The sequence below is a fragment of the Rhinoderma darwinii genome, chromosome 1 (assembly GCF_050947455.1).
Source record: "Rhinoderma darwinii isolate aRhiDar2 chromosome 1, aRhiDar2.hap1, whole genome shotgun sequence".
Lineage (NCBI taxonomy): Eukaryota > Metazoa > Chordata > Amphibia > Anura > Rhinodermatidae > Rhinoderma > Rhinoderma darwinii.
This window is the reverse complement of record NC_134687.1, coordinates 286,508,256-286,615,602: the sequence shown is the minus strand read 5'-3', so window position 1 is coordinate 286,615,602 and position 107,347 is coordinate 286,508,256. Positions and strand designations below refer to the sequence as shown.

Genomic DNA, 107,347 nt, shown 5'->3' with positions numbered 1-107,347 from the left:
TGGTGACACAAGCGTGTGTTATACTACACAATTTCACCAGGATTCACAATGCTTGTTTGGACACGGATCTCGAACAATACAGTTCTGCAGCAGTCCCTCTCGATCAGACACTACATAGAATACCTGGATTATCTGGACTGGCTATCCGGGAAATTTATGCAGACTATTTCTTGACCCCTGAGGGAGCAGTCCCCTGGCAGCAGGACTCTATCCATGCTGCTCGTTGAATATTTTATATTCTGAAACGTTTATAGTTCTTATTTGATTCAGTTAATTAGTTATTCCTGTTTTGTTAGTTAGTGTAGGGACTCGCAAGAGAAGGCCCCTTGACGCGGGCTTGCAGGTTTATATATTTTTGCCAAAATAATTTATGCTTTGTTGGGCAACATAGTTTTTAATAATCAATATTAGCTTCCAGCCCTTCAACCTATCTAGAATAAACTAACAGTGCTTCTCACCTCGAACTTCGGTCCGGCTTTCATTCAAGCCATCCTTCTGCCCCCGCTCTGCACACGAGCGGAGTCAACACAAAGCAGCAGAGCAGTATCGTACACAGCTCCTATCTAGCCTGCTCTTTGCCACTGGTCTCTCTCTTTCTCCACTCGGTACACGAGCGGAGCCAGCACAAAGCTGGAGAGCAGTCACACACAGCTCTCATCTAACCTGCCATCCCCCACTGCTCTCTCGCTCCCTCCATCTAGCACACGAGCAGAGTCAGTACAGAGCAGGAGAGTAGTACTACACATAGTTCTCATCCAGCCTGCTTTTTCACACTGCCCCATTGCTTCCTCCGTTCAGCACACAAGCAGAGGACAGTGGTCAGCTACGGTGACCGCGACATGAGGGGCCCGTGCTGCCCGCCGGCACGGGCCCACAGCCCCCCATGGCCGGAGGCTCCGTTAGCAGCTGCTATGGCTGCTACAGCGCGACGCCACTGAACACTACGGGAGAGCAGGGAGGCATCTCCACGCTCTGCCATTAAAGAGGTTGTTCCTACAAAACACATGTATCCCCTATCCACAGGATAGGGGATACATGTGTGTGTGATCGCTGGGACCCCCAGCGATAAGGAGAACGGGATACCGAAGTTCTCCATGAGAAACCTCGGACTTCCGGGGTCTGTGTCGGCAGCTCCGTAGAAATAAATTGAGCACCGGTCGAACTTGTGCGCATGCGTGACCAGCACTCCTTTAATTTTTATTGAGCTGCTAGACGCAGACCCCGGTAGTCCGAAGTTTCTCATGGAGAACATTGGGGGACTTACGATACCCCGCTGTGGATAGGGGATACATGTATTTTGTGGGACAAACCATAGGCTACAGCCCATTTTTTTTTGTGGTGGGGGGGATTGGGGCTGTATGGCGTCATCTACAGGGGGGCTGTATGACACTATCTACAGGGGCTGTATGGCGCTATATACAGGGAGGGGGCTGTATGGCGCTATCTACAGGGGGGCTGTATAACTTTATCTACAGGGGGCTGTATGGCGCTATATACAGGGAGGGGGCTGTATGATGCTATCTACAGGGGGGCTGTATTTCGCTTTCTACAGGGGGGCTGTATGGCGCTTTATACAGGGGGGGGTGCTGTATGGCGCTATCTACAGGAGGGCTGTATGGTGCTATATACAGGGGACAGTGTATGGCGCTATCTACAGGGCGGCGCTGTGTGGAGGAATCTACAGGGAGGCACTATCTACAAGGGGGAGGGGGGCCCAGTCAAAAGTTTGCTATGGGGCCCAGTCTTTCCCAGTTACGCCCTTGGTGGAGGAAGTTCATAGTTGGTGAGCAGTGCTCAGTGACCAGGCATAGGATGGAGTATCTTTGCAGCAGACATTCATAGGGAGAGAGGTTTTGGATTTAACTGTAACTCTATTTGCCTTGTCCAATTTAATATAAGGTTCTAATAGAGCAGGGGTCTCAAGCACGTGGCCCACGGGTCGTATGCGGCCCCTGAGGATGTAATCTGCGGCCCGTGGGACCCAGAGCCGCTAGTATAGACTCTGCTCTGGGATATATAAGGACAGTGTTGTCAGGGTCTTCCCCAGAGCGGAGTCCCGGACAGAGCGCTAGTATAGGCTCCGCTCTGGGACTCTGTGGAATCCCCCTGACAACGCTGTCCATACATGGACACGCAGTGTATGGGGCTTCCCCAAAGTCGGAGTCCCGGGCAGAGCGCTAGTATAGGCTCTGCTCCAGGACTCTATGGAATTCCCTGACATTGCTGTCCATATATGGACAGTGTTGTCAGGGTCTTCCCCAGAGTGGAGTCCTGGGCAGAGCGCTAGTATAGGCTCAACTCCGGGACTCTGTGAAATCCCCCTGACATCGCTGTCCATATATGGACAGTGATATCTAGGGCTTCCCCAGAGCTGGACAGTGATGTCGGGAGCACAGCTGGAGTCCCAGTAGGAGCGCTACTAGCGCTCTGCCCAGGACTCCAGGTCTGGGGTTCCCCCTGACATCTCTGGCCATTTATGTATGGATAGTGATGTGGATTGCCCACCCAAAGCATCAGCAACGCTCTGGCTGGGGGTTCCACTCCTAGAGGGAGCCCCAATGGAGCTATCTACTGAGGGTGTCTGTGGCATGATCTACAAGGGATGTGTGTGGCATTATCTACAGAGGGCACTGTGGCAGCATCTGCAGAGTGCACTGTGGCAGCATCTACAGAGGGCACTGTGGCAACATCTACAGAGGGCACTGTGGCATTATCTACGGGTGGGTGTGTGGCAGTATCTACAGAAGACACTGTGGCATTATCTAGGGGTGTGTGGCAATATCTACAGAGGGCACTGTAGCATTATCTACAGAGGGCACTGTGGCATTACCTACAGAGGGCATTGTGGCAGTATCCACAGAGGGTACTGTAACATTAGCTATAGAGGGCTCTAAAAAGGGGCTGCCTAATCTTGAAATTTATGTGTCTGCCAAACGCTGCCAACTGAGCCGCCAGACTGCATTTAGCGACACTTAAACTGTAAAACTGGATTGTTGAAATAAGCATGTGGCGTAAACTCGCAAATTTTCGTTACGTTTAAACCTAGCGCTCTTATTATAGTAATGTAGTATTCTTATAGTGATGTAATATTATTATAGTAATGTAGTATTGTTATAGTAATGTAGTATTATAGTAATGAAGTATTATTATAGTAATGTAGTATTGTTATAGTAATGTAGTATTATAGTAGTGTTATTATAGTGATATAGTATTGTAGTATTGTAGTAATGTTGTATTGTTATAGTAATGTAGTATTGTTATAGTAATGTAGTATTGTAGTAACAGAATATTATAGTAATGTAGTATTATTACAGTAATGTTGTTTTTTTTTATAGTAATGTAGTATTGTTATAGTAGTGTAGTATTGTTATAGTAATGTAGTGTTGTAGTAATGTAGTATTATTATAGTAATGTAGTATTGTTATGGTAATGTAGTATTATTATAGTAGTTCAAATAACTAATTGATTAACAATAATTTTGTATTGTAAAAAATGTGAAAGTAATGCGTCCCGTCAACTTCACATTTTTTCTATATGTAGCTCACTTACCCGGCCGAGTTTGAGACCCCTGTAATAGAGCATCTACAGCAGTGCCAGGTTTAATTCAGCACTTTTCCAGCAACTACACAATTACTATCATCGAGCAGCAATTTTGAATCAGCATACTGCATATGATTATTCTTAGTACATTAGTTGCAGGTCAACCAGCCCACATATTATACAACCAGGTGTAGATCAAGGTGCTCTTATCTCAGTTTAGACGTGGAAAAGTGCCATCTATATATTCCATCACGCAAGGTACCTATACCAACAACGGTTAATTATTTTTTACGAGACGACCATAGTACAGTACGGTTGGGCATATATTGGATACTAGGACAAATTGTCCCTCAGAATGCAGAAATAGGGGGTCTCTGCATTCGGCATATTTATACCAATATTGATTTTTTAGTTGTCATTAATTAATAAAGATTATTTGTTTTAACAACTGTAACATACCCACACACTTTTCTAACTTTTCCCTTTCCCTTACAATTTGTGCTTTGTTGTTAATTTATTTGTTTAATAAAATTAAAAGATTTAATTTCAATAAAAATTTTGGTACAGCAAAAAATTAATTTTGGAAAAAATATAAATAAATACCTTATTATGTGTTGGATGAACACCCTGCACCATTGGCTATGATCGACGCTCCTTTTCAGGAATTTTGATTTGTTGCTATGACATATCAAAGTTTGATGAAAGTGTAGTTCCTATTTAAAATACGTCAATTTATTAATCACAAGGGGGGGGGGTGTCTGACTAACAACACAAAACTGCTGATCTGGTTTTAAGTAGCTCTTTTGTCATGTAAAGCTACCGTAACTACACCGTTACGTCCACTGTCCAGTGGAGAACAGAGGTAGTAAGCAACAGATGTTTGGCCGGATTGTTTCGGTACTCGGACCATGCACAATAGGTCATAGGATATCAACACTACCCAATTCAAGTCTTCTGACTTTTAGGGCTCATTTACACGAGCGTGTTATAGGTCCGTGCAGCGCACGTGATTTTCACGCACGTCGCACAGACCTATAGTCTATGGGGCCGTGCAGACAGGTGCGTGATTTTTACGCAGCGTGTGTCCGCTGCGAAAAACTCACGACCTGTTCTATATTTGTGCGCTGTTCGCACATCATGCACCCATTGAAGTCAATGGGTGCGTGAAAACCACGCATGTCACACGGAAGCACTTCCGTGGGACAAGCGTGAATCGCGCAACAGCACTGAAAAGGATGAATGAAAACAGAAAAGCACCACGTGCTTTTCTGTTTACAAACATCGAAACGGAGTGCCATAATGATGGCGGCTGCGCGAAAATCACGCAGCCGCGCATCATACGGGGCTGACACACGGAGCTGTTAAGTGCCTTTTGCGCACGCAAAATGCCACGTTTTTTGCGTGCGCAAAACGCACACGCTTGTGTAAACCCGGCCTAAAAGTAATAAACACCCTAGCACCCTAAACAATCAATAAAGACACAAGCCTTTCTTTTGTTTGTTTTACTCAATAAAATATTTCTTGAAAATTATCAAAAAAACAACATGGTCTGCAGAAATATGCACCAACATGGTGCCCACCCAGAAGTTAAGAAAAATAAAATAATAAATCAAAAGAACTACAGATCAAACATATCATTTCCTAATGGTCCTGCTAAAGAGGTGGCAGATGGACTTGTGGAAGGTCTGTCAGCCGGATCGTGTCCCTTCTGATGTCCTTGGTAGGAGTATGCCATCTGCCCCGGATAACATGGCCCACTTGCTGAGAGGCCATAATAATCAGGACGAACGTTCATCCCCCTATCCTGGCAGAAAAGGCTAGGTGATGGCTCATACTGCTGCCTGTATTGTGGTGCACGGGTAAGCGGATGTCCAGGAGTGACTGGTATAGGTTGTGGAGCTCCACTATCTAGGGGCTCTTCATTGTGTAGATGCCACAAGTCTACTGCCCAGAAGATGGCCCTTGGATCATTCTGTGGCATTGCTGCCTGCAGCATCGCTATCATGGCTCCCTAAACCGAAAGGTGACGTTCTGGATTTAGCCTAGTCAGATGCGGGGTGAGGCTTCGTAGCAAGGTCTCTTCTAGATTCTCAGGTGTGCTCCTGTTGAGGTACTCCAGCACTCGAGAATCAATTAGAGCCCTGTTGTCCTGTACCGCAGCAGTAGCAGCAGCCACGCGGCTGCAACGGGAAGAGGTTCTTGGCGCTACATACAAAGCAACCCTGGCCGAAGTGGATGGCTGCGAAGTGTCCAAGGTTGTCACCTGAGGAGAGATGCTACTTGTATTTGATTGACTCTCTGCTTCTGGCTCAAGTTGGGTGGCATCAGAGTCCACTTCCTCTGCCTCTTCTAAATTGCCCCTTGTACTGGTTCAGAAAAAAAATTAAATATGAAATTATAATTTGTACAATAAAAATATGTTGAACATTCTAGGCCCTGGGTCATAAGAAATGGGTGTCCTATCCTCTGCATAGGCCATCCACATCTGATTGTTGGGGGTGCAACTACATGCACCAACGCCGATTAGCTGTATTGAAGGTGCCACGGCGCTCGTACGAACGCTGCTCCACTTCTTCCCCTTCATTGTTTTTACCTGCTTGTACTGTGAATCGCTGACACACTTGTAGTGGCGGTTCACAGTGTTCCCCTATTCACTTAAATATGGGAGAAGGCTCTACTGTGAATCGCCGCTACATGTGTGTGTGATTGACATTACGAGCAGGTAAAAAGAATTAAGGGGAAGCATGTCTCGTACAAGCGCAGCCACTAAAAAAAAAAAGAAATCTGCAGAGGATACGCCATCCATTTCTTATGACTGGACAACCCATTGTCCATAGTGGGATCAGGAAATGTGGTAATAACCATTACCTTTGGTAATTAAAATATTTTCACACAATCCTACTAGGCCTGCAATACATCATGACGATATTTTCATATGGTGAATTAACATATTGCCTTCATTGCAGTCACTACTACATTATTTAAAAAAATATTTAATAGTAATGGAATTACAATACTGTTAAAAAATGTGCAAAACTCCCTAAAAAATACTTACGGATGAAGTTCCATCACATCTTTGCGGAACATGAGCTGCTGTGCAAACATATGGGCCCGCTTTTTCGATGGAGCCTCACCGCTCTTTCCAAGATGGGACTTGTCACGTCGGAATTGGTCACGACTGGAATTCCATTGTGTCTTTATTTCTTGAACTACAAATAAAAAAAATTAAAATGGTGTTATTAATCTGGAGAGTCGATGGACTATACAGAGACTAGGCCATACATTTCTGATCGTTGTCGGTCAAACTCTATTCTACCTCGCGGATCAGCTGAAGGGGCCGTGGAAATTGTGCAATTATTCAATTTACCTGGTCCATACTAATGTCTGACACACTTGTAACAGAGCAATACTGTAGATCGCAGCTACAATTGTGTTGGCGAATCACAGTACAGAGTCCTTTAAAAAGCTAATTTGCGCGGTTGCGTAGCGTCTGACCACCAACAAGAAGATATGAATGGCCTAATCTCAAAATAGGCCATAAATTTCAAAATTGCAGCAAAGGTGAAAGTGGGCATTTACTTACTGTTTTCAGACGCTGTGCACGGTTCCCCTGCTCCCAACGACGCTGCAATAGCTCCTTTTCTATTTCCTTCTATGCAGCATCCTTTTCGTAGCGGTCATGGTCGGATTCTGATCGTGTATCCCACAATTTAGGATGGTCATGCACGATACTGATTAGCCTCTCTACATCCATATGTTGAATGCTGGGAAAATTTACTTTACTTGGCAACGGATCCACAAAAAACGGACCGTACACGGATGCCTTTCATGTGCGGTCTGATTTTTTGACGAATCCATAGGCTACAGTGGGCGAGACGGAACCACAAAAACGGACAGAAGTAGGACCTGTTCTATAATTTTTGGAACAGACAAACGGATCCGCAAAAATAACAGAAGTGTGCATGGTCCCATAGAATTGAATAAGTCATTGTACTATCCGTTAAAAAAAAACGGATAGCACACTGAAGAAAATCACTGAAGAAAATGTGAGAAAACTGCAGCATTCCACGTTCAGACCATGAAACCTTTATAAATACAAACATGTGCAACATTTTACCACCGTGAGGTCTTTATCAATACATGAGGTTATGATCTATACATGGAGTGCTGCGGTCTCCTCCCAAGGAACTCAGACATTGACTACTTTGCACCCTTTCGCTTACATTCATCAACATGTTTTATGTTAAAAGAAAGATAATTTGCTACCTTTGCTTTTTAACTTTTTTGCGGCACCTGATCTTTCAGGCCCATGCTGTGTGTCTCAGTTGTTCCTGTTTGGGTGTGTGTCAACTGTCCCTGTACTACATTTCCCAGCTTGCAAAGCATTTACAATCTGGGTCTGCTCTGCAACGCCCCTTCTTAATTCCTCTCACTGCACATGCCATCTGTCAGGGGCGTAACTAGGAAAGACTGGGCCCCATAGCAAACTCTTGACCGGGCCCCCCCCCCCCCCCCCGAGTGCCACAAGCAGCCCCCCATATAAATAGTGCCCCCTGTAGAATGTGCCATACAGCCCCCCCTGTAGACAGTGCTATATAGCCCCGCCTATAGACAGTGTCACACCCCATTTGTAGATAGTGCCTCCACCTCCCCCTTGTAGATAGTGCCATACAGCCCCCCTGTAGATATTGCCATAAAGCCCCCACTGTATATAGCGCTATACAGCTCCCACTATATAAAGTGACACACAGCCCGCTCCCTTGCATATAGTGCCACACAACCCCCCCCTTAGTAGATAGTGCAGCACAGCCCCCCCTTAGTAGATAGTGCCACACACAGACCCCTGTAGATTGCCCCACACTCAGCCCCCTGTAGATAGATCCCCTTGTAAAGAGTGCCATACAGCTCCCCCTTGTGTATAGTGCCACACAGCCCCTTTTTGTGTATAGTGCCACACAGCCACCCCTTGTGTATAGTGCCACAAGGCAATGGCGAATTCGAGAAAGTTGTATCAGCCAGGGAGATGTCACTCAAACATGGAAAGGTGGGTTTGACTCTTCAGGATAGCGGCACCGCCCCATAGCCCTCTAATGAGTAATTAGCATATAATGTGTTCCGTTTTAAAAGTGCATTTTAAAAAGTGCCATACAGCCTCCATACGCGATACCATATGTATGCAGTTTTTTTTACGTTTTGCAGCGTTTGCACAATAAAATTAAATTTCTATAAAATAATTTATTTTCTGAGACACCATATTCTGAGATGTAACTTTTTTATTTTTTTAGTTAAAAAAGCTGTGGGAGGTCTTGTTTTTTGCGGGACGGGTTGTAGTTTTTATTGGTACTATTTTGGGGTAAATGCGACTTTTTGATCACTTTTTATTCTATATCTTGGGAGGGGTGGTGACCAAAAAATAGCGATGCTGACATAGTTCTCCGTTTATTTTGTTTGCGCCGTTCAACATGCGGAAAAAATAACATTATAGTTTCATAGTTTGGGTCACCACGAACGCGGTGATACCAAATATGTGTACTTTTTTTAACGTCTACGTTTTTTCCTATAATAAATTACTTATTATAGGAAAACGAAAACTTTTATTTTTACACTTTTATAAACCATTTTTATTAACTTTTTTTTTACTTTTTACACTTCATTTTTTTTACCTGCAGCTTTGATCGCTGCTAGAATACATTACACTACCTAGGTAGTGTGATGTATTCCAACTGTCAGTGTGACGTCACAGTCACTCGGACAGTAAGTCTACGAGGACCAGCCAATTGCATGGGGGCTGCTGATGTGCTACAAACCCCCTAAATGCGGCGATCGCAATCGAGCGCCGCATTTAACGAGTTAATTGACAAAATCAGCGGCGATGAGCCGCTGATCGGCAACACTGGAGTGTCAGCTGTCGGGGACAGATGACCCCCCAGTTCCTGATGCACACCTTGTCGCCGACAGTGTGCATCGGGAACGACACAGTGACTTCCTGTCACTCTGACTGGAAGCCTATCAGGACTAGCCGGAAGTTGGTCCTCTTGGGCTTCCGTCCATGGCAGACATGGAGGCGATTGTTTGGCTTCCGTTTGCCATGCTAACTATCGGCAATCCCCACGATTTCAGACCGGGGTCTGCCGATATGCTAGAAACCCCTAAAATGCGGCAACTGATCGCCGCATTTAAGGGGTTAATTCGCCGAAATCAGCGGCAAAGGACCGCTGGCCGGCAGGAGTGGAGTGTCAGCTGTCGGCGACAGCTGACCTCCTGTCGTCGACAGTATGCACCGGAAACAACTCAGTAAGTATACGTCCTTGTGCGGGAAGTAACTTCCTGCGACGACGTATAGTTACTTACTCGTGCGGATAGGGGTTAATATAAATGTTTATTCTGCCTCTAATCAGCACTGTAGTCCTTGTATGATGGGTGGTATGATTTATTTTTGTGAAACAGCATCTCTCAGCATATCACCATTGTTTGGGCCATGCTGGGAGCTGTAGTTTTACGCCGTACAAACCTATACGGCAGGGGTTGCACTAAATTGAGCTGTATTTGTTCTGGTGTTGTATATATGAACTGATCTTGGTTCTGATGCTTTATGTAAGTACTGAGCTTGGTTTTGGTGCTGTATATATGTAATGAGTTTGGTTCTGGGGATGTATATATGTACTAAGCTTGGTTCTGGGGATGTATTTATGTACTGAGCTTTGTTCTGGTATTGTATATATGTACTGAGCTTGGTTCTAGTGCTGTATTTATGTACTGAGGTTGGTTCTGGTGCTGTAATTATGTACTGAGGCTGGTTCTGGTGCTGTATATATGTATGGGTTTGGTTCTAGTGCTGTATTTATGTACTGAGCTTGGTTCTAGTGCTGTATATATGTACTGAGCTTGGTTCTGGTGCTGTATATATGTCAGAGCTTGGTTCTGGATCTGTAATTATATAGGATATATTTATAATAACAAAATTGCAGGGCAGATGGAATTGTTCTCAATTCATTGTATATTTAATGGGAACCAGTCTGGGAGTTTTAACCCCTTGAACCGCCACCATGCGGTAATACATGACCTGACAATATTTCCAAACATTCCCTTGTATGTTTTTTTCAGATGCAGCAAAATCTTTAAAATCCGCTTTTAAAACGGCACACACTATATGCTAATTACTCATTAGAGGGTCATGGGGCGGTGCCACTATCCTGAAGAGTCAAATATTCCTGCCTCCAAACCCACCTTTCCATGTTTAAGTGACGTCTCCCTGGCTGATACAATTTTCTCGGATGAGCTATTGCCTTGTGGCACTACACACAAGAGGGGACTGTGTGGCACTATACACAAAGGGGGGCTGTGTGGCACTATACACAAGGGGGAGCTGTGTGGCACTCTTTACTAGGGGAGGGCTGTGGCTCTATTTACAGGGGGCTGAGTTTGGCACAATCTACAAGGGACTGTGTGTGGCACTATCTACTTAGGGGGGCTGTGCTGCACTATCGACTAAAGGGGGCTTGTGTGGCACTATATACAAGGGAGGGGGGATGTGTGCCACTATATACAGTGGGAGCTGTATAGCACTATATACAGTGGGGGGTTTATGGTGATATCTACAGGGGGCTGTATGGCACTATCTACAAGGGGGAGATGGGGGCGCTATCTACAAATGGGGTGTGACACTGTCTATAGGCGGGGCTATATAGCACTGTCTACAGGGGGCTGTAGGGCACATTCTACAGGGTGCACTATTTATAAGGGGGGCTGCTTGTGGCACCCGGGGGGGGGGGCCAGTCAAGAGTTTTCTATAGGGCCCAGTCTTTCCTAGTTACGCCCCTGGGTCCAAACCTCTATGATGGATTTCTACCGGCCATGACCCATTTCTGCAGTCTTCCACTCAGATGTCTTCAGCTTCTCACTTTTAAAACATTTCTGCACCTGTAAACACCTCTAAATATAATAAAGCGCCATACACTGCACCTCTAATTATAATAGCGCCATACACTGTGTCCCTGATTATAATAGTACTATCCACTGTGTCACACACACCGTGCCCCCTGTAGATAGTGCCCCCATAGCCCCCTGTAGATAGTGACCCCCCATAGAGCCTCTGTAGATAGTGCCCTACATAAAAGCCCCTGTAGATAGTGTCCCACATACAACCCTCTGTAGATAGTGCCCACATATGGACTCCAGAGCTGCAAGGCAATAGTACTAACAACTGAGCCACCTTGCTGCCCTACATATAGCTTCCCCTATAGATAGTGCTCCACGTATAGCCCACCTCTGTAGATAGTGTCTCACATATAGCTCCCACTGTATATAGTGTCCCACATATAGCCCACCCCTGTAGACAATGCCCTACATATAGCCACCCTGTAGCTAGTGCCCCACAGGTAACCCACCCCTGTATATAGTGCGCCACATATAGACAGCCCACATATAGATGACCCCCTGTAGATAGAGCCCCCACTATAGAAAAATGCCACTCACAGTTTTATTACAAAAAAACAAAAAACTTTGCATATTCACATGATCCCGTTCCCGCGCCGTCCGATGGCAATGCAGACCTGCTCTCTTCTGAGCAGGTCTGCTGGAGCTGAACGACGCGTCGTTCAATGATGCTGATTTGCGGAGCAGAATGACTTGCCCCGTCAATCAGCGCCTTTCAAGCACGGAAGCGGTGCGATGACGAAGACCAACATGTTCCCTGAACCCAACTACTACCCCACAGAGTTTCTTTAAACTTTTGTTATAGAACAGAGATTTTTTTAAGCCTTCTATGCTCTATTGCTGGAAAAAAAAGAATAGTGTATCCATAATATCTAAGATAATATGACACAGAGCCTCTTAAGCTTTACTTTGTCACTTTTATAACCGCTGAGATCACTGGTGACTTTGTATATGGAAACATCTCAGATCTGACATACTACAGTCTCCGATCAGTGATATTAAGTACATGGATTCTCTATAAAATCCACTAGCTTTACAGATAAAGAGATCAGGGATAAAGTAAATATTTAGACCTGATGATGTTGTCATTCATGAAATTATGAGTTTTAAGCCTGCGAGATGAATTGTAGGAAGAAAATCATTACATAAAAACGTCCTGAAATATAAACTTAACCATGTTAGGTGCCTTTTACACTGGGACAGTATACAAAACTAGTGACAATATAATTTATTTGGGAAATCTCCCTAATTCCAAGGGACAGTCCAAGGTCTTAGTACATAATACCTTTTCTTCTCTGTATGTTAACTTTACTTCATGCCATCAATTTGTCTTCTCAGGTCTTGTAGTTTATAGTCTTAGATATTCCTGAATATTCGGTTTTGTTAGTGACATCTTGCCAAAAGTATGTCTATATAAGCTACTTGAAACATTTGTTAAAAAAATCTGTTTATATAGCTACTTGGATTTCCCATTAGGAATACTCCAGTATGGCCAGCAGCTACCTTTATATAATAAAAGAACCAACAAAGTCTAGAGACTCTAATTCAAGAGCTATACCTGGGCCTACAAGCTAACTCTGTAGATAATGCCACCGTGCCCTCTGTAGATAATGGCACAGTGCCCTCTGTAGATAATGCCACAGTGCCCTCTGTAGATAATACCACAGTGCCCTCGTTAGATAATGCCACAGTGCTCTCTGTACATAGTGTCATAGTGCCCTCAGTAGATAGTGCCATAGTGTCCTCTGTAGATAGTAGATACGGAAGTGAAGAAAAAATAGAGGAAGTGGCGCTCCTCTAAGGTGATGTTGTTCCATGCATGGTATGTACACTTTGAAAGATTTCTTGGACCTAGTCTCACTTAGTGCAGTTGTTTTGTAGTTGGCACTCTACTACTGCCTTGCATCGCTCTGGCTGGGGATTCCGCTTCTGAAAGGCCCTGACGTCATTGTCCATATAAGAAAATAATTAATTGAGGTGTAATACATACATTTTTTTTAAAAAAACCTTTGCATCTAGTATGACAGCTATAGCTAAACATTTCCTTCATACAGACTTGCCGGAGCAAATTATTTGGTACATTAAAACGGAAATAATGAAATAAATAAAAATTATACCAACCAATGTGTTCATGAGAAAAAAAAAATATCGAACTTCCTAACCCATGAATAAAGGTAAATTTCTTTTATATTTCTCTACCCCTAATTATATTTTTCTTTTGTTGTGGGACGTATAGAGCTTTCTTATTATTTAAAACTGGGGTCGAGATATGTACAGTACTGTGCAAAAAATTTAGGAAGTTGTGGAAAAGTGCTGCAAAGTAAGAATGCTTTCAAAAATAGAAGTAATAGTTTTTTTTTATTCATTAAAGAGGCTCTGTCACCAGATTCTCAAAGCCCTATCTCCTATTGCATGTGATCGGCGCTGCAATGTAGATAACAGTAACATTTTTATTTATTTTTTTTAAACGTTCATTTTTGTCCAAGTTATGAGCTATTTTATATATATGCAAATGAGGTTTGAAATGGACAACTGGGCGTTTTTTTTTCGTTATGTCCAACTGGGCGTGTATTGTGTTTTTAACTGGGCGTGTTTACGTGTATGACGCTGACCAATCAGTGACCAGTCAGCATCATACACTCCTACATTTATTTACACAGCAGCGATGTGCAGCCGCATAAACAGAGATTAACGTTAATCAAGTGTCCTGATAATGAATACACATGATCATCCAGCCTGGACGTCATGTGTATTCAGAATACTGACACTTCTGAATATTTTCTGTGAGATTTCCAGCAAGTGAAACGAAATCTCGTTTACCTCCGTAATCTCGCGAGATTTCGTTTACCTCCGTAATCTCGCGAGATTTCGTTTCCCTTGCTAGAAATCTCAAAGAAAAGATTCAAAAGTCTCAGGATTCTGAATACACATGACGTCCAGGCTGGATTTCATGTGTATTCATTATCAGGACACTTGATTAACGTTAATCTCTGTTTATGTGGCTGCACATCGCTGCTGTGTAAATAAATGTAGGAGTGTATGATGCTGACTGGTCACTGATTGGTCAGCGTCATACACGTAAACACGCCCAGTTAAAAACACAATACACGCCCAGTTGGACATAACGAGAAAAAAAAACGCCCAGTTGTCCATTTCAAACCTCATTTGCATATATATAAAATATCTCATGACTTGGCCAAAAATGAACGTTTTTAAAAAAAAACAAACGTTACTGTTATCTACATTGCAGCGCCGATCACATGCAATAGGAGATAGGGATTTGAGAATCTGGTGACAGAGCCTCTTTAACAAAATATGAAATGAATGAACGGAAGAGAAATCTAAATCAAATCAATATTTAGTGTTAACACCCTTTGCATTCAAAACAGCATCAATTCTTCTAGGTACACTTGCACTAAGGGCTTATTCACACGAACGTATAATACGTCCGTGCTACGCGCGGGATTTTCATGCGCGTCGCACGGACCTATGTTAGTGAATGGGGCCATTCAGACTGTGAGTGAATTTCATGCCGCATATGTGCGCTGCGTGAAACTAACGACATGTCCTATATTTGGCCGTGTTTCGCGCTGCACGCACCCATTGAAGTTAATGGGTGTGTGCAAATCACGCACGGCACAAGGAAGCACTTCCGGGTGCCGCGCGTGATTCGTGCAACAGCAGTAAAAACAATGAATGAAAACAGAAAAGCACCACGTACTTTTCTGTATGTCAACATAAAACTAGTGTGTCATCATGATGCCGGCTGAGTGAAAATCACGCAGCCGCGCACCATATGCTGATGACACACAGACCTTTTGCGCGCGCAAAACGCAGCGTTATTTGCACGCGCAATACGCACACGCTCGTGTGAATCCGGCCTTAGTCATGGCTTTTGTAGGATTATAGTCAGGTGTATGATTAACCAATTATACTAAACAAGTGATAATGATCATCATTTTCAGATGTAGGTTGAAACACAGTCATAAACTGTAAGGCTGGGTTCACACGACCTATTTTCAGGCGTAAACGAGGCGTATTATGCCTCGTTTTATCCCTGAAAATAGGGCTACAATACGTCGCCACACATCTGCCCATTCATTTGAATGGGTTTGCCGACGTACTGTGCAGACAACCTGTCATTTACGCGTCGTCATTTGACAGCTGTCAAACGACGATGCGTAAAAATACAGCCTCGTCAAAAGAAGTGCAGGGCACTTCTTTCAGACGTAATTTGAGCCGTTCTTCATTGAACTCAATGAAGCACAGCACAAAATTTACGGCTGTCAGAGGAGCCTCGCAAAATGCAGCTGTTTTCTCCTGAAAACAGTCTGTCTTTTCAGACGTAAAAGCCTGCTACCGTGTGCACATACCCTAACAGAAAAACTCTACTACAAAGGTGAGGTTGTGGAAGACACTTTCATGTCACAGGCAAGACTGAGCACAGCAACAGGACACAAGGACATAATGCTTCAGCAAGGTCTCTCCCAGGCAAAGATTTCAAAGCAGACTGGGGTTTTTAAGATGTGCTGTTCAAGCTCTTTTGAAGAAGCACAAAGAAAAAGGCAACGTTAAGGACCGTAGACGCAGTGGTCGGTAAAGGAAACTTAGTGCAGCACACCAACGACACAGCATGCTTACTTCCCTTCGAAATCATCAGATGTCTAGCAGTACCTTCAGCTCAGAACTGACAGAAAGCAGTGGGACCCAGGTACACCCATCTACTGTTTGGAGAAGTCTGACCATAATTGGTATTCATGGAAGAATTGCGACCTCTCACGTTGAAACTAAGGCCAAGCTACTCAACTATGCACGAAAATATAGCAAATGGGGTGCAGAAAAATGCCAGCAGGTGCTCTGAGCTGATGAGTCAAAATTTTTAATATTTGGCTGTAACAGAAGGCAGTTTGTTCGCTGAAGGGCTGGAAAGCAGTACAATAATGAGTGTCTGCAGGCAACAGTGAAGCATGGTGGAAGTTCCTTGCAAGTTTGAGGCTGTATTTCAGCAAATGGAGTTGGGGATTTGGTCAGGATTAATGGTGTCCTCAATTCTGAGAAATACTGGCAAATACTTATCCATCATGCAATACCATCAGGGAGGCGTCTGATTGGCTCCAAATTTATTCTGCAGCAGGACAACAACCCCAAACATACAGCCAATGTCATTAAGAACGATCTTCAGTGTAAAGAAGAAAAAGGAGTCCTGTAAGTGATCAGTGGTTAGTTCTCCAAGAAGAATGGATGCTGTTTTGAAGGAAAAGGGTGGTTAGACCAAATATTGATTTGATTTAGCTTTTTCTTCTGCTCGTTCACTTTGTATTTTGATAATTGACAAAAAAAAACTATTAACACATTTATTTTTGAAAACATTCTTACTTCACAACATTTTTCCACAACTGCCTAAAACTTTTGCAAATTACTGAATGTGTGTATATATATATATATATATATATATATATATATATATATATATATATATATATATATAAATACACAGTGAAGGAAATAAGTATTTGATCCCTTGCTGATTTTGTAAGTTTGCCCACTGTCAAAGACATGAACAGTGTAGAATTTTTAGGCGAGGTTCATATTACCAGTGAGAGATAGATTATATAAAAAAAAAAAAAAAAATCACATAGTCAAAATTATATACATTTATTTGCATTGTGCACAGAGAAATAAGTATTTGATCCCTTTGGCAAACAAGACTTAATACTTGGTGGCAAAACCCTTGTTGGCAAGCACAGCAGTCAGACATTTTTTGTAGTTGATGATGAGGTTTGCACACATGTTAGATGGAATTTTGGCCCACTCCTCTTTGCAGATCATCTGTAAATCATTAAGATTTTGAGGCTGTCGCTTGGCAACTCGGATCTTCAGCTCCCTCCATAAGTTTTCGATGGGATTAAGGTCTGGAGACTGGCTAGGCCACTCCATGACCTTAATGTGCTTCTTTTTGAGCCACTCCTTTGTTGCCTTGGCTGTATGTTTCGGGTCATTGTCATGCTGGAAGACCCAGCCACGAGCCATTTTTAATGTCCTGGTGGAGGGAAGGAGGTGGTCACTCAGGATTTGATGGTACATGGCTCCATCCATTCTCCCATTGATGCGGTGAAGTAGTCCTGTGCCCTTAGCAGAGAAACACCCCCAAAACATAATGTTTCCACCTCCATGCTTGACAGTGGGGACGGTGTTCTTTGGGTCATAGGCAGCATTTCTCTTCCTCCAAACACGGCGAGTTGAGTTAATGCCAAAGAGCTCAATTTTAGTCTCATCTGACCACAGCACCTTTTCCCAATCACTCTCAGAATCATCCAGATGTTCATTTGCAAACTTCAGACGGGCCTGTACATGTGCCTTCTTGAGCAGGGGGACCTTGTGGGCACTGCAGGATTTTAATCCATTACGGCGTAATGTGTTACCAATGGTTTTCTTGGTGACTGTGGTCCCAGCTGCCTTGAGATCATTAACAAGTTCCCCCCGTGTAGTTTTCGGCTGAGCTCTCACCTTCCTCAGGATCAAGGATACCCCATGAGGTGAGATGTTGCATGGAGCCCCAGATCGATGTCGATTGACAGTCATTTTTTATGTCTTCCATTTTCTTACTATTGCACCAACAGTTGTTTCCTTCTCACCCAGCGTCTTACTTATGGTTTTGTAGCCCATTCCAGCCTTGTGCAGGTCTATGATCTTGTCCCTGACATCCTTAGAAAGCTCTTTGGTCTTGCCCATGTTGTAGAGGTTAGAGTTAGGCCTCATTTACACGAGCGTAATATACGCGCGTGCGACGCGCGTGCTTTTCACGCGTGTCGTACGCACCTATATTACTCTATGGGGCAGTTTAGACGATGCGTGAATTTTGCGCAGCGTGAGTGCGTTGCGTAAAACTCACGACATGTTCTATAATCGTGCGTTTTTCACGCAACACGCACCCATTGAAGTCAATGGGTGCGTGAAAACAATGCATGCCACACGGACGCTACTGCGTTGCATGCGCGAAAATCACGCAAGAGCTGTCAAAAGGATGAATGTAAACAGAAAAGCACCACGTGCTTTTCTGTTTACAAACATCCAAACGGAGTGTCAAATTAGAGATGAGCGCACCGAACTTCACCGGGTTTGGCCGAACTCGTTTTGACCGAACCCGGCAAAAAATGTTCGGGTACGCGACGTCAGGAGACAGTCACTGCCCACGGTGCTCAAAGACTTAAACTGTTTCAGCACCATGGACAGTGACTTTCGATCACAATATACATATACGTGTAAAAAAAAACAGAAGTTCGGACTTACCGATAAGTCCCGGCTCCTTCCTCCAGTCCGACCTCCCGGGATGACTATTCAGGCCAAGTGACAGCTGCAGCCAATCACAGGCCAAGCACAGGCTGCAGCCAATCACAGGCTGCAGCGGTCTCATGGCCTGCCGCGTCATCCTGGGAGGTGGGGCCGGATGACAAGAGAGGGACGCGTCACCAAGGCAACGGCCGGGAGACCGGACTGGAGGAAGCAGGCAGTTCATGGTAAGTTTGAACGTCTTTTTTTATTCACAGGTTGGTGTATATTGTGATCGGCATTCACTGTCGAGGGTGCTGAAAGAGTTACTGCCGATCAGTTAGCTCTTTCAGCACCTTGGACAGTGACGGGCGTCGACTACCTCATCTCTATGATGGCGGCTGCGTGAAAATCACGCAGCCGCGCATCATACACGGATGACACACGGAGCTGTCAAATGCCTTTTGCGCGCGCAAAACGCAGCGTTTTTTGCGCGCGCAAAACGCACACGCTCGTGTAAATCAGGCCTCAGACTGATTAATTGAGTCTGTGGACAGGAGTCTTTTATACATGTGACCATTTAAGACAGCTGCCTTTAATGCAGGCACCAAGTTGATTTGGAGCGTGTAACTGGTCTGGAGGAGGCTGAACTCTTAATGGTTGGTAGGGGATCAAATACTTATTTCTCTGTGCACAATGCAAATAAATATATATAATTTTGACTATGTGATTTTCTGTTTTTTTTTTATATATAATCACTGGTAAAAGTAACCTAGCCTAAAAATTCTAGACTGTTCATATCTTTGACAGTGGGCAAACTTACAAAATCAGCAAGGGATCAAATACTTATTTCCTTCACTGTATATATATATATATATAAGGTAGGAATGTTTATTGGACAGAAGGATATACATTTACAATGATAGATTAATTATCTTTATTGTGGAAATCTATCTATCTATCTATCTATTTATCTATCTATCTGTCTGTGTCTACAACGCATTCCAAATTATTATGCAAATATTATTTTTCGCTGATTTTCCTAAATAGTCGATGCAAATGACAGTCAGTATAATCTTCAAGCCATCAACCGTTGGAGTATAATGCGAATTTTATTGAACAAATCTCCTAATGATAACAGATTTTTTTTAGAAGTAAAAAACTCAAAATTAACTGTTTCAAATTATTATGCACAACAGAGATCAAAACATTTTAAAGGTTGTAAAGAGAACAAAAATGGTAATTTGTTGAATTTGCAGCATCAGGAGGTCATATTTACAGATATCAAAAGCTCTTTCAATCAAAAAAAACTTAACAGGCCAAGTTGCATGTTAACATAGGACTTCTTTGATATTACTTTCACAATTCTTGCATCCATTGAATTTGTGAGTATTTGGACAGTTTCTGCTTGAATATCTTTGCAGGATGTAAGAATAACCTCCCAGAGCTTCTGTTTTGACGTGAACTCCCTCCCACCCTCATAGATATTTTGCTTGAGGATGCTCCAAAGGTTCTCAATAGGGTTGAGGTCAGGCAAACATGGGGGCCACACCATGAGTTTCTCTCCTTTTATGCCCATAGCAGCCAATGACACAGAGGTATTAATTGCAGCATGAGATGGTGCATTGTCATGCATGAAGATAATTTTGCTACGGAAGGCACGGTTCTTCTTTTTGTACCCCGGAAGAAAGTGGTCAGTCATAAACTCTACGTACTTTGCAGAGGTCATTTTGACACCGTCAGGGACCCTAAAGGGGCCTTCCAGCTCTCTCGCCATGATTCCAGCACAAAACATGACTCCGCCATCTTCTTGCTGATGTCGCAGCCTTGTTGGGACATGGTGGCCATTCACCAACCATCCACTACTCCATCCATCTGGACCATCCAGGGTTGCACGGCACTCATCAGTAAACAACACGGTTTGAAAATTAGTCTTCATGTATTTCTGAGCCCACTGCAACCATTTCTGCTTGTGAGCATTGTTTAGGGGTGGCCGAATAATAGCTTTATGCACACTTTCAAACCTCTGGAGGATCCTACACCTTGAGGTTCGAGGGACTCCAGAGGCACCAGCAGCTTCAAATACCTGTTTGCTGCTTGGCAATGGCATTTTACCAGCTGCTCTCATAATCCTATTATTTTGTCTGGCAGAAACCTTCCTCATTATGCCTTTATCTGAACGAACCGGTCTGTGCTCTGAATCAGCCACAAATCTTTTCACAGTACGATGATCACGCTTACGTTTTCTTGAAATATCCAATGTTTTCATACCTTGTCCAAGGTATTGCACTATTTCACTCTTTTCGGCAGCAGAAAGATCCTTTTTATTTCCCATATTGCTTGAAACCTGTGGCCTGCTTAATAATGTGGAACGTCCTTCTTAAGTAGTTTTCCTTTGATTGGGCATACCTGGCAAACTAATTATCACAAGTGTCTGAGATTGATTACAATGATCCAAAGAGCCCTAAGACACAACACCATCCATGAGTTTAATTGAAAAGCTAATAATTAAATGTTTATGACACTTAAATCCAATGTGCATAATAATTTGGAAAACGGTGTATCTATCTGTCTATCTCTTTATCTAGCACACAAGAAAATGGCGACAGCACACTGTGGACACTAATGCCACCTAAGACGCTAAATATAAATAAATATGCTTTACTGCTAAATCTACTTACAATAGGGAGGTTCTTAGCACACATTTTGATCAAATTGTCTGAGCCCATCTGCCACAACAAGACGACCTCTATGAGGTGGGAACCTACGCTGCACATACACCAAGAAATGGTACTAAACCTACATATATCTGGAGATGGTAGGAACCAGCATTAAACTAATTAAAATCACCCAGGACAGAATGGGAGGAGTGCAAGATCAAAAAATGGAGGCAGTCACACACCCCACAAATATTAATCACATAAATAACTCAAAAGTTTGAACAGCACCTTCCAACAAAATGAAACAAAACGTGTATACATGTGTAAGAACGCCTGTGACTGCAAATTTATACATCACACAAGAAAATGGCGACAGCACACTGCAAACACTAATGCCACCTAAGCCGCTATGTCACGATCTGTGGGTATGTTGACCCACTGGGCCGCACCGCCGTAGCGGATTAGCAGCTGGCCAAACAACAGTCCTAGTACAAAAGTACCTTTAATAGTCCAGACAGTAATGGAGACTCAGCATAGATGAACTTGTAGACACCAGACGTGGTGTATATCAGCAGGCGTGACCGGTGTCACAACACAACTCCAACAGGTTAAGGCACAGGAACAGATACAATTTGGCAGATTTAAAAGTCCTAATACTAAAGGGTCATTTTAAAAACAACAGAGAAAGAAAAATTTGGGAATTCAAGCTGATGATAAAATTCCAGTCATTGACACAAGGCCTCAATCTCCCCAATAAGGGAGCTGAATATAACTCCAAGTATCATGACAATGACTCTAATCTTGGACAACGGGGCATGAAGGTAATTAAATTGTCCAAACATACATTGACCAACAGTGACATTTCTCTGTTGGAAAAAGGCTTAACATTTTCTCCTGCTTCCCCCTTTGATCCTTTTCTGGCAGTGAAAGATCTGCAACTGTTTGGGAGATCATTAATCTTCAAGAAATGGTATTTCAAGGAGGAGGGTAATATTTTTACAACAGCAGAAGAAAAGGAGACTTTGAGAGTTTTAGAGGAACTATACAATCAGGATGAATCCATACCTGAAGGTAAGATACCCGATTGTATAAAGAAAAAATCTACTAAGTTTCCTCCTCTCTCCACTTGTCCCGCTGTGGACCTTTTTGTTAACTTGGTCTCTGACGAATGGAAGACTATATCATGTAAGATTAAAAATGATAACTTAACCACATCTGAGAGGGAGAGTCTGGAGCGCATTAGATCATGGCATGATGTAGAAGTAAAACCAGCGGACAAGGGGGGCAATATAGTATTATGGCCACGGCAGATGTATGTTAATGAGGTGAATCGCCAATTAAGAAATGTCTCCTGTTATAAGAAACTTACCTTCAACCTCTTGTTGTCCTTCAGATTGGAGTTACTTCAGATCCTACAGGAGGCCATGGATAATGGGACAATTTCAAAATCTCTGAGGGATTCCCTAAATGTAATGGAACCCACCATACCAACTCTGTACCTATTACCAAAAATACACAAAGATGTTAAGAATCCGCCAGGTAGGCCTATCGTATCGGGCACTGGGGGGTTGACAGAGAGAATTTGCAGATGGATTGACGTCCATCTGAAACCATTGGTGGAATGTCTCCCATCGTACCTCCGGGATTCAGCTGAGCTATTGCTGAAAATTGAAGGGATCCATTTGGATCCTGACCATAATTTTGTAACATGTGATGTTGAGTCCTTATATACCAGCATTCAACATAAGGATGGTTTGCATGCAGTGGAAAATTTCTTATTGATGAGTAACATCGAGAAAGAGGTCTCTCAACTCATCTTGTCCTTGTTGGACTTTGTCCTTAAACATAACTTTTTTACTTTCAATGACTCCTTTTTCCTACAGCTCCAGGGAAAGGCAATGGGGGCAGCATGTTCTACCTCCTATTCCAATTTGTTCCTGGGGCTGTGGGAAAGAGATCTTTTTCTGTCAGATCGGATGCCATCGATGAGCCGGGTACTCTTTTGGGCCCGGTTCATTGATGACATTTTCATGATCTGGCAGGGGACTTCAGATGAGTTACTGTCATTTATTAATACACCAAACCAGAATACTCTTAACATTAACCTCACTTGCAAGTAGAGTTACCAGAGCATTGATTTTTTTGGACATTTTGATTAAAAGGGATGTAAATGTTTTTTTACAGACCGATCTCTATCGTAAAGAAACGTCAACTAATTCATTGCTGCATGCAACCTCTTCACATCCGAAATGGGGGTGTAGGTCGTGTGGAGATTGTTTTAGTTGTCCTAATATTGAGCGCTCCGAGTTCTTTCTTGACTCCAGTGGTACTAATAAATTTAAAATCTGTTGGCCGATCACCTGCAACACCAAGGGTGTTATCTATTATGCAACATGCTCATGTCCCAAAATTTACATAGGCATGGCCACTCGCGAGTTACGTATTCGTGTAAGGGAACATGTCAGAGACATAGAGAGTGCAAAGACGGCAGAAGATGTGGAGCAATTAAAAACAATCCCCAAACACTTTAGACTCCACCGTTCATGCAATTCTAGATTGTTAACCCCTTCCCGCTCCTGGACGTACTATTACGTCATGGCAGCTGCATCGTTCGTGCTCCATGACCTAATAGTATGTCTCGGGAGTAACGGCCGTTTTGGCCGTCCTCCCGACACATACAAGAGCTGTGACAGCTGCTGTCTTGTTCAGCAGCTGTCACAGCTCCTACAGCGGGGACCGATCGCTGTGTCCCCGCTGATTAACCCCTTAAAAGCCGCGTTCTATAGAGATCGCAGCTTTTTAGGGGTTAAGCTGCCATCGCCGGCCTGCTACACGATAGCGGCAGGCGATGGTGACTATGGCAACCAGACACCAAACAATGGCGTCCGGCTATGCCATAGATGGAAGCCTAGTGGGTCCTGACAACGTCAGGACCCACTATGCTTGCTGTCAGTGACTAGCTGACAGTTCTAATACACTGCACTACGCATGTAGTGCAGTGTATTAGAATAGCGATCAGGGCCTCCTGCCCCCAAGTCCCCTAGTGGGACCAAGTAATACAGTAAAAAAAAAGTAAAAAAAAGATGTGTAAAAATAAGAAAATAAAAGTTTTAAAAGTATTAAAAGTAAAAATCCCCCTTTTTACCTTGTCAGTCATTTATTAATAATAAAAATATATAAACAAACAAATAAACTATACATAATTGGTATCGCCGCGTCCGTAACGACCTGAACTACAAAACTATTTCGTTATTTATCCCGCACGGTGAACGCCGTAAAAGAAAATAATAATAAACCGTACCACAATCACAATTGTTTGGTCACTTCACCTCCCAAATAATGGAATAAAAAGAGATCAAAAAGTCGCATGTACCTAAAAATGGTGCCGATCGAAACTACAGTTCGTTACGCAAAAAATAAGTCCTCGCACGACTTTATTTATTGAAAAATAAAAAACTTCTGCCGCTTAGAATAAGGTAACACATAAAGTGAATGATTTTTTACAAAACTTATTTTATTGTGCAAACGCCATAAGACATAAAAAAAAAAACTATACACATCTGGTATCGCCGTAATCGTATCTCCCTGCAGAATAAAGTGAATATGTCATTTATAGCGCACGGTGAATGCTGTAAAAAAAATAGAATAAAAAAACAATAGTAGAATTGCTGTTTTTTAGTCACCACGCCACCTAAAAATAGAATAAAAACGGATCAAAAAGTCGCATGCACCCCAAGAAAACTACAATGGATTCCTCAATGGGTCTAGTTTCCAAATTGGGGTCACTTTTGGGGGGTTTCCAATGTTTTGGCACCACAAGACCTCTTCAAACCGGACATGGTGCCTAATAAAAAAGAGGCCTCCTAATCCTCTAGCTGCTCCTTTGCTTCGGAGACCAGTGCTTCAGTCCATTACCGCACTAGGGCCACATGTGGGATATTTCTCAAAACTGCAGAATCTGGGCAATACGTATTAAGTTGCGTTTCTCTGATAAATCCAATTGTGTTGTAAAAAAAATGGAAAAAAGAGGATTTTCTGACAAAAAAAAAAAGTAAACTTCACCTCTACTTTGCTCTAAATTTCTGTGAAACACCTAAAGGGTTCATAAACTTTCTAAATGCTGTTGTGAATACTTTGAGGGGTCTAGTTTCTAAAATGGGGTGTTTGATAGGGGTTTCCAATATATGGGCCCCTCAAAGCAACTTCAGAACTGAACTGTAACCTAAAAAAATAAATAAATTAGGCAATACTTTGCTTCTTACATTATACTTATAATGAGCCGTGCCCACCCCGAGATGACCCCAGTTTTGACAGTTTGTATAAACGGAGACCCCTATTAGACCGTTTCAGTGCCCGGTTTTCCCAAGCATACACCCCCGAGAAGTGTATTTCTATTGATGAGTCCCTGGTACATTTTAAAGGGAGGGTTCAATTCCGCCAGTACCTGCCGGGTAAGAGGTCAAGGTATGGCGTGAAGATGTCTAAGCTGTGCGAGAGTACATCAGGGTATACCTACAAATTTAGGATATAAGAAGGAAAGGCCACCCCCAAACCAGACTGCATCCTGGACTACAATAGGTACATGGGAGGGATGGACTTGTCAGATCAAATCCTGAAGCCCTACAGCGCCATGCGGTGTGGTATAAGAAGCTGGCCGGGCATATCATACAGATGGCTTTGTACAATGCGTACGTGCTACATCGATGTGCAGGCCAGACGGGAACTTTCCTGGAATTTCAAGAGGTGATTATGAAGAACCTAATCTTTAGGGACCAAGAAGGGGGGGCACCCAGTACTTCTGGAAGCGAGGCCACATGCATCGTACCAGGGCGGCAACACTTTCCAGGAGAAGTTCCCCAAACTGGCAAGAAGGGAAAAAGTCAAAAGAGGTGCAAAGTCTGCTATAGGGGATGACACAATATATCAATGTGACACGTGTCCCGAATAACCAGAGCTCTGTATGAAAGAGTGTTTTAAAATGTATCATACATCCCTTGGTTTATAATTTACCCCAATTTTACTTACCCTGATGCACTCCGCACAGCTTATCCCCCCTCGTCTTTCCCCTCTGAGCCCTGCTGTGTGCCCGGGCAGCTGATAACAGCCACATGTAGGGTATTGCCATACCCGGGAGAACCCGCATTACAGTTTATTGGGTGTAGGTCTCCGGTCAAAATGCTCACTACACCTCTAGATGAATGCCTTAAGGGTGTAGTTTTTAAAACGGGGTCACTTCTTGGGGGTTTTACCTGTTCTGGTACCTCAGGGACTTCTGCATACATGACTTCGCACTAGAAAATTCCCAGTAGGCCAAATGGTGGTCCTTTCCTTCTGAGCCCTCCCATGGGCCCAAACGGCAGTTTATCACCACAAATGGGGTATTGCCACACTCAGGACAAATTGGGCAACAAAATGGAGTGTTTTATTTCTTGTGAAAATAAGAATTTTTGCGCTAAAATTACATATTATTGGAAAAAATAAATATTTTTTTCATTCCCAGCCCAATTCAAATAAGTTCTGTGAAGAAACTATGGGGTCTAAATGGTCACATTACCCATAAATGAATTCCTTGAGGGGTGTAGTTTCCAAAATGGGGTCACTTCTGGTGGGTTTCCATTGCTTTGATACCTCTGGGGCTCTGCAAATGCGACATGGCACCCGAAAAGCAAACCAGAAAAATCTGCACTCCAAAGAACACACAGCGCTCCTTCCCTTCTGAGGCCTCCCATGAGCCCAAACGGCAGTTTATCACCACAAATGGGGTATTGCTGCAATCAGGAGAAATTGGGCAACAAAATTAAGTATTTTGTTCCCTGTGAAAATAAGAAATTTTGATAAAAGATTACATCTTATTGGAAAAAATGTAATTTTTTTTAATGTCACAGCCCAATTGAAATAGGTGCTGTGAAAAAACTGTGCGGTCAAAATGCTAACAACAACCATAAATTAATTCCTTGAGGGGTGTAGTTTCCAAAATGGGGTCACATCTGGCGGGTTTCCATTGCTTTGATACCTCTGAGGCTCTGCAAATGCGACATGGCCCCCAAAAACCAATCCAGCAAAATCTGGTCTCCAACAAACACATAGCGCTCCTTTCCTTCTGAGCCCTCCCATGAGCCCAAACGGCAGTTTACCACCACAAATGGGGTATTGCCGCACTAAGGACAAATTGGGCAACAAAATGGGGTATTTTGTTCCCTGTGAAAATAAGAAATTTTGATCACAAATGACATTTTATTGGAAAAAATTTCATTTTTTTCATTTCACAGCCCAATTCAAATACGTGATGTGAAAAAACTGTGCGGTCAAAATGGTAACCACAACAATAAATGAATTCCTTGAGTGGTGTAGTTTCCAAAATGGGTTCACTTTTGGGGGATTCCCACTGTTTTGGCACCTCAACACCTTTTCAAACCTGGCATGCTGCCTAAAATATATTCTAATAAAAAAGAGGCCTCAAAATGCACTAGGTGCTTCTTTGCTTCTGGGGCTTGTGTTTTATTCCACGAGCGCACTAGAGCCACATGTGGGACATTTCTAAAAACTGCAGAATCTGGACAATACATATTTAGTAGTGTTTCTCTGATAAAATCTTCTGTGTTACAGAAAGAAAAATGAATAATATTGAAATTCAGCAAGAAAAATGAAATTTGCAAATTTCACCTCCACTTTGCTTTAATTCCTGTGAAATGCCTGAAGGGTTAAAAAACTTTCTAAATGCTGTTTTGAATACTTTGAGGGGTCTAGTTTTTAAAATGGGGTGTTTTATCGGGGTTTCTAATACATAGGCCCCTCAAAGCCACTTCAGAACTCAAGAGGTACCTTAAAAAAAAGGCTTTTGAAATTTTCTTAAAAATATGAGAAATTGCTGTTTATGTTCTAAGCCTTGTAACGTCCAAGAAAAATAAAAGAATGTTCAAAAAATGATGCCAATCCAAAGTAGACATATGGGAAATGTGAACTAGTAACTATTTTGGGTGGTATAACCGTCTGTTTTACAAGCAGATGCATTTCAATTCTGAAAAATTCTATTTTTTCTAAATTTTCTATAAATGTTGCAATTTTTCACCAATAAACACTGAATATATCGACCAAATTTTACCACGAACATGAAGCCCAATGTGTCACGAGAAAACAATCTCAGAATCGCTTGGGTAGGTTTAAGCATTCCGACGTTATTACCACATAAAGTGAAATATGTCAGATTTGAAAAATGGGCTCTGAGCCTTAAGGCCAAAACTAGGCTGCGTCCTTAAGGGGTTAAAGGGAATGTGTCGCTAGAAATTATTATTATTTAAGTGATTACACATTGTTTTAATGTTTTTAATTTTTTCACAAGTCAGGAAATATCATAAATTAGATTCTAATTTATAACATTTCCATGTGCTGGTCACTAGAGGGAGCAGTTCCCAAAATTGCAGCATGGCCAATGTGGTAAAGCAACCTCATTGCTTTATGCTGCAAATTTTGGGTAGACACACTCGCTCTAGTGTCCTCACACAATCCCCCCTCCCTTATTCTGGCTAGTGCCAGGAGAAGGAGGGGGTTGAATCTTCAAACCTCCTACACTGTGGAGGATTAGATCCAGTGCTCAGCAGACAGTATAACACTAACATACACGAACATAATACACACATCACATACACAAATATAACTTACCTGCTCCTGCTGCCGCCTCCGCTCCTATTCCTTGCGCCTTCGCTTCCTTGAACATATGGCCGGAAGCCGCGGCCGGAAGTCGTCATCTGACTGTCCGGCAGCGGCTTCCGGTCCACATGAAAATGGCGCCGGATTTCGCTCTGATAACGAGCTTATTTTTTGGTCCGTGTGGGAGACAGACGGCGTACGCTGCAGTGAATTGAACGGCTCCCGTTCGCATTCTCTATGGGGATGTATGTGCCGTATTCCATCTCTGTATGTGTCGTTAATCGTTAACGTTCTAGAAAAATAAAAGCACGTTCAAAATACGATGCAAACATAAAGTAGACATATGGGAAATGTTAACTAGTAAATATTTTATGTGGTATTACTATCTGTTTTACAAGCAGATACATTACAATTTAGAAAAATGCAGATTTTTGCACATTTTCTCGAAATTTTTGTGTTTTTGACAAATAAATATTGAATTTAACGACTACATTTTTTCAGTATCATAAAGTACAACATGTCACGAGAAAACAATCTCAGAATCGCTTGGATAGGTAAAAGCATTCCGGAGTTATTACCACATAAAGTGACACATGTCAGATTTGCAAAAATCGGTTGTGTCCACAAGGCCAAAACAGGCTTAGACACTAAGGGGTTAAAAGCAATATGATAAAAAAAAAAATTCATGACACCTTCCCTTTAAAGGTGAAAGGTATTGATCACATTAACATCAACATGAGAGGTGGTGATTTTAAAGAAACTTCTCTAACAGAGAGAATGTAAGTGGATCTGGAGGCTTCAAACTGTATTTCCCAAGGGCCTAAATGAGACCACTGGGTTCTCTGTATTTCTCTGATTGCCAGTGTATTTTAGTGGTGTTGGTTATATATTTTATTGCTTTTATAATTTTTTGGTGATTTTAACTAATTCTATATTTCTTGTTATACAGATTAGAAGTATATTAATAACCCTACTGTATTTGTCGGAGTCTCATCCTTTCTATATTGGGGTCTCTAAAATAATTTCGAGTCTTTGGGAATTTCTACTTCCGTCGGTCAATATCGTTGATTGCCGTTGAAATATATGCGAATTGCTGTAGAACCACCTGATGTTCCAAAAAAAAACAGTTTGATATATGTATATATATATATGTTGCTACATGTTCGATTGAACAAATGTTTTGGATTTTTTTGCATTTTGAGGTATATACTTACAAATAGCACCATGTATGCACCACATTATGTACACTATCACATATATGGGTTCATTCCCTTTATTATCTATTTTCACACTTTTTCACACACACTTTATACATTACACTACTTACCGTATTATATTCAGCACATCATTATACATATTTTGTTTATCACTTTTTTTTACTATTCATTTATAATTGTATACATCTTTCTTTGATATTTTGGATAATGTGCATTCACATATGGCTTTTGGTGTTGATTTTTATTGCTTTATTACATTTGTTCATCTTTTATTCATGTATTGACATATACTCGAATTCTTTATTTGGCTATCTGCTCCGTGATGCATCTATCTTTTTTACATGGGTGGATGCACCACGCAGTAATTTCACGGGATGTATTAATTATCTATAATGGTGCATCTGTACCTTGTACATCTAAATTTGTAATTATCGCTTCTATTTCAAATAGCGTCTCGGTGTACCCTGCCTCACTGTGTAGCTCTATCATTGGCGCGTGTTGACCGGCCTCCGTCTTCGTCACTCGTGACGTGTCGGATACTGGATTCACGTGACTGGGTCTCCTGATGTGGTGACGTGTTTCCGGTTCCGGGTCCTCGCGACTGACGCTTTCGGGGGCGCGGCCACTTCACCATCTGGGACACAGCGACCAGTAATTATGCAGTGAGGGTACTATTCATTAAACTGAGCACTCTTCAGGTGACGCATGCTTTTGCCATTGGCTCGGCTCCATTTAAATAGGATCAGACTGCGGTCTAATGCCACCCCCAGACGAAGGTATTTGCGCCGAAATGAGAGTTGGGGTGGACTCTGGTTGTGTTTTTTCCTGCATTTACCATGGGTATGTTATATCCCTTTTGATATGCTACATCAACATTTTCATATGTTTCTTCCTTCAGTGTATATTTGACCACTTGTATGTTCATTGTGTTCATGTTGCATACTGTTACACTTGTGAATCTATAAGGCATTGACTATATATATAGTTTACTAACATTGCTCTGTATAGAGTGTATACATGGTTTAATAGTATTTTGCATACACCAACTGTGTGTATGTAGCTTAGTGCTACATTCATAAGTGGTTATTATACCACTTTTACACTTTTTTATGGGTCATATCTGTAGTTGCAAATTCACTATCATATGACTTATTAGCATTTCTACACACATTTATTGTTTTCATGTAACATACTGATACAGCCACATATGGTCACTTTACTATTAGTATTTTTTCTGAAGGGTAATCATGAATACAAACCTGTATTTTATGATCACTCGGTAGATACAGAGCCTAGTGTCCCATTTTAACTGTTGGTCTATAGATTTTTCATTTTTATTTATTGTTTATTGTCCTGTATTATGTATGGTAATAAAGTCTTTTTCTATTTTTCATAATCTTCTTGTCTCTTAGCATCTATTTCCTCTAGGTTATATATATTCAGGGGTGATGCTTTTTGGGTAAACAGCCTAGGATCAGCCCATGTAATTTGAATATACTTTTTCTTTTTTTAATTTTTTCCATTAATTGGGCCACATTGATCCATGCTGCATTTTCGGTTTGGATATTGTTTTTTTATGTTTTGCAGCGCCTGCACAATAAAATCACTTTTGTTTCAAATAATTTATTTTTTGTGTCATCATATTCTTTGAGCTGTGTAAGGGCTTGTTTTTTGCGAGACGGGTTGTAGTTTTTAATGGCATAATTTTGGGGTACATGCAACTTTTAGATCCCTTTTTTTATTCTGTTTTGGGAGGGGTAGTGACTAAAAAACAGTGATTCTGGAATAGTTTTTTTTTGTGTTTTTTTACGGTGTTCACCGTGCGGGTAAAATAGCGTGATATTTTTATAGTTCGGGTCGTTATGGACGCGGTGATACCACATGTGTAATTTTTTTCTATGTTTTCTGTTTTTTCCTATAATAAAATACTTATTATGGGAAAAAAGGCTGTTATAGTTGTTTTTTAATTGTATTACTTTTTGACAAAATTTTTATTAACTTTTTTAACATTTTTTTTTTGTCCCACTAGGGGATATGAAGGTATGAAGCCCTGATCGCTATTTTAATACACTGCATATTTGACCACTTGTATGTTCACTGTGTTCATGTTGCATACCATTACACTTGTGAAACTATAAGGCATTGACTATACATATAGTTTACTAACATTGTTCTGCATAGAGTATACACATGGCTTACTAGCATTGCTATATACACTGATTGTGTTTATGTAGCACAGTGCTACATTCATACGTGGTTATTATACCATTTTCACACTATTTTATGGGTTATATCTGTACTTGCAAATTTACTAACATATGGCTTATTAGCATTTCTATATACATTTATTGTGTTTATGCAGCATATTGACACATCTACATATGGTCACTCTACTACTCGTATTTTTTCTGAAGGTTAGCCATGGATCCAAATTTGTAATCTATGATCACTCGGTAGATACACAGCTCAGTGTTCCTTTTTAACTGCTGTTCTATGGATTCCTAATTTTTATTCATTGTTTATTATCCTGTATTATGTATGTTAATAAAGTATTTTTCTATTTTTCATAATCTGCTTGTTTCTTAGCAACTATTTCCTCTAGGTTATATATATTCAGTTGTGATGCTTTTTGGACTAACACCCTAGGATCAGCCCATGTATTTTGTACATGCTTTCTCTTTTTATTTTTTACATAAATTGGGCCATATTGATTCATGCTGCATTTTCGGTTTGACTACCTACATAGTGCAGTGTATTAGAGCTGTCAGCTATTCACTGACAGCAAGCCTATTAGGCTTCGCCTCCTAGGCTACGGGTGCCGATGGTTGCCATTAGCAACCATAGGGTGCGATCTAACCATAGACAAAAAGAAAGGAATTGGAACCAGCGCTGGAAAATTAGTGCATCTGATAAAACAGGAAACTTGTTCCAAGTTTTAATTTTCTTAGATATAAAAGCAGTGAAGAAATGATGGTGGAAGCGGGTTTAGTCCAAAGTACAGAGGGTATTAAGATGATAGGCGGTAGACTACGCGTTTCAGACGCCTGCTGCGTCCTTAGTCATGGCTTGTCACAAGCCATGACTAAGGACGCAGCAGGCGTCTGAAACACGTAGGCTACCGCCTATCATCTTAATACCCTCTGTACTTTGGACTAAACCCGCTTCCACCATCATTTCTTCACTGCTTTTATATCTAAGAAAATTAAAACTTGGAACAAGTTTCCTGTTTTATCAGATGCACTAATTTTCCAGCGCTGGTTCCAATTCCTTTCTTTTTGTCTATGCAAGTACGTGTGCCGACACGAGGATCCGTGCGCTGACCATCATACCTGTGACAAGGTGAGCTGGAGGAATTTCCCCCCCTTTATTTCTGCGATCTAACCACCTAGATGCAGAGATCACTGCATCTAAGGGGTTAATCGGCCAGATCGGAGCCTAGCTCCGGTCCTGGCTGTTAGAGCAGGATGTCAGCTGTGATAAATAGCTGACACCCGTGCCCGTGGCAACCATCATGATTGCCGACAGGCTAGAACCCACTTAGATGCAGCGATCGCTTTGATCGCTGCATCTAAGGAGTTAATCGGCCTTTCGGAGCCTAGCTCCAGTCTTGGCCGTTACAGCGGGGTGTCGCACAGCCGATACCCGGCGGTGATGGCACTGGCTCAGCTTCTGACTGAACAATCACAGCGATCCCCTGCCATCTTACTGTGCCGATCAACTGTCGTAAACAGTTCATGGCACAGTTCTGTCAACCTGTCCTTTGACAGGGTGACAGTTTTTAGCCAGGACGCACCGGTATGTCCCGGTGCCATAAAGCACTGCAATACAGGACGTACCGGTGCGTCCTGGTGTGGTAAGTGGTTAATTATAGATTTTAACAATAAAGGTAATTAATCTATAGTTGAAAATTTATATCCTCCTGTCCATAGAGCATTTATATATGTATATATATACACGTGAAATTTCCTTATTTTTGAAAGAAAAGCACAGTTTTTTTCAATGAAGATAACATTAAATTAATCAGAAATACACTCTATACATTGTTAATGTGCTAAATGACTATTCTAGCTGCAAATGTCTGGTTTTTAATGCAATATCTACATAGGTGTATAGAGGCCCATTTCCAGCAACCACCACTCCAGTGTTCTAATGGTACATTGTGTTTGCTAACTGTGTTAGAAGGCTAATGGATGATTAGAAAACACTTGAAAACCCTTGTGCAATTATGTTAGCACCGCTGTAAACAGTTTTGCTGTTTAGAGGAGCTATAAAACTGACCTTCCTTTGAGCTAGTTGAGAATCTGGAGCATTACATTTGTGGGTTCGATTAAACTCTCAAAATGGCTAGAAAAAGAGAGCTTTCATGTAAAACTCGACAGTCTATTCTTGTTCTTAGAAATGAAGGCTATTCCATGCGAGAAATTGCCAAGAAACTGAAGATTTCCTACAACGGTGTGTACTACTCCCTTCAGAGGACAGCACAAACAGGCTCTAACCAGAGTAGAAAGAGAAGTGGGAGGCCCCGCTGCCCAACTGAGCAACAAGACAAGTACATTAGGGTCTCTAGTTTGAGAAATAGACACCTCACAAGTCCTCAACTGGCAGCTTCATTAAATAGTACCCGCAAAACGCCAGTGTCAACGTCTACAGTGAAGAGGCGACTCCCGGATGCTGGCCTTCAGGGCAGAGTGGCAAAGAAAAAGCCATATCTGAGACTGGCTAATAAAAGGAAGGAATTAATATGGGCAAAAGCACACAGACATTGGACAGAGGAAGATTGGAAAAAAGTGTTATGGACAGACGAATCGAAGTTTGAGGTGTTTGGATCACACAGAAGAACATTTGTGAGACGCAGAACAACTGAAAAGATGCGGGAAGAGTGCCTGACACCATCTGTCAAGCATGGTGGAGGTAATGTGATGGTCTGGGGTTGCTTTGGTGCTGGTAAAGTGGGAGATTTGTAAAAGGTAAAAGGGATTTTGAATAAGGAAGGCTATCACTCCATTTTGCAATGCCATGCCATACCCTGTGGACAGCGCTTGATTGGAGCCAATTTCATCCTACAACAGGACAATGACCCAAAGCACACCTCCAAATTATGCAAGAACTATTTAGGGAAGAAGCAGGCAGCTGGTATTCTATCTAATGGAGTGGCCAGCGCAGTCACCAGATCTCAACCCCATAGAGCTGTTGTGGGAGCAGCTTGACCGTATGGTACGCTAGAAGTGCCCATGAAGCCAATCTAACTTGTGGGAGGGCCTTCTGGAAGCATGGGGTGAAATTTGTCCCGATTACCTCAGCAAATTAACAGCTAGAATGCCAAAGGTCTGCAATGCTGTAATTGCTGCAAATGGAGCATTCTTTGACGAAAGCAAAGATTGAAGGAGAAAATTATTATTTTAAATAAAAATCATTATTTCTAACCTTGTCAATGTCTTGACTATATTTTCTAGTCATTTTGCAACTCATTTGATAAATATAAGTGTGAGTTTTCATGGAAAACACAAGATTGTCTGGGTGACCCCAAACTTTTGAACGGTAGTGTATGTATGTATATATATATATATATATATATATATATATATATATATATATTTATATATATTTATATATATATATATACTACCGTTCAAAAGTTTGTCATTTCATGTTTGATAGCTGTAATAATGGTATCTATTAGTGGATTTGTCCACCTGCTATAGATACCTTTATTACAGCTATCAAACTTGACATAGGTAGATAGAGAAACTAATCCAAGGGCACACGACTATCCCATTCCAACATGACGATTGGCGAGATGGAAGCTCAGTCTTGACATCTCTAGAAAATTTAAAATAGTCTTGACTGAAGCTAAGGCTGACGTTTTGATTGATGATGCATTATTTAAATTCTTACTAATAGATTATCCAGTGACCCCAACTCTATACAAATTGCCCAACATCCACAAAACCTTGGACAAACCATCGGGAGGCACGATAGCTTTGGGGGTAGACTCCATCTTTTCTAATGTAGCAATCTTTTTGGATAAGAAATTCAGGAACCTCGCCACAGATACTCCATCTTACATTAGAGACACTGGGGATTTTCTTTCCAAGTTACGTGATGTCAGAGTTTCACAAGGTGCCATACTAGCATCTTTTGATGTGGTTAGTCTGTATACGTCGATTGACCATCAGATGGGGCTAAATACTATAGATCACTGTTTATATAATAGTCAGTATTCGGATAGATGTAGGTTTTTTCTCCTTTCTCTATTGAAAATCGTACTTTACTACAATTACTTTGTATTCAAAGATGTCTACTACAAACAATAACGGGGCACTGCGATGGGCTACAATGTGGCCACCACGTATGCCAACATTTACATGGCCAAGTTGGAGTCTAAATATATATATGTGTCTCCATACTTTAATAAGGTTCTCAAATGGTAGAGCTACATTGATGACATCTTCCTCATTTGGACAGGTTCCACTGGTGAATTATCTGCCTTTCATGATTTCCTCAACACTATAGATCCTAGTGTGAAATTCACCCTCATACATTCTGACACTTCTATCGTGTTTCTTGACACCATGGTATGGACGGAGAATGAATGCCTCTCTACAGATCTTTTCGTCAAGGCCACTGATGTGAACAATTTACTCAAACTGTACCCCAGGAGCATGGTATGCTCATTACCATATAGACAATTGTTACGGGTTAAACCCATAGTAGATGACAAATCAACATCAGAATTAAGATTAATTGAGATGAGTAACAAATTTAAAATAAAAGTATTTATTCACCTACAAATGCGACGCTTCAGCCCAAGGGGCCTTTCCCAATCATGCTTGACAAAGGCCCCTTGGCCTGAAACGTCGCATTTGCGGGTGAATAAATCCCTTTATTTTAAATTTTATTTATTTTGGATGTGCTGCCTTTTCTTTGGAGTGTACTGAGGGAATTTGGACCAAGTGCTGTTGAGGCCTACACCCATCTTATCTTATTTTACTTATCCAGGGCTATGACCCTCTTCTTTGTGTTGCATAGTGTTGCGGAAGTCATGGCTCAAAATATATGGGACTGAAATTTTAGTCGGGTATTCCAACAGACACTTACTCCAGGAACTGTATCCAGATCCTAATCATAGATTATATCGATATATATCGGAGAGAAATAGAGACACAGACATTGCTTGTATGCTCAAAAATACTCCTCTGAGGTTTATTGCCAAAAACAATTACAATAATATCATTCAAAAGGGGTGTAGGCTTGAGATTAAGCAATTAGAGGCAATGTGACAATAATTCTGATTCAGCCAGTAGCATACAATGAGAATATTTCATATTGAGCCAATCACAGACATACAATACATTTCAAATTTAAAACTATAATTCGTCATTAGATGCTTATGTCAGGCTTGCACCTGGAGACAAGAATGCAATAGCTTGTTCTTCTAAATTGGGGTGGGGTGGAGGAGTTATATTCACATGTGTATCTCAAATATTCTGATAGAGACAAATTTATAAGGAATGTGATAACTTTATGTCTGGGCGTTCAGCCAGACTCCTAACTGCTCACTTATCAAGGTTATGTAAACAAAGCAGAAATAGGGGGGTGTCACTGCAGGTGAAATAGAAATTACATCTCTGTATGATTCGGCATCCTGCTCGGTAATTCATAATGTTATTTAATACAGAGAATATAAGCAAACTGATTCATCCATCACAATAGCGTTACAGTTTGGCACCCTCATCTCTCATTTTGTGTCTCTACCTTTGTACTGGGTCTACTTGCATTATTTGTTACAGCCTTGGATTTACCCACTTTGTTGCATCACACCCTCTAAATGGGGCTCTCTAACTACAGTATTTGTTAGCCTATCTTGGCTATCTTTGCAGGTAAGTAGCTACATCGACTTACCTGCAAACGCCGATGCTGCTGCAGAATCATCTGTAGCCTCTGGTGCCGATGTGTCCTCGCTCGTCTGACCTGGGGAAGTGACGTCACAGCGTGATCTGCCAGAAGCTGGGCGTTCTGAAGAGAAGTGGATGATACTTTTCGTCAGAACGCCCAGCTAGTAAAAGAAGTAAAAACGCCCCGATGTACGTACATAATACACGCCCAGTTGTACTTTTACTTTTCAACACGCCCAGTTGTACTTTTGCAAGCCTCATTTGCATAAATACAAAAATGGTCATAACTTGGCCAAAAATGCTCGTTTTTTAAAAATAAAAACGTTACTGTAATCTACATTGCAGCGCCGATCTGCTGCAATAGCAGATAGGGGTTGCAAAATCTGGTGACAGAGCCTCTTTAATAGGAATTAAAAGGGTAAGTAGCAGCTACTAAAATGCCCTTGATTCATTGATCATTAGCAAGTGCGACCACCTCTATAATAGCAGAAGTATTGGCGGTTTGTTCAGGCGTGAGTTGACAGAATGCCAAGGAGGAAAGACATCAGCAATGATCTTTGAGAAGCAATTGTCGCTGCCCATGAATCTGAGAAGGTTTAGAAGGCCTTTTCCTAACTATTTGGAGTCCATTATTCTACAGTGAGAAATATTATTCACAAGTGGAAAACATTCAAGACAGTTGACAATCTTCCCAGGAATGGACGTCCCAGCAAATTCTGAGAAATTGCAAAAATCCCAAGTGCTACATCTCGGACTCTACAAGCCTCAGTTAGCATGTCAAATGTTCAAGTTCATGACAGTAAGATTAGAAAAAGACTGAACCAGAGTGGCTTGTTTGGAAGGGTTCCAGGAAAAAGCCTCTTCTTTCTAAAGAGAACATGACAGCACGGCTTAAAGGGGTTTTCTCATGAGAAACATTTATGACATATCCACAGGATATGTCATAATTGTCAGATAGATGCGGGTCCAACCTCTGGGACCCGCACCTATCTTCAGAACGGGGTCCCCTAACGGGATCCCGATCTGTGTTGCAGCTGAATGAGGTGAATTCTAACCTTGAAAAAGGTTAAATGGTCGTGTGCTACATAAAAAGCGTATCTTGCTGAGCTACGCTGTTTCCGTAAGTCTCATACAACTGAATGGAAGTTACGAAAACAGCGTAGCTCGCATGCTATGCTGCTTCCGTAACTGTCAGTCACTGCTATGGGAGTTACGGAAACAGCGTAGCTCAGCGAGCTACGCTGTTTTCGTAACTCCCGACCATATAACCAGGAAGTGGCCAGGAGTCAGCGAGATCAGACAAAGCTAGAACGGTGTTTAGGGGGCCCCATTCTAGACATAGGTGCGGGTCCCAGAGGAGAGACCAGCATCTACCTGACATTTATGATGTCGTTTTTATTAAATAAATTAATACTTCAAAACAACGATGTGGGGTCCCCTACAATTTTCATAACCAGTCAGAAACAACATGGCAGCAGCAGGCTAGCATTACCAGGGTGGGTAAGGCCACTGTTTTTGGCCTTTCCCAGCCTAATAATACCAGCCTGCGGCCGTCCCAGCACCCGACCGTCACTACAGATGGTTGGCTACTGGATTGTACCCAGGTCTTCCCGGCAACCCTGGTGGCGGTGGGTACCGGGGTAATAATGGGGGTTAGTGTTAGCCGTTTTTCCCAGCTAACACTAAGCCCTGCCTTAGTAATGGACGCTGTCAATCAGCCACGGACATTACTAAGGAGGTAGTGATGAAGTTTAAAAACCCCAGACATAGAAAAAACTATTTGTTTGAAATAAAAAATCCCTATACAACCCTCATTAACAATTTTTAAAAAAACACCGTCATCGAAGTAATCCTCAAATCCTAAGTAATCCTACAACCGAACCTGTAAAAAAATACAAAAAAACACATAAAAAAGCAAAACAATTATTAAACTTACCTTTCCTGGGTCCAGCGCTGAAGCTGCAATGTAAGTGAGCTACGATGTTTACGTAACTTTGGGAGTTATAAAGGCGTCAGCACTAAAAGTGCCTAGGGCCGCATCAACTCTGAATATGGCCCAGCTTTCACCTACACTCTCCCCCCTAGCCCCCCACTTAACCTCTGCCTCCTTCTATACCCCTCTCCCCCTCCCACAGAGCCTCTGCCACCATGTGTGCCCTCAACCACAAATAAAGTGCAAAATCCTCTTCAATGCTACTTTCTGTGCCCCCCATGCCGTCTTTAGTATTCCCTGTACCACATATCATAGAGCCCCGGGCACATTCTGACCCCATAAAGAGCCCTATCCTCCGACTTCTGTCCCCCCTCACCTGTCTCCTTACTGTCTATCCTGTCCCTGCTCCCTCGCAGAGTCCCGTCACCTTCTGAACTCTCCTCAGTTCTTCGATCAACATCTGCGGTTGGTGTCCGAAATGTAGAGAAATCGGCCAAAGCTGTAGCACATGGTGTATATATATACAATATGACGGCTTGTTTTTTGCGGGACGAGTTGTAGATATTCATGGCACCATTTATTGTAACTGGAAAAATTTATTTGTGGGGTGGAATGGGAAAAAAACAGCGATTCCTCCATTTTTGCGGGATTGGTTTTTACGCCGTTCACTGTGCGTTAAAAATGACACGTTAACTTTATTCTGTGGCTCAATACGGCTACAGCGATACCAAATTTATATTTGTTTTCATTTACAGAATTGACTGAATGTATGGTAACTGTTAACCTATCACTGCTTCAAGGCCAGTACCGGAGCTAGCCTCTGATCTGGCCAATTAACTCCTTAGATGCAGCGCTCAAAAGCGATCGCTGCATCTATGGTGTTTACAAGCAGATCAGAACCCTGCAATGAAATTGCGGGGTTCCGATGACTGCTCCGGCAGACCGGAGGAATAACACTGGCCTCCTGTCTGCCTAGAACGGATGCCTGCTAGGTCCCGTCCAGAGGCGGGGCCTAAAAGGCATCTGGCCGCAGTAACAAGATGGCGCAGGCTCAGAAGCTGAGCCTGCGACATCAGACGCTGGTGTCAGCTGTATGTTAGAGCTGTAACGTGCTGTAACGGCAGTGAACTGAGCTAGCTTAGAAAGCCTGTGGGGTTAAAATGCTCACTATACCCCTCAATAAATTTCTTGAAGGGTGTACTTTCCCAAATGGGGTCACTTTTGGGGGGTTTCAATTGATTTGGTCCCTCAGGGCACCCAAAAATCATTGCAGCAAAACTTGAGCTCAAAAAGCCAAATGGTGCTCCTTCCTTTCTAAGCCCTACCGTGTGTCCATACAGCAGTTTATCGCCACATATGGGGTATTGCCGTAATCGGGAGAAATTGCTTTTCAAATTCTGGGGCGGTTATTCTCCTTTATGCCTTGTAAAAATGTAACATTTCTACGTTTTATTGGAAAAAATTTAGATTTTCATTTTCACGGCTTTATTCCACTAAATTCAGCAAAAAAACTGTGGGGTCAAAATGCTCACTATACCACTCAATAAATTCCTTGAGGGATGTAGTCTGCCAAATGGTGTCTTTTTGGGAGTGTTTTCACTGTTTTGGTATCACAAAACCTCTTTAAACCGGACATGGTGCCTAAAATATATTCAAATAAAAAGAAGGCCCCAAAATCCTCTAGGTGCTCCTTTGCTTCGGAGGTCTGTGTTTCAGTGAATTAGCACACTAGGGCCACACGTGGGATATTTATAAAAACTGCAGAATGCAGGCAATAAATATTGAACTGTGTTTCTCTGGTAAAACCTTCTGTGTTACAGAAAAAAAAGTATTAAAAATGAATTTCTGCAAAAAAAATTATATTTGGAAATTTCATCACTACTTTGCTGTAATTCTTGTGAAACGCCTAAAGGGTTAATAAACCTTCTAAATGCTGTTTTGAATACTTTGAGGGGTTCAGTTTTAAAATGGGCTGATTTATGGGGGGTTTGCATTGTATGGGCCCCTCAAAACCACTTCACAACTGAACTGGTCCCTGTAAAAATAGCCTTTTCAAATTTTCTTGAAAATGTGAGAAATTTCTGCTAAAGTTCTAAGCCTGGTAACATCCTAGAAAAATAAAAGGATGTTCAAAAAATTATGGCAATCTAAAGTAGACATATGGAAAATGTTAATTAGCTTTTATTTTGTGTGGTATTACTATCTGTCTTACAAGCAGATACATTTAAATTCAGAAAAATGCTAATTTTTGCAGTTTTTCGTAAAATTTGGGTGTTTTTCACAATAAAATACTGAATGGATCGACAAAATTTTACCACTAACTTAAAGTATAACGTGTCATGAAAAAACAATCTCAGAATCGCTTGCATAGGTATAAGCATTCCAGAGTTATTACCACATAAAATGACACATCAGATATGAAAAATGCGGCTGCGTCCTGAACATGCCAACTAGTCCATGTCTTTAAGGGGTTAACCACCTTGTAAAATGTGTAACAATATTAACCCCATCTTCACCTTAGACCACCAGAGTTTTTAATACATTAATTGCTAAACCAATCGCGACCACCAGGAGTATGGCAGGAATATTATCACTAACCCCAAAACCGCCCTATGTAAAAGTATGTGATGTAATTTATGTAGAAAGTTGGCAAAGTACGTATAATCGTGGGCATTTTGCTGTCCCCCTTGAGTAAATCCCCCATTAAAAAGCCTGTGTTTGCCCCTATGTATAAAGTCTATTAGGTAAGTGAGTTCCACAAGGTATGCTAATTTGTTGACATTTTCTAAAATGGAATAAGAGCAAGTTCATACTGTGTATATACAGTATACAAAGAGCAACCACATTATAATGTGCATACTATTTTGTGCTGGCATTGCTGGGTGCTGCTGCATTTTTGTTCCTTGCTTGCCCTCCCTCCTGTCTTCTCTCCCAGTCACCTCCTCCTCCCTCTGCTCCTCTCCTCCTCTTGAGTGCTCTGTCCCAGCTGAGCTCCTCCAATGGGTGAGCTGAAGTGTTTTGGTGGCTGGATCATTGTCCTTTGCCTGTTATTTGGGAGCCTGCTAGAGGATCTCTTGGCTGGAAATGATCAGGACATGGAGGTATCAGGCAATGTTCACCCAGAGAGATCCCAATATGTTGTCGAAGATCCAGAATCTGGGAAACTGTACAAGAGAGGGAAGCTCCTGGGAAAGGTAAGTGCCTCCATGGACCATTACCTGTGGATAACATGATAACAAAATGATCCACATTTATTGTCATATGTAGAAGTATGGTTTACTGTTACATGAAAGTGTATGGCAAAGTCTCTATGTGTTTGTTAGTTTGTTTGTTTGTTTGTTTGTTTGTTTGTTTGTTTGTTTGTTTGTCTGTTTGTTCTCTGCTTTTTTGTTTGTTTGTATTGCAGGTGAATTACCTGTATCTGCATATTGCTGTGTACACAGATCATCTCCTATGTGTTTCTATATACAATTTTAAGATTTTGTTTTGAAACCCATTCCTTATTTAGATTCTGTACTGGGATGAACTCTTTTGAAGTTGGTTATTTTACAATCCTGGGGAGGGAGGGTTAATGTGCTATAAGGTGACAGATCGCTGGAAAATGTTAATGACAGCTTTAGAAGAGCAGCTCGGCTGACAGTCAGGTTCTGGAAGGAAGTTAGTGGCTGGAATGTGATGCCGCTGTCATGTGTCACTTGGCTAATGCCAGGTATGAATTGGCATGTGTTATTATTGACGCCTCTAATATTATTTTATGTCTTTTCAGGGTGCTTTTGGCAGGTGCTACAAATGCACAGATGTGTCCAGCAGGCAAGTCTTTGCAGTAAAGATCATCTCTCACACCAGAAAAATTGTGATACAGCAAAGAGGAGGGGTGAGAGCTAATGTTTTGCAGGCATTAACTCATAAATACCCAGTGATGTCTGCAAGGCATTGCAGAAGTCTGCTGCTATGTTCCCGCTGATCTTCACTACCCATTGATGAGCTTACACTATGTGTCTTCTTCACTGCTGGATATATTTATAATAACAGCAAGAGTATCTCATATCATCACATTGTATTTTTTCTTTTTTAGGTTGAAAAAGAGATTGAACTCCACAGCCAGCTGAAACATAGAAACATTGTGAGATTTTACCACCATTTTCAAGACCAGAAGTATATGTACTTGGTGATGGAGTACTGCAGACATAAGGTTTGCTATTCTCATATTTGTTGTACGGAGTACTGTTTTATATCATGGCTGTATATAAGGGAACCAACTATTCCAATTCATTGGAATGGATTTAAAAAAGTTTAAATGGCTAATTCTTTCTTTAAAAACTGTTAGCCACAGTCCTGCCTGGCTTTTAGATTATGATCACACAGAAGTACATTACAGGAATTACACGACATTTGCTCTTGTACCCTCTGTTGGCAGCCACAGTTATCGCATAACATTATTATCTCTACTCTATATTAGGGCCTGTTCACATCTGCATTAAAGGCATCAGATCCGGCCAAAAATACCAGAAAACAATAGCGCAGGACAACATGACAGAAGGCCGACGGAACTCATTAAAGTCAATGGGTTCTGTTGGGCGCGATGGTGTCCATCATGCAACGGAACCAGTACTCCCTGTATTTTCATTGTTCTGCTCCTCTGACGGAGCAGAACAATGGAAACATTGACGCTGGTGTGAAGACGCCCTTACCTATTACCCTTTACTTATACCACACTGGCACACAGTACTAAATTATGTTCTTAAGAGGTCCCTATACAAAACATTGTGTGGTAGTTTTGCAATCTTGGTAAAATAGAACAACAGTGTCTAACAAATAATACCATGCAGCGTCCAAATAAAAAAAAACATACAGTGCCAAAGTATGACCTCTGTCACCTACCATTGGTCATAGGTTCCTGCAGTATTATATGAGTGCTAAGCAACACAATCAGATCTATTAGTGTTAATGGAGATTGATACTGTATAATTACATTGCACACTCCAGTATACTAGCTTAAAGAGGCTCTGTCACCAGATTTTGCAACCCCTATCTGCTATTGCAGCAGATAGACGCTGCAATGTAGATTACAGTAACGTTTTTATTTTTAAAAAACGAGCATTTTTGGCAAAGTTATGACCATTTTTTTATTTATGCAAATGAGGTTTGCAAAAGTACAACTGGGCGTGTTTAAAAGTAAAAGTACAACTGGGCGTGTATTATGTGCGTACATCGGGGCGTTTTTAATACTTTTACTAGCTGGGCTTTCTGACGAGAAGTATCATCCACTTCTCTTCAGAACGCCCAGCTTCTGGCAGTGCAGACACAGCGTGTTCTCGAGAGATCACGCTGTGACGTCACTCACTTCCTGCCCCAGGTCCTGCATCGTGTCGGCCACATCGGCACCAGAGGCTACAGTTGATTCTGCAGCAGCATCAGCGTTTGCAGGTAAGTAGCTACATCGACTTACCTGCAAATGCCGATGCTGCTGCAGAATCAAATGTAGCCTCTGGTGCCGATGTGTCCTCGCTCGTCTGACACGATGCAGGCCCTGGGGAAGTGACGTCACAGCGTGATCTCTCGAGAACACGGCTGTGTCTGCACTGCCAGAAGCTGGGCGTTGTGAAGAGAAGTGGATGATACTTCTATACACAACGCCCAGCTAGTAAAAGTAGTAAAAACGCCCCGATGTACGCACATAATACACGCCCAGTTGTACTTTTACTTTTAAACACGCCCAGTTGTACTTTTGCAAACCTCATTTGCATAAATACAAAAATGGTCATAACTTGGCCAAAAATGCTCGTTTTTTAAAAATAAAAACGTTACTGTAATCTACATTGCAGCGCCGATCTGCTGCAATAGCAGATAGGGGTTGCAAAATCTGGTGACAGAGCCTCTTTAAAGGAGTTGTCCAGACATGGGGTGGTTTTTCATACTGATGACCTATCCACAGAATAGGTCATCAGTATATAATCACAGTATACAACACCAGACCCCAGTATATGATCGGAGTATACACCCGGACCCTGCACCGATCAGCTGTTCCGGCTGCTTCCGGGCACTGGATGTTATACAGTCACAGTATAGCGGTCATACTGCAGCTCTGCTCTTATTCAAGTCAATAGGAGCAGAGCTGCAGTAACCCAGCAGGGCCGCTATACAGTGTACAGAGCCATCTGTTAACTGCACTGACCACTGCATAACATCCGGTGCCCTAGTTACATTTAAACCTAGGACCCTAGTGCTGTATTGTGGTAGAGCTTACCAGTAATCCATCATATAAATAATAAATGTATGTAAAAGTTTTTTGAGCACAGTCCAAGCATATCATATAGTATGAAGCTATGCTAGACATGTCAATTTTTTTACTCTACTTTTATATGCTCCATACTGGCGGTAACTTTTATTTATTTTTCTGCTGCAGTCTCTTGCTCACATCTTAAGGGTACGAAAACTGTTGATAGAGCCTGAGGTGCGATACTATATGAAGCAGATATTACAAGGGGTTCAGTTCTTGCACCAGCAACGTATTATCCATCGCGACCTGAAGCTGAGTGAGTAACGTGTTACTTTAATTCAGAAGCATATATAATATAAAAAAGTGCTCCAGCTCACTGGTGTCCAGTGCCTTCAGTGGTTCGATGCACGGACCCTAGTCAGGCACAGCGTGTACAGTCTCAATCCTTCTCTTAAGAGGGTTTTACACTGGGCGATTATCGGGCACAAAAGCGTTCATAGAACGCTCGTTGCCGATAATTGCCCTGTGTAAACAGAGCAGTGATCAGCAGATGAACGAGCAAACGCTCAATCATCTGCTGATCATATCGTTTTAAAAAAGTTAAATATTAACGTTGTCGGCAGCACATCTCCCTGTGTAAATAGGGAGACGCGCTGCCGACATGATAATAGTGTATGGGGACGAGTGATCGGAGTAATGACCACTCGTCTCAATCCATAGCTTCGTGTGACAGGAGCAAACGAGCGCCGATCAACGATGTCTCGTTGATTGGCGCTCGCTGCATCGGCCGATTATCGGCTGGTGTAATAGGGCCCTAGCTCATAAAATAATATATCTTATACCATCAAGGAATATATTAACTGCAATATTGATCATGTGATTTATGTCATCCAGTGCACTTGTTGTCAGAAATCCTAAGTGGGTTGTAAAACCCAAAAATTGAAGGTAAGAATATTACAGCATTTGGGGGACAGTGTTAACCCCAGGGACCGCAATATCTCTAGGGTATCAAAGCATTTTATCTTGGAACATGGCGGTTCAACTAGCTGTTTTATTGTCTTTGTCATTGAAAAAAAAAACCTTCTCCCTCGTGGAGGGGATCTGAAACATACCATATTAGACAGAGAGGCATTCAGGATCTTTCGTTTGAACAACAGGTATCCTGCTAGGTTGAACTTAAAAAGGGAGATCATGTTCCACTATTGAAATAATTATTCATATTCTCTCCTTTTTATCGACATCAATGTTGTTATTCATCCTACCCACATAGGATCTCTGGACATTAGAGTCATCGGATAATATTTCAAAAATATGACTAGCACTTTATTCTGCTCCCGGGATCGGGTGTATAATCCCATTATTATTATTATTAGTAGTAGTGGTAGTAGTAGTAGTAGTAGTAGTACTGACGTGCTTGCGGTCTAAGCAGTGCTAAGCGGTCTTGTATTATCACTTCACCATGCCGGGTGGTTTATGAAATGAAAACCGTATTTTCTTTTGTTTGCTGTTACTTTAAATCACCTGTGTCACCTGTGCCCCTCTCAGTAGACGTTTCCAGTTCAGTGAAGCTTACATTTATTTTGTAACAGCCAAAAGGTCACATAGTATCTCTAGAATATTCAGTCACAGTCTAGCTCTAGAAATAGGACATTCCACAAACATTTATTATTTTACTTTAAAATTAGAATTATTTGTTATTTTCTTTTCCTTTTTACGGAGGGAAAAGCGGAAAAAAAAAAAGCAATTCTGCATTCTTATTTTTTTTTTTTGGGGGGGTAGAAAATTTCATTCCGCCATTGTTTCTTGTTTTGGCTTTTATGCCATGTTGGATATATTATATGTTAACTTAATTCTATGGATCGGTACGATAATGACTATGCCAAATTAATATAGTTTTTTATTCTTTAGCACTTTTAATGAATAAATAAAATATGTTTTATGGAACATAATGGCTTTTTGTTGTTTTTTTTACGGGTGCAATGGGGAAAACACAGTAATTCAACTTTGTTATTTGTAGGGGGGTTTAACGCCATGCATTATGCAGTTTCAATAATGTGTTATGTTTTTTCTACGGCTCTTTATGATTGCGGCGGTATCATGTATCTATTTGGTAATGTTATTTTTAATAAAAAATAGCTTTTTTATTTATTTATGTATTTATTTAGTTTATTAAACTTTATTAAACTTCATTTCACTTTTTTCTTTTGACACCACTAGGAGACTAGAAGCATTATTCTTTGATTGCTGACACAATGCTTTGGAATACTTAGTATTCCAAAAGCATTATTGCGTATCAGTAAACCAATGCCTCTGTCTTGGCCTAATAGGCAGATGCCTCTGGCAGATCTGGGGGCCTTTGTTAGGCCGACTGGCTGCAATGGAAATCAATCTGCACCTCCCGATCACATCATGGGGAGCCACCTACCTCTGTCAAACTCCTTAGATGCCACCGTTGCTATTGACCGTGGCATCTAAGGAGTTAAACAGCCAGGATTGGAGGTAACTTTGTTCCCGGTCGATGCAGCGGGATGTCGGCATTATATTGTGGTATCTGTAAATTTTATATCGCCATAATTAGAAAAACACAAAGTAAGAAGTTAAAATCTCATTTATATTGCACGGTGAGTGCCTCCCGGAAAATTTTTGTTCTTTTTTCATTATGTCCCCAACAAAATGAATAAAAGTTGTTCAATTCATTATATGTACCCAAAATGGTGCCATTAGAAAACACAACTTATCCCGCAACAAATAAGCCCTTCTACAGCTACGTCAACAGAAAAATTAAAAAAGTTATGTTAAAAAAACAAAAAAATCTCTTCGTCCTTGAGGCCCAAATTAGCCTGCTTCCTTAAGGGGTTAAGCTTTGCAAGTTTTTTTGCAGTTTAAGCACTAAGGCTAAATTCACATGGCCGTTTTTCACATCCGAGGTGCATCCGTGCTCTGCGCTGCGGGATGCGATATCACGTATCCCCCATAGACTACAGTCTATGGAGGGATGCGTGAAGCATAAAAAAATAAGACATGTCCTATTATTTCACGGACCCTTCACATGGTCCGTTGAAACAACGGCCGTGTGAACGGCCACATTGAATTATATAGGTCCATGTGACGGCCGTTGTTTCAACAGCCGTCACACAGACGTTTAACACGTTCGTGTGAATAAGGCCTAAGTGGCACCATTGTTTAGGTGTCATTATCTTTACCGCTGCACTAGTACATGCAGGTGTAAGGTGGGGGGTAATTATGATGTGATGGTAAGGCTTCCGCAGAAATGCCACGGAAAAAGATGAAATGAAGCTGGAAGTTAGCATAACCACTTTAACTTTTACTTTCAGCTTAGCAATACGTACAGTTCATTTGCCATTGCTGGTGTAGCACTCAGCCACAAATATTGTATACATTCTACCCCTGTGGGAAGTGCAGCACTTAGTTACAACTATATACAGGTGAAGCATGCTGGTAAGGGAGCTGACTTGTTGTTCTGTGTGACCGGCAGAGCAAGGGCCAAAGACACCCCTCTCTTGATACAAGGGGAAGTCTGCTCAGGCCTAGTAGGCCGCAAGATGGTGGCTGTGTCTGTGGGATTCGGGCCTTTTACATAATTTTTAGTTGGTGGTGGCTGACTGCTAATTAAGAAGGCCCCTATAGACCTTTGTCTGGCTGGACACTGAAGGCTCCCTCTTCTCTTTTCCTATACCCAATGTTTCCTTTATATTTGTCCTCTAAACGCCTAGCACAGATATTGTTAAGCCCGGTTTTCACCAGTCTTCGTAGGACACCTCAGTTCCAGCTCTCTCTCTTCTCTTAGACTGAGCATTTCACTAGTCTGGTCAACCGCAGAACGTAAATGGCCAAAAGCGCACGCCCCCAAGAGCCTCCACACTCTCTTCTCTTAAACTCACAGAACACAGATGAGGTCACTCCTGCCCTCACCTAACACTGAACATTATTTGGCGGGCTAACCTCCTTTTTATACACAAAGTGACGCACCCGGGTTCCATGTTTCCAGATCTTGCCTGGTGCCACCTGTAGTGGAGGAAAACTATAGCACACCTACATCTCAAATATGCAATACGTCCACCCTATACCATTTAAAGACGCAGTACACTATTAATACAATAAGACAATATACAGGCCCCATTCTCAAGGAAATATGATTCCCACATCTAATACTGGCACACTAAACATAGTAGTTCACAACAGCTGTGGCAAAGGCTGCAGCACCATAACAAGGATCCCTTCATTTGCCCACCAAAAAATCCTTGTCATTCTTAGCTGTAGCAAGATCTTTCAAATCACGGAGGTACAATCTGCAGAGTTGGATGTTCGTGAGTGCCATAATTTTGTCAAAAAGCTGAAGTTTCATTTTAAATTAGACTAGCTGTTACCATTCCCCTTGTCAATGGGACATGTCCCTACACACTCTGAAACTGTCTAATCAGTGCTGACAGGGATCTCCATTTATTCTCTACGGGACTACTGGAGATAGCCAAGCGTTGTACTCGCCTATCTCCAACAGTCCCTTAAAGAATTAATATAGCGACAGCGCGCATGTTGACTTGCCACTCCGTTCATATAGGGGACTCGGAACCCACGTTCTTTTGATTGGTGGGGGTTCTAGCGGTGGGTCCTCCAGCGATCAAACTCACATCACCTATCCACAGGATAATTTGTCAAGGTGGGATAACCCCTTTAAGGGTACATATTCCACAGCGCCTCCTTTTACACAGGCATAATACATTGCAATACAGAAGTATTGCAGTGTATTATAAAAGCGATGAAATCATCGCATCATAAAGTCCCCTATTGAGACTAAAAAAAATAAAAAATAAATCAATAAAATTTAGCAGAAAAAATTTTAATAAAGTAAAAAAATTTAAAACCCTCTATTTCCCCTTACAAAATGCTTTATTATAAAACAAAAAATACAAAACGCTACATATAAAAGCTGCACATAATAAACAAGTTACACAAAAAAGCTACACATAACTACACAAACTCTAAAATTATAAAAAAAATTAACCCACACGGTGAATGCCGCAAAAAATTTAATAAAAAACAATGCCAGAATTGCTGTTTTGTATTAATCCTGCCTTTCAAAAAACACAATAAAAAAGGGATCAAAAAGTCGAACGTATCCCAAAATGGTACCCCAAAAAATAAGCCCTTATACAGCTATGTCAGCAGAAAACGTTAGTTTTAATTGTGTAAGGCCTCATACACATGACCGTAGTGGTGTGCACGGCCGTGATTTGCGGCTCGAACGGCCGCGGAGTGTCACCCGCGAGCCGCCGCAAATCACGGGCCGTGCACATGGCCGCGTGCATTCATTTTTATGAGCCTGGACCGCAAAATACGGCTCCTTGGCAATGCACGGACTGTAGAAACTACGATCGTGTGCATGGACCCATTGAAATGAATGGGGCCGCAATTCACCCACAGATTTGCGGGTGAATTGCGGCCGCAAAAATAAGATTGTGTGCATGGGGCCTTAAGGTAGTAAAACATTTTTTTTTAAATGATGTAACGACCTGCCTGGTAAACGGCGTAAATTTAAGACTCAAAAAAATTGAGGAATTTAAAAAAATTTTTTATTACCCCTCAAAAAAAAGTTGATAAAAGTTACTCAATAAATGATATGTACCCCAAAATGGTGCCATTCACATTTACAACATGTCCTGCAAAAAACAAACCCTCGCACACCAATGTCGACGAAAAAATAAAAGTTATGGCTTTTGAAATGCGACATTGAAAAAACAGAAAAAACTGATCATTAGAGCCCAAAGTAGGCTGGTCAAGGGTTAAACTCATTCGCCATCCGGAGTGAGCACTAGACTATATTATGGCAGTTTGGCTGCCCTGTTTTTGTTTTTATAACAGGCTAAAAATGTCACTACGTGTCAAACCCACTTATGGTTTTTGCATACGTTCTGCTCCATTCTATTATGATTTTGAATATGTTAATATTTCTTGACTCATTTGTTTTTCTGTATCATTTACTGTGTCATACTTGAAAAATTCCTGATAAACAATGATTTAACCTAAACTTTATTCACAGGATAGGTTGTCAGTATATTATTGGTGGGGGTCCGAGAGCTGGACCCCGCATTGATCAGTTGTTCTGGCTGCCTCCGGGCACCGGATGTAATGCAGTGGTCGGTCTTGGTAGCAGATGGCTCCAGTCACAGTATAATGGCCGTGGTTCAGTACTGCAGCTCTGCTCCTATTCAAGTGAATAGGAGAAGAGCTGCGGTAACCCAGCAGGGCCGCTATACTGTGACTGGAGCCACCTGCTTCCGGTGCCCGGAGGCAGCTGGACCAGCTGATTAGTGCAGGGTCCGGGTGTCAGACCCCCCACCGATCATATACTGATGACCTATCCTGTTCAGTATGAAAAATGGCCCTGTTCTCCATGTCTTTTGAAGATATTGGCATTCACTGTCGTTTCAATGGCGTCACTGAGCCTTAAGCTGGCCATACACATAAGATAGCTTTCGGTCAAATATATATTTTCAGACCTAACTCAACTGTTTTTACGTATTTTACTTGAGTTGCTTTTGTCAAATTGTTTATAGATTAGAAACCTCTTAGTGTGACAAAAATAAATAATACGTCTCTGTTCACATATGCGCAGATTTTGTCACATTTGACAGAAAAAATAGCGCTTTTATCTGGCAAAATGATGGACCCCATGATGGAACCCGATAGATCACAATATAAGTCAATAGGGTCGGTTGGGCTTTGTTTTGGTCCGTCGTGTGACAGATCCGTCACAGCTTGTATTTAGTTTTTCTGCTCCAATGATGGAGAAAATAAACAGAATTTGCAATGCAGATGTGAACATAGTCATTTAGGGAGAGACAAATACTGACTCACTGTTAATAAAATTCCCCTTATCTGAGATCTCAGGAACTGTCACTGTATGAACATGGTGTGATGCATGCCGTCACAGCTTCTTCTATAGACCCACCGTATACTGCACTCTATGTAAGTTCAGTATGGATGTGTATGTAACCAAGCCATGTCACTACAGCTTGGGAACTAAAGCAAATTGCAAAAATGCAGAAATTCTAGCGCGGAGTTACATCACTCCAAATATATACACATATATATATATATATATATATATATATATATATATATATATATATATATATATAAAACCCTTTTAAAAATTCATTCATAGATTTCAGATGATGTAAATTGACTAAAATAAGGTTCTCCACATGCACGAACATTAATTTCGATGTGACCCTATAAGATAACATTTGGTGTTTAGTATACAACAGTTTCTTTTTCCTTTATTTTCATGTACTCAGTTAATGAGTTGATGTAAAACAAACCCTAGCATTAAATAATTATGTTTAGATGAAGCCATCAGAGATGTAAGTGGGGAATAGCGGACAAGTTGGAGAACTCTTGGGTCATGTTGACATGTCTGTTAATGCTATGTTTAACCATCAATATAAATTATACACAATGTTGATGATAGTGTTGCCTTAAATAAAAGAAACTGAGAGGATGTGCTAAATTTATAAACTTCTTATATTTAGAAACAGACTGGCTTGTCGGCCATGTACCCCTTGAGTGAACCTCTACCCCTTTGTGCTCTTCCCCAGACATGTCAGAAATTCTACTAGATACAAATATATAACCCAGACGCAGTTACATTACTACTTTTAGAATTGGCTTCAGAGAAGCACATGCCATCCCTTCTAGTAATACCTAATTCTTCTGTCTGCAGAGCCAGTTCAATGAGCAGCCTCTATTAAAGGTTTTCTTTCAGTTGTACATGCATATTAATTTATGACAAGTTATGCAACTTTCTAATATACTTTGTGTTTCAATTCACTTATCATTTTTAAGACCACTAATTGCTGTCAGTGAAGGTTAACATTGCTTACAGCCAGAGGGTAAAAATCTGTACTGATTAAATGTATCATATCTTGGCGAACTCCTGTTTTCTAAACAACACACTAATACAATGTAACAAACTATCAGGACAAGAGTGAGATTTCTGGTGTTGCTCATATATTTAGCACACAGGCAATTGCCCACACTGGATGCAATTGTATCAACTTCTCAGCTTCCATCAGAACTCAGGCCTCATGCACACGGCCGTGCCCGTAATCACGGTCCTCGAGTACGGGCACGGCCGGCCGCTGGCGACCATGAACAGCCACCCGAATTTTCGGCCCGTGCTTCCATACAAAGTATGGGAGCACGGGCCGTAAAACGCCAAAGATAGGACATGTCCTATCTTTTGTGGAGGCTTTCTATGGCCCGGACGCCTTCCCGCAAATATATACGGGAAGAGATCCGTGGTCAATAGAAGTGAATGGGTCCGTAATTATGGACCGTAATTATGGATGAATTCTACAGTTGTGTGCATGGGGCCTCAGTCTGCACAAGTTTTTAGTCCCTGGATGTAATCAAGAATGTTTTCGTGCAGTGACAGCGAACACAGATGTAACATGGTAAGTAATTGACGTATATTAAAAAGCTGCATACTTTTTCATTATACAGTGATTAAAGGCTATGTACACCTGTGAAATCATTGTTGTTTTTTTTTTAAATAAAAATGTCTATCAGTTTGTTTTATTCAACTTTGTAATAACATTTTATTAAAAATAATTTTCACTTTTTGAGATACAGCTGCTTTGTATCCTGTATACAGAGCAGCTGTATCTAGCACTGAAACCTTTACCTGTCAGGTCAGCGGCACTAATGGGTTCAGTGACAGCGGGTCCTAAGTGTCTCTGACACGAAGGATCGAGCTGTTACGGTCACTTCTATGTTATGAACTTAGATGTGATTGGTAACAGCTCGATCCTGCGTGTCTGACCCGCTGACACTGAACCCATCAGTGCCGCTGACCTGACGGATAAAGGTTTCAGCGCTAGATACAGCTGCTCTGTATACAGGAAACAACGCAGTTGTATCTCATGAAGTAAAAATAATTTTTTAATAAAATATAATTACAAAGTTTTGCAATTGTTTTGTTGTTTTAATAAAAAAATATCTAAGGTGTACATAGACTTGAAGCTTTATATACATAAAACTGGAAAACCCCTTTAGGAATATGACTTTTGTATATTTTTTAATATGTGTACCAATATATATCACTACAGTCACACATTAATGCAGATATTACATAGCAATAATGACATTCATTGTGGTGGTGCTTAGTCCATTAAAGGGGTTATTCTTTGTTATGTCACCGCTGCAGCTCCTTCATTCTGATGATGGGTAGGTGTCCCAGCATTCCGACCCCCACCTATCAGAAAGTTATAGCATATTTTAGCGATATGGCATCACTTTCTGAAAAAGTAAATTACCTGCAATGTTATGGTATATCTTAGTGATATGCTATAACGTTATATGATAGAAATACCCATACAAAATGATGAACTATTTCAAAACACAACTCAAAATGATGTTTCCTATTTTTGCCCACTTGGTGGCACTGTTTAATAGAAGTAGATAGTTCCATACATTAAAGGGTTATCCGCATCTCAGTGTCCGATAGATACGGGTCCCAATTCTATATCGAGAGGGGGGGTCAATTTAATTGTAAGCATTATTAAATGGGGTTATGTATAAAAACTAGTGCAGACAAAATAGTGTTTTTTTTTCGTGGCAACTAATGTGATTCTCATCTGTATCATGGATGTATCTTCCTCTGAGCATATGAACACATACATACTTTAGTTATAAGTCACAATGATATATCAAAGTATGCATTGTTCAGAAGTGAGGTATCCAGATTCATTATTTAGCATTTACACTTCAATGTGTCATTTTAGGTAATTTTTTCATTGCGAACAACATGGTTGTAAAAATTGGGGACCTGGGATTGGCAACAACTGTGGAGCAGTGTGAAAAAATCCCAGGGTAAGGACAGATTTCATAAACTATGACCGTTGTAGCCTGCATGTGAACTTCTCAAATGTCTAACTGGTATCTTTATTTATGGCAGCGTCATATGTGGCACCCCCAACTACCTATCTCCAGAGGTACTGGCCAAGGATGGTCACTCCTTTAAATCAGACATCTGGGCTCTTGGATGTATAATGTAAGAGATTGATACATTGCTGATATTTGTTATCTGTAATAGTTTACAGTGCTAATCTCCAATTTTCTTACATTCTCTAAATCAGTTGTCTGTAACCTGTGAGTCTCCATTTGTTATATAAACCACAACTCCTCTCCCATAGTGCTCTGCCACCTGCTGGCCATGAATTGTGCCGACTGTCATGGCATCATGTAGTTTCACAACAGCTGGAGGTCCCCAGTTTGCAGCTCACTGCTCGAAACTATTTGCTACACACCAGGGACGTAACTAGGAAAGACTGGGCCCCATAGCAAACTCTTGACCGCCCCCCCCCCTGGATGCCACAAGCAGCCCCCCTTATAAATAGTGCCCCCTGTAGAATGTGACATACAGCCCCCCTGTAGACTGTGCTGTATAGCCCCACCTATAGACAGTGTCACACCCCATTTGTAGATAGCGCCCCCACCTCCCCCTTGTAGATAGTGCCACACAGCCTCCTGTAGATATCGCCATAAAGCCCCCACTGTATATAGCGCTATACAGCTCCCACTGTATATAGTGCCACACAGCCCCCCTCCCTTGTATATAGTGCCACACAGTCCCCCCTTAGTAGAAAGTGCAGCACAGCCCCTTAGTAGAAAGTGCCACACACAGACCGCTGTAGATTGTGCCACACTCAGCCCCCTGCAGATAGAGCCACAGCCCTCCCCCTTGTAAATAGTGTCATACAGTTCCCCCATGTGTATAGTGCCACACAGCTCCCCCTTGTGTATAGTGCCACACATCTCCCCCTTGTGTATAGTGCCACACATCTCCCCCTTGTGTATAGTGCCACACAGCTCCCCTTGTGTACAATGCCACACAGCCCCCCTTTGTGTATAGTGCCACACAGCCCCCCCCCCCCTTGTGTATAGTGCCACAAGGCAATGGCGCATCCGAGAAAATTGTATCAGCCAGGGAGATGTCACTCAAACATGGAAAGGTGGATTTGGAAGCAGGACTATGTGACTCTTCAGGATAGCGGCACCGCCCCATGACCCTCTAATGAGTAATTAGCAAATAGTATGCGCCATTTTAAAGTAGATTTTAAGGATTTTGCTGCATCTGAAAAAATCATACAAGGGAATATTTGGAAATATTGTCCGGTCATGTATTACCGCATGGTGGAGGTTCAAGGGGTTAAAACTACCTGACAGATTCCCATTAAATATACAATGAATTGAGAACAATTCCATCTGCCCTGCAATTTTGTTATTATAAATATATCCTATATAATTACAGATCCAGAACCAAGCTCTGACATATATACAGTACCGCAAACAAGCTCAGTACATAAATACAGTACCACAACAAAGATCAGTACATAAATAGAGCACTAGAACCAAGCCCATACAGCACCAGAACCAAGCTCAGTACATAAATACAGCACCAGAACAAAGCTCAGTACATATATACAGCACCCGAAACAAACTCATTACATATATACACAGCACCAAAACCAATCTCATACGTATATACAGCACCAGACCAGAACCAAGCTCAGTACTTACATACAGAATCAGAACCAAGATCAGTACATATATACAGCACCAGAACAAGTACAGCTCAATTTAGTGCAACCCCTGCTGTATAGGTTTGTACGGTGTAAAACTACAGCTCCCAGCATGTTTCACAAAAAAAAATCATACCACCAATCATCTCGCTGCAGATCATACAGTGACTACAATACTGATTAGAGGCAGAATAAACATTTACATTAGGTGACGTCTCAGATTCTAGTTCTTTTCTTCTCCCTCCGGTCCAGACATCTATGATGGATTTCTACCGGTCATGACACATTTCTGCAGTTTTCCGCTCAGATGTCTTCAGCTTCTCACTTTTAAAACATTTCTGCACCTATAAACAAAGTTAAAATTCTCAACACCTCTGAATATAATAAAGCACCATACACTGCACCTCTAACTATAATAGCACCATACACTGTGTCCCTGATTATAATAGTACCATACACTGTGTCCCACACACACACACACACACACCATGCCCCCTGTAGATAGTGCCCCCATAGCCCCCTGTAGATAGTGACCCCTATAGAACCTCTGTAGATAGTGCCCTACATAGAAGCCCCTGTAGATAGTGTCCCACATACAATCCTCTGTAGATAGTGCCCACATATGGACTCCAGAGCTGCAAGGCAATAGTGCTAACCACTGAGCCACCGTGCTACCCTACATATAGCTTCCCCTATAGACAGTGCTCCACATATAGCCCACCTCTGTAGACAGTGTCTCACATATAGCTCACCCTGTATATAGTGTCCCACATATAGCCCACCCCTTTAGACAGTGCTCTACATATAGCCACCCTGTTGCTAGTGCCCCACAGGTAACACACCCCTGTATATCGTGTCCCACATATAGCCCACCCCAATAGAAAGTGCCCTACATATAGCCACCCTAAAATATAGCTCCCCTATAGATAGTGCTCTACATATAGCCCACCCCTGTATAGTGTCTCACATATAGCTCCCCCTGTATATAGTGCCCCACATATAGACCCCCTGTAGATAGTGCGCCACATTCCCACATATAGAGCCCCCTGTAGATAGTGGCCCACATATAGACCCCCCTGTATATAGTGGCCCACATCCCCACCCTGTAGATTGTGCCCCACATCCCCCCTGTAGATAGAGCCCCCACTATATATAATGCCACTCACAGTTTTATGAGAAAAAAGACAAAAAACTTTACATACTCACATGACCCCGTTCCTGTTCGCTGGCAATGCAGATCTGCTCTCTTCTGAGCGGGTCTGCTGGAGCTGAACGAGCGTCGTCCAATGACGCTGATTGGCGGGGCAGAATGACTTGCCCCGTCAATTAGCACCTTTCAAGCATGGAAGCGGTGCGATGACGTCATCGCGCCGCTAGCCAGTCAGCGTCATTGTAAGGCACTGAATGGTCGGGCACGGAACATGCCCAACCATTCAGCGCTAATGCATGTATTTGGCTGTCGCTGGCACCGGTGCTCCCTCCGGTGCTAGCGACACCTACAGGCATGAGAGGGCCTGTGTCGCCCGGCCCATACTTGTTGGAGGCTCGGCGGCGTGGGCCCCATAGTAGCGGTCGCTACCGCTGTAGCAGCCATAACGGCTGCTAGCGGCGCCACCGGGCATATGGGGGGGGTGAGTCGGGTGACGGCATGGGCCCCCTCAAGCCGCGGGCCCCGTAGCAGCCGCTACAGCTGCTACCGCGGTAGTTACGCCACTGCTACACACTAGTTTCTATAGGAGTCCATGCTGTATGAATGTGAAGGTATTGCTACAATGTATTCAATTATTGGTGTATCTCTTCTGCCTTCAGATAAACACCATTAAAAAATATGAAAAATTGATTTTATAAAATTTTTCATACTAGAAATTCTTACAAATATATAGTTACATAGTTCATAAGGATGAAAAGATACCGGTCCATCAAGCCCAACCTATAATCCTACCATGTTTGATGTAAAAAATTTATTACAAATATTGTTCCCATGGAGCCAGAATTTAAGGCCATCTATTCAGTGGAAGTTTACATGGGGGATTTATTTATTAAATACATGGTGACAGCTCATATTCATAATTTCTAATTGCCTTTTCAAGCGCATATCATGAAGATTTAATGATAAATGAAGTTTTACTAGACTGCTATTACATCCACTTCTCTTCTATATGCTTCACATATTAGTCAATGTTTTAATCAGGCTTAGACCTCAATCACATCTGTGTTGGATGCACCGTTAGGGGCCTCCGTCACTGATCCATCCGAAAATACCAGAAACAATAGCACAAAATGCTTCACTATTGTTTCTGTTAAAATCACTTTAAAGTAAATGGTTTCCGTCGGCGGTGTCCGTCATACAACGGAATCGGCACTTCCATTATTTCCATTCTGCTCCTCTGACGCAGTTAACAAACAAAATGTCTCGCAGGTATGGTACTTTGGCTAGGTATCACCCACAAAGTGGTAGTCACAACACCTCCAAAAAACGTCACTATAAATAGCGAAACTCCAAGAATAACCTTGAAAACTATGAGAAACAGGAGTCTTAAGCCATAAATGTACAGAGAAATAAATATACCTTTATTGTTACATCAAAAATTCAATATAAAAACACAAATACACAACGAGGTATTAAAAATTAAAGGGTAAATGGATAGATCGAAATCTAGACCTTCTACACAGGTATGCTATGAATACTACAGGTAGAGAGTTCTACTAACTGTAATTTTAATGAAGGAAAAAAGGAAAAAAGGGCAAAAGTGATGTTTCATACAGACAGTGCCGGTACCCTGAAACGGCACTTCCTATTTCCAACAATGAAATAGCAAATGTGTATCAAGTTAGCAGCATACAAATAAATGCCACAAGGAGTTGTATTTAACCCCACCTATTGCCTGGTCCCGGGTAGAAGACAAGAAAAAGGTATAACCTGAAAAAAACCCGGTGCATAAACAGTCCACCTGGCAAAAACCAGGGAAATAAGTAAATAATCGCTTACCCATGAAGTTTATGGGAATAGACTGATCCACCTAATGTTTGAGGCACCCCGACGCGCGTTTCGCTTGTATCGCTTCCTCAGCAGGTGTGAACCCAGCCTCAGGGTATTGATATTTTGCTTGGAGCAGTTTGTTTGGTGGAACTGGACACATAAACTGCATGGAGGCAACTTATGCACAATTGCTTATTTATTTTTAGCTGTTATTCTCATATTATTGGAGTGGCGTCTTATAATAGTCTAAGAGTCACACTTTTCTCTTTAATTCATATTCAGGTACACGATGCTTAGTGGATATTCACCTTTTAGAGCCCACTCACAAAAGGAGATGTATTACTTTATCCGTGAAGGCTTTTTCCCTGTGCCATCTTACATATCAGTCAGTGGCAGGAGACTGATCATCTCCTTACTTGCAAGTTGCCCCAGTAGTAGGCCTTGTATAGAGGACATCCTCACACATGAATTCTTCACCCAGGTACAGAACAATTTCTCTGGTTTGCCCAGACTTTATTGATAGCTGCCTCTAGCTATTATGTTAAGTGAATAAAATGTATATAACGTAACATGTGAAGTTGAGGCTGCATTATTTTCTTATATTTTCTTGTTTTCAGGGATTTACACCTGAGAAGCTATCTACAACCACGTGCCACACAGCTCCAACTTTCTCTTTTTCAATAAACCTTACTAGGTTTTTTAGGAAGGCAGCCAAAGTGCTGTATAGAGGAGTCTTCCATAAGTCCTTCTGCTCAGGTACAGAGATCTTGTGCACGTTGTTAAAGGCTATATAAACTTTTTTTTTTTTTTTTTTTATTAAACAGTATATTTTTGTAATTTGTGCAACTTTGTAATTTATTTTTATTAAAAAAATTTTTACTTTTTTCAGATATAGCTTCTATGTATCCTGGATACATAGAATCTATATTGTGCACTGAAACCTGAATCCGTCAGGTCAGCGGGACTGACGGCTTCTGATACGCAGGATCCAACTGTAACCGATCACATCTAAGATTTGATTTACTTAGTCTTTAAAGTTCTTGAATGACAATGCCACAGGCAGCCTTTTCTGCACTTGTGACACAATCTATGTCTCCTTTTTTATTCTCTTCTTGTTACATTATCCCATAGTGTAGCTTTCATCAGTGGTTTAGCAATAGGGCAAGGAGGTTGTGCTCACATCCAGGCACCAATATTAGAAGACTGCCATGGTATAAGTTGCCAGTGCAGATATGCAAATAAATATTATACTTATCATTCTGCATCATTTTTAAATAAAAAATTACTAAAAGAAACCAACACTATTCTGCCTAGCATCCCTTACGCTATAGGCCTGCTCATAGAGTAACATTTCTGAGCTGACAGATCCGCTTTAAGCTATAGTTAAATGTGATAACTGTTAGACTTCCTCATAACATTAATTATTATCATTAGAGGGGTTTTCCCATCTTATAAAGTGATCTCGTTCAAGTGAATGGTGCTCGATGCAGTTACCTGCATATCGGGGTGGGCCAGGAGCATCGCTGTGTAGGGAAAACTTGGGCCACAGCACTAAATTAGCACTACGTACCTTTTATTCTTAGGATCGGTGGGAGTCCAACCTCTGGGACCCCCACCAATCCTAGCAATATGCCATTACTTTAACAGATGGAAATAAACCTTTAATAATTTATACAATTGGCATGTTGAAAATTGAGAATTAATTAAATTTATCAATGCATTTCATTTTTTAAAGGGAAATGCATTCTACACATAAATATATATATATAGATTTTGGATTTTTATATTTTTTTCAGACGTTGTGGAAGCAGAAGGGCACAAAAGCTCCATTGTCATACGTACAGAGAGTCTGGTGTCGCTGAGCTCAGATACAATGTGTGAGGTATGACTGAAGGTATAATTTGAAGTTACTGGGCCCGATGAAAAATCTGGCCCCCCCAACAGTGATGCAAATAGTAATGTCACTGTTCAGAAATAATTGTTCCAGTTATATCACAAAACCTGGATAATGCACACAGTAATATCCCACCACATGTAGTAGAGGCAGATCAACAGTGATGTAAAAGTACAGCTACAATGAACACAGTGATATTTCCACACAGATATAATATACATATTGATGTCAAAGTTAAGGGACAGTAAGCTAGAGTTGCATAAAATATGTAATGCTGGGCGCATAGGTACCTCTCTGTTTCTAGTAACCGGCAACATGTGAACTATATTCCTGGAGCACATCTAGAACACATCTTAGCACAGATAGAAGTTCGCTATATATTCTATTTATTTTGTTTTTTTTACATTTTATTTTTTCCCTTTGTATAAGTTTTCTTTTCCCTTCTATTGGAATCCCATGTTTGTATATAACTTTATCTGTTTATGTATAGACACGACTAGAGAAAGGTCCAGGAAGGACCGAAACATTGTTTTACTGTTTCTATGGATGCAATGTTACTTGGATATTGAATCATTATACAAGTTAGGCCTCATGCACACGACCGTAGTGTTTTTCTGGTCCGCAAATTCCAGGACCGTGTTCCGTGAAATGTCCTCCGCAGTTCATCCGTATGTAATCCGCAGTTCATCCGTATGTAATCCGCAAAATGCGGATAAAAAAAAAAAGCCTAGGTAAAACAGGATGACGACAAAGCTCATTCCCGGTCGTCGCCTAGCAGCACTTCCGCAAAACCGCAAACTGCGGTTGACACACGGAGGTGTACCCACATTTTCCACGGGCCCATTGACTTCTAGGGGCATGCCCGCATCGAATTTGCGGGCCGTAATAAGACATGTCCTGAGTTTGTGCGGAACGGATTTGCGGACATGCGGGGACCCGTGAAAACACGGATAGTGTGTATGGGCCCATAAAAATGAATGGGTCCGCAATTCTCCCGTGGATTTTCGGGGGAATTGCGGACGCAAAAACACGTTCGTGTGCATGGGGCCTTATGTCTTTTGATGACAAATAAGTCCTATTTATCATCACTGCAAACAAAGAGTGCCGTTGTTTTCATTACACTGATATACAGATTGAGGAATTCTAAGTGGCACTGGCGCAGAATAGTTGTGGTAGCCTACTTCATTTTGCATAAAGTCAAGTAACAGCATGCGAAAGCACTGTAATAGTTTAATATCATGTACACAGTACAGCAACAATGTACAGTGATGTCATAGCACAGGAATAACAAAAGACAGTGATGTCACAGTGCATGAATAATAAACCCTATGATGCCATAGTAAAGGGTAATTGCACACAGTGATGTCATAGTACAAGGATAATGTACACAGTGATTTCAGACTACAGGGATAATGCACCCAGTGATGTCACAATACAGGGAAATGCACACACTCATGTCACAGTATGGGAATAATACACACAGTGATGTCCCAGCATGGCAATGATGCATTCAGTGATGTCACAGAACAGGGATAATAAACATTGATATTACTGCTAATGGCTGTGGACCACAGTGATATCATAGAGCAGGGATAATAAATAGAGCATCATAATTAAATGATGCACACAGTGATGTCACAGTATAGAGGTAATAAAGACAGTAATGTTATTTTTTGAGGATAATTACAGCAAAGTCACAGCACAGGGGTAATAAACATAAAGGGATAATAACGCTGTAATCTAATAGTACAGGGATAATAAACACTAGCATTCTATGTGGCAGAGGAGATGTCTGCCCCCAAAGACATTAGGGCTCAGCTGCAACTACAGTCTCTGCACCCCCTATTGTTACTCCCCTGATTAAAATTAGGAGTAAGGTAACTGGAAATTTCATACACTTGATGCATAATGTTCAGCATATGAAATAAACTCTTGATTCCTTCTTTGACAGGATGAAAGAGTAGAAGAAACAGTAAAAACATGCAATAAATCTCTGAACATTCTAATAAAAGGAAGAATGAGCCACAGGAGCAGGTCGGCCTCCCAGAGTGAGATTTAATTTTATTAATTGGATAATGTTAACATATCTTAGATTTATAATTTGCTGGCAAATTGTCCTTCACTATCCATTACTGGGAATTCTCTTGAGGTATATATCTAATAGTGTCTAATAGTACCAATAAAAATGCTTTTCTAATGAAGGACTTTTAGGGCATATACACTTCACAGCTGTGTTTACTCTACATTAAAGCCTAATGTGAGCTTCGAGACAGCAGAGTGGGCACACTTAGCTGTATCTAAATCTCTCATAGAGTTAAGGGTAATAATGCACTTACGGCCTCATTTTTAGGATCGCACCATACTGTACAAGTGATTAGATCTTCACCCATCATGCTTTTATGGCATATACAGTTAATGACATACAAGTCCTTCATTGGATAACCTCCTTTAATGATCATCTTTCATTTGTACTGTATATACACACAGTACTGTGCAAAAGTTTTAGGCAGTTGTGGAAAAATGCTTCAAAGTAGGAATGCTTTAAAAAATAGAAGCGGTAATAGTTGTTTTTTTTGTATCAATTAACAAAATGCAAAGTGAATGAATAGAAGAGAAATCTAAATCTAATATTTGGTGTGACCACCCTTTGCAAAGGAAAACAGCATCAATTCTTCTAGGTACACTTGCATACAGTTTTTGAAGGGACTCGACATGGAGGTTGTTCCAAACATCTTGGAGAACTAACCACAGATCTTCTGTGGATGTAAGCTTCCTCAAATACTTCTGTCTCTTCATGTAATCCCAGACAGACTCGATGATGTTGAGATCAGGGCTCTGTGGGGGCCATATCATCACTTCCAGAGCTCCTTGTTCTTCTTTACGCTGAAGGTAGTTCTTAATGACATTGGCTGCATGTTTGGGGTCGTTGTCCTGCTGCAGAATAAATTTGGAGCCAATCAGACGCCTCCCTGATGGTATTGCATGATGGATAAGTATTTGCCAGTATTTCTCAGAATTGAGGACACCATTAATCCTGACCAAATCCCCATCTCCATTAGCTGAAATGCATGCCCAAGCTTGCAAGGAACTTCCACCATGCCTCACTGTTGCCTGCAGACACTCATTCTTGTACTGCTCTCCAGCCCTTCAGCGAACAAACTGCCTTCTGTTACAGCCAAATATTTCACATTTTGACTCATGAGTCACCTGCCACCATTTTTCTGAACCCCAGTTCCTATGTTTTCGTGCATAGTTGAGTGGCTTGGCCTTCTTTCCACGTCGAAGGAATAGCTTTTTGGCCGCAATTCTTCCATGAAGAACACTTCTGGCCAGACTTCTCCGAACAGTAGATGGGTGTACATGGGTTCCACTGGTTTCTGCCAGTTCTGAGCTGATGGTACTGCTGGATATCTTCCGATTTAGAAGAGAAGTAAGAATGATGTGTCTTTGACCTGCTGCACTAAGTTTCCTTGGCCAACCACTGCGTCTACCATCCTCAACGTTACATAGTTACATAGTACGGCTGAAAAAAGACACATGTCCATCAAGTTCAACCAAGGGATGGGAAAAGGGAAGGTAAAAACTTCTACACCTAGGAGCTAATATTTTTTTGTTCTAGGAAATTATCTAAGCCTTTTTTAAAGCAATCTACTGTCCCCACTGTGTCCAGCTCCTGTGGTAGACTATTCCATAGATTCACAGTTCTCACAGTAAAGAAGGCTTGTCGCCTTTGCAGGTTGAACCTTTTTTTCTCCAGACGGAGGGAGTGCCCCAAAACGTTGCCTGTTTTTATGGGCTTCTTAAAAAGAGCTTGAACAGCACATTGCTTCTTATCTCTTTCTGATCAAATCCCAGTTTTGGTTAAAATAAATGGATCAGAATGTGAATTGTGAACTGGGCTTTAGGGTACGAACGGACACAGCGTAAACACTGAAGATTTTCCCCAACTAATTAATTATGGAAAATCCACAGAGTATTACAGTAGCAGCAGTGTGGGTGAGATTTCAACAAATCTTGTCCCCACACTGCGGAAAGTCAGCCGAAAAAAACGCACATAAATTGACCTGCGGTGCGGTTTCTTCAACCGCAGCATGTCAATTAATGCTGCGGAATTGCAGCTCTCCTGTTGCAGGTATTCCCATTGAATTCAATGGGGTGCTTAAACCCGCTACAAGGTAGTGTGTGTGTTGCGATATTTGCGGCGGAATCACAGCGATTACACCGAAAAATCGCAAGTAAGAAAAAAAGAGTTATACTTACCCAGAGTTCCCTGCTTTTTCTCCAGTCTGGCCTCCCTGGATGACGTTACAGGCCATGTGACCGCTGCGGCCAATCACAGGCTGCAGTGGTCACATGGCCTGCAACGTCATCCCAGGAGGCCGGACTGCTCGCCGAGAAGAGGGAGGGGGTAAGTATGAACGTTTCTTTTTATTTTTCCATGGTTGCTTTATGCAGTGGAAATTCCGCCAGAAAAACGCAATTTTCGCACGGCATTCGCTGTGGTGTTCAGGGCGGATATGCTGCGCAGCTTGACGCAGCGTATCCGCCCTGAATTCGCTGTGTGTTCCTACCCTTAAGGTTCCTTTACACATTAGATGGACACAATAGTTGGCCATGATGGGTTTTTTTTCCAACTTTTTTTGGCTGACGGTAGTAGATATCATACCAAGAATCAACATTACACAACTATCCCCCCAAAATGATGACAGATATGTTGGATTTTCATAGCTGTTTCTCATGTATGTGTTGTAAAGGGCCAGTAAGATTCACATTGTTTGCTTTTTTTATAATTTTTCTCTGTAAATATTGTTTTTTTATGGGCCAATTGTCCAATTATAACAGTTGTGTTGGAAATATTTTTGGGGTTCTCACCCACATAAATAATCCAACCCACTACTAGTTGTCCACACGCACTGTCTGTCTTCTAGGTAATGTGTATGTTCAACTTAATAGTGCCCTGCCAGATGTGAATTACCTGCCATGGACCCAGGCAAGTGGACTTTTAATATTATGCATTTAACTGGAAGGAAAAATCTGGTTAATGTTGACCCGGATGATTTTCTGCAGTTAGGAGGGAGTTAGCCTGTTTAATTTACATCTACTGTATACAAGTCTTTACATCGTAGCAAATTTACTGATTGGTACACAGAGCTGTAATCTCTTACAAAAGAAGCTCAGACTTTTTCTCTGTTCTCTGATTTTCTTGCAGAACAAAGACAGGTTTCAGGTGAGAGAGCGGTGGAGGAAATCACGTTAATATTAAAAGACTGTCTTCACAACATTGTACCAGGTGAAGAAAATAATGTACTTAGAAATGATATTTTGTTTGTTCAGCTTGACCCAATGCTTTATGTTGACTTCAGAACCTGAGGCAGCAGCAGGCACAGTAATGGGGGAAACAGCAGGATGGTATTGTCAAAGGGGTGGCAGGATGAGAAGTTTGTGTAGAGGGTGGGAAAAAGGTGGGGAGGGTGCTAGAAAAGTGAGAAGCAAAACCTGCAGAGATGAGTCATGATGGGGAGAAGTTGTGATAGTTGGATGGAGAAGAAAAGAAAAAGTGAAGACGTCACCTTTTAGTCACTAGATGTTACTGTACTGTGTTTTCTTATAGGGTCTGCACAGCACCTGTGTAGAACTGATATCTACCACTATATATATGGTCAATGTATACTGGTAATATTGGTCTTTGTTATAAGGTTTTTTTATTCAGTAACTGTATAGTGGTATTATTTAGACACAATGTGGTGGTAATATGTCATGATGTGGCAATATTATTTAGCCCTCGTATAATGGTATTACACGGTAACTGTATGACTGTATTATTTAGATGTATCCTATTATATATAGATTTTATTTTATGACAAGGAAAATTATTTAGATGTTTAAGCCCCACAGAACTGATATTCATAATAAAGCATTATCCTGGTACAGATTACAGCGGAGCCAGTGTATCTAAGCCTATAATGTGATATAAAAGTTGTCTTCATTATATAAATATTTTTGGGGGAGGGACATATGCCTTTTAATATTTTCATACCCTAGCAATCCTGCTGGAACACATAATTAATATTTGATATACTGATCAGTTTTGGTGAAGCATAGTACTTACCCAGTCCTGTAGATGGAACATAAAATATGTTTTTATAGTAACATACTTTTGTTTGCTAATAACCTGCCTAAACCTGTTTGCAACCAGCACCTTAATTTCCATAACATGCAGATTAGAAATGATGCAATAATTTACAACATACCCTATTTGTATGACCACACCTTTATTTTCATGACCACACCCACAAATATTGCGCAAACCGGGCAGCTCCTCTGCTTACTACCTCTTCAAACATTAGAGAACTGTCACTTTTTTTCAGGATGACATCACTGGGTGCAGGTTTGCATTGCATTGATTTTTATGATATGCAGTATTTACAGAGCAACTTTACTAGTGAAGTAAAACTTTATATCCTGTATTAGTGTTTTTCAATTCATCTTTTTCATCCATTAGGTGAATTAGATCCTAAAGTTCAGGTGACTTGTCCCATTCTGTGGGTGACCAAGTGGGTGGATTATTCTAATAAATATGGCTTTGGTTACCAGCTATCAGACAACTGTACAGGAGTCCTGTTGAGTGATGGAACTCACGCAATTTTCTCCCCACATTTGCAGTAAGTAAAGGGAATACAATGGCATTTTTCTTTTAACATAACAATGATGGACTAATTCTTCATCTTCATGTATTACAGAAAAGTCTGTTATTCAACGAGCTCGCAAGAGCACATTACATTCCCTGAATGGAGCCCACCATGCAAGCTTGATATAAAAATGAGGATACTAAGGTTCTTTTCCCAGTACATGAAAGAAAATATTTTGGAGGTAAGTAAATGGTTGAATTTAGATGCCAAAATAATATGTCTTTTTCCTCATTAAAGAGGCTCTGTCACCAGATTTTGCAGCCCCTATCTGCTATTGCAGCAGATCGGTGCTGCAATGTAGATTACAGTAACGTTTTTATTTTTTAAAAACGAGCATTTTTGGCCAAGTTATGACCATTTTCGTATTTATGCAAATGAGGCTTGCAAAAGTACAACTGGGCGTGTTGAAAAGTAAAAGTACAACTGGGCGTGTATTATGTGTGTACATCGGGGCGTGTTTACTACTTTTACTAGCTGGGCGTTGTGCATAGAAGTATCATCCACTTCTCTTCACAACGCCCAGCTTCTGGCAGTGCAGACACAGCCGTGTTCTCCAGAGATCACGCTGTGTCGTCACTCACAGGTCCTGCATCGTGTCAGACGAGCGAGGACACCGACACCAGAGGCTACAGATGATTCTGCAGCAGCATCGACGTTTGCAGGTAAGTCGATGTAGCTACTTACCTGCAAACGCTGATGCTGCTGCAGAATCAACTGTAGCCTCTGGTGCCGATACGATGCAGGACCTGTGAGTGACGTCACAGATCTGCACTGCCAGAAGCTGGGCGTTCTGAAGAGAAGTGGATGATACATCTCATCAGAAAGCCCAGCTAGTAAAAGTAGTAAACACGCCCCGATGTACGCACATAATACACGCCCAGTTGTACTTTTACTGTAAACACGCCCAGTTGTACTTTTGCAAGCCTCATTTGCATAAATACGAAAATGGTCATAACTTGGCCAAAAATGCTCGTTTTTTAAAAATAAAAACGTTACTGTAATCTACATTGCAGCGCCTATCTGCTGCAATAGCAGATAGGGGTTGCAAAATCTGGTGACAGAGCCTCTTTAAGCTAAACTATAGCAGTGTACACTGGACAGAATTAAGCTCCCTGTATTTACTACACAGGCAACACATGAAGTCAATGGCGTACCTACCACAGAGGCATGGAACGCGACTGATATAATGCCCATAGCAGGAGGGAGCCCAGTACTGAATTGCTTCCCCTACTTCCCGTAACAAAGTGGCTACCTACCAACCACAACTAGGAGGAGCTCACTGCCTACAATTTTATATAGCTACCATTGAGTTAAACACAAGCTGTATAAATCTATCTGCAGTTAGCTCCTGTTAGTGGTGGCTGCATGCAGCCATAATTATATCATTCAGAGAGGAGAACAGCTCTCCTATACAGATAGGTTATGAAATTCATAAGCACAGAATTTTTTAAAAACTGAATATACATATATGTATATAACTTTTTCTTGAATTGCATTAAGTTATACAATTTTTCATGATACCATTTCAATAGTCTTGCGCCATCCAGCAGAAAAAAAAATAGTCTTGTGCCATCTATGTTATACATTAGAGCCTAAGGGCTACAGAAGGCTGACGCATGGCAGAGGCATCCGTCACAGCCATCCCGTAAAGAGTATACGTTAAACGTATAATTTTTTATTCTACGTGAGTCTCTTTGGGCGACGGATCGTGTCCGTAGGAGGCATCTGTAGGAGGCATACTTTTTTTTTACATATTTGTTTAACATCTCACGCCTTGCATCTTAGGATATGCGGGTTTAGATATAAGTTAAAGAAGGACACATATGTAAAAGCATTGTACATTTGGCAGAGGAGTGGGGGGTTCGGGCCTTTTGAAATTGTTGTCCTTATTATTCCTGCTAGAACCATCATTTCTATCATTTATGTTATTGCACATTATGGTTACTACTGTCATATTACTTGAAAGGGGCTGGTCAATAAAGTTAGGCCCCTTTTCCATATATACAGCAATTCATTTTACGGAAACGCCAGAGAGAAACTGATACAAGAACTGATCTCATTCTTTTCTATGGGAGCAGTTCTGGCATCAGTTGCATCAGTTTTAATGCCAAAAATACCTTCTCCAGACAAAAAAATGTTGCATGCATCAGATGCGTCTGGCTTAGGCTAAAAACAACTGGGTGGAAACAACTGATGTATGTGAACCCAGCCTAATTATATTAAGCGTGTGGGTACAGTTTACATCTTGGCGAGTTTGACTACAGATCTCTTATACAAACATACATAAGACTGTCACAGATTCACCAATTAAATGGATGGGGATAACAATAAAACCTATTTCCCATAGCTGTCCAAATAAAAAAAAATTGACAACTTAAAGGGATTGTCTGGTTTAGAAAATCCATTTCAAAATATACTGTTAGGGGGGATTCACACGAGCGTGATTTGGCAGCGTGTAGGGCGCGTGGTTTTCGCGCGGCACGCAATGCCCTATAGAAGTCTATGGGGCAGTACACACAGTCCGTGTATTTTGCGCAGCGTTTGTTCGCTGCACAAAATACGCGACAGGTTCAATAACTCTGCGTATTTCACGCATCACGCACCCATTGAAGTCAATGGGTGCGTGAAAACCAGGCAGGTCGCACGGAAGCTCTTCCGTGCGAACTGCGTGTTTGCGCAACAGCTGTCAAAAGGATGAATGGAAACAGAAAAGCACCACGTGCTTTTCTGTTTCCAAGCATCCAAACGGAGTGTCTTTGCGAGGAGCGAACCCCGACAACCGAGGCAAACTTCACCGGGTTCGGCCAAACTCGTTTTGGCCGAACCCGGCAAAAAAATTTCCGGTCCGCGACGTCGGGAGAGATTCACTGTGCATGGTGCTGAAAGAGTTAAACTGTTTCAGCACCATGGACAGTGACTTGAGATCCCAAAATACATGAACCTGTAAAAAAAAACGAAGTTCTAACTTACCGATTACTCCTGTCTCCTTCCTGCAGTCCGACCTCCCGGGATGACACTTCAGTTCAAGTGACAGCTCCAGCCAATCACAGGCCAAGCACAGGCTGCAGCCAATCACAGGCTGCAGCGGTCACTTGGACTGCCGCGTCATCCAGGGAGGTGGGGCCCGATGTCAAGAGAGGCGCGTCACCAAGGACGCGTCACCAAGGACGCGTCACCAAGGCAACGGCCAGGAAGTTCTCGGTAAGTAGGAACTTTATCTTTTTTTTTACAGGTTTTTCGCTGTTGTGTTCGGCATTCACTGTCGAGGGTGCTGAAAGAGTTAGCTCTTTCAGCACCTTGGACAGTGACGGGCGTCGACAAGCCTCATCTCTATGATGGCGGCTGCGCGAAAATCACGCAGCCGCGCATCAGACACGCATGACACACGCAGCTGTCAAATGGTTTTTGCGCTCGCAAAACGCCGCGTTGTTTGCGCGCGCAAAAACGCAACGTTCGTGTGAATCTGCCCTTAGGGTGTTCCACATTCACCATCCTCCTCTATATTTAGCTGCAAAGAGCAGGTATGTCCAAAAATATGTTAATGAATTTGCCAATATTTTACAGGAAGCACTAACAAATTGAGACCTTCAAGGCTCATAAACATAAAATCTTAAGTTACAAAAAACTCCTTACGCCTCATGCACACGACTGTGTGCGCCGTACGAGTCCTGTCAGTGATCCAAGGAAAGATAGGATATGTTCTATCTTTCCTCGGATCGGAGACTTAGACCATTTTTCACGGACCCAATTCACGCGCTAAAGTGAATGGGTCCGTGAAGACTATCGGGTGCCACTCGATGACGTAAAAAATGGCCCGAGTGGCACAACGGTCGTGCGCAGGAAACCTTACACCTCTGTGCAGTATATTTAACCGATTTGACTACAATATTATAAGATGTGTTATTGTTCTACTGTCAGAGTTATACAAAAATCCCTTATTATAAACCGAAAATGTGAAAATAGTTTTCTATACCTTACTTCATTCTCATGTCGTGTTTGAAATAACAGTCCCAATGCCCTGTAGCTCCTCTGTTGTTCTAGGGGCAGAATCATTATCCCCAATAATGTCTACATCCAGTTATGTGTATATATTGGTGGGCATTGATATCAAAGTGGATTTAGATTTTCACGATGTCCCTATGACAACACTGAATGGGGGAGCACAGACAAGAAATTATATCATGGAGACGCTACAGCAGTAGCACTGCAGGCATCATGACAATAACTTTAAGCATACAACAAAGGAGTAAGTAAACCTTATACTAGACCTTTTAAATACTTTAAATATGTCAAATTGTAAAATACTTGTGTGAACCAAGACACCTAATTCTCTCTTTGTTAGTAAACCACGGTTCTGTTTTATCTAGTATGTAGCAGAGGCATAACTTAAAGGCTATGTAAACCTTTGAAAGACAATTTCACTTTCAATGTGATTAGTGCAAGTTTCTAAATAGTTTTTATTAAAAATTCTTTTAACTTTTTGAGATACAGCTGCTTTGTATCCTGTATACAGAGCAGCTGTATTGTGCGCGAAGACCTAAATCGATTAGGTTCGCGGCACTGACAGGTTTAGTGAAAGCGGGTCCTGCGTGTCTCTGACATGCAGGATCCACCTGTTATCCATCACACCTAAGTTATAAACTTAGATGTGATCGATGGCAGCTCCAGACACGCAAGACCTGCTGACACTGAACCCGTCAGTCCCGTGAACCTAATAGATACAAGCAGGGCTAGCCTTAGGGGTGTGCAACCTGTGCGAGTGCACAGGGCGCTGCACCCTCCCAGCACGTAGGGGGCGCCACTGGGCTCTGCCTCTGCCCTGTCCTCTGCTCCTCATTACACACACGAAGGAAACAAGAGCCGAGGAGCAAGAGCAGTGGAGAAAGCTCCGCCCACAGTCCGTCCTGCAAGAAAAATGTGAGCCTGTCAGCAAGGGGAGATGGTAAGTGTCTATGTGTGTCTATGTTTGTGTGTGTATATGTTCCAGTATGTGTGTGTGTGTGTGTGTGTGTGTGTGTGTGTGTGTGTGTGTGTGTGTGTATATGTGTATATATGTACGCCTCTGTGTGTTTATATATGTGTGGTTATAATTATCAGAGTGTGATATATGTGGTGTTACATAGGACTGCAGATAACATCTACTATATTATCTTTACTCAGAATTATCACACTGTTATCTGTGGTGTTACATAGGACTGCAGGTAACACTACTACATTATCTGTACTCAGAGAGTTACCACTGTGTTATCTGTGATGTTACATAGGACTGCGGGTAACATCTACTACATTATCTGTACTCAGGGAGTTATCACTGTGTTTTATCTGTGGTGTTACATAGGACTGAAGGTAACACTACTACATTATCTGTACTCAGAGAGTTATCACTGTGTTATCTGTGGTGTTACATAGGACTGAAGGTAACACTACTACATTATCTGTACTCAGAGATTTATCACTGTGTTATCTGTGGTGTTACGTAGGACTGCAGGTAACATCTACTACATTATCTGTAATCAGAGAGTTATCACTGTGTTATCTGTGGTGTTACATAGGACTGCAGGTAACACTACTACATTATCTGTACTCAGAGAGTTATCACTGTGTTGTTTGTGGTGTTACATAGGACTGCAGGTAACATCTACTACATTATCTGTACTCAGAGAGTTATCACTGTGTGTTATCTTTAGTGTTACATAGGACTGCAGGTAGCATCTACTACATCATCTGTACTCAGAGAGTTATCACTGTGTGTTATCTGTGGAGTTATATCAGACTGCAGGTAACACTACTACATTATCTGTACTCAGCGATTTATCATTGTGTTATCCGTGGTGTGTGTCAGAGGCGTAGCTAGGTTCTCCAGCACCCGGGACAAAGATTCAGTTTGGAGCCCCTCCCCCAAGCTCTTTCCCGACATCTTCTTCCCCCTCGCCATGTTTTTTTTTCTCTACCAATCAATGATGTGTGATTTCTTTTCCCCATTTCTTTTTATGTAACTCGAGCATAAAAACATTTGTACATTTTACAAGCAATATAGTTCTATACACAACACCAGAATAGTGCTCAGTACATAAATACAACACCAGCACAAATACAGATCAATTTAGTGCAACCCCTGCCATATAGGTTTGCACTAATTTGTTTCCAGCTCCCAGCATGGCCCGAAAAATGGTAAGGATATGCTGGGAGATGCTGTTTCACAAAAAAATAAATCATATCATAATCATACCACCCATCATCTCACTGCAGATAATACAGTAACTACAGTGCTGATTAGAGGCAGAATAAACATTTACATTAAGTGACTCACCGGTGACGTCTCAGATTCTAGTTCTTTTTCTCCATCCGATCCAGACCTCTATGATGACTTCTCCCAGTCAAAGCCCATTTCTGCAGTTTGCCGCTCAGATGTCTTCAGCTTCTCACTTTTCCAACATTTCTACATCTATAAACAAAGATAAAGCTCTCATTATACCACACACTATGCACCTCTAATTATAATAGCACCATACACTCTGTCCCCCACACACCGTGCCCCCTGTAGATAGTGCCCCCCATAGAGCCTCCTGTAGATAGTGCCCTCATATAGCCCACCCCTGTATATAGTGTCCCACAAATGGCTCCCCCTCTAGTGCTCCACAGATAGCCCACCCCTGTATATAGCCCCCCTGTAGATATAGCCCACCCCTGTACATAGTGCTCCACATATAGTCCACCCCTGTATATAGTGCTCCACAGATAGCTCACCCCTGTATATAGCTCCCCTGTAGATATAGCCCCACCCCCTGTATATAGTGCTCCACAGATAGCCCACCCCTGTATATAGCCCCCCTGTAGATATAGCCCACCCCTGTATATAGTGCTCCATAGATAGCCCACCCCTGTATATAGCCCCCTGTAGATATAGCCCACCCCTGTATATAGTGCTCCACAAATAGCCCACCCCTATATATAGCCCCCCCTGTAGATATAGCCCCTCCGTAGATAAAGCACTCCATAGATAAAGCCCCATCGTAGATAAAGCCCCCCTGTAGATAAAGCCCCCCATAAATAAAGCCTCCCCCCGTAGATAAAGCCCCCGTGGTAGATAAAGTCCCCCTGTAGATAAAGCCTCACTGTAGATAAAGCCCCCCCCCCCCCCCTGTAGATAAAGCCACACACTTTTTTATTACGATATAATAACAAACTATTCAAACTCACCTTAATACCGCTCCCACGCCGGCCGGCAGCAATGGAGACCTGCTCTCTCCTGCGCAGGTCTGCTGGGGTTGAACAAAGTGTCTATGAAAGGCGCTGATGGCAGGGCAGAGTGACTTTCCCTGTCATTCAGCGCCTTTCAATGATGCAAGCGGCGCAAAATATCACGCCGCTTCACTTGTAGAAAGGCGCTGAATGGCCGGGCACGGAACGTACTCGGCCATTCATTGCTTCTAATTGTAGCTGTGTCCTATAGGCACAGGTACAAATATAGTGCAGGAGGGGGTGGCACTGGGGCCCCCCCTCTAAGTTGCGCCCAGGGCACATGCCCTGCCTGCCCCCCCCCCCCCTAGCTACGCCCTTGCTGTGTGTTATCTGTGGTGTTACATAGGACTGTAGGCAACACTACTACATTATCTGTGCTCAGAGATTTATCACTGTGTTATCTGTGGTGTTACATAGGACTGCATTTAACATCCACTACATTATCTGTACTCAGAGAGTTATCACTGTGTGTTATCTGTAGTGTTACATAGGACTGCAGGTAACATCTACTACATTATCTGTACCCAGAGATTCATCATTGTGTTTTCTGTGGTGTTACATAAGACTGCAGGTAATACTACTACATTATCTGTACTCAGAGATTTATTCCTATGTGTGTTACCTGAGGTGTTACATAGGACTGCAGGTAAAATCTACTACATTATCTGTACTCAGGGAGTTATCACTGTGTTATCTGTGGCGTTACATAGGACTGCAGGCAACATCTACTACATTATCTGTACTCAGGGAGTTATCACTGTGTTATCTGCGGTATTACATAGTACTTGACATCCACTACATTACCTTCATTTTGTATATATGGGTATGTTTGTGCTTGTATATATGTGCCTTTTGTGTATTTGTATGTTTCTGTCCGTTTATGTACGTGCCTGTGTGTGTGTGTGTGTGTGTGTCTGTATGTCTATATATTTTGCTTTATGCATGTATATATTCCAAAGTGTGTGTGTGTGTGTGTGTGTGTGTGTGCGTGCGTGTGTGTGTGTGTGTGTGTGTGTGTGTGTAAATATTTGACTGTTTGTCTAAATATGTGCCTCTATGTATGTACAGTATTTATGTTCCAGTATGTACGTGTCTATATATGTGGTTAATTTTTGGTTTGTGGAGGGCAGCCATAGAGAGTGCTGCACAGGGCGCCATCCAACCTAAGACTAGCCCTGGATACAGGTGCTCTGTATACAGGATACAAAGAAGCTGTATCTCAAAAAGTTGCACCAATCACACTGACTGAAGTTTTTATTAAAATAAATAAATAAATAAAAGAGATTTCAAAGGTGTACATAGCCTTTAAAGCTCCCTAGTGCTCCCTAGTGCTAATGCAAATTCTGTAACAGGGCCCCCAAGCTACCTTATACCATTCATAACCAATATTGTTAAATGGTAGAGGGTTGCTGTCTAGAGTATAACCGTTCTGTAGAAAAATTAGCAAATCAAACCCGTCTGTATTTGGTATCACAAAACGTTATTAGATCATAATAAAGACACAGGGGGGGTTTCATTAATACTAAAGTTTCACACGCCAGTCTCAGTATAAAAATTGCTGGAGTAAGATGCGCCTAATTTTTTAAGAGGCGCACGCCTCTTATTAAATTAGGCACATTTCCGGCCGTCCGTGCCCCTGAAAGGGAATTCGACGGTAGGAAGGAGCTGGTGTGGATTTCCGCTAAAAAAAATTTCCAGTTTCTGGCGTACAATATAGTAAATTTGTTGGGTCGCAACAGACCACGCTCTCTTTCACTTTGCCCTGTCCACTTTTTGTAAAAGTGGTGGAGACAGAGTAAAAATGCAGAAATTATAAAATTGTGACCTTTCTACGCAAGAAATCTGGAGTTGAGTGCTTTATAGATTGCCACTTAGAATATAAATCGAATAGCACAGCACAGGACAGGACATGATGGTTGCACATTTATAATACAGGCACCTTCTTATGGGGCACACATACCTTTGGCCCCGCTCCGGCACAGGTGCGACTACCCCTATAGCTATGCCACTGGTATGTAGGATTAAAGGTTACTTGTTTGAAAAGAATGTTTCCGATCATAAAATCTCTACTATGATATTAGCCACACGGTCACACTGCAGCATGTGATGTTACCAATAATTGAGATATAAAAAGAAGTATAGCTGGAGATGTCTGTCTCTTCTATATATTTAAGTCATTGCTAGCATTTTAGTATAAAACCAATTACATAGTTGGAGCTGTGATCTCATCCAATAATTATCATGACTAATTGGTGGCTATTTATGTCCTAGATATTAGTCATTGCCATAGTATGTACTAAACTGGAAACTTTGCTGCCATTTACAGGGTGGAGATCTTCGAGCAGCACCCAGCCGCTCTGTCAGGACCTTGTGTCTGCTGCACTTTTTAAAGACAGACCAGGCTTTGCTAATGTTGTTCAGTAATGGGACATTACAGGTAATTATATTCAATAAAATTATGTGAGTTCATAACCTGAATGCCCTTAGATAAGTGTTCATAAGCAACAAATATGACACTAGGATCAGCAGAGTTATTGTAACCAGGCACAGAAAAGATAATTTCACTGGGTCTGTAGATGTTAGTGACTGTCATGAGGGCCAACAGAGGATAGTGTGGACCCAGTGTGTTACCAATGGATTTGGCGTAGGGCTAAACTGGGGAGCAGAGTCTAAGTGATAGCTTGGTATTCACCCTTTAACTTCTGTACGGAGATGTGCTATTGGCTGCTAGAATCCCTAGCTAGCTACCCCCAGAATTGTCACCGTTGGCAATGGCGGACATGTACAGGCAGGTTAAAATAGTAGCAGACACATGCAAGGTCCAAACCAAGACGTAGGTCAGGGCAGGCTGCAGATGTTCACTCGCGGTTAGCAGAACCAACGTTTAGGGCAGGTGGCAGACGTCGTCATGGTAAACAGGCAAAAGGTCAGGGTAGGCTAAGAGTCTAATTTCTCAGGCAAAAAGCAGAGGGGGAGGGTGCCTTAAGTATGCATTCTAGTGGCTGACAAAGGAACTAAAGCAGAGCGGCGGTGAGGAAGGCTGTAGAGACCAGGGCATGGGCACGGCGTTGGTGGCGGGAGCTGGAGGCAGCGGCCGAGGATCTGCGCAATTACATATTACCACTGTATAAGGCATAATATAGCAGTATCAGGGTCAGAATTGTACCACATATATACAAAAATGCCAACCGGCAGAGAAACCCTATTTCCCAACTACCACTAAATAATTATTATCTTTATTGAGCTATATAAGCAAACAGACGAACCACATATATGTTTAATAATAAACATGCATGCTGCTGGAGGAGTAGTACTATAGGACAATGCCTATGTAGTATATATACACAGTACTAATGAGAGGCCGGCGGCTGCAGAACGCTGAAGTAAATCGATAGTAGAATCACAGAATACAGCAACAAGGCACGTTGTTTAAAAGATTACAAAGAATTGCACCACAGGCACTTGGCACGTCATTGTAGGAGATGACTTTGCACTAGTATCAATCTTTTGTTTTCCTTAATAATGTCTAATTGGTGTTTATTTATATGTACATACAATATTTTTATATATATATATATATATATATATATATATATATATATATATATATACAGTGAAGGAAATAAGTATTTGATCCCTTGCTGATTTTGTAAGTTTGCCCACTGTCAAAGTCATGAACAGTCTAGAATTTTTAGGCTAGGTTAATTTTACCAGTGAGAGATAGATTATATTTTAAAAAAAACAGAAAATCACATAGTGAAAATTATATAGATTTATTTGCATTGTGCACAGAGAAATAAGTATTTGATCCCCTATCAACCATTAAGAGTTCAGCCTCCTCCAGACCAGTTACACGCTCCAAATCAACTTGGTGCCTGCATTAAAGACAGCTGTCTTAAATGGTCACCTGTATAATAGACTCCTGTCCACAGACTCAATTAATCAGTCTGACTCTAACCTCTACAACATGGGCAAGACCTAAGAGCTTTCTAAGGCTGTCAGGGACAAGATCATAGACTTGCACAAGGCTGGAATGGGCTACAAACCATAAGTAAGACGCTGGGTGAGAAGGAGACAACTGTTGGTGCAATAGTAAGAAAATGGAAGACATACAAAATGACTGTCAATCGACATCGATCTGGGGCTCCATGCAAAATCTCACCTCGTGGGGTATCCTTGATCCTGAGGAAGGTGAGAGCTCAGCTGAAAACTACACGGGGGGAACTTGTTAATGATCTCAAGGTAGTTGGAACCACAGTCACCAAGAAAACCATTGGTAACACATTACGCCGTAATGGATTAAAATCCTGCAGTGCCAGCAAGGTCCCCCTGCTCAAGAAGGCACATGTACAGGCCCGTCTGAAGTTTTCAAATGAACATCTGGATGATTCTGAGAGTGATTGGGAGAAGGTGCTGTGGTCAGATGAGACTAAAATTGAGCTCTTTGGCATTAACTCAACTCGCCGTGTTTGGAGGAAGAGAAATGCTGCCTATGACCCAAAGAACACCGTCCCCACTGTCAAGCATGGAGGTGGAAACATTATGTTTTGGGGGTGTTTCTCTGCTAAGGGCACAGGACTACTTCACCGCATCAATGGGAGAATGGATGGAGTCATGTACCGTCAAATCCTGAGTGACAACCTCCTTCCCTCCACCAGGACATTAAAAATGGCTCGTGGCTGGGTCTTCCAGCACGACAATGACCCGAAACATACAGCCATGGCAACAAAGGAGTGACTCAAAAAGAAGCACATTAAGGTCATGGAGTGGCCTAGCCAGTCTCGAGACCTTAATCCCATCGAAAACTTATGGAGGGAGCTGAAGATCCGAGTTGCCAAGCGACAGCCTCGAAATCTTAATGATTTACAGATGATCTGCAAAGAGGAGTGGGCCAAAACTCCATCTAACATGTGTGCAAACCTCATCATCAACTACAAAAAAACATCTGACTGCTGTGCTTGCCAACAAGGGTTTTGCCACCAAGTATTAAGTCTTGTTTGCCAAAGGGATCAAATACTTTTTTCTCTGTGCACAATGCAAATAAATATATATAATTTTGACTATGTGATTTTCTGTTTGTTTTTTTATATAATCTATCGCTCACTGGTAAAATTAACCTAGCCTAAAAATTCTAGACTGTTTATGTATTCGACAGTTGCCAAACTTACAAAATCAGCAAGGGATCAAATACTTATTTCCTTCACTGTATATATATATATCTATGTATATATATATATATATGTGTATATATATATATATATATATATATATATATATATATATACAGTGAAGGAAATAAGTATTTGATCCCTTGCTGATTTTGTAAGTTTGCCCACTGTCAAAGTCATGAACAGTCTAGAATTTTTAGGCTAGGTTGATTTTACCAGTGAGAGATAGATTATATTTTAAAAAAAAACAGAAAATCACATTGTCAAAATTATATATATTTATTTACATTGTGCACAGAGAAATAAGTATTTGATCCCCTACCAACCATTAAGAGTTCAGCCTCCTCCAGACCAATTACACGCTCCAAATCAACTTGGTGCCTGCATTAAAGACAGCTGTCTTACATGGTCACCTGCATAAAAGACTCCTGTCCACAGACTCAATTAATCAGTCTGACTCTAACCTCTACAACATCGGCAAGACCAAACAGCTTTCTAAGGACGTCAGGGACAAGATCATAGACCTGCACAAGGCTGGAATGGGCTACAAAACCATAAGTAAGACGCTGGGTGAGAAGGAGACAACTGTTGGTGCAATAGTAAGAAAATGGAAGACATACAAAAGGACTGTCAATCGACATCGATCTGGGGCTCCATGCAAAATCTCACCTCGTGGGGTATCCTTGATCCTGAGGAAGGTGAGAGCTCAGCCGAAAACTACATGGGGGGAACTTGTTAATGATCTCAAGGCAGTTGGAACCACAGTCACCAAGAAAACCATTGGTAACACATTACGCCGTAATGGATTAAAATCCTGCAGTGCCAGCAAGGTCCCCCTGCTCAAGAAGGCACTTGTACAGGCCCGTCTGAAGTTTTCAAATGAACATCTGGATGATTCTGAGAGTGATTGGGAGAAGGTGCTGTGGTCAGATGAGACTAAACTTGAGCTCTTTGGCATTAACTCAACTCGCCGTGTTTGGAGGAAGAGAAATGCTGCCTATGACCCAAAGAACACCGTCCCCACTGTCAAGCATGGAGGTGGAAACATTATGTTTTGGGGGTGTTTCTCTGCTAAGGGCACAGGACTACTTCACCGCATCAAAGAGAGAATGGATGGAGCCATGTACCGTCAAATCCTGAGTGACAACCTCCTTCCCTCCACCAGGACATTAAAAATGGCTCGTGGCTGGGTCTTCCAGCACGACAATGACCCGAAACATACAGCCAAGGCAACAAAGGAGTGGCTCAAAAAGAAGCACATTAAGGTCATGGAGTGGCCTAGCCAGTCTCCAGACCTTAATCCCATCGAAAACTTATGGAGGGAGCTGAAGATCCGAGTTGCCAAGCAACAGCCTCGAAATCTTAATGATTTACAGATGATCTGCAAAGAGGAGTGGGCCAAAATTCCATCTAACATGTGTGCAAACCTCATCATCAACTACAAAAAACGTCTGACTGCTGTGCTTGCCAACAAGGGTTTTGCCACCAAGTATTAAGTCTTGTTTGCCAAAGGGATCAAATACTTATTTCTCTGTGCACAATGCAAATAAATATATATAATTTTGACTATGTGATTTTCTGTTGTTTTTTTTAATATAATCTATCTCTCACTGGTAAAATTAACCTAGCCTAAAAATTCTAGACTGTTCATGTCTTTGACAGTGGGCAAACTTACAAAATCAGCAAGGGATCAAATACTTATTTCCTTCACTGTATATATATATATATATATATATATATATATAAGGTGTGTAGAAACCCTGATGATAGCTTATTACAGAAAATATGACTTTGGAAGTCAATTATATTCGACACAAAGCTGTTTAAAATGTTATGGGAAAAAACAACACAGAAGTTTCCGTTTAATATGCACTATATTAATGTAATAATAATATAATAATCTACCTTATTTACTTTGACAGGTGAATTTTTACCATGATCGCACCAAGATAATTCTAAGCAAAGTACAGCAGGGTTATCTACTGAGCTTTGTTGACCGAGAGAGACAGAGCTGCACCTTGCCTCTGTCAATGCTGCAGAATAGTTGTACGCCATTTATAATCCAGCGCCTGGAGTACGCTCTCATGATGCTGCAAAGCCTGTGATGAGATGAAGCAGTACACTATATCGCCGTGTGGAATTTGAAAAAGACTTGTCAGGATCTCAACTGCACGTCAGTTACAATGATGTGATAATTGTTAAACGTGAATATAGAAGACATATTGTAAGTTGTGGGTGGATGCAAGTGGAGGTATACGCGGTACAGGTGTTGTGAACTGGTGAAAACTTTCAGAAAGTGTGTACCGGATTGGTCAGGAAGGCTATGCCAAGTTGTTTATCAGATGGCTGCCAGGATTCAGAGACAAAAAAAATACTGCGCTGTCTGAGTCAGTGAAACTCAATTTCTTGTGGGTTAGAATGTGAAAATAAGTGCAGTCCAATAGAGAGAGGTCTTCAACTGTATATGAGAAAAACGTTCAGTATTACAATAACGGGAAGACCAGTTATCAACAGAAAATGAATGAATGACTGAATGAAAGTACAAAATATGTTGCCAATCATGTTTGCATTGTGGACAGGTGCATTCAGTCATCCATCTCTCATATTCTCAGGTTCACATCCATTTTCTAGCTCTAAGACTGCCCCAGGAAAGTGATTGAAGAATTTTCTTACACAGCATTACTAATGTATGGCTATAAACGGTAAAATGCATTGCTGTACAAGGTTCTAGGTCCATGACAGGTTTCCTCCATCAACTAGTTAGAAGTAAAACCCCCTAGGGTTTCTTTTTTTGGTCCAAAAAGTTTTTTTATTTTTTATTATTACAAATTTGAACAGATTAGAATTCCAGTATATTGATCCCTGTCAAAAACGAAGTGATCGTCATAGAGTTCCACTCTGATGACTCTCTGACAAATCCATCAAATGGTATTGGTCCCCTTTTGCCTACATTCAATAGGAATCCATTAGTAACTAATGTTTCTTCACCGTATAATGATAAAGTACTAAATCTTGTCATGGGTTACTGAACAGTGTCTAAGGTATATTCTTTTAAAATAATGGGTCCATCCTCAAAGTGGCTGTGAGAATTGTGCAAAAGGTGTGAAAAAGGTGCTCTATCTATAACAAGGACATCATATACAGTATATCAATACAAGTTTGTACATTAATTGTTTCTGTACATAGTAGCATGTAACTCCATTTATTGTTTATTAAAAAGAATCTGTACTAAATGGCTGGTGATTGACTTTCTTAATGGATAGCCAATGTCTCTGCTGCCACATGAATGCCATGACTTGAATCTGTAAAACAAATTGTTTATTCTGAATCCGACCTTTGTGAAGCAAGGGTGTCCTTATATATGGATGTTGCCATTTCAGTGAATCAAACCAGCCAGCTCTATTTATTCCAACCTTCTGACTTCCAGTCTGGGCTTTCACCCAAAAGAATTATGTGTTTTCTTTATAGATGCACCGACTTCTGATACAAGGAGGAAGACTATGCGGCGTCAATATAATTCACCAATGTAAAGAAAAGACAACATTTATAACTGTTCATTTAAATACAGCTATAGAAAATAAGTAGGCCGCAGATATCCATGTATCTACTTCATGAACATCTGTTTATGCACTTCACAGATCTAAGCCAAAAGTCATCTATAAAAAGCTCTTCTGAAAATGCCACCACAGATAAAAGCAACCTTTGTTTTCTGAGTCTAACATAGGAAGTAATTAAAAATATGTTTCTGCTTGAAAATGTACGGATGGTTTATCCTGCGGGCCTCCAACAACTGTTCTGCCCACAGACCAAACATGTACTACAATGTAGAGAAGCTAATAGAAAGAACATGGGCGTAAGACCTTCACGGGTCATCATCAAGAATACTTTAAGAATAGACGGCCTGATCTAGATGGAGGTATGCATATGTATCAATGTTTTTAAATATGTTATCTCATTCTATTTTGAGGGCTGACTACAGTTTTTATTACAGTTTCAAATTCAGCGACTTCTTAAGACCAGGAATGGTCTTCAAATTCCCTTTGCCTGCCGGTTGAAACAGAAGTGGGGTCAGAGGCGCAGAAGAAGCAAAGCTTTTCTCAGCATCATCCAAAAGCAGCTGCCAAGGACCACTGGACACTCCAAGAATGTGACGTGTCTTGTCAAAGATTAGTCTTCTACTCACCAAGTGCTACCAGCTCAGAGTAACGTTCCTATCTAAAACATGCTGGAATATACAAGTTCTAGGAATTTAGGTCTGCCTCGTTCAACTCAAAATAACCAGTGTATCACTAGAATGAAATGTGCCTGGGCTCATTTCTTTATATAAACTCAAGTGGAGAGCCAGGCGACGACTGTTCAATGCTATTAACATCCCTTCATCCATAAAGGCTCTTAGAGTGTACAAATACTGTACCTACCACTTGATCTGCATACTACAAAGTCTTAACATCATAAATGGTTATCAAGACACATATAAAGACAATGTATGCCCAATTGGATTATAATTCCACTAGAAGTTGCTCTCCGAGGAGGTTTATCACATCAGTTTTTACGCTATCACTATTAGCAGAGTGCACATTTTCCTTTAAATGAATAGTTGGGTAGAAAAGTCTCAAGCCCATCAAAGTGAACTTATTATATTTTCTCACAAAAAATATAACTCCTGTAAACTCCATGCTTAAAATATTTAACGTTAAAGATCTTGTATTGCAGATCTAAATATCTGGTAAGAGACCACTAACCATAAAATCCAAAACAAAAACAAAAGAACAACAAATGAAACCTGACATAGGCTAGGGACACACACAGCATAAATACTGCAGATTTTCCACAACGGATTTAATTGCGGAAATCTGCAGGCTAATACATTAGTAGCAGAGTGGATGAGATTTGAACAAATCTCATCCACACGCTGCGTAAAAAATCAGCCAAAAAAAAACGTTCATAAATTGACCTGTGGTGCGGTTTTTCAATCCGCAGCATGTCAATTTATGCTGCGGAATCGCTTCTCTTTTCTTGCGGGTTTTGCCCATTGAATCCAGGATGGATTTGCTGTGTACTTTTATGCAGCGAATCCGCCATGTGTGTCCTTACCCTTATTGTCCTTATTTTTCTTGCTCCTTTTATTTTGTTCGAAACTTGAAAAATAAAATAGAAAAGCAGTATATACTATTCTTGGGAGGCAGGCATATTCCCCTGTCTCCTCTCTAATGCAAATGCACATGACCCAGGACATTTATTAGGAGGGAGCTGGTTTCAGCCCCTTGGCGCCAGTCATTTTTTGTTTTTTTCGTTTGTTTTTCACTTCCCACTTTTCAAGAGCCATAACATTTTTATTTTTTTAGTCAATGAAGTGGTGTGAAGGCTTTTTGATCACTTTTTATCACAAAATTTTTTAGAGCCAAGATGGCCAAAAAAAACAGCACTTCCAGCGGTTTAATATTTTTTAGTGTTATATTTTAATAGTTTTGACTTTTACGGACGCAGCAATACCAATTTTTTTTTCTACATTTTTTTAGAACTTTATTACCTTTTTTTTATGTACTAATGCATTGCAGTGTATTGTAATTTTTACAGGTTCCTGTCAAGACCTGCCAGAGGTAGAGCTTAACCGGAGCAGAAAGAAGGCAGACCTGTGGGCCCTCATTAGCTGCCATGACACACATAGGGACCCCGCTATCGCGATGTGGAGCGATAGGCTATTGGAGTTGGCCGCCCCCCCTCTTTCTAACGGCTCAGATGCCATGGCCGCTATTGACCACGGCATTTAAGTAGTAATACTGCCAGGATCAGAGTTCCCTCTGTTCCTGGCCGTTAGTGCGAGGTGTCAGCTGTAAAACAAAGCTGACGTCCTGGTGAAACAAGGGGTTAAGCTCCATACTTTTTGTCAATAGAGAGAGCGTGGCGATTTTGTTGATAGGTATTAGTAACACAAGTACTCACACAGTGGCACCAGCAGTGGTATCAACAGTACTAGCAGTAGTACTCACATAGTGGCACCAGCAGTAGTAGAAAGAGTACTAGCAGTAGTACACACATTGTAGAACCAGCAGTAGTAGTAACAGTGCTAGCAGTAGTACAAACATAGTGGCCCCAGCAGTAGCAGCAACAGTACTAGCAATAGTACACACATAGAAACACCAGCAGTAGTAGTAACTGTACTAGCAGTAGTACACACAAAGTGACACCAGCAGTAGTAGTAACCGTACTAGCAGTAGTACACACAAAGTGACACCAGCAGTAGTAGTAACTGTACTAGCAGTAGTACACACATTGTAACACCAGCAGTAGTAACCTTAACAGCAGTAGCACAAACATAGTGACACCAGCAGTAGTAGTAACAGTACTAGCAGTAGTACACACATGGTGAGACCAGCAGTAGCAGAAACAGTACTAGCAGTAGTACACACATAGTAACACCAGCAGTAGTAGTAACCGTACTAGCAGTAGTACACACATAGTAACACCAGCAGTAGTATTAACCGTTCTAGCAGTAGTACTCACATAGTGGCACAAGCAATGGTATCAACAGTACTAGCAGGAGTACAGACATAGTGGCTCCAGCAGTAGTAGTAAGAGTACTAGCTGTAGTACTCACAAAGTGGCACCAGCAGTGGTATCAATAGTACTATCAGTAGTACTCACATAGTGGCACCAGCAGTAGTAGAAAGAGTACTAGCAGTAGTACACACATTGTAGAACCAGCAGTAGTAGTAACAGTACTAGCAGTAGTACAAACATACTGGCCCCATCAGTAGCAGCAACAGTACTAGCAATAGTACACACATAGAAACAGCAGAAGTAGTAGTAACCGTACTAGCAGTAGTACACACATAGTAACACCAGCAGTAGTAGTAACCGTACTAGCAGTAGTGCACACATAGTAACACCAGCAGTAGTAGTAACTGTACTAGCAGTAGTACACACATAGTAACACCAGCAGTAGTAAACGTACTAGCCAGGGGCGGACATACCGCATGTGCAGCCGGTGCAGCTGCACAAGGGCCCCGCGTGGGAAGGGGGCCCGTTCAGTGGCGTAACTACCACAGTAGCAGCCGTAGCAGCTGCTACGGGGCCCGCGGCATGGGGGGGCCCGTGTCGCCCTGACAGGCACATTACATTTTATGTACCAGGCCTGGCGGCACGGGCCCCCTCATGCCTAGTAGCATCACAACACTAGGCATGAGGGGAGGGAGGGGGCGGGGGCCCGGTGATAGCCGCCACACTGCACTACCAATCGGGAGGGAGGGGGCGGGTGCCCGGGCCCGGTGATAGCCGCTACACTGCACTGCCAATCTGGCACAGATGAATAGGACAGGACGGCGATGCTGGTGGTAGGAGGAGCGCTCAGGCAGGGGAGAGGACAGGGGGCGGTGCGACGTAAGACTTCGGGCGGCTGGACAGTACAGTCAGGACTGCCGGAGAACTCATAGGATGAGCGGAGGACAGACACAGGACGAGTGGAGGACGTGCAGACTGCAGAGGACAGGTAGATGAAGTTAAAAAGTTCATGTCAGAAGGGAGAAGTTTTTATGTAGAAAAATCTGCCTCATAATTCCTTCCGGAATTTTGAGGCATATTTTGACCTGCCGGTAGAACACTTCCCGCGTTTTTCATTGCGTTTTTTTGTGGCGTTTTTCGGCCATCGGGCCGTGGGCAGGGAAACGCAGCAAAAAACGCATTTTCTGCCTGCCATTGTTGTCAATGGGAAGTCAGAGACAGAAACGCCCGAAGAAAGGGCATTGCGCTTCTTTTTCCCGCATGCGGTTTTTACTGCTCGCAGGAAAAATTTCATGGATTTCAATGGGAGGCACTTTCTGACGTTTTTCGCGAAAAAAACCTCAGTGTGAACTCCCCCTAACACAGGGGCGTAACTACTGCTATAGCAGCCGTAGCGGCTGCTACGGGGCCGCGGCATGAGGGGGCCCGCGTCACCTGCCGGCACGGGCCCCCACCTTGGCCGGAATCTCCGCTAGCTGCCGCTATGGCTGCTACAGCGCGATGCCACGGAACACTACGGCAGAGCAGGGAGTATCTCCCCGCTCTGCCATTAAACATAAGACATGTATCCCCTATCCACAGGATAGGGGATACGTGTGTGATCGCTGGCATTGATAGGGAGAACGGGGGACCGAAAGTCCCCTGAAGTTCTCCATCACAAACCTCGGACTTCCGGGGTCTGTGTCGGCAGCTCCGTAGAAATGAATGGAGCGCCGGTCACACTTGAGCTGCGCAGACACCGGAAGTCAGAGGTGAGTGATGGAGAACTTCGGGGGACTTTCGGTCCCCCGCTCTCCCTATCAATGCCAGCGATCACACATGTATCCCCTATCCTGTGGATAGGGGATACATGTCTTTTGTCTTTTCACACTGTAGGTCGCATTTTTTTGAGTGATTGGGGGTGTATGGCGTTCCCTACAGGGGGGGGGCTGTATAGCGTTCCCTACAGGGGGGGGCTGTAAGGCGTTCCCTACAGGGGGGGCTGTATAGCGTTCCCTACAGGGGGGGCTGTATAGCGTTCCCTACAGGGGGGTCTGTATGGCGTTCCCTAAAGGGGGGTCTGTATGGCGTTCCCTACAGGGGGGGGCTGTATGACTTTCCCTACAGACCCCCCCTGTAGGGAACGCCATACAGAACCCCTGTAGATAACGCCATACAGACCCCACTGTAGATAACGCCATAAAGTCCCCCCTGTAGATAACACCATACAGCCCCCTGTAGATAACGCCATACAGCCCCCCTGTAGATAACGCCATACAGCCCCCTCTGTAGATAGCGCCATACAGTCCCCCCTGTAGATAGCGCCATACAGTCCCCCCTGTAGATAGCGCCATACAGTCCCCCCTGTAGATAGCGCCATACAGTCCCCCCTGTAGATAGCGCCATACAGTCCCCCCTGTAGATAGCGCCATACAGTCCCCCCTGTAGATAGCGCCATACAGTCCCCCCTGTAGATAGCGCCATACAGACCCCCCTGTAGATAGCGCCATACAGACCCCTCTGTAGATAGCGCCATACAGTCCCCCCTGTAGATAACGCCATACAGCCCCCTCTGTTGATAGCGCCATACAGTCCCCCCTGTAGATAACGCCATACAGCCCCCTCTGTAGATATCTTGAGATTCAGTCCTGCTTGATAGGTAACAGTGCAGTAAGCTAAGCATGATAAGATCATCTAAATTATTGCATCTCAGTTGCATGAGTGCTTTGTGTTATATTCAATGATTCAATTTAACCTAAGTCTCTAAATGTGGGCAAAGAAAATAAAAAAACTATACTCACCTCCTCCCTCGCCTCCGTTCACCCGCCGCAGCCCCCATCCTCCTGTCTCGGTCTGTGTTACAAGTGTACAAGGCTGCACTGGTGACGCGCTGCCGATGGCACGTGACCGCTGCTGCCAATAACTCCTCATTGGTGTGCTGCTGAGGACAGTAGTTCCACAGCAAATCGCTGTTGAGGGCATTGATTGGCTGCAGCGGTCATGTGCCATCGACCGCGCGTCACCACAGCAGCTTTGTAAACACAGAAAGGGATAGGGGCTGCGGAGGGGGAACGGAGGCGCCGGAGGAGGTGAGTATAGGTTTTTCATTTTCTTTGCCCACATTTAGGGACTTAGTTTAGATAAGAATTTAACCCGGAAAAAAATGTGTTACTTGTGTTCTAAACTGGTAATAAAATGTACAATATAAATCTTCCTTCATAATTTTTATTAGTAAGGTTTATTTTTATATGCATATATATGTTTAGGTAACTTTGTCGGTATTGGGGGGGGGGCGGGGGGGCCCTGGCACATTATCTGCACAGGGGCCTTTTGCAGTCTGTGTCCGCCACTGGTACTAGCAGTAGTACAAACATAGTGACACCAGCAGTAGTAGTAACAGTACTAGCAGTAGTACACACATAGTGACACCAGCAGTAGTAACCGTACTAGCAGTAGTACAAACATAGTGACACCAGCAGTAGTAGTAACAGTACTAGCAGTAGTACACACATAGTGACACCAGCAGTAGCAGTAACAGTACTAGCAGTAGTACACACATAGTAACACCAGCAGTAGTAGTAACTGTACTAGCAGTAAAACACACATAGTAACACCAGCAGTAGTCGTAACCATACTAGCAGTAGTACACACATAGTAACACCAGCAGTAGTAGTAACCGTACTAGCAGTAATACACACATAGTAACACCAGCAGTCATAGTAACCGTACTAGCAGTAGTATACACACAGTAACACCAGCAGTAGTAACCGTACTAGCAGTAGTACACACATAGTGACACCAGCAGTAGTAGTAACAGTACTAGCAGTAGTACACACATAGTAACACCAGCAGTAGTAGTAACCATACTAGCAGTAGTACACACATAGTGACACCAACAGTAGTAGTAACAGTACTAGCAGTAGTACTCACATAGTGGCACCAGCAGTAGTAGAAAGAGTACTAGCAGTAGTACACACATTGTAGAACCAGCAGTAGTAGTAACAGTGCTAGCAGTAGTACAAACATACTGGCCCCATCAGTAGCAGCAACAGTACTAGCAATAGTACACATAGAAACACCAGCATTAGTAGTAAACGTACCAGCAGTAGTACACACATAGTAACACCAGCAGTAGTAGTAACCGTACTAGCAGTAGTACACAAATAGTAACACCAGCAGTAGTAGTAACTGTACTAGCAATAGTACACACATAGTAACACCAGCAGTAGTAGTAACTGTACTAGCAGTAATACACACATAGTGACACCAGCAGTAGTCGTAACTGTACTAGCAGTAGTACACACATAGTAACACCAGCAGTAGTAGTAACCGTACTAGCAGTAGTACACACACAGTAACACCAGCAGTAGTAACCGTACTAGCAGTAGTACACACATAGTAACACCAGCAGTAGTAGTAACCGTACTAGCAGTAATACACACATAGTAACACCAGCAGTCATAGTAACCGTACTAGCAGTAGTACACACACAGTAACACCAGCAGTAGTAACCGTACTAGCAGTAGTACACACATAGTGACACCAGCAGTAGTAGTAACAGTACTAGCAGTAGTACACACATAGTGACACCAACAGTAGTAGTAACAGTACTAGCAGTAGTACTCACATAGTGGCACCAGCAGTAGTAGAAAGAGTACTAGCAGTAGTACACACATTGTAGAACCAGCAGGAGTAGTAACAGTGCTAGCAGTAGTACAAACATACTGGCCCCATCAGTAGCAGCAACAGTACTAGCAATAGTACACACATAGAAACACCAGCAGTAGTAGTAACCGTACCAGCTGTCACGAAGCGGGTTAGTGGACCCACTAGGCCGTACCGCCGCAGCGGGGAGGCAGCTGGCCAAACAACAGGACACCCCAGAAATACAATGTCCCGCACAAGGGTACCTGAATAGTCCAGATGGTGGCCGCAGCTCTGGCACAGATGAGATGGGTGCAGCAGATGGTGCCAAACGTGGCGGATGACACAGGAGCCGCAAGTTGCGCCAGACGTGGCGGATTCCTCCGGACGTGGCAGATAACACAGGACGTGGCGGATTCCTCCGGTACGTGGCAGATTCCTCTGGACATGGCAGAAGACACAGGACGTGGCGGATTCCTCTGGACGTGGCAGATGACACAGGACGTGGCATGACTTGATACTAGGGCAAAGCACGGGAAACAGGAACGGGAACAAGGTACGGGTAACAACAGGAACGGGAAACACTAAGGGACCATTTGCAAGACAGACTGGGAAAACTAACAACGCTCAGGCATCGAACTAGGGGGCTGGACCCCTCTTATAGCCCAGGGTACTCACGGGTCAAAGGTCGTTCAAGATGTCCGGTGCGTGCGCTGCCCCTTTAAGAGCGGGGACGAGCGTGCGTGCGCACCCTGCGGGCTCCGGCGAAGGTGAGTGGATGCAAGCGCTGGCGTCTCCTGCGGAGGAGGCTGGGGCCAGCGCTTGCCGACTCGTGGCTGCGGCTGTCAGCGGGAGGCTGGAGCTGACAGCCCGCAGCCACGGACATAACAGTACCCCCCTCTTACGCCCCCTCTTCTTGGGACCGGAGCGAGAGAGAAACTTCTTTAGAAGAGTTGGGGCATTGAGGTTCTCCTCTGGCTCCCAGGACCTCTCTTCGGGGCCAAACCCCCTCCAATCCACCAAATAAAAGGTCTCTCTTCTCACTCTCTTGGTGTCCAAGATCTCCTTGACCTCAAAGATGTCCGAGGAGCCGCTGGGAGCAACCGCAGGGCTGGGAGTCTTGGAATAGCGGTTTAGGATCACAGGCTTCAGGAAGGAGACGTGGAAGGAGTTGGGAATCCTGAGGGTAGGAGGCAGCCGAAGCTTGTAGGCGACAGGGTTGATCTGCTGCAGGACCTCGAATAGTCCAAGGAACCTGGGAGCGAACTTGTATGAGGGCACCTTCAAGCGAATGTTCCGAGAGGACAGCCAGACTTTAGTCCCCGGAAGATACTGAGGCGGCTCTCTTCTCTTAGTATCTGCCTTTCGCTTCATGCGATCTACTGCCAGCAAAATAGAGGACCAGGTCTGTTGCCAGATTTGCAGGAAGTCCCCATATGCAGAGTCAGCAGCGGGAACCAGAGATGAAGTCGACACAGGAAGAGGGACTCTGGGATGTTGACTGTACACGATGTGAAACGGAGTGGAAGTGGTGGACTCACTTGTGTGGTTGTTGTAAGAAAATTCGGCCCATGGTAGAAGCTGTGCCCAGTTATCGTGCTGTGCAGAGATGAAGTGGCGGAGATAATTCTCCATGATCTGGTTGATCCTCTCAACTTGCCCATTGGACTGGGGATGATAGGCAGAGGAAAAGTCCAATCTCACATCCAGGAGTTTACAGGGGGCTCTCCAGAACCTTGAGGTAAACTGAACCCCCCGGTCGGACACAATGTGAAGAGGCAAGCCATGCAAGCGGAAGATGTGCTGAATGAAGAGACTTGCCAGACGAGGAGCAGAAGGTAGGCCGGTCAGCGGGATAAAATGAGCCATCTTAGAGAACCGGTCCACCACCACCCAGACAGTGTTACATCCTGCTGAGGGGGGGAGGTCTGTGACGAAGTCCATCGCAAAGTGCTGCCAGGGGGCATTGGGTACAGGCAGAGGTTGAAGCAGACCGGCAACCTAGGAGTGAGTCACTTTGTTAGAGGCACACACCGTGCAAGAAGAGACAAAGTCCAGAACATCCTTAGGTAGCGTGGACCACCAAAAGTGACGAGCAATCAGGTCTCTGGTTTTACGGACACCGGCGTGCCCAGCAAGTTTGGAACTATGTCCCCAGCGAAGAATTCTTCTCCTGTCTGCCTACCGAACAAAAGTCCTCCCAGGAGGGATGTCTCTAACCTGCAGAGGATTAGCAGTGATAATGCAGGACGGGTCTATGATGGTCTGAAGGGACTGCACCATGTCTTCCGTCTCAAACGATCTGGACAGGGCATCGGCCCTCACATTCTTGTCCGCGGGACGGTAGTGGAGCACAAACAAAAAACGGGTGAAGAACAGCGACCACCTGGCTTGACGAGGATTAAGTCTTTGAGCGGACTGAATGTAAGTGAGGTTCTTGTGGTCGGTGAAGATCAGGATGGGGTGAGCAGCGCCCTCCAGAAGATGTCTCCACTCCTCCAGAGCCAATTTGATGGCCAGCAGCTCCCGATCTCCAATGGAGTAATTGCGCTCAGCAGAAGAAAACAGTCTAGAGTAGTAGCCACATACTACTGCCTTTCCTTTGGAGCTCCTCTGCAACAGAAGTGCACCTACACCGACAGAGGAAGCGTCCACTTCCAGTGAGAACTGCCGAGATACGTCAGGATGATGGAGGATCGAGGCTGAAGTGAAGGATTTCTTGAGGCTAATAAACGCAGACTCTGCCTCTGGAGTCCACACTTTGGCGTTCACACCCTTCTTGGTAAGGGTCGAGATGGGAGACGTCAGAGAAGAGAAGTTAGGAATAAACTGCCGGTAGAAATTGGCGAATCCCAGGAACCGCTGTATGGCCCTTAAGCCTTGGGGACGTGGCCATTCCAGGAAAGCCTTCCCTTTCTCAGGATCCATCTTGAGGCCTTGATACGAGATGATGTAGCCCAGGAAGGGCAGAGAACTCTTCTCAAAGACGCACTTCTCCAGCTTGGCATATAAATGATTCTCCCTCAATCGTAGTAGAACCTGACGGACATGCCTCCGATGAGTCGTCTGATCTGGGGAGAAAATCAAAATATCATCGAGATAAACAACAACACAGACATATAGTAGATCTCGGAAGATGTCGTTAACGAACTCCTGAAACACTGCGGGGGCGTTACACAGTCCGAAGGGCATCACCAGGTATTCGTAGTGCCCGTCCCGGGTGTTAAATGCAGTCTTCCATTCGTCACCCCGGCGAATCCGGACTAGATTGTAAGCTCCGCGCAGGTCAAGTTTAGAAAACATTTTGGCCCCTCGTATGCGATCAAAAAGCTCAGAGATGAGTGGCAATGGGTATTTGTTCTTGACTGTGATCAGGTTGAGGCCCCTGTAGTCAATGCAGGGACGAAGGGATCCATCCTTCTATTTAACGAAGAAGAATCCAGCCCCGGCCGGGGAGGAAGATTTTCGTATAAAACCCCTCTCCAGATTCTCCTTGATATAGACCAACATGGATAGAGACTCAGGCAAGGAGAAAGGGTATACCCGTCCACGGGGAAGAGAAGCATTAGGAACGAGTTCAATGGGGCAGTCATAGGTCCGATGTGGAGGCAGCGTCTCAGCCTCCTTTTTGCTGAAAACATCTGCATACTGAGCAAAATGGGGAGGCAGTCCCGACAGCGACTGAGGCAGAGAAGGCTTGACAGGATGGATCTGCAACAGACAACGACCATGGCACTTGGAGCCCCATTGGAGAACCTCTCCAGAATTCCAGTCCAGGACTGGGGCATGTAGTCGAAGCCAAGGCAGGCCCAGCAGAACAGGATTGATGGCCTTGGGCAAAACAAGGAACGAAATAAATTCAGAGTGAAGTACTCCAACCTGGAGCTTCAACGGCTTGGTTTTAGAGATAATGGGATCAGGCAGAGGCAGTCCATTAACTGAGGCAACAGCCAAAGATGTCTCCAGGGGAACTGTGGGCAGCTGAAGATGATCCACCAGCTCTTTCTGGATGAAATTTGCAGCAGAGCCAGAGTCAAGATAGGCAGAGACTTGATGCGTCCTGTCGCCGGATACCAGGGTCACAGGAATAGTCAATTTGGAAGCGAATCCTCTGTTAGATTCCGTTCCACCTAGGGTTGTCTCTCCAACCAATCCTAGGCAAGGGGGTCTCTCTGGCTTCTGGGGACACAGACGCACAATATGGCCTCCATGGCCGCAATACAAACAAAGTCCAGAAGTGCGTCTGCGTTGTCTCTCCTGGGTAGACAATTTAACATAATTGCTCTGCACCGGGTCCTCTGGTGGGACGACTGAGAAGGATTGCGGGACAGCAGAATCCAGCCTGGGAAGTTCTCTCCCCGGGAGAACCTCTTGGGAACGTTCCCGGATCCTCATGTCGACACGGGAGGCGAGTAGAATAAGATCGTCCAGGGTAGATGGCAGATCGCGAGCAGCCAGCTCGTCCTTGATCCCTGAAGACAGTCCCTGCCAGAATGTAGCCACCAAAGCCTCGTTGTTCCAGGTCAATTCAGCAGCCAGGATACGGAACTGAATGGCATACTCGCCCACGGAGAGGTCTCCCTGGTGTAGGGTCAGCAAGGATGCAGCAGCCGAAGAAACTCTCCCAGGTTCCTCAAAGATCGAGGGGAAGGTCTGTAAGAAGCACTGCAAGTCCCGGGTCTCTGGTCCCTGATGTTCCCACAGAGGATTGGCCCATGCCAGGGCTTTGCCGGTAAGGAGAGAGATGATGAAGGCGATACTGACGTCATCCGAACAGAAGGACCTGGCATGTAGTCTGAAATGGATCAGGCACTGATTCAAAAATCCCCTGCAGGACCTCGGATCTCCGTCATAGCGTGGAGGTAGCGGCAAGAAACACAGGGGGTTGGTACCGGTACAGACAGGAAGTTTAGCAGGAGCAACCGCAGGAACGGGTGCGGTGATGACTGTGGTTGGAGCAAGCCGGCGATGGGCTATGGCGTTCACCGACAGGAGGAGCTGGTCTTGTCGTGACTGGAGATCCTCCATCTCAGCCAGCATGGCTTGTGTAGTAAACGTCTCAGGTTGACCAGCGGGGTCCATGACCTGAGCGTACTGTCACGGAGCAGGTTAGTGGACCCACTAGGCCGTACCGCCGCAGCGGGGAGGCAGCTGGCCAAACAACAGGACACCCCAGAAATACAATGTCCCGCACAAGGGTACCTGAATAGTACAGATGGTGGCCGCAGCTCTGGCACAGATGAGATGGGTGCAGCAGATGGAGCCAAACGTGGCGGATGACACAGGAGCCGCAAGTTGCGCCAGATGTGGCGGATTCCTCCGGACGTGGCAGATAACACAGGACGTGGCGGATTCCTCCGGTACGTGGCGGATTCCTCTGGACGTGGCAGAAGACACAGGACGTGGCAGATTCCTCTGGACGTGGCAGATGACACAGGACGTGGCAGAGGACACAGGACGTGGCGGATTCCTCAAGACGTGGCAGAAGACACAGGACGTGGCACGACTTGATACTAGGGCAAAGCACGGGAAACAGGAACGGGAACAAGGTACGGGTAACAACAGGAACAGAAAACACTAAGGGACCATTTGCCAGACAGACTGGGAAAACTAACAACGCTCAGGCATCGAACTAGGGGGCTGGACCCCTCTTATAGCCCAGGGTACTCACGGGTCAAAGGTCCTTTAAGAGCGGGGACGAGCGTGCGCGCGCAACCTGCGGGCTCCGGCGAAGGTGAGTGGATGCAAGCACTGGCGTCTCCTGAGGAGCAGGCTGGGGCCAGCGCTTGCCGACTCGTGGCTACGGCTGTCAGCGGGAGGCTGGAGCTGACAGCCCACAGCCACGGACATAACACCAGCAGTAGTACACAAATAGTAACACCAGCAGTAGTAGTAACCGTACTAGCAGTAGTACAGACATAGTAACACCAGCAGTAGTAGTAACTGTACTAGCAATAGTACACACATAGTAACACCAGCAGTAGTAACCGTACTAGCAGTAGTACAAACATAGTGACACCAGCAGTAGTAGTAACAGTACTAGCAGTAGTACACACATAGTGACACAAACAGTAGTAGTAACAGTACTAGCAGTAGTACACACATAGTGACACAAACAGTAGTAGTAACAGTACTAGCAGTAGTACTCACATAGTGACACCAGCAGTGGTAACAATAGTACTAGCAGTAGTACACACATAGTAACACCAGCAGTAGTAGTAACTGTACTAGCAGTAATACACACATAGTAACACCAGCAGTAGTAGTAACTGTACTAGCAATAGTACACACATAGTAACACCAGCAGTAGTAACCGTACTAGCAGTAGTACACACATAGTGACACCTGCAGTAGTAGTAACAGTACTAGCAGTAGTACACACATAGTGACACCAACAGTAGTAGTAACAGTACTAGCAGTAGTACTCACATAGTGGCACCAGCAGTAGTAGTAACAGTGCTAGCAGTAGTACAAACATACTGGCCCCATCAGTAGCAGCAACAGTACTAGCAATAGTACACACATAGTAACACCAGCAGTAGTAGTAACCGTACTAGCAGTAGTACACACATAGTAACACCAGCAGAAGTAGTAACTGTACTAGTAATAGTACACACATAGTAACACCAGCAGTAGTAACCGTGCTAGCAGTAGTACAAACATAGTGACACCAGCAGTAGTAGTAACAGTACTAGCAGTAGTACACACATAGTGACACCAGCAGTAGCAGTAACAGTACTAGCAGTAGTACACACATAGTAACACCAGCAGTAGTAGTAACTGTACTAGCAGTAATACACACATAGTAACACCAGCAGTAGTAGTAACTGTACTAGCAATAGTACACACATGGTAACACCAGCAGTAGTAGTAACAGTACTAGCAGTAGTACTCACATAGTGGCACCAGCAGTAGTAGAAAGAGTACTAGCAGTAGTACACACATTGTAGAACCAGCAGTAGTAGTAACAGTTCTAGCAGTAGTACAAACATACTGGCCCCATCAGTAGCAGCAACAGTACTAGCAATAGTACACACATAGAAACACCAGCAGTAGCAGTAACCGTACCAGCAGTAGTACACACATAGTAACACCAGCAGTAGTAGTAACCGTACTAGCAGTAGTACACACATAGTAACACCAGCAGTAGTAGTAACTGTACTAGCAATAGTACACACATAGTAACACCAGCAGTAGTAACCGTACTAGCAGTAGTACAAACATAGTGACACCAGCAGTAGTAGTAACAGTACTAGCAGTAGTACACACATAGTGACACAAACAGTAGTAGTAACAGTACTAGCAGTAGTACACACATAGTGACACCAGCAGTAGCAGTAACAGTACTAGCAGTAGTACACACATAGTAACACCAGCAGTAGTAGTAACTGTACTAGCAGTAATACACACATAGTAACACCAGCAGTAGTAGTAACTGTACTAGCAATAGTACACACATAGTAACACCAGCAGTAGTAACCGTACTAGCAGTAGTACACACATAGTGACACCTGCAGTAGTAGTAACAGTACTAGCAGTAGTACACACATAGTGACACCAACAGTAGTAGTAACAGTACTAGCAGTAGTACTCACATAGTGGCACCAGCAGTAGTAGTAACAGTGCTAGCAGTAGTACAAAGATACTGGCCCCATCAGTAGCAGCAACAGTACTAGCAATAGTACACACATAGTAACACCAGCAGTAGTAGTAACCGTACTAGCAGTAGTACACACATAGTAACACCAGCAGAAGTAGTAACTGTACTAGTAATAGTACACACATAGTAACACCAGCAGTAGTAACCGTGCTAGCAGTAGTACAAACATAGTGACACCAGCAGTAGTAGTAACAGTACTAGCAGTAGTACACACATAGTGACACCAGCAGTAGCAGTAACAGTACTAGCAGTAGTACACACATAGTAACACCAGCAGTAGTAGTAACTGCACTAGCAGTAATACACACATAGTAACACCAGCAGTAGTAGTAACTGTACTAGCAATAGTACACACATGGTAACACCAGCAGTAGTAGTAACAGTACTACCAGTAGTACTCACATAGTGGCACCAGCAGTAGTAGAAAGAGTACTAGCAGTAGTACACACATTGTAGAACCAGCAGTAGTAGTAACAGTTCTAGCAGTAGTACAAACATACTGGCCCCATCAGTAGCAGCAACAGTACTAGCAATAGTACACACATAGAAACACCAGCAGTAGCAGTAACCGTACCAGCAGTAGTACACACATAGTAACACCAGCAGTAGTAGTAACTGTACTAGCAATAGTACACACATAGTAACACCAGCAGTAGTAACATTACTAGCAGTAGTACAAACATAGTGAAACCAGCAGTAGTAGTAACAGTACTAGCAGTAGTACACACATAGTGACACCAACAGTAGTAGTAACAGTACTAGCAGTAGTACACACATAGTGACACCAACAGTAGTAGTAACAATACTAGCAGTAGTACTCACATAGTGGCACCAGCAGTGGTATCAATAGTACTAGCAGTAGTACTCACATAGTGGCACCAGCAGTAGTAGAAAGAGTACTAGCAGTAGTACACACATTGTAGTACCAGCAGTAGTAGTAACAGTGCTAGCAGTAGTACAAACATACTGGCCCCATCAGTAGCAGCAACAGTACTAGCAATAGTACACACATAGAAACACCAGCAGTAGTAGTAACCGTACCAGCAGTAGTACACACATAGTAACACCAGCAGTAGTAACCGTGCTAGCAGTAGTACAAACCTAGTGACACCAGCAGTAGTAGTAACAGTACTAGCAGTAGTACACACATAGTGACACCAGCAGTAGCAGTAACAGTACTAGCAGTAGTACACACATAGTAACTCCAGCAGTAGTAGTAACTGTACTAGCAGTAATACACACATAGTAACACCAGCAGTAGTCGTAACCATACTAGCAGCAGTGCACACATAGTAACACCAGCAGTAGTAGTAACCGTACTAGCAGTAGTACACACACAGTAACACCAGCAGTAGTAGTAACCGTACTAGCAGTAATACACACATAGTAACACCAGCAGTCATAGTAACCGTACTAGCAGTAGTACACACACAGTAACACCAGCAGTAGTAACGGTTCTAGCAGTAGTACACGCATAGTGACACCAACAGTAGTAGTAACATTACTAGCAGTAGTACACACATAGTAACGCCAGCAGTAGTAACCGTACTAGCAGTAGTACACCCATAGTGACACCAACAGTAGTAGTAACAGTACTAGCAGTAGTAAACACATAGTGACACAAACAGTAGTAGTAACAGTACTAGCAGTAGTACACACATAGTGACACAAACAGTAGTAGTAACAGTACTAGCAGTAGTACTCACATAGTGACACCAGCAGTGGTAACAATAGTACTAGCAGTAGTACACACATAGTAACACCAGCAGTAGTAGTAACTGTACTAGCAGTAATACACACATAGTAACACCAGCAGTAGTAGTAACTGTACTAGCAATAGTACACACATAGTAACACCAGCAGTAGTAATCGTACTAGAAGTAGTACACACATAGTGACACCAACAGTAGTAGTAACAGTACTAGCAGTAGTACTCACATAGTGGCACCAGCAGTAGTAGTAACAGTGCTAGCAGTAGTACAAACATACTGGCCCCATCAGTAGCAGCAACAGTACTAGCAATAGTACACACATAGAAACACCAGCAGTAGTAGTAACCGTACTAGCAGTAGTACACACATAGTAACACCAGCAGTAGTAGTAACCGTACTTGCAGTAGTACACACATAGTAACACCAGCAGTAGTAGTAACTGTACTAGCAATAGTACACACATAGTAACACCAGCAGTAGTAACCGTGCTAGCAGTAGTACAAACATAGTGACACCAGCAGTAGTAGTAACAGTACTAGCAGTAGTACACACATAGTGACACCAGCAGTAGCAGTAACAGTACTAGCAGTAGTACACACATAGTAACACCAGCAGTAGTAGTAACTGTACTAGCAGTAATACACACATAGTAACACCAGCAGTAGTAGTAACTGTACTAGCAATAGTACACACATGGTAACACCAGCAGTAGTAGTAATAGTACTAGCAGTAGTACTCACATAGTGGCACCAGCAGTAGTAGAAAGAGTACTAGCAGTAGTACACACATTGTAGAACCAGCAGTAGTAGTAACAGTTCTAGCAGTAGTACAAACATACTGGCCCCATCAGTAGCAGCAACAGTACTAGCAATAGTACACACATAGAAACACCAGCAGTAGCAGTAACCATACCAGCAGTAGTACACACATAGTAACACCAGCAGTCATAGTAACCGTACTAGCAGTAGTACACACACAGTAACACCAGCAGTAGTAACGGTTCTAGCAGTAGTACACGCATAGTGACACCAGCAGTAGTAGTAACAGTACTAGCAGTAGTACACACATAGTAACACCAGCAGTAGTAGTAACAGTACTAGCAGTAGTACACACATAGTGACACCAGCAGTAGCAGTAACAGTACTAGCAGTAGTACACACATAGTGACACCAGCAGTAGTAGTAACAGTACTAGCAGTAGTACACGCATAGTGACACAAACAGTAGTATTAACAGTACTAGCAGTAGTACACACATAGTGACACCAACAGTAGTAGTAACAATACTAGCAGTAGTACTCACATAGTGGCACCAGCAGTGGTATCAATAGTACTAGCAGTAGTACTCACATAGTGGCACCAGCAGTAGTAGAAAGAGTACTAGCAGTAGTACACACATTGTAGTACCAGCAGTAGTAGTAACAGTGCTAGCAGTAGTACAAACATACTGGCCCCATCAGTAGCAGCAACAGTACTAGCAATAGTACACACATAGAAACACCAGCAGTAGTAGTAACCGTACCAGCAGTAGTACACACATAGTAACACCAGCAGTATTAGTAACCGTACTAGCAGTAGTACACACATATTAACACCAGCAGTAGTAACTGTGCTAGCAGTAGTACAAACATAGTGACACCAGCAGTAGTAGTAACAGTACTAGCAGTAGTACACACATAGTGACACCAGCAGTAGCAGTAACAGTACTAGCAGTAGTACACACATAGTAACACCAGCAGTAGTAGTAACCGTACTAGCAGTAGTACACACACAGTAACACCAGCAGTAGTAGTAACCGTACTAGCAGTAATACACACATAGTAACACCAGCAGTCATAGTAACCGTACTAGCAGTAGTACACACACAGTAACACCAGCAGTAGTAACGGTTCTAGCAGTAGTACACGCATAGTGACACCAGCAGTAGTAGTAACAGTACTAGCAGTAGTACACACATAGTAACACCAGCAGTAGTAGTAACAGTACTAGCAGTAGTACACACTTAGTGACACCAGCAGTAGTAGTAACTGTACTAGCAGTAATACACACATAGTAACACCAGCAGTAGTCGTAACCATACTAGCAGCAGTGCACACATAGTAACACCAGAAGTAGCAGTAGTACACACACAGTAACACCAGCAGTAGTAGTAACCGTACAAGCAGTAATACACACATAGTAACACCAGCAGTCATAGTAACCGTACTAGCAGTAGTACACACACAGTAACACCAGCAGTAGTAAAGGTTCTATCAGTAGTACACGTATAGTGACACCAGCAGTAGTAGTAACAGTACTAGCAGTAGTACACACATAGTAACACCAGCAGTAGTAACCGTACTAGCAGTAGTACACTCATAGTGACACCAACAGTAGTAGTAACAGTACTAGCAGTAGTACACACATAGTGACACCAACAGTAGTAGCAACAGTACTAGCAGAAATACAAACATAGTAACACCAGCAGTAGTAGTCCCGTACTAGCAGTAGTACACACATAGTAACACCAGCACGACTAGTAACCGTACTAGCAGTAGTACACACATAGTGACACCAGCAGTAGTAGTAACAGTACTAGCAGTAGTACACACATAGTGGCATCAGTAGTAGTAACAGTACTAGCAGTAGTACACACATAGTAACACCAGTAGTAGTAGTAAAAGTGTTAGCAGTAGTACACACATAGTGGCACCAGCAGTAGTAGTAACAGTACTAGCAGTAGTACACATAGTGGCACCAGAAGTTGTATCAACAGTACTAGCAGTAATACACATATAGTGGCACCAGCAGTAGTAGTAACAGTACTAGCAGTAGTACACACATAGTGACACCAGCAGTAACAGTACTAGCAGTAGTACACACATAGTAACACCAGCAGTAGTAGTAACTGTACTAGCAGTAGTACACACACAGTAACACCAGCAGTAGTAGCCGTACTAGCAGTAGTATACACATAGGGTCACCAGCAGTAGTAGTAACAGTACTAGCAGTAGTAGCAGTAGTACACACATAGTAACACCAGCAGTAGTAGTAACCGTACTAGCAGTAGTACACACATAGTGACACCAGTAGTAGTAGTAACAGTACTAGCAGTAGTACACACATAGTAACACCAGCAGTAGTAGTAACTGTACTAGCAGTAATACACACATAGTAACACCAGCAGTAGTCGTAACCATACTAGCAGCAGTGCACACACAGTAAAACCAGCAGTAGTAGTAACCGTACTAGCAGTAATACACACATAGTAACACCAGCAGTCATAGTAACCGTACTAGCAGTAGTACACACACAGTAACACCAGCAGTAGTAACGGTTCTAGCAGTAGTACACGCATAGTGACACCAGCAGTAGTAGTAACAGTACTAGCAGTAGTACACACATAGTAACACCAGCAGTAGTAACCGTACTAGCAGTAGTACACTCATAGTGACACCAACAGTAGTAGTAACAGTACTAGCAGTAGTACACACATAGTGACACCAACAGTAGTAGCAACAGTACTAGCAGTAGTACAAACATAGTAACACCAGCAGTAGTAGTAACCGTACTAGCAGTAGTACACACATAGTAACACCAGCACTACTAGTAACCGTACTAGCAGTAGTACACACATAGTGACACCAGCAGTAGTAGTAACAGTACTAGCAGTAGTACACACATAGTAACACCAGCAGTAGTAGTAAAAGTGTTAGCAGTAGTACACACATAGTTGCACCAGCAGTAGTAGTAACAGTACTAGCAGTAGTACACACATAGTGGCACCAGCAGTTGTATCAACAGTACTAGCAGTAATACACATATAGTGGCACCAGCAGTAGTAGTAACAGTACTAGCAGTATTACACACATAGTGACACCAGCAGTAACAGTACTAGCAGTAGTACACACATAGTAACACCAGCAGTAGTAGTAACCGTACTAGCAGTAGTACACACACAGTAACACCAGCAGTAGTAGCCGTACTAGCAGTAGTATACAAATAGGGTCACCAGCAGTAGTAGTAACAGTACTAGCAGTAGTAGCAGTAGTACACACATAGTAACACCAGCAGTAGTAGTAACTGTACTGGCACTAGTACACACATAGTGACACCAGTAGTAGTAGTAACAGTACTAGCAGTAGTAAACACATAGTAACACCAGCAGTAGTAGTAACCGTACTAGCAGTAGTACACACATAGTGACACCAGCACTAGTAGTAACCATACTAGCAGTAGTACACACATAGTGACACCAGCAGTGGTATCAACAGTACTAGCAGTAGTACACACATAGTGGCACCAGCAGTAGTAGTAACAGTACTAGCAGTAGTACACACATAGTAACACCAGGAGTAGTAGTAACAGGGCTAGCAGTAGTACACACATAGTGGCACCAGCAGCAGTAGTAGTAACAGTACTAGCAGTAGTACACACATAGTGGCACCAGCAGTTGTATCAACAATACTAGCAGTAATACATATATAGTGGCACCAGCAGTAGTATCAACAGTACTAGCAGTAATACACATATAGTAGCACTAGCAGTAGTAGTGACAGTACTAGCAGTAGTACACACATAGTGGCACCAGCAGTGGTATCAACAGTACTAGCAGTAGTACACACATAGTGGCACCAGCAGTGGTATCAACATTACTAGTAGTAGTACACACATAGTGGCACTAGCATTGGTATTAACAGTACTAGCAGCAGTACACACTTAGTGGCACCAGCAGTAGTAGTAGTAACAGTACTAGCAGTAGTACACACATAGTGGCATCAGCAGTAGTAGCAGTAACAGTACTAGCAGTAGTACACACATGGTGGCACCAGCAGTGGTATCAACAGTACTACACACATAGTGGCACCAGCAGTGGTATCAACAGTACTAGTAGTAGTACACACATAGTGGCACTAGCATTGGTATCCACAGTACTAGCAGTAGTACACACATGGTGGCACCAGCAGTAGTAACAGTAC

At 42.6% G+C, this 107,347-nt stretch overlaps 1 protein-coding gene across 1 annotated transcript; it reads left to right on the top strand.

The window, feature by feature from the left end:
• Positions 1-43,095: 43,095 nt before the first annotated feature.
• LOC142744836 (serine/threonine-protein kinase PLK2-like) lies at positions 43,096-85,128 on the top strand. The gene is made up of 15 exons (XM_075854837.1): positions 43,096-43,290; positions 43,863-43,970; positions 44,172-44,288; positions 46,503-46,632; positions 56,123-56,210; positions 56,296-56,391; positions 61,185-61,383; positions 61,520-61,658; positions 62,699-62,784; positions 64,748-64,844; positions 68,006-68,086; positions 69,299-69,458; positions 69,537-69,666; positions 79,054-79,164; positions 83,818-85,128. The coding sequence occupies exons 1-15, from the start codon at positions 43,096-43,098 to the stop codon at positions 83,998-84,000; spliced, it is 1,920 nt and encodes a 639-aa protein (XP_075710952.1). The 3' UTR covers positions 84,001-85,128.
• The last annotated feature ends 22,219 nt before the right edge of the window (positions 85,129-107,347 follow it).

Excerpts from the sequence above, each read along its gene's own strand:
- LOC142744836 (XM_075854837.1), top strand. The coding sequence starts at position 43,096 with ATGGGTGAGCTGAAGTGTTTTGGTGGCTGGATCATTGTCCTTTGCCTG. Across the intron at positions 46,633-56,122 it reads CCATCGCGACCTGAAGCTGA|GTAATTTTTTCATTGCGAAC; the intron begins GTGAGTAACGTG and ends GTGTCATTTTAG. Across the intron at positions 61,384-61,519 it reads CACATGAATTCTTCACCCAG|GGATTTACACCTGAGAAGCT; the intron begins GTACAGAACAAT and ends TCTTGTTTTCAG.